General features: G+C 41.4%; 1 protein-coding gene and 1 long non-coding RNA gene across 3 annotated transcripts; one reads left to right on the top strand and one right to left on the bottom strand.

The window, feature by feature from the left end:
* Positions 1 to 8,153: 8,153 nt before the first annotated feature.
* Positions 8,154 to 105,325, bottom strand: WNT7B (Wnt family member 7B). 2 transcript variants are annotated; one of them, XM_065841962.2, is made up of 4 exons: positions 104,821 to 105,325; positions 50,826 to 51,052; positions 22,624 to 22,895; positions 8,154 to 11,551 (listed from the first exon to the last, which is right to left on the bottom strand). In XM_065841962.2, exons 1-4 carry the CDS (start codon positions 104,889 to 104,891, stop codon positions 11,072 to 11,074), a joined length of 1,050 nt encoding a protein of 349 aa, XP_065698034.1. In that variant the 5' UTR covers positions 104,892 to 105,325; the 3' UTR covers positions 8,154 to 11,071. The 2 variants fall into 2 exon arrangements, with proteins under 2 accessions (XP_065698034.1, XP_065698027.1); XM_065841955.2 differs by lacking the exon at positions 104,821 to 105,325 and adding an exon at positions 97,667 to 98,285.
* Positions 98,761 to 100,170, top strand: LOC139829377 (uncharacterized). The gene is made up of 2 exons (XR_011741840.1): positions 98,761 to 98,925; positions 99,920 to 100,170. It is a non-coding gene; the product is annotated as an uncharacterized lncRNA (long non-coding RNA).
* Positions 105,326 to 144,179: the final 38,854 nt, after the last annotated feature.

Genomic DNA, 144,179 nt, shown 5'->3' on the forward strand with positions numbered 1-144,179 from the left:
ATCTCAGTTAAATATTTTGAAGATTTATTTTCTTCCCCGGTTAATGTGTAATAGAAAAATATTTTCTATGTTTTCTTTTTGGTACTGAATTTTCATGGATGTGGCAAAACCAGCAGAGAACCATCAGCATTTCCTCAAATAAGGCAATCGTGTTACTTCAATAGCAGCTTGTTTGTTAGTCACAAAATTGTCAGGGAAAAAAATGAGGCTACTACTACTATTTAATATGGTTGCAAGAATAGTTGTGGTGAAGGCAAATTTTAAGAACAAGCATGTGAATATCCACCAAGAGGTAGAAATCGGTGGGCAAGGGTGCAGCTCTACAATGAAGGAGCGCCGCCGACAGCAACACGTTAAGAGGCACAAAGGAAATTCCTCCTCCTTCTTCCTCCGTGGCTGGGGAAGCACAGTTCACTTCTGCAGCTCCTTGGCCCCTGGCCAGTGCGATTAAAATGCTGCACCCTACCTCGATGTGCTTTAATTGCTGCCTACACACTTTGCGAGCAGTGTTTGTACTTGTTTAGCTTGGGACCTTTGGTAGGCTTAGCAGCCAGACTGGAAGAGGGAGGCAAACACAAGCGAACAAATTCATGTTAACAGATGGTAAGTGTTCCTACTGCATAACACCTGTGGGCAGACACGTAGACAGCGGTGGGTATGCCATTTAAACAGCAAAAGAGTGCCATTTACTCATTGTTTAGGAGTAAATGAAATACATTGCATTAAATTTGTTCCTTGGCAGTCATCCCAGTCAAACTGCCATGCTGGTTAGCCATGGACGCCCCTGTATTTACATTAAAATAGTTTGGAAAATTTCGCCTTTATTCATGCCCTGAAGTACACAAACATAATCTCCACAGCGCGAGCTGTGAGGTGTGCCGAAAGCTGTGCTTGCGCCTCTTCGGCTCCTCGGTCAGAGCCGTGGCTGTTTGCTGGTGGCAGGGCAGCCTCCCAAGGGCACCAACCCCAGTCTGATCCCCTGAGCAGGTGGGGTCCCCTGATGATTTTGATTTCCTGACGCATGCCACCGCCAAAATGACATGAATGGCATATTTGCATTATCAGCTGGGGCGGGAGGGGAGGGTGTTCATTTGTTTGCCTCATCCACACTCGTAGTGGCTCCACAACCTGTGCTGAAGATGTGTAGCAACATGCTCTCATGGCAGAATATTGATTTTGCACTGATTTGTTGCTGGTCTTGAAAAGAAAGGCATTTGCTGCCAGTTTTTGGGAAAGCCCCAAGAAAACAAATATGACCCAAGGCTTTCCAATTAATAGAGGCTGAATATCGTGGGATTTGATAAGGAGCTGTTAGCATTGCGACAGGGCTGCAGTGTCATATGAGAAGAGCTCTGCTTGGGCATGGACTGCATCTCCTTTCCCTCTCTTAATTTTTTCTCCATTGCTGACCATCAAGCGTTCTTCTGTGCTGGTGCCATGATGAGTAGAAATGACCACACCGATGTTGGAGCACTGTTTTTCCAGCAGCTACCTCACCTGTAGCTCCCAAAATCAAGCTTTGGAGACTCACTTTCTGCCCTCATCTCCCACAGAGGATGCAGAAGTAGTCACCACTCAATGGTGCGGAGAAGTCGAGCACTTTTCATCAGGCTGTAGACATGGCTGAAAATAATTCCAGCCATGAATTGCCTATAGTACTACTGTTGGTGTGAGTATTTTTGTGTTTTGCAAATGGCTGAGGGGATGCTGGAAAAGCTATGCTAGTCTGTGCATCGACACATCTGTCATGTGCTCCCTGGTTTTCCATGTTTGATTTGGTCTCCCTACTACACCTGACCTCAGGACTGAGTTCTAACAGGGTTTTCTGACTGAAGGAAAAGGGGAAATTAGTAATTGGGCAATATTTCACAAATGAGGTCTCGAGTCTGGCCAGTAAACTCATACTTAATCACTTCTGTTTATTATAAAACTGTGAGAAAATATGAGAGATCACGCCATCCTCTAGTCTGGCCCTGCTGGACATAGAGTCGGAGCTGAATTGGCTGGTAACCATCACCTTTGACAAGTTTCAGATCAAGAGTTTGAGCAAGACCTGATTTGATTTACTGGTCCTTAAATTAATGTGGCTCATCTCACAGTCATCCACAGTTGAAGGGTAAACTCAGTTCCCCCCTCTTGCAACTGGAGACAATGGGAGCAGGCAAACACTTCACTGCTCTGAAGTGCCAGCAGAAAGGCTTTCAGGATTGTGGCCAACACCATCTACAAGTACTTTTTGGATCTGTCTCAGCTTGAGCAAAGACATTTGAACAGGCATCAGATTGTGAGGGAGTGTAGCTGGCTAAAAATCTGAAGTGGAGAAAGAAGCTCAAGTGAATCCATCTAGGGAAAAGAGGTGTCTCTTGAATGCAAAAGGTTTTAAACAGAAAACAGAGGTTACTGTTTTTAAGGAAAGTAAATGGAGGTCCTTCAAAAAACATCCATTCTGCTGTTTTTTAAAAAAACGGATCTCTGTTTGTTCTCTTTGCTGGTGCATAATTAAAGATGGGGAGACAAAGAAAAGAGGAATACCCGAAGACAAAAATTGTCAGTGCTGGTACTTCTACTAAGTGTGTTTTACATATATATAGAGAGCTGTTCATACATAGTAAAAGACTATAAAAGGAGTTCAAACACTAGTAGAGGGCATCTGACTTATTAAAACTAAATTTACACTTCAGGGAGCCATCACCAAAGGGGTGTATGACCTATTATCTGCTTGTAAAAATTATTTGAGTGAAGTATTTCCCTTAGTTTTTCAAATTTATACAATTTGAAGAATATTCACTGATTATAAATAAACATTTTCCATACATACATAATTATTATTATTGTTATTTTAATATTAAGTTCCCAAATACAATCAAATCAGACAGTAGCACTACCAGGAGTGTTTATGACTCCTTGCGTCCTACTTCAGGTCTTTGGGACTGAAAGTTGGTATTTACAGATACCTCTAAAATTGTGATACCTCTAGATGAGCTAATGGGAGCATTACATGCACTCAGGAGTTTCTGTTCTATGAACCTGAATACTAGAGGAGCTGAGAATGAGTGAAGTCCTGGGCAAAAGGGAAATTTAATGTTTTGACCTGATGCCTGTGTGCTTTTCCTATTACTTTTTCCTTTTATAAAATGAATTTTATAATTTTATTGGATATTGCAGGGATTATTTCTATTTCATGGAAACTTTCCAGTACAGAATAAATGGACTGTTACGAAGGGATTGGAGATGAAGAGTACTAGGGGTACAATTAGTCTAAATAAATTAATGTGGGTGAAAAAAATCCCGGATATTTAACTTCTGTAAAGAGACCTTCAACAAGAATAAAAGAATCCTGTTCAGAGGCTTATACTAAGAATAAAATGTATTATTAATGCTTAGGAGTGGCTCTGTTTAACTAAGAAAATGCCATTAGAACCAAGTATTTATGACTAAACACACTTGAATAGAAAACATGCAGAGAAAACTCCTGGTAGTTCATTTGTCAAAAGCTGGCTGAACTGTAGCCCTGTAATAATTATGTACTGGATATCACAGGCAGAGAAGCTGGTGACCGCAAACTGACTTCCTCATTCTTTCTCCTTCCTCCAGGAGTGGTTTGGATTAGGTAGTCAGCTGAAACTTCCAAAGCACATATTTTCTTACCATGCTGCTGCAACCCAACTCCAGGTATTTCTTGCTTATATTCCCACTAAATACTCTTTTTTTCCTTTTGTCCATGAAATAGAGAGTTTTTTAACACATTGACGTATTTAAATGCTTCCCAAGTCCCCCAGCATGCGTGCACACATGCAAACACACAAATGCACAGAGAGGAGAGCAATATATGCACTGAAAAAAAAAAAAAAGTAACTGAGCCTTGCTGAATGTAATCCAGCAACTCTCTGGTTCCTTGTCCTGAACAACAGATATTCTGTATCACCTAATATTAACAAACAAAAGACTTTTTCCCACACCATTATATATTTACATTAGCCTACTGTTCAAGCTTGGTGTGTTGGCTTCCTAAGACTATTTGATCCCAGATGCAGCTTTGTGCCAGAATTGCTGGAACAAAATGCAGTGGGTGGACAAACCTGTCCTGCTGCATTACTTCTAGTCTTTTAAAAACAGAAAGCATTTATCTGATTCATTACTGTAAATGTACTAGCAGAGCATACCAGTGATGATTTTCTGACTGAAAGTGGCTGCATCTGCTCAAAAGGTTAACATGGGTGCAAAGTAACTGCATATCATGACACATTTGTTGATAGCAGCCAGGAGCAAATATTAAGTAGCTTATCTTTTACAGGGAGAGATAAGGAAGGAGGGTTGTGAGGTGCTTGCCAATAAATATATATTCATCACAACGGATGCTCCTGTGCATTGCAGTAAGGTTGGTAATCAGAGCCCCGGTCTGAAAACCGGGACGTGTGAGTTGTAGCCCTAACTCTTGACTTTTGCTGTGGCCTTTGGCAATCGATTTAGAGCTAAATTAGGCTGTGTCCTCTTCCTGAGTAGGTGAAGGGGGAAGATTTCACACATCTCCACTTTCTCCAACTGCAAAATGCGAGACTTTTGATTTTCTTTGAGACTTACAAATGAAAAAAGGAAGTGTTATCAGGCGTTACTATGATGCTGGTGACACAGTACATCGGGAAGGAAACGAGGAAAATTTCTTTTCAGTAAGAGACTACAAAATCCCTTCCACTTGAAACGGTAAAAATTGAGGAAAGATCTTTGAGAAATTGCTCTGAATAGCTGCAGTGCGTATTTTTCAAATATATGCACATATATATTTATATATTTGTAGTATATTTACATATATTTGCATGTATGCGTATGGAAATACATGTATGGTGTGTACACATATTAGGCTATTTATTTGGGAAATGCAAAACAATTTGAGGAGTGCCTTATTTCCTTTCTCTGGGTAGGCTAATTTTTTTTTTAGTAGTTATGAATGTATTTATTTGTCTTTAAAAGATATAATACTTCAGAAAGGTGTTGTGACAAGTAACTGTATTCTATGTGATAGCTAGCATTACTGAGAATATGTGACTGTTAAATTTCGCTACTTTTTTGACAAGCCTAACCTGTAGGCTGAACTCAGATTCAATGGCAGAGTGCAATCTGCACAGGTAATTGGGATGCAGCAGCTGCGAGAGTAGCCTGATGTGCTCAAAAATAGCAGCCTGGATGCACTCTGATGAAACAATCAGGAGACCACTGCAGAGCACACCCGTGATGATCCTTCACAACCAGTATCGTAATACTATTAAACATTCAACCCTTGGATTAAAGTTCCCTGCACAGCGCATACTTAAGGGGAAGTAAAAAATCATAAATAAGCTGCTTTGTAGGCAACTGCTTCATCAAATCGTGGGATAATAGTCTGGCTTTTACGGTTCTCTTTGAAATAATTTCTGTGGGGAAATAGCTCATGAATAAAGTTGGGAGTCAGAGATTGGTTTGAAAAGACAAGAATATGGTGGCAGTAAAAGGAAAAGCAAAGCCAATTTCACTGACATAATAGAATGTCTATTCTACAATGCATAAAATAATGAAGCTTGCAGTTAAAAAAAAAATATTGAGTGTCCAAGAGAAGCTAAAGTAAAAGGTGGAAGGGAAATGGCAGTTCATTCACACGATGCAATTTTTGGTGCTTAATTTCAGTGGATAAATTATCTGGCGTGTCTCCCTGGGGTTCTTCTCTGGTTGAGAAGGAGGAGAGGGTTTGTCAGAGCTGAACTAACGCCTCCCCCGGAGCAAGTTCACTCTCTCTATTGTGGAGCCCAGAGAGGCTGTCAGCTCACTTAGCTGTCTTTTAAGCTGAGTGGTGTGAATAGTCTTCAAATGCCTTTGGGTTTCCCTTTACCCAAAGATTGAGGGAATGCTCCTTTTCATTCTCAGCCACAGGAATTAAACAATAAGATCAAAATCGTGTAATCTCCTTGGGAATTCCTTTTAGCTATATGGGATCTAAAATGCTGGTTTTCCCCTAAATTGCTGGGGAAATGAAGGCAGAGGCTAGTCATAGTGCTGGTTTTTGATGCAAACATTTCCAATGTCTGCTGTGGTGACATTTGTTTGGGATTGCCTCTGAAACAGATATCTTAATTGTTTTTAATGCCTATGCACAAGTTTAGATGTCATTAAGCTGGTTCCTTGTCTATCTTATGGTCTATTTACAGAGAGAATAGGAGCACCCAGAACCAAAGTAAAATTTATTATTCCTGGTTTTTTGCCTTTCCTAGTACCAACTTATGGAAAGGATCATCCTACAAAATAGAATCATACTAGGTTCTCCAAACAGGTAAAATTTACTGTACTGCTTTCAGTAAAAACAGCACAACTAAAGATTTTGAATTTACAGCAGTATCTGCCTCAGAGCTCTGTGGAACACATTACAAACAACACCTATGTATTTTGTGAAAAACTGCCTTCTTTATTCTTCACCAGACAAATATCTTAAAGCACATATATCTGTACTGGAGAAATGTGCAGCTTAAAAAAAAAAAAAAAAATCTTAGATCTTCATTTTCAAAATGAGACGCAGATTTGAAATTTGCAACTCCATCTCACTTCTCAGAAAATAATCCCCACAATTTCCTAACAGCAGCTAAAACACAAAAGGGGAAATACTTGCCAACCTTCGGGTGTGCTTGTTCTCCAGTGAAACAGTCTGAATGTGCAGAGACGCAGATGGAGACTTTGGATTCATGGGGAAAATGTTTGTGGGTGAAGTTCAGCCTACAATGCGGTTTGTTTTGCGTGCAGGAGGTTTCTTACAATATCAATGTCACAAACTGAAATTGCTTACAACTTCCGGTGCCTTTTCACTTTAATGTTTTTCCGTTACACATAGTTTAAGTTGTGTACATCCCACATCTTGTTGTGGCCATCACTTGGAGAGAAGAATGTTGGGTCTTTACTGTACCACTTACTGTATCGCCTTCACTGTGGGAACTGTCATTGAAACAAAAGGTCTGAAGGACTGGAGAGTAAACATGCAGTCATTCTGTCCAGTTATGAAAATTGCTGTGAATGCAAATTACCTCTAGCCTTATAGAGTGAGATTTCTGTTCATGCCGATAGTGCCTTCAACAGTGAAAGGCATATTGAATAACTTGCATGGGAAAACTAATATAAGGGAAGGTCTTAATTTGTTATGTTCAGTATCACTTTTGGGTTTTAACCTAAAACTAAGAAAGAAATCTATGGAAATACGTTTGAAACTTCAAGTGACCTACTTGCAACATGTTTCATATTTGTTAAAAGATTTACAGACCTTTTGATGAGTTTCATCTACTTCCAGATGTCATTGTAGAAATGAACGTAATATTACGATTTGCTGTAAAAACTTCGTGCAGCTCTACTAACAAGTTTCCCATGATGTAATTAGAAAGAAGGTGCAGTGTTTTCTTTGGCATCTGTGGATAAAATGCTGTGCATACTTATGCTGCTAGAAACCCAGGGCAACTCAGTTCATTTTAATTAAGTTATTTTGGACTTAGTTCATGTGGAATTTGGCTATAACTTTATCTATAGCTGGATATCTTCCCCGAGAGGCAAATACAACCAAGGTTGTACATTTTCTTTAGATTTCATATAGGAAAACGCTATTTCTAATATCAAGGGGGTTGCTACTATTCTCACCAAGGTAAGTGCTGCAAAATCTTTTAGGTTCAGATTTGGGGTGGTTTTCAGATGTGCCCGTAACTTTCTTGAATAAGCTGGAGCATGTGCAACTGCTGAAGTCTTGGCCCTCAAGCCTCTGCTCTATGCCTCTTATTCCTCTCTCTTTTCGCTAATCTGGTACATGAGGCTCATGGTTGAAAACCGTTTTGGAGTCTAATGCCACATTTCTATCATCATAAAACATTTGTCACCTTCTCATTTGAGCCAACGAAAGTCTCTGGCAGGAGCAAGGCTGATGCTTGTGTCAGTTTCTCTGAACCATTGGTGTAGGTATATGACTTTGATACCAAATACAGACACGTTCATTACTGTTTCTCACAAAACATAAAAACTGCTTTGGACTTGGAATCTACCTGTCATTTCTCAGCCAGAGAAGCCTGTATACAAATGGCCTTTGCATAAGGGCTTGCTGCCTTCTTTTTTTTTTTTTTTTTTTCCCTAAATGAATAACAAACAAAAAGAAAGGGGACTAGAAGGGGAAAAAATAAGTTTTAATGGAAACACATTTCATTTTTGTTTTCTGCTTGCCATAAAACATTAATGTAGTAAACAAACTGATCTTTGCTCTTAAATTCTTTAATAACATACAGTATTTTGAGTTTTGTCATGGCTAAGGTATGGTTAAATCACGTAGTGTTGCTGGTCGCATTCAAACCTCTATTCTCACAGTTCTTTGACATCAGTCTACATTTTTAAAAATGAAAGTTGTGTGTAATCCACTTCTGTTCACAGACACCTTCATTAAAAGGTCGACCTTTTGGGGGGATGTTTCGATATATTAGTGGTAATGGTGTTTTCCTGACCAAAACTGCTTTTTCTTTGGACATAGTTCAAAGTCCATGGATTTTTGTGGTCAGCCCCTGCTTTGTGCAATACAGTACCTTTCTGAATGCTGCACCCCCACACAAGCAAAGCTTTTATAGGATACTCTGAAACATTATATTCTGGACAGCTAATCCAATTGTAGGACTATTACCATGCTCTTACAATAGCTGACAGAGGTATTTGAAATAGGGGTATGTAAAAAAAAAAAAAAGGAGAAAGTGTCACTTTGGTCCACTTTTCAGAGTGGTTGGTGTTATAATATATAACCTTTTTTTTTTTCTTTTTTAACGCAGTGTAGTTCACAATAATTTAAAATACTCTATAGACATTTAAATGATATACAATAATATAACTTAATTGGATTCCTCAATTGTACTTAACAAATACTATTCTAATATATTTACAGTACCTAGTACCACAAGACTGTGCATTACTGTGCTTGGGAGCTTTATTTGCTTCCTGTCAAGAATGTAGTGAAAGTACAGTATATCACTATTATTCAACAACAATACCCATGAATCAAAGGGATTTTAAATTATATGGAGTGACTCTAGCATTTTGGGGGCCCCTGCTGACTTCTGTGGAGTTGCACTCGTTCACGCCAAGGCTGAGTTTGAATTTCTAGCTAGGATTTAGAAACCAACTGCAACAAGGGAAAAAATGGGCTCTTCAATTTTGGATTGCTCCATGGAGGCTCATCAAAGGAGTCTGATTCTCAGAGGGTAAGTGCTTGGGGTTGGTAAGACAGGTCCTCATAAGCGTTTGAAGAAAGGTCCCCAGGTGATTAGTTACTTTTGATAGTACAGGTCCATAAATTCTGGAGGTAATCCTGGCTCATTCACACATCCAGCACGGGAGCTGGCAGAGAAGTAGCTCCACCACCCCAAGTGCCAAGAGCACTGTGTGGTATGGGAAGTGCTCCTGTGTTCCTGGCTGTGCAGACCTTTGATAAAAGTAATAAAATTAAACAAAAACTAGAAATGCAGATACGCAGACCTTAGGAAATTTTTAATCCAAGTTTTCAGAAAATCAGGTAGGGACCCTTGCTGCAAGCAAACATAGGATTACGTGTTCTGTTTACTAAGTGGGCATATCTGGCTTTAGGGTTTAAAAACACTAGATTTTACAGTAGTAAAATATCTGAGGATTTTTTTTTTTGATCTCTCATAGGGAAAAGGTGTGTGACAGAATTGAGTGTTGGTGTAGAAAGTCAGCTTCTTTCTCAACATACATGTGTTTACTAGGGGGTACGTTATTGCCAGCCTTAGAATAACAACAACAGAGATTAACTCAAATACTAGCTTTCTTATGCTCATAAAGCCACCACAGTTCACAGGTTGCAGCAACCTAGAGCTCAGCTACCATATTTTTATTAACTTCTCTGTTCATACTGAGCATAAGTTATTTAAAACTATATGTAATGTTAACTTTCAACCATTAAAGGCAAAATGCAATGCTTGGAAGATCCTGCCAGTGCATTTGTCAGCAAAGCAAAACCTTTGACATTTGTCGAAGCATGTATTTGTATCCTAAAACTCTCTATGAGGAGCTGAGGGCAGGTGCTCCACACCTTAAGCCTGAGTCTAAAAAGAGTCATTCTTATTCAGGAGGCAAGCGGGAAAAGTCTTTATCAAGCATTTGTAACCACAGTTTTGCATGATCTTTCTGCTCAGTTCTGGTAATTGCTTAAGGCCTACAGTAATTGAACTCTCTAATAGTGGAGTGGCAACAGATCAGTAGCATTGAAGAACTTAGGGAGAACCAAATACAAAAATCATAAAGTCAGAGTCCCAATAAGTTTACATTTAGTACAGAATTAAGACATAGCTACCCGTTAGTGCTTAGAATTTTTTGATACTATTAAAAACATAAATAATTATTTTAAATGTTCAGTCAAAGAGTTCCAGTGTCACTGGCAGCTGATGTACTTTTGTCAACTTGATTTTTTTCCAAACTGATAGTGGAGTGTTTCCGCCATAGATTTTTTCTCCCTGTCAGTTGTTTTCTTTCTACCTGCTTTCTTAGAAACTCAGGTTTTTGCAGCAAGACTGCTGTGTTCTAGTCAGTGAAGGTTTCCTACCTAAAACAAAAAACAAAAGGAAAAAGTCTTTATTTGCGCAGGGCTTAGTGGGTTTTTTTGTTGTAAAATAAGAGAAAATGTCTTTTTCTTTTAAATTTCATGGGAGCTGTGGTGCAATCAGCTTCTCTGATATGTGTAACTTAAAACACATACTAGGAGAACTCTGCAACACCCAGATTGTAGTTAAAAAAGAGAGAGGGAGAAAGTTTCGTGTGGTTGTCAACATCACCTTAATCCTGTTACCCTTGTTTCCAAATCAGTTACAACAGCCAGCCAGCCAAAATGCACCATCCTTAGAAGTGTACGTAGTAGGATAGGGAGTGGTTGTTGTGGTGTTGCTTGTTTTGTGTTGGTTTGTGTTTTGTTTTTTTGTTTTTTTTTCCCCGAAGAAGATTAGATGTGCAAAATGATGCTGTCGTCATTTGTTGTACTCCACTTTCTTCACTCGTGGTTATTTGTTCTGTTCATTTGCACGTGATGCCATTATTTGCAGGTGAACACCTCTGTCCGCTCGCTACACGTGTTGCACTTCACAAAGCAGCACCAGTGGAATTTGCAATTGCATTGCCACACCTTGGTGTACTGGTGTGTGTTGTACCCTCTCCCACAGCACATCATGTCGCACCCATCCGCGTTGGGAGAGGTACGGTTGCAGAGTCGTCCCTGGGTACCGACGCTCCCCGTGGAAGCATCTTCCTCACAGTAGTTGGGTGACTTTTCGATATACACTAAATCCGTTTCCATGGGTTTCTGGTAACTCTTAATCTGCTTGATCTTCAGGAAGGTTGGCTGCCTTAGTCTACTGGCTCGTACCACCTCCACTTGCACTGCAGCATTGTATTTCTCTTTCAGAATATATCCAATCTCTCTGAATTTAGGAAGTGTGGTCCAGCAGGTCTTAGTTGTACAGGAACCTGAAACTCCATGACACTTGCACTCCAATTTCATTCTTTCTTCGAGAACCTGTGGATACAGACATTTGCATATTGTTACTGCAGGAAAATGGTATCACAAACTTCCCTAAATCTCAGTCTGTTTAGTTCATATGAATATTAATTACTACTGGTTGAAATTTTTCAAAGGGATCCTTAGAAATCTTCTCACTTCCCAGCAGAATGCTCATAACACATTTTGTTTTACATGACGCCTGGTCAGAAATGAAGTGTTTGGTCATTTTATTACAAAATATTCTCATTCTCTTTCTAAATATTGGAGAAGATTTACTCATATTTCAGAATACGTCTTTAGAGGTGAAGTAATTCATGAGACTCCAGTGGCATTAAAAAAAATAAAATCAAACTATTGTCATTTTGAAAACAGAAAAAAATATGGGGTTTAGAAATGTTTTAAGATTCAGAATGTTTAACCTTAATTGCCTTAAGTAATGTTCAAAGAATATTTTAAAAATTTTCACCAGCTTTAATATCACAGAATAATGTGTACTGTGTGGCTCAATAGGCATCCATGTTCACTGCATAATTAAAAATTTTACTTGTACTGGCAGTGGCAATAGCAGAATACCTGCTAACTATTTAACCCACAGAACATACCATCCCCTTTTAGAAGCAACCCTCCTTGCAGTATCTACCCAAATATTGAGCAAATGTTCAGCCACACGTGCATTTTTAGCACTAGAGCAATGATTGCACAATGTTAGAAGAAATAAAATCCACTGAAGGGTCCTACTCAGCTGTGAACCAAAGAGGAGTGGGAGTATTTATTATTGCTATGGCTAGAGGAGGTTAATCCAGCATCAGATGGTCCCTAGAAGGGACCCAAACACTGGCTCATGCTTGGGTTTGCACTCCACTCCCAAGCTCCCGCTTGGGCTGCAGCTGAACCGCACCAGAACTGGCACTTCCCTCCTGCCCTGAGCATGACAGATGCCCAGGGGGGTGACAAGCAGATGCCCGCCCGCTCCATGTTTGCAGCAGAGGGGAAACCGGCCTCACGGAAGCGCCTCTCTGTTTTTCTGCCCTCGTGCTACCACTTAAGCCTGACCACAATTACACCCACAGTCACCATTAGCTTATGAAAATCGAGGCCTAAGAACAAAGCAAGCAGATCTTTCCCCTTCGCAATGGGATGCTAACAAAGAAATACGAGCTACCGAGCTTGTCTTAAAGTATTACTGATGCTGCAGACCATCTCCTGTAGTGGTTTTGCTGCAGATCCCAGAACATGACTGAAATGGGCAAGGGATAAAAGAGCCGAAATCTGAGTACAATGGCATAATGAAGTAGAAGGGAAGTAAAAAATGCTTACTGCTTAAGAAACTGGCCTTAAAATAAAAGCTATACAGATCTGGTTATCCCTGCAAATAGAGGGCACCCTCCTGAGTTGTTTGAGTTTCACTTAAATTGTATGTTTTGTTTTTTCCCGAATTTCTGGGGTTTCAATATTAAAGAGAATATTTGGTTTTGATTCTCCCTTGCCAACACACAGTAGCAAGTACAAGATATCTGAGCATCCTAGTCACAAAAAAAAAAAACCTTAGACCTTCTGGAACCACAGGCTTTTCCCAGGTCAAGGTCAAGTTAGCCTTTCAGAGGCAGAAAAGGTGACTTCTATGATGGTTTGCTGGGTTAGAGAAGAAGCTCCTATAGATGCAACTACTGTAAAAAGAAAATCAGCAAGGCAGTGATGGGCAGCTTTTTGTGGACACTGGAAAGGCCGCTGGTCTCCAACAAACTGTATCACCTTCCTGTCTTCCCTATGGAAAAAAAGAGAAAACAGAAAACTTGCCACCTTCAGCTGCAGCAGCAGCATCTCAGTGACAGTGAGCAGAAGAATGCCTCATGAAATACTCCACGGTTTTTCAGGATTCCTCTGTCTCTACTTCATGCCTTTGCAGAAGGACACGTTTTTTCAAAGACTCCCAAACAAGATTCTAATCTGAGTTAAAATAATCTATTGGTATTTAGAAGTCCATGTGGATATGTAAAAAATTGCTTGTAAGTGTTGCTTGATATTGCTGAATTAAAACCAAACAAACAAAACCAAACTAGTCCATTTCTACAGCTCTTTCAACAATGAATCAACATGCAGTTGCAGCCACAAGACCGGCAGCAAAATCCACAACAAAGGGTGGATGAAGGCAACCTTATCTACACCTTCACCAGAGAGCACTAAGATCTAAAGACTTCCAGGAGACCATTACCAGTGGGATGGATCTGCCACACCTGATTCGTGCTCCTCTTCTCCCTAAGTAGTAAACCTTGGTGAAGAGCAGGATTGTAGTTAAATACATGTTTTGTCAGGTTCTGCATGTGCTTGTGATGCACGTTTTTTAGTTTGAAAAGGCCAACTCAGTAACTTGCTCAGAGAATGGGAGGAGGTGATGCTTGTGAGACTCCTTGTTCTTGTTGGGGCTCAGCACTGGACACAGTTCCAAGGATCCTCCATCTCGCTGGTGGACATGCTTCCCTGATACAACAGAAGGTGTTCCTGAAAAAAACAAGATACCACCCATTCTGGTGTCCTAGGTGATATCTTTGTATATATATGTTTATATATGGATGTGTGTGCATATATACATTTGCTTGTGTGTGTTTACCTTTGGTTGAGACGCTGCCAATTATATACAGCACTGCCTGACACCCTCCAGTAGTACAATCTCCAGTAACTTTATGCTAAATCTTGTTTTCTTTTTTTGTTGTTGTCTTTCGGAAGGTCCAGTTTTGTGAGTCATTTTGCTGTATAGAAATCTGTTTTCACTGCTGTATTTTTTCAAAGGTTCCCACTGTTTATGATGGTGGAAGAACTTGCAAATGCAAGCCACGCAGGCTCAAAAAAACAGACATTTAAAAAAGTATTAATTCATGATCCCAAAGCCAACCTCGCAGGTTTTTTTTATTTTTTTGGAGGCTTCTCTCATGAATGTGGAATGCTTGGGGTTACAACACTGAGCGCAGGCCCAATCATCAGGTAGTTAAATTCCTGAATGCTATAATTTGTGTGCCCACAGTCAGCTGTGGGTATAAAATTGTGCCCAAAAACTTGGAGGTCAGGGAATACAAGGCCCAAACTAAGCAGAATCTAAGTAGGATTTTTTTTTTTCTTTTTTTTCTTCTCTCTTTCCACCCAAATGCTGCAGAGTGCTCCTCTTTGCTGACAAGCCAGCACCCTCTGGCTTTCCCAGAGTTATGTCTGTCTGCGTGATGTCTCGAGCAGCTTCCCACTGGGCCAGTAAGGTGCCAGTGGACCTGGCAGAAGTGGTAGGATTAGACCCTGTGCATTCAATGCTGTGAATGAAGAGTGACTAACGTTTTTCTTCCTAAATGTCCCTCCAGCTCGGTTTTCCTCAGCAAAATTCCCATCAAAGCTTTGACCCTGAGCCTCAAAGGTACTCATTTACTCAACTCTAATACAGTATGCCAACCTAGGTGCCTGATTAAAGATTGAAAATCATTAGCTCGTATGACCCACACTCTCAGCAGTTTCATTTGTCATATGTCAGTGCCTCATATCTAATCTTGAATGGTTTACAGCAAGATCTACCTCCCAAAGCAAATTCCCATCATTGGACTGTGCTGCCTCAGACTAATTGTAGGAACATTCCTTAGGTCCCCTTTCCACATACGGGCCCACTCCCACCCCAGTATCATCTTGCCAAGTAAAATTTTCGAACTACTGCTACTTTGTTCAATGAATTGTGAAATATAATGTTAAAGCTTTCTTATTCCACATATTTTTATACCTATATAAATCATACACTGAAAATGCAATTTGAGGGTTGTCCGCTGCCAGTTAAGTAGAAAAAGACTTGCAAAGACTGAAATAAAACAAAATGATACGCATGAAAAGAAATTCATTTTTTCAAGTTCCATATCTAGACCCAACTGCATAACATCAGATACAGTTTCTGTACATATTAAAAATCCTATCTGGATAAAATATATAAAAACAATAGTAACATTTTGTGTGTGTTTGTTTTGGCTTGCCTTTTCTGGTTTGTGTTTTCCTTAGTGGAAATGCACATTTTTGGACCAGATGTTGAATGTAACAAAATCCATATTACTTTCTGACTGGAGTATCAAAAAGAAACAGAAGACTTTAGGAGTTTTCCCCCATCAAATATGTAAGTGATCAACTTTTGTTTTGGGTAATACCAGTACCAAAAGAAATGGATCCTGGTCGTAAGATGTCACCACCCCTTTGATACTTGAGCGGCTGCAACCACAAGAGCTGATGGCTTGCCGATGGTGTGTGGGCACTGGCAAACCTTAGTCTCCACCACTGCTGACAAAATGCTGATCTCATGGACCCATCTGGGAAACAAGGTTGGTTTTGTCTGGGTTTGATTTTTTTAACTCTCATAGCCAGGGGTGTAACTAACATTAGTAGGGTGTAGTGCTACTCCTCTAATACAGATGTCCTGAAAATGTTTTCCATTAACAGCAGATCACAGATGCCAAAAGTGAGCAGTTCATGCCATGCCTCCTTCGGTTGTGTCCAGCCGTACAAAGACATGCAGCCAACAAGAGAAGAATACAGGTGCTTCATCTGCATATTTTTCTTTCTGCTCCTCTGTGAGGCTGCCCCATTAACCATCAAAACAGTATTTGCAGTCTGTGGGATGGGAGAGGAGGAACTGAATTACTGTACTTATTCCCTCTCTTGTCACATCCCTGTTTTTCATACTGTTCTCCCATTCGTTGGCAGGAAAATAAGTCTGGGATTTTGGGACCTGCTGACCATCAGATGAACGTCCCTACCATTATGAGGATGGGCTACACAGCCTAACCAATCTGTGCCTCTTCCCGGCCTTCTAGAAGATGACAAAATAGCTGCTAAGCCTGGGCAAGCAACTGCTGCAATCAGCTAAAACTTCCTGAATTTTATTTTTACAGTATAATGTTTCAAAAAGAAAAAAACTTGAGAAACACCCTTCAAATCATCCCCAAAACAAGTATGATTGCAGCATTTTGCTCTCTTTTCTATGAAATTTGCTGCAAATCTTGGAGATAAGGTTTTAAATATCATCTTAAAAGGATGAAAAGAGATGTCAGGTTTGAAGGGGTGCAACAATATTTTACTAGATGGATGATATCTGTCTTCCATACATTGCATGGGATGCATGGGCACGCTCATTTCTAGAATAAAACCATTTAGCAGTCCTAAAATATGTGGCTATTCCCCCTCTCTAATTTTAAAGCAAAGTGTTCAAAAAGTAGGGTAGTAACAGATGTAGCTCCTGGCAGTCGATGTTAAGGGTGTGTTTCTGGAAGGAAAAAAAAAAAAAAACAGGCTAGTAAAGCCAGCTCAACTGGAAGCAGGAGAACTATCCTCATGAGATTTTGAGCTGAAGCTTGCATATTCGGGACATATGGATAAGCACTAGTTATCCATCCAACCCACTCAAGCTGTAACACCAAACTTTTGAAACTGTCTGCAAATCAATTTAAGTGGGAAAGCAGAAAGTATGCCATCAAGCACAACTATCAAAAGCTTTTCTTTCATGAGCGTTCTCACAAGGGATGTGCAGTGAAATAGTTTGTCTCTTTTAGAGAAAGAAACTTTCAGCAAATTATGGACTCAGGGCTGTAAAACCTGGAAAGTCACATTCTTTGAATCACTGAAATGACTTAGGAAACAAAGTCACATTTTGAAGAATGTTTTAGGCTTACAGGAGCACAAAATTAGTTGTCTTTCACTTTTCAAACTGGGATTCAGCCTCCACTGCAATTTTGGAGCATTTCATCCAGAGTCTTTTCCTAGAGATTGCTTCTAATTTCTATGTCCTGTTAGGAGACAGTGGGGGCAGTCTGCAACATATTAGGGCATGCTGTGCATCTTGCAGAGTGAGCTTATTAATTCAAATGTTTCCTGTGAGATGAAGTAAGCTAGCACTTTCTTACATATTTCATGCAGAGATAACACATATGTATAAATATCCATAATAATGTACACACACACTCTCTACATACATATACATGTGTGTATGTATATATACATATGTGTGTGTGTATATATGTATATATATGATGTGTGTTTATGTATATATATAATGAATGGTGACCAACAAATCACCTCATTAACTAACTGTTCTACTGACAGAGCATGTCGGCAAAAAAACCTTTCCCACTAGCACAGTCCTGTGGTGCCAGGAACTGTGAGAATGAGTTGTGGCTCAGAAGAAAATATTGTCCCAAGTAATTGAATAATCTCTTCTGAAGAGAGTCTTACTTTTTCTTTTGTCCCCACACTCTTATTGTTTTAAATGTAAGATATGACATTGTTATCTTCCAAGCATCCCAAAAAAAAACCAAGGAAAACCCATTGACATTACAAAGGAATAAATATAGGGATGGTACCAGGCTGGCTTGCTGACAATCAGTGTGATGGGTGTATCTCTGGAAGGGAAAGAAATAGGCCAGCTTTTTCTCCTCATAACCACAGTCATTGTCTGCCATAAGACTCAAATTGATAAACTGTTAGAAGCATTGCTTTTATTCTTTTTGGTAAAAGCTGTGATCTGCTACCAATTTGTCAGCTTGTTCTTTTCCTCCTCCTGCCTTAAAAACAAACAAACAGAAAAACCCAATTTTATAATTGAGATTCCCCATGAGAGCCAGTCATTGTTTTGAAGCTTTCAGCAAAAAGTAAAGATTAATGGTGTGCATTCCCAGTTGTTACTCTTTCTAAGTCCACTTATCCCAGAATAAAGATACTTGTTTCTAAAAATACACAGTAGAAAACTATCTCATAAAACAACATCAAAACTAACTCGGTTTTGTTGGTATTTAATTTTTCATTATTCTATCAAAGTTTTACCCACAGATCTCTCTGTAATGATTCAGACTTGCAACAAGCCATTCTTGCAGTAACATTTGCGTTAGACTTACACTAGTCTTCTTTTGGGGGCTTGTTTTCTTTTACCACATTTGTACTTTCTGTCCTGAATCATAGCAGCCATTTAAAAAATGATGGTGAAGTTAACTACTTTGCTCTTTTACACAGCACAGCGCTGTTTTGTCACAAAGCATAAATCTTCCGTCAGTGGCGTCTCATGTTGCCAGGAATCACTAAGCATTTATGTCTTCCAAATGGCACCAATGGCAAGTTTATTATTTTGCAACTGGTGCTATTCATTACAAACTCATTAGAAACTTCACAGACTTGCCATTAGATGAAACAATTCTCAGAAATGCAATTCAGAGCCATTAGGGGATGCAATGTGGGGCAGTTAGGGGCTTCATTCTTTCCACAGTCAACAGAAATTCCCTGAAAATCCTAAATATAATGTTTTGGTTTTTTTTTTACAAGGATGTACTTTATCAGAGTGTTGTGCTGAGCACCTCAGACTCAAGTTAAAGAGCCTCCGGACCTTTTCTGCCCCCCCATCTGTTTGCAAGGTTTCTGCAATTATTTATACAGCTCACTGTTTTTTCCTCAAAGATAAATTCCATAGGACTCTATTTTTAACAACAGTGAAATACTGGCAGGCCAGCTTTTGAGAACATCCCTACAAGAGCAAAACATTATAGTCGCTGCTATAGTTACAAATGCCTCTGATTCCCAGGCGTGTCTGGGACAAGTGCTGGTAGAGATTGAGGATGGGCAAGATTCCTGCCCCGGCACATGAAAAAGTCCATGCGATGGTGTAAGAGAGCATCAGAGTAATTGCTCTGGGGCAAAACTGCTGGCCAGAGTCCCAGATAATGATCCTAGCAATGATCTTCTGGCCACCTGGTGAAGGTCTAATGAGGTCATCAGGGACCATCCATTGACTTTAGAGCAAGTTGGAGATAACCGTAGGTGGGGCTGGAAGCTCTTTGCTTCCTGTTTTCCTCATGTTTCTGTTTTAGGAGTCTCTGGGATTTAAAGAGAAGACTAAAATGAAGATAGAAGATTTATTGAATAAATATTGTTCTTACGTAACCCAAAAAGCCAATTTGGTATGACTGAATAAGAACTGCGAGCCTTACCATTACAGATGTAAATGTAGGGGTTTTTAATTGCGGAAGTGCTGTGAAGTCTCTGTAGGAAGCTAAAAAAGCATATATTTACCATCTCTGCATTCCCTCTCTAGGCTTGAAATAATTATTTGAGAACTTCTGAAGAAACAAAGAAGTAAAAAAACAATCTGACTTGCCTGTGGTCTCCTTCTTACCTTTTATTCCTATTCATCACAAAGGAAAAATATCCTTACTTTAGTCCTTAATAATAGCAGTCATGAACCAGAAGTTTGGCTCCATCCAAACTGGTTCCAAATTTTAAGACAAGTTGCATGCAGACCAACAGGATGGTACTGACAGAGTGTTACTCAGAGAGGTACAAGCTTTTCCCGGTTGCATTGTGAGATTTTTGGAAGGGAAAAGAAGGGAGATGGAGGTTCAGTGTTGTGCTTCAGCAAGTGTCTAGACATGAATGCAGTTATTTCTGACTTGGGTTTGAATAAGAACTGCATGCAGTATGTCAGAATGACATTCACACATAAGAAAAATCTTCTGGTTTCAGATTTTGTTTCAGGCTCACAATACAATCCAGGTTTAACCAGGACCCCCAAAACTGTCGGATTTCAGGTGAATATAGGTCAGATTTCAAGTTTACCTGGATTCTCAGAATCGACTTGTGATTTTACATTGGACTGCACAAAAGTCTGTAGTTGCTTTCCTAAAGGTCCAACCAAGGAACAAAGAAAACATATCCCAGTTTCCAGAGTTTTGTTCTAACCTTAAGTTTCAGTCAGTCTCAAATTGAGAATGTCTAATTTATACAAATAACTGATGATCTCACATGAACCAAAATCACTAAGGATTACATACTGTACAACTTTGCATATTTATTTCATGGGAATGTATGTCACCAGCATTACATCTAAACATGACCCCCAAACCATCTTTTATATTAGCACATTCCTAGGGATTTGTTGTATTGTATTTAAAAACAAAACCAAAAAGTTGCACCAAATCCTTTCAGTCATCTCTAGCTTTTGAAAATGTTATTATGCACTAATGATTACAATGCAAATGTATGGGTATAAATAGCAACTTAAAACTGCCAGCAACAAAAAAGTGTGGGAATTCCAAAATGCTGTTTATGAAAAAGTATATTTGGGGGAAAAACAAAAACAAAACCAACAAAAAAACTAAGTTGTCAGTATTTACAAGCCTTTTTACTCCTATATCAAAACCACTGAAGTGAGTGTTACTGTTTGGGTTTTTTCACAAGAACATTTGCAGAAAATGAAGGCTTTAGAAATGTTGAAAGAAATGCATTTGCATGGATGCTGCTACCAGAAATATCTGTAAAAACCCAGACTTCTTTGGTTTGCTTATGTCCCCCTACTTATGAAATTCTGATGAAAAGTAAAAATATAATTTGCTTAATAAGAATCAGCAATATGGTCTAGTGGTTACTGGACTATATTTAGAACTGGGACACCTGGGATCAGTGCCTGGCTCAGATATTGAGCTGCCTTGTCTCCTTGGGCAAGGGATTTCGCTGTTCTCCATTTATGCATCCACTTTCGCTTTTTCGTCTTTCTTTCCCATGTAGACTGTAACATGTTCAAAACAGGACATGCATCAGCATCTCTGTGGGAGTGGCACTGTACCCACCACAGAGGATGGGCAGTTTAGGCAGGGATGATAATGTATCTAGCAGCAATAAATGTTCCCTTGCAAGTTTAACAAGTGATTTCTGTCTTCTTTTGCATCCAAATGCAATGTATGAAGCTGAGGTGAAATGCCCAGGCTAAGAGAAGTGACCAGACCTGGAGCTGGTCTTCCAAGCTACTGGTCTTCCAAGAGCAGCTCATATAGCAGTATGAGGTTCTCACACAGCTGTGGCAGCAAGTTTGGGGAAAAAAGTTTGTTCCCCTCTCAAGGATGTTTTTGTTGTCTGGCTCTTCAGTCAGCTGTCTCCTTCACATCTGGAAACCTCAGTATCAAGCAGCAATGCAGTATCAATCCTGTCTCTACACTTGAGGTTATGACCCATAACTGGTCTCTTTCACCGCATTGAATTTAGATGATCTTTCCATCCCAATGGGTAACTGCCCATGTACCACCTTCAGTTTCAGTGCACAGCCAACAGCAATCCCCAGGAGGTTTTGTTGCATTCACTGGGTATTAATAAGCATTCTCCAAAACAAAGGCAGTGAGATAATTGTAGTGCTTCTGTCACCACTGATTCAGCCATCTCTGCCCATCTCAGCAGCTAGTGCTTGGTGTAGGACTGAAAGCACACACTGTTTTAGAGAAAGTGTCAGTCTAACTTTAGGGGCTAGGTGTGGAGGAGTGGTATATTGGAGTCTCCTACAAACACTGGAGGGTAGAAGCAACATTTTTTTACCTGGGTGAAAACACTTCAAAGAGTATAGTAAAATCTCCCAAGAGAGGTACATATTATGCAGAAATATTTGTTTCACTTTTTAAAGAGCTAGCTTTGAGAGCTATAGGGATTATTATTCAATGGACATAAATAATGTAGCTCTCTGATGTTAATTGTTTCCAGTGCAAGCAACTCAGTCGGAGTTGTAGGCATGAAACTGTTTCTTCTTTCAAAGTGACACTTGTTATATAGCTGTTTGTAGCCTGCCAGTGCAAAACAGACAATTGTGCATTTGTTATTAAGTGTTTATTTCATTAGTGCTGTGGTCAAAGTAGTGTTTTGGTTTGAGATGGAATGAATAACTGCAAGTGCTGTGGGAATTCAGCAATGCAGACACTCAGTTCTGTCCCATCACAAGCCCCAACATCTCTTGCTAGATTTTTGCATAGGAGATGAAAAGCAAAGATTTATCTTTACACCAAACAGCTGCAGCAAAGTCCTCTCTGTTATCAATGGGACTGGAAAGAAGGCTTAAAAAGCAGAAACATTTAGAAGAACATCTATAATACATGGCCAGCTCTGAATAAAGAGTAACAAAACGTTAAACGTCAGATGCCATCAGATAACTTGATGTGGGTGTGGGATAACAGCAGAGAGAAAGGGTAAGTTCTCAGGGAATGCCTCCTGCCACCACACCAGCCTCCCCCCGTCCTCCGGCACACACGTTTCCCCATCCCTCGTCCTTTCTGGAGTACCTTTCTTCCAGCCTCATTGTTGTGCAAGTTCATCAGCCTCCGTGCATTCTTTTTGATTTCTCGGGCATCAACAAACCTCCGGGAGAACTCAATGCCGTATCTGATATCCGCAGAGCAGCCTCCCCACTTCCAGCCCTCCTCCTGGTTGTAGTAGCCCTGTTTCTCTCGGTCACAGCCACAATTGCTGAGGTTGCCCTGGCTGCAGGCGGCCGTGACAGCATGTGCAACCCCGGCAGCAGTAATGGCATAGGTGAACGCAGCTTCCCTGCTTCCTGTGGAGAGAAGCCAAAAGCTGATGGGTTTGCAGAAAGGCAGCACTTACTTACTAAAGAAAGTACACACATTATCTACAGCAAAGGTGTCAAGCAGGGATGCGAGGAGGGCATTCCTTCTGGTGTGTATTTCTCGTTCTTACAGAATTACATATGTAGTTAAAATGTTTGGCTCAACTAGGGCATATTACCCCAGGTCAGCACCAGCCATGTGACAGTCCCATCTAACCCCCTTCACCAGACAATTTGGCAGTAAGTCAGGGCAGTGGTGAGGCAACATAACTTAGTTTTATTTTACACTGTCTTGTTTGCAAGCTGAACTTTATCTGTCTCAGATGAATAATAAACGAGTCACTGGTGGCAGTGCTCACCAGAAAACAATAGTTACCTTTAATCATTGGCAATGCATGGAGAAAGAAAAGCATTCAGACAATATAAGAAATACCAGACCCTTTCAGATGCACAAGAAGGCTAGGGCACAAACGTAGAAGATTATTAATCCACCTTTATAAATGCTCCAGTAGTATCCATTAGTGATGCTAAGTATTGCAAGGGAAGTCTGTAGACATAAGTTAGGTAGATTTCATTTTTTTTTTGCTGACTTCTCTTGCGGACTAGTTTTGCTGTAATGACCCTTTTGCATTCCCACTCTGACTCAAATCTCTGCTCTACCTTGGCTATTGAGCATACAGGTGGTATGGAAGTGCTGTGGCAGCATTATTTCCTCTCCAAAACTAGTGAGATACTGTCATGGAAGCAGTCTTCTTAAAGAGTCTTTTTAGGAAAAAGTTCTTTAAATTTTATTATTATGATGCCACTAGTTTCCAAGGTTCCTCATTCCCAATGCCATGTTATACCTGTTGACATTGAGTATATGAAGAGAGGCAAATTAACCTGCTTTCTTTACTAGACCTTGGTTGGCAGAGTTGCCTGTAGGATGCACATAACCAAAGAGATACAGAGGCAGAAGAATTGAAAGGGATGCTACATCCCATTCCTGTTCTCACCTGAGACCACACTCTGTCACTGACTTAATGTAGGGCTGGATCATGGCCCTTGGTGTTTTGCTGTTCGTATTTATAATGTTCCCCTACAAGTGCCCTTCTCAGTGCTATCATTGTTTTCCTCTGTGTGTTTATCTGGTGATAAACAGACAATCTCGTAATACCGCAGCCAAAGAATACCTGTAAAGAACTTACAGAAAGTTGCTGAAATGCTTTAATAACCACACACAGGGCTTTAATATTGTTAATTGATTTGGGAAAGGGAAAAAAAAAAAAATATATATATATATATATATATATGTGTGTATATATATATATATAAAGCTTGGAAACTACTTTAAATTCTTTATTTAAGATTCAGAGATATCATAGCTGTTCTGGAATGATCATTGCACAGTGTGGAGGTTTTCATGTTTTATGTTTCTTATTTTCATAGGTAGTTTCCTGAAAGGTTACACCACTGCTGGACATGAGAAAGAACCTACAAGAAACAATCATAAACTGGTTTTTTGGTACCATTTACTTGTTTCTCCAAAGCAATAAAAAATAAACTTAAGGTAAGAGAAAAATAAAAGGGTGTTATGTTCTTCAGGTACCAAGAAGGTTAAACTGACATGCATATTATTTGAGTACATTGCGCAATAGAACAACTGACTTTACTTTCAGACACACGAGTGTTTGGTTGGGGTCTACGATGTGTGTAGTCTGGTTTGGTGGTTCCCAAACCGTGGTCAACAGAACACTGGTGGTCCAGGAGGCCATGGTAAAGGGTTCACAGCTAATCCACGGAGCCATATTAAACACTGTTTTAAATAGTGTTTTCAATTAAAAGTTTGAGGATAATGATGCCTGGTGGTCCACAAGAAATTGTGAGGGTTGATAGCAATCCAAAAAAGTTTGGGAACCTCTGTTGTAGTTCCTAGTGTGTTCTCTAAAAATGTGTATTGGTATTCACTCCTCTCTTCTTCACCTGCTAGCTGAAGTCAAAGCCAAGACCTGTGTTTTAAAATGTATCCTGCTGGCTTGCAGGATTTCTTTCTTCACCTCTCTCCAAAAAAAAAAAAAAAAAATCTTTGCTTATTCTATAAATTGAAAGAGTAGAGATATGAGATATAATAGAAACTACATATATAGATACATTTTTCCTTCCTCTTCAGGATAAGAATAAATGAGGGGCAAAATGAGACCCAGGAAAATTTTTGAGTTCAAACACCTTTGAAACACATGTAGAAATGCTTATAAACAAGCAGAAATATATTCCTGCTGGGCAACATAGCAGCTGTGAGCTACAGTTCAGTAGATTTACTCAGAGATTAACCAGACAGAGGTTGCTTACATTGTATGTTTAAACTCAATGTATTCCACAAGTATTCAGAGAAGTTAAGCCATTTTACTGTGGCCACTGTGTCCGTGACCTGTCCATGAGTTTTCACATGGCACTTCCTTTGAGCAGTTCTGTAAAACTAAAGAATATCCTGTATTTATCAACCTTCCACCACCCGTTGTTCCCATTACACTCCTAATTACCTTCAAAAACAAATGAAAACATCTTTCCTGCATCCACTTGAAAGCTATAGCAGTCATGGAATTACCTCAGGTCATGAGATAATACAAAATCGAAGCTTCTCTGGAATTGACTCTGGAAGATACTCTGGAGTCAATACCAATGGAATTGACTCTCTGAAGATATTACTCTTTTGCTTCAATGCAGCTCTAACATAAGAAGGGTTCCGAAATAAGATCTGGCTTGAAAATCAGATTCTTTTTGCAAGTTAAGTTGTCCTGCTAAGACTTAAGTTTTTTGGGGTTTAGGTTTTTTTAACTAGAGGATGTTCCAAAACTTCTCTTGAACTTCAGTGTAAGCATTACCTCAGCAGTTTTCTAAAGTCCTAGGATCAGTAGAGTCTATCAGAAAATGCTGATGGAGGAGGGAGGGGAACTCCTGTGCCCAAATAATGTGTCTGCTGTACACAAAGCTTTCCATTAGCATGTCATCTCTTGGAAACAGTTCTAAGCAAGTCTTTGTTAGATAACTAAAAATATTTAAGTAATTATTTCTGTGATATCTGAATGGAGAACAATAATCTCATTTAATGCAATTTTCTAAGATTTTAAAAACATTTTTGTTCTGCAACGGAACAGAGACAAGTTTTTCCAGGAATACTCATGGAGAAAGTTTATAAATATGAGAAGATTTGGGATTTGGCCCAGCTTTGAAGCTAGTTTGTTGTTTGTTTTTGGTTTTGTTTTTTTCCAGGGAATACCCTAGCCAGGTGATTATTTGGCACTATATATGCTCACTATCCATGTCTCAGGAGAAAAAATCTTGTTTGACTTTTTAATGTTTTCTATCATGTAGACCAGAAATCTGTGGAGATTTTATTTTGGTGGAAAATACATGTTTTTGTGTGACCCTTTAATTCATCCATTTCTCTCTTAGACGTGCCTGCTCTGATGTCAAAAACAGATCTGATTTAATTCCAAAACACAGAATTTCTGTTTTCATGAATAACGTGAATGTTACTCTTTCTGATCTAATAACTGTGTGATCTAAGAATTCCAATAGTGGATCATCACCAGTACTCATTGAAATGAAGCCTTTTGTCTGTGGTGAAGGTGCTGAAAGTCACTTCTTGCGATCTTCTGGGCCATGAGTGAAGTCTTGCCTGTCGTCTGCTGGTCTGAGTTGTTGCCATCTGCTTGAGTTCATTTGCGTTCTGAGGGCTGTATTTTTGAAGTCCTCTAATACCCAGTAATGCAGGCAGTTGCTGCTCAGACAGACAGATATTTGATCATTGCTTCCTAAAATGAGAGATTTCTGGCAGATAGGGTGAGAGGAGCTTATTAATCCATTGTTGGAGTTATGGAGCAGCCTATACTTTACCTCTAATTTAGATGTCATCTCTGACTAAGTTTTAGGCTGCCAGCTGAGCACTAAACTGAGCATGGTCTGATGTGGAAATTATTACAAGTTACATAATTGCTATCCTTTACTACACTCCAGCACACATATATACAGCAACATATTTTCAGGATGTAACCACTATCAGCTGAGAATCATATATGCTAAATACAGATTTTGATCATTTAGCTATGAGTGCAGGGTTAAAGATTTAACTGTTTCATAGTTATTAGCATGGCTTCAATTTTTTTCTGAGTAACTAGATGAGAATATTGTTGTTCCACACATCATTCTGAAATAGCTTGTGTCAGCAGCTACTTGAATAAGACTACCACTGAATGTCAGCTATTACAACTGTAATTTAACTTGAAATATTAAACTGTAGAATGTATGTTTTTTAGCCAGCAATTTGCTAAATCTTGGGTCAACAATGATAGAAAAAGATACTGCACGCTGCTGTTAAACAAAACAAATTCCTCATGTACTTACACAAGACACCAGATTGATTATTTGACACAATACAATATAGGCCAGTGGTAAGAAGAAATTAACCACCGCAGAAGTTTGATTTTTTTGCCAAACCTATCCTTTTCAACAAGTCTTCTTTTGCGAGTGAAAGCTGAGGACACGTTGAGTCATTTTTTTATGGGCAAAACACAATAAATACCTCTAGATGAGTAAACTAGAACTCAAACAACTAAGTAGGGTCAGATGAAGATTTTCACAAACAAGTTTAGTTCCTTTGTAATTTTGTATTTTATTCAAGACACTCATTAGCAATTCTTGAGGAAAATAGTACAGGCTCTTCTCTTTGGGTTCTATCCAAGGGCAACACAAGTCAACGAGAGTTTTCTCGCCGTCTGGAGCAGATCCCTTCTCTATTTGCATTTTCAGTTTAATTAATTTTGGGCTTCTTTGATTATAATCTCAAAGCAGGGATTGGTTTAATTTCTCTATCCCTCTAATTTACTATACCTGATGCTACATGTCGGAACTACAGACCACTGAAATGACTTTATACAAGCAGAAAAAAGCACCATAGAAAAGCAGGGCTGGCAGGACCCTCAGGAGTGTCTCTAATCCATCCCCCAAACCTGACATAGACTAATAACAGAGGTGTCCTTCACAGTAGCTTTTTATTTACCCTGCTCTTAAAGATCTTAAGTGGTGGGGATTCTACAACCTATTCCAGTGCTTTGGGACCCCTATTGGTCCACATTTTACTAATATTAACCTGAAACTGTCTTTCTGAACACAAACTCACTGCTGCTTTCTTTACAGATGCCAAGAACTCATTTCTCCCTTCTTCTAGCAGCAGCCCTTAAATATTCAAAGACTTCTACCCATTTCTAGATGTGTTACACCATTAGTCCTTGCAGAGTGGTTTCAGGATCTTTGCCCCTGCTCTCGCTGGGCTCTCCCAACAGGTTGGTCTGTGCCTTGTGGCGCTGGAGATGTGACAGGGAGCTCTGGCTGAGGCCTTGTCTGCTTGGGGCTAAAGCAGAAGGAGCTCTTCATATGTCTGCTCTGTTTCACTCCTGTTTACTCATGCCAGCATGGTGTTTTCACAGCAGCAGGACATTTTTGACTCTTGTTCAGTTTGCAGTTGTCTTCTGTGCAGCTGCTATCACACCAGATGTTCCCCATCTTGCATTTGTGCAGCTGATTATTCCCACGTATAGATCCCTATGTATTTGTTCTTCTAATTTGCCTCCTCTTTCCTTTTTCTTTTTTCTTTTTTCTTTTCTCTTTTTATTTCCTCTTTTCTCCTCTTTTTCCTTTTTTATTCTTTCTTTCTTCTCTTTTTCCTTTTTTGACTTTTTACTTTTCCTTTTTTCTTTTTCTTCTACTTTTTCATTTTTTCTTTTTCTCTTCTTTCTCCTTTTTTCCTTTTTCTTTTTTCTTTTTACTTTTTCATTTTGTCTTTTTCTTCTTGTTGTTTTTTCCTTTTTCTTTTTTCTTTCTCCTTTTTTCTTTTTTCCTTCTTTTTTCTTTTTTTCTTTTTCCTTTTTCTTTTTCCTTTTACTTTTTTCTTAATTCTTTTTTCTTTCTTCTTTTTCTTTTTTCTCTCTTCTTTTTTCTTTTTTCTTTCTTCTTTTTTCTTTTTCTATTTTCTTTTCCTATTTTCTTTTCCTTTTTTTCCTATTTTTTATTTTTTCTTCTTTTCCAGACCATTTCTCCATGATCATTTTCAATTTTGACCCAAACTTCTTCCAACTACCCTACAGTCCTTCCCAGCCTGTTATCATTTGTAAATTCAAAGAGCAAAGCTTATTCCCCTCGGTCAAGTCAAGAGTATAACACTGACAGGTACCAGATCCAGCATAGGTTACAATGGAAACCTATTTAGTACATCCTTTCATTTTGATAACTGTTTTCCAAGTACGATTCCCAGACAGCGTGTAACCACTTGGCATTTCCTTAGTTTTCTTATGAGAATGTCATATAAAGCAGTGTCAAAAACTTCATTGAAGTCCAAGATACATGATACAAACTGCTGCTTCTCCGCTTCTGAGGCCCTGGGTGGCAAAAGAAGGAAATTGGATTGGTTTAACATGATTTATTCCTGACAGGTCCTTGTTGACTGTCATCTCCTTGTTTTCAGTTATGAGCTTACAAATGGGTTTTTGTTCCCATATGTTTTCGTTTACTGAAGTTAAGCAGATTGGTCCTATAATTCCTTTCTTTTTTTTTTTTTTTTTCCTTTTAGACAGAAGCAATACATTCATCTTTCAAATTCTTCTTAATTAGAATTCTCCACAAGTTTTCAGTGCTAATGGCTGTCAGGACTAATGGCTCTAAAATGGCTTCATTAAATCTTCTGAGATGAGGGATAGCTAACTAGAAAGCATCCAACCTGTCCAAATATTAATACTTCTCTCTATCTAATGCTGAGATGACATTCTTCTGTCAATGATATTAGCTCTATCATAATTTGTAAATGATGATGACATTGTCCTTGGTTTACACTCTCCTGAGGAGTCCACTTTACTGAGTAGCAGACCAGCTTTTTTTTCTTTATCTTCCACTCACTGACAAAGCACTGAGTGAATAATTGCTGTGTACCCTGTTGTCAAAAAAACAGATATAGTCATCCATGGTAATGAGGTTCCTCTTGTAGAACCTGTGCTCAGAAGTGCTCCTGCATGATGAACCGGGTGCAGATTGAATACCTGTTACCTTGGCAGGACTTTCTGGTCAAATCTGGTGGAGTCTTCTGATGGACACATTACTTAGTGTTCCCTTTAGAATATTTTTTTCCCATTTCCTCCCTAAAATATTTTTTTCTACTATGGTCTAATTAAACTAGTCTTGTTTAATTTTATTTCATCCACACAGGTCTGTTTAGCTGGCCTAGAGCTAGAGCAGGAGTTGCACATGATTTCAGTAGCTTTTTCCTAGGCTGCACCTGATGTCTGTTTCCAACTACACTTGGTTGGAATGCAGAACATAGCAGATTTCAAAGCTGAAAGTGTGTAGTGCTGTGACATAATGGTTTATTTTCAGATTCTTCTCTTATTCAGCAATTTTCATCTCTAGACTCCCACCAAGTTTTTATGGTTGGAGGTGCCAGAATTTTGACCAAGAGTTTAAAATCACTCTGTTAACTGGATTTTCTGCTGCTTATGTGGGTTAGTCAAATTTTACTGTAGAATGAGTTGTGTATGAGCCAGATTTATTTCACACTTGCCATTTAGCAGGTCCTTGCTGGCACTATTTATACACTTTTAGAAGTATGTCTATTAAAAAGAGCCATTTACTATGCCTCTGCCTTTCACATTTTTTCAAGCATTTTTCCAATTTCATGGTTATTTTCGAAAGGTTTGGTGGTAATTTCCACAGTGGTTTCTGTAATGAGGCTTCCAACAATTTACAGGGCTTTTTTACTTCATTTACCGCCTAAACATATTCAGTTGACTCCTGGCAACCATGAACAATAGTCAGCATTTCTGTTCCAAAATGAGCGTAATTCTGTTGTGTTTTTGACTGTCTTTTGGCAGCATGTCCCTTGGTGGAGTTTTCTGGGATAGCTCCTGTGAGGTTTGTAAGTTAGCTGTGATCTTTGAAAGGAAGTTTAGACATGCCAAGAGAAATATGAAATCTTGGGGCTCTCCCCTGTAAAACTGTGTTTGTTGTAAAAAACAATCTGTATCTCAGTCTTAACAGAAAATGGGGAAATTGAGTTTTAATCCAAAAGAACCACTGCTTGTTTTTGTCAAGGTTTAATCAGAACATGGTGCTAAGCGTTCATTTAAAGAACGCACAAGAGCACGGCTTGAGAAATACACAGTGCACAAAGCGCAAGGGGGCAGTTCCCAGATACACTGCGTACTATTGAGAAAAGCCTGTGCAGTGTCACAGCTGGCTGTGTTTTCACAATGCTGCTGCTCATACTGTCACAGTAGTATGTGGGAAGCAATAGCTGGAGCAGAGAGATTGTCTCCTGCCTGCTTTCTCTTCTGGACTTAGTGACATCCTGTTGTGGGACTTAATGATTCCCTGCTGAATGTTGTCTGCTTTTTCTTTTCAGTGATGACTAGCGGTTTCACATGTCATAATATGTGAAAGCTCAGCTGGAGGTACCTTGCAGCATACTGGGCTTTTAAATCTTTCCACCCTTTCTCAGAACACATGAACTCCTGAAGGCACCTTGGAGAAACTGGGTCCTAAAGTATGTTAACATCTTTAAATTAAAAGGGGCTATGAGGAATTAGATGTTATATATTCTATTATATTCTAGTCTATTAATTCAACCGCCTCGATCTATTCGCTGTAGCAGTTCTTATGTGTAAGATTCGCCAATGCATTGTGGTCTCTTTTTTTAAGGGCATTTCACAGGGACAAATAAAACAACATTTAAGAAATAGGGAAGGGAATCTATAGCTATGTGGGCATGTATTTTTCTTTTTTTTTTTTTAGGCTTACTCTTGATAGTGTTCTTACACTACAATGTGGCCTGTTAAAGGTTTTTGAGATACCCGCGTGGTGCTCAGCAAGGGAAATGTTGTCCGCTCTGATTTAAGAAATAGAAAATATACTTGCCACATCATCAAAAAACCCCAAACAAACAAAAAACAAAACCCAGCAGAAAAGAAACGTACACTCTGAATCTGTCAGAGAAACAGAGGACAGTGCTACCACATTTTTAAAGAAAATTTGTTTTCAAGTCAGTTTCATGCTCACTTTAGTAGGATACAACAGGGTAGGTTGCTAACAAACCGTTTTAGTCACTGACATTTTCATGCGTGTGGATTGTATAGGCTTGACTATTTAGTCAGTGAATCAGTTCAGAACGGATATTCTCATTGGCTGTCAACAGAGTACACATCCAACCTAAATTATTCTATGATTCTGTGTTTATATTTGATTTTGTTATAGGCTCAATTTCATAAACGCTCTGTCATCCCTGCTACCACACTCGTGAATATTAAGAAGTCATTTCCTTGCAGTATCAAACCTTCTCAGTGGACTCTCTACTGGGTCAGTATTTTAATTAACTCATTTCAATAATTTCAGTGGCCTGACATAACTATGTTGAAGAACAGCTCTTTAAAAATAAATCTGCACTGCCATTTGCATGAAGTCATCTTTTCCTGTGTTATCTTATGCCACTTCTAACCTAGATAACACATCCCTGAGGGCAGTGGTCATGTCTGTATTCTTTTGTAATTCACTGTGTACACCTATGCTTTGCTGTAGAAACATGTTAAATAATAACACCTTTCAAAGGGTTCACTGAATTATGAGTACTTGTAAGCACCAAGCTCCTATACCTGGGCATGTCAAAGTGTCTGAGGGTGAGTGCTGTGGGTGCTGATGTCTGTGTATGCTACAAATGAAATTTCAGCACTTGCTTCAGAATTTCTTGAGGCGGTTTAGCTAAATCATGAATGTTACCTCAATACATTGTGCAGAGCCTATTAATGTGCCATAATTCTTGAATTACAGGTATACTACCTAGCTAAAATTGGTGTCAGACACAAATCTGTTTATGCAAGAGGTAGTCCTCGCCTTAAGAAGCCACATCTTCCAGCTGGAGAGAGCAACAGAAGAGATACAATTACCTCTCTTTCAAAAGGGTTAAGGTTAAGGAATTCATCCATAGGGCAGAAGGACCTGTAAGAGACCAAGCTGTCCTCTTGCTGGATTCTCTTTGTGGGGAGGGCTACCAGGAATTTAGCTGTAGACTTCTTAATGAACAACTGAAACACAAATTCTACCCTGTTTTCAGGTAGGATGCCCATGCAGCTGCATGGAAAGAAAGAACCAGCAGGTCCTGGGACTAGAATTTCTCTCTTGTGCTCTTCCACCTACTGTTCTAGCACAGTATGGAACTGGTCATTACTGCCAAAGCCATAAAGGGATTTGGACACAGCAATTCTCAACACCACCATGCCTGCCAGAGAGGTACATGGTACTCAGAGTCCACTTCTAACATTCTGCATTCACATCTCCTTACATGCCATACTTGCATAGCATTAGATCCACATCCTACCTTTACTTTTAATTTAAAAAAATAACTAATTTAAATGTCTTGCCAGAAGTTTTGCTGAGGTTGCATTTGCTTCTGTTTCAGAGAGATGCTAGATGTTTTCATGTCTCCATTTGGAGCTGATGACATTTCTTGACAACTAGTAAGACATGTGCAACTATGAGCAGGATCTTAAAAGCTGGCTTCTTCAATTTGTCAGTATAGTCTTTTTTCTCATACTCACTTTTTATGTTAGCAAACACAATTTTTTTATATGTATATAAGTATGTATTAATCTAGAAACCTCCTTTTGGAAACATGTAGAAAACATGAGCAGTAGCAAGCAAACCTAGCCCAAGACATTTTGTAGGTATGAGGTACTGGTTTTAGATTAGATGCCAATGTTTACAGTAAAAAGGATTTATTACATTTACAGGACAAGAGCTAGACACCTAGAGCTAGATCTGCAAAGGGATGTTGTCTCTAAAGTCTATCTTTCAGAGATGTTCTGCCACCTAGTATTTTCTGTGTGGCCAGGATAGGAATCCAGCCTTACCAAGCACTGAGAGAGTTAGACACCAAAAATCAAGATTTCCAGAAGCTATCAAGCTGGATGGGGAAGTCCCAAAACTGGGAGTAGAAAATGCGAAGAAAGGAGAGCATCTACACTTATCCCACCATAGAGTTAAGCCAGATTTCCCTGCAGAGAGAGCCTTTCCAATTATGCTGGCAGCAGTCATCTAAGTGTAATTGCCGAGGGTATACAGTGGTTTTAGAAAAGGAGATCCCACCCTTAAAATATTCCACTATCAGTCCATTATCCTGTTTTTTATTCTGACTGGGGAAAAAAAATATTTTGTTGCAGTAAAAGCCAGAAGATAATTTTGTTGGTTTCACTAATTAGGATAAAGACATTCTACTGAACATCATCTAACTTCTTCTAGTGTATTTTTCTAGGTTTTTTTGAGTATCATTTAACTTGATTCTATCACATACAGAATTCTATATAAAACAAAGTATTAATTCTACTTAGTAATGGCATTTGTAAAATAAGGGTTATGAAGAACAGCAGTATCATTTATTAAACTGAATCCTTTATACTAAGCATCTACTTGGTCTAGACAGGACCTCATAAATAAACATTTATTTAATTTATTTGACTGATTTCCAATCTAAATTCAGAGTAATATCATTAAATAGCATAACCATCCATCACATTGTAACTTTTGCTGCAACAGCAGTACAAGAGGAGTATTATGTTAAACAACTATGAAATGGTGATATCTAGAAATACCTTGACCATTCACTACAGGTCATGGAGAAACAGTTCCTGTGTGCCTGAGATAGAACTTCCCAGGCACAGAAATTGTTAAGCTTTCATCTTGTTCAGCGACCCTGCTCTTCAAGGTGGCCTCAAGATATTCCTCAAAACTGTATGGACATAGAAAAAAGTCTATTTCCTGTGCTTGACAAAAAAAAAAAAAGAAGTGTCAAATAGTGTATTAGATTGTTGCCTTTACCTGTAAAACTGTGCACAAGGACATAGCAGAGAGGTTCTTGTTGTATTTGCTGAGAATTGCTGTTGGATTGTCTCCTGGAAGAAAATTCTACATATTGTTCATTAAGGTTGTCTAACAAATCTGTTGCTCACATAAAGTCCTGGCATGGTTTCTGATGCCTGGCAGGACACCTTAGAAGACCAACTCAACACGTCAAATTTCACAAGCAAATCATAACGTGAGCACTATGGCTGGTGACTGACCACTCATTCTTTAGGTGTGAGGGCTTTAATGTGTTTCTCTGGTGCATTCTTGGCAAGATAGGGTTTGACAGGTGAGATATGGTGAGTCTTGATGTGGCTGTTTAGGACGTTACCACTCCTGTGGTAGCAGAAGGACCATGCATCATGGATATATCTTACAGTCCAGCCCAAACCAGCCCTTCCTTGGTGGTAGCAGTGGAGAGGCTGGGTTTGCAGATCATGACTATGAGCCTGCATTCTGCTCTTCTAATTTTGCTGCAGAGATTGTGTCTTCAAGGCGTAGGGCAAACAGCCGGGCACTACCCCCATAAGTCACTGGCATGCCCTGTCAGAGCTCAGATTTTGTGGAAAGCAAATGAAAAAGTTCTGGTGAAAGGACTGGGTTTAAAGTTGCTTTCTAATTCATTTCAATATTTTCCAAATACTCTTGCACTACTTGTGTGGCTGCATTCACATTTATGATACATTTGAGTTGCCTGACATTCTTTCTGGGAGGAGAGCTAGATTCAAATAATGATGTCTGCCCCTCTTGGTGTTTGAAGGATCTTTCCCTGGTAGTCAGGCTTGTAACCCCAGTGAACAAGACACGGCACAAATCACACATATGAAAGAGATTTAAACGAGTAAAGAGCTCAGAGGGTTTTGGATAAATACACAAAGTTTAGATTCTGGTCCAAACCTCTCTGGTTTGCAAATTGAGTCTGGAAACATCACAAGAGCACAGATTTTTTTTCAGCTCTGGAGTTTCTGATCCTGATAGGAGTTGGGAAGTGACAAGGTTCACATAAACAAGGAAGAATTAAATTAAGAATTATATTAAGAATGGTGCTGAATCAGTGTTTAATCAGAACGTCTCCAGCTAACCCTACCAGCCAGGTTGTCTTCTGCAGTAGACTACTAGTTGTTATTTCTTTTCTGTGTTGTGCTAAGCTTGTGTTTTGCCAAGTAGTGAACAAACTCACTCCAAGATACTGATTCACACAGGCAAGAGTTTGACAAATGGGTGGATTCTGGCCAGGTGAGTTCAGCTGAAAACACTAAATATTATGAGGATAAAAAGATCAAATTTCTAGCCCACAAAGAGCTTTCATTGTTTTTAAGTGCAATACCCTAAAGCTGAAGGATGAGTTTTAAACAAAGATCAGAAGCAAGATCCATACGTTCTTAAGGTATTCCAACTTCAGACCAGAGTCCAGGCTTTGTGACTAAGAAAACAGGGACAATTCTCTTTCTGCAGTATAAATACATGAGTATTTAAATAGGTAGATTGGTATTAACACCAGTCTTCGAGATACTGCTTACATAAAAGTATGTTTAGAAAACACTAGCAAGTGTCTCTACTGCAAATTTGCCATTAAAACAAGATGTGGGTCTCATTAAATGAGCTTTTCAGCCCCCAGCTTTGTAGCAGCCCGTTTCCAGATCTGAACTTTGAAGCTGACCCCTGTTTTTGTGATGGGCCAAACCAAAAGCCAGATCTGAACACCACTGAACTCTGGGAAAGTTCAAATCTATCGTTTGTGGTTCAGGTTGAGCTCTAATTAAAATAGACCAGTTAGAACATCTTAAAACCAAAACAAAACAAATGTTTCACGTGAAAAGTCTTGGATTAGGCTATATGGTACCAAGTAGTGTTTTTGTCTGTCACATGATGTAATGTTCCTCTGGCTAACACAAAGTGACAGCATGCACGTGCTGCTACATGAGATATTCCATGCAGATCAGACTTTGAATTTGACTTTGAGAAGGACATAATATTCATTGAAATACTTGATTCTGTGTAAAACCCATCAGCAATCTCACTGCCTCTCAGATCTGAAGGTAGTCTGCTGTCTCCCAACTTTCCATGCCCATCCCTCATAGCGTAGTAGTCCAGGGTCTTTTAAAATTAGTGTCTTGCCTTTTTTGAGTGAAGTTTATGCTTCATTTTGTCATAAGTATGTGGAATATTGCTACTAATCCCTGAAAACAAACAAGAAAGTGGCACTGCAAAAATTTCAGTTGTGTAAGAAGGCAGGGAAATCCCAGCTAACTCCTGCTAAGAGCTTCTGTTTATGCTGGAGTTAATATTATAGTGTCTATAATAGAGCAACATGGTTGATCAATGGACAAGAGAAAAGCAAACAAAAGGGAGGGAAGGGGAGGGAAGGGGAGGGGAGGGGAGGGGAGGGGAGGGGAGGGAAGGGAAGGGAAGGGAAGGGAAGGGAAGGGAAGGGAAGGGAAGGGAAGGGAAGGGAAGGGAAGGGAAGGGAAGGGAAGGGAAGGGAAGGGAAGGGAAGGGAAGGGAAGGGAAGGGAAGGGAAGGGAAGGGAAGGGAAGGGAAGGGAAGGGAAGGGAAGGGAAGGGAAGGGAAGGGAAGGGAAGGGAAGGGAAGGGAAGGGAAGGGAAGGGAAGGGAACCTGGTTTCAGCATTACTGAACTACCAAAGTAAAAGAAAATGTGAGCTAGAAGAGGGTCTTTGACATAAAGATTTACTAGAAGCACAGATACAGCTGTAGTATAATCAGTAACCAGCGGTTGCTGTTCCTGTGGACTTTATTCTCTCTGTTTAATATTACATGTAAGTACTGAACATATACATATTTTCTCTTTGTGAAATTTGAGTTTAGGCTCTTTGTGGACAACTGCCTAAAGTTTCCAAACTTTCTCATAATTAGCTAATAATCTCATCAGGCCTATTATATCAAGATTTTTCGGAATTGTCTTTTTCGGGCCTGGACTTGGTTTCTAGAAGAACAAATCCTTCCATGACTTTTCTGTCTTTTGTCTCCGGTTTGGATAAGAAGACCTTAACAGCAACCATTTTTGTTTGAGGATCCCAGAGTACTTCACAGAAGTTTAAGTGGAGGTTAGTCCACATTAATTAAACCTTTAAATTCCCCACTGAAATTACTCATCTTTAGTCTTCAGACAGCGAGGTATGAACTGACTTGCCCAAGGTCACAAGAAAAGTATATGGCCCAGCTAGGAACAGAATCCAAGTCCATTATCTCCTGGTCCATGCTTTAACCATAAAATGATAGTTCTCACATTGAACTAGGAGCCACAGGGTATGTGAAAAATGATAGGAAGGGAATTGTGTTGAGCTTCTCGAGGATGCCTTCCTCTTAGATTGGACAAGGAGAACAAAAAATTATTTTATCTGTTCAGAATGAGTACCTCTCATGTTAAACAATATGCAAACCTTTTCACTCTTTACTCAGAAGAAATTTTTAGTTTAGGCATTTCTTTGCTAGTCAAATTGTAATTAAAATAGCAACCTTTCTAATTAATCTTTGGCTAGCAATATATTAAATTCTGTGGACAGTAACCTTTAAAACACACCAAAACAATAGAAAGCAGTAAAAGACACGTCTATACAAAGGAATAAGATGCTCACAATATTTTTTACTGCATCGGTTTTGTAATGCTCATGAAAGAGTCTTGCCAAGAACCTACATATTACTTTAGAACATTCTTTAAAGCAAGAAGTAGAACAGAATAGGAAAAGAGACTGGCTTATGTTACACATGATAATGCACTGATTTGTAGCAAATCCAGTTGAAAGAATCACATGGTCTTGTGACATTTTGAGATATATGGCAGAAAATACATGCTTATCAACTTGTGCTAATCTTTCTCCAAGTGTGGAGTACCACAAGTGCTTAGGAATGAGAAGCAGTTAGAGAATAAAAACCACTTCACTGTTTAGGAAAGTTCACCACCCTTGCTATGCAGTTAATAAAATATCCCATGTGTTTCTCCTGGGATACTGGCAGAGGCGCTTTTCCAGAATACTGACTTATACATCAAGACTATCCTTCAGAAATGCCCTGACCTCAACCTTCTCCCAGCTGCCTACCATTAATAGCCAGAACTAGCCCAGCTTAATGAAACAGCAATACATAGATGTTCCGTGCTGACAACTTCTGATTTTGGAGCCTGTTCATTGCCATCCACCGTTGCCAATTTTGCCTGCTCCTGGCCCATCTCTTTGTCTTTCCTGCTCTCTTTGCATGCATTTGTAGACCTGCTACGCTCTTTCCCACTTCCTCATGTCTCTAGCCAGGCAGTTGACTGGCTTCCATCGCGGAGATTGAAAACATACTCCATACTAAGTGTAACAGAATAGTATGACCAGCAGGTCCATGTTTCAAACACATTCAATTTATATCACAGCTGAGAATAAACAGCAGAGGAAGCAACTTGGTAGGTTGCTGGAGGTTGTGGCTATCCTTTCTTGTGGAACATGTCTCTGTCACTTACTAAATAGGTGCACCATCTGGTGGTAATTTTGGACTCCCACTTGTTCTTAAATTTCCAAAATGCGGTGGTGAAGTTAAGCTTGTGGTTGGAGCATATTTTTTTTTCCAGTATCTGTCTGAAAGTCATCAGCTAAGACAAATTTTGCAGGTACTACTGGTGAATGAGTACCAAGAATATCTAGGACTTTAAATGAAGATCAGGTTTCCATGTCTCTTATGTAAGGCAAGCAGGTATAAATTCATGAGAGGTATCTCCCTGAGATACATGGAGAGTGGAAAAATTTCATCAACAAACCAAAATTAGATATCAACAAGCTTGATACCTAATTAGGGAGTCTAATCTTCCAGGATAGTCAACAGTGACCTCCAGACAGTCATGCAGTCAAATTAAGGTCCGAATCGCACCCTGGAAGTGCTTCTCTCTCTTCTTTGACTATACAAGGAGTACAGGTTCACTAGGTTTCTGTCTTAGACATCTCATGCAAATGCCTGGAGCTACGTGGTATGCAACTGGGCCGAAGGAACAAAGTGAGGAAGGAGCTTCCCATTTTTCTGCCTCTGTTTTTTTAAGTCCTTTCATTCAACAACAGAGACAGAAACCAACACTACCTCTTGTGCTGTTCCCCTCAGAAACTGCAAGGTTGCACTGACCATGTCCCATGGTACATTGTGTGAATACTTCTTCTGAACAGAATGGGTGAGGGCTGAATCAGACAGAAAACAATTTTCCACAGTGTCATGAGGAAATGAGAGAACACATATAAATAAATCATGATCCATGTGTAAACTTTGTTCATTTTAGCAAGTTGAATATAGCTATCCCATCTACAGCAATTCAGTCCATGCACATTGATCTTCTATCTAGAGATAGAAGTGTCTTCTCCCAGTGCACCAGTGAGCTTTCTGGGGAGCAGGCTCCTTAAAGACTCCTCAGCCATCCAAGCCCACAATTTACACTGACACTGGTTAAGTCTTAGAAATCATCTTTCTTTCACAGTTCCCAAAATTGGAGGTTGAACCTCTGAGTGGTCACAGCATTCTAGATTGCAACAGATTACGCTTGTGCCTAAAAGTTGTCTCACAGATCCACTTCAATCCTAAGGCCAAATCTGATCAAAACCGGATAGGTGTGACAACTTTTGCTAGCTGAAGGACTTATTGTCAGCACAATTTGCATGCTGGCTTTCACTATGACTTCTGTATTCTGCGAAACACTTGGGCATGCATTTAAAGTGAAACACTTTTAAACCCTCTTTTACTGAATAGGACTTAAAATGGAGGGTTTAAAGTTAAGTGCATATTGGGTAAACAGCACAACTAAAGCTGTTGGCCAGTTTGAATCCTGAGAGAACAGCCACCTTAGCTATATTCCTTAACAACTACCATGCTAGATTTATTTTTTCAAGCCTCCAAATAGTAGATAATTTAGTGCTCTCTCTTGCTTGCTTTATTTCTTTCATTTTAATTTGACTTATATCACTAACAATAATATTATACTTCACAGTTATGAACATGCAATATGTCGGTAAGTACTAAATTACAGTCACGGGTAATTTAATCCAATGCTGAAAAGTCATGCACAATATCCAGAAAGGAAATTTTATCAATTAGAAAATAAGATATTTGTTGGACATAATATTTTGGAATATGCCAGCCATTTCATTAGAAAAAGAAATTGCTCGTAACTAGAGACAAGACAACAAACTGTATGGATCGGCAATCTAAGCCTGAATGCTAAAATATTTATTTGCAAACCAAAATGTACAGATCAAAAAATGCTGTGTTTTTTGTAATGTTTGTAAATGTCTCTCAGTGCATTTCAAACTTTTCAATTTAGAAACAGGTGATTTACCAAACAGAGTGTATCCCAGAGAACAGAGGAGGAAAGGGAGGGATGCTGCTACACATGTAACTCTCAAGTCTAATGTTATGTTTAGCCTGTCCTGCTTGATGTAGAGGTTGAACTAGACGACCAAACCTATCATCTGTAATTCTAGGGAAGAGATTTTGACAACATAGTGAACCGCAGTAGTAAAGCTCAAGGAATCTCCAAAGTCATCAGAACCCCGAGTTACTACAGGATCACGTACCAACAGGTTAGCTGCCATCCTGTGCCGCCTGTCATCTTACATAAAGAACTTCCCTTGCCATGGCAAGATTTGGCAGCAACTGCCTGTTTACAAAGTTGCTCTGTTCTTAAAAAAACAAGTGTCATATAGTTGATTTCTATTTAACTAATTAGGTTTTAGCTGCGTCCTTGCTATGAAATTCACTCCAATCTGAACTTCTGCTGATGCCCAAAAGCCAGGAGCCTTTTTAGTGGCTGTAAAATCCTGTCTCTGGTGAAAGCAGTGGCAAAATTTCTACTGACTGCAATAGTGCTAGAAGTTGGCCTCTGTCTTTTTGGATTAAGCCCAGCACCACTTTATTTAACGTTAAATATTATTTGCCTTCCTGTTTTAAGTGTGCATTACATTGTAAGTCATTAACCAATAGGACTGGGACACTGGAAGTAACTAATTGAGTCAACATGCTATGTATCATTCGTAGCCAGCAATTTTATTACAAAGTGACATAAAAAATTTGACATTAAAGGAATATTAACATTCCTAGTGAGGCACTTGGAAGAAAAGAAATGCCAAACTTAATGTTGCTGTGCAAACTTAGCGCTGTTGTGTCCAAATTTTAGTAGAGTATTCAATGAAATAATAGCCTAGAATTTGCATACTATCTTTTCCACAGGACCTCTGACTCACTCATCCCAATGCAGACCAGAAAAGTAGCATGGAAAATGTTATCCTGAGTAGCTAAAGACAAAGTTAAAAGCAAGAGAAAGGGAGGGGTTTTGTTCTGGCCAGTGCTGAGAAGGAGATGATCGGACTCAGCCTGTAAGGCCACATTATACACAACAGTACCCTTTTCCACCACAGCTAATTGCATATTTATTGTAACTGTCTCGGAGTGCCAAATACCATAAGTACCCACCCCTCTCCAAAAAAAGTGTTTTTTTTCCACATCAACACTTAAATGGAGATATTCCATTTAATAAAATGCAGCTCCGTTTAGTTTTGAGCCATTGAAACAAAATATTAAACTGCATCCTCACGTCAGTCCATTGTTTTTTGAGAGCATAATGACCTTTTCTTAACCTGAGGTTTCAGGTCACAGGAAGGCAGTGTGTCATGCTATGTGATGTCTCCTGTCAAGCTGTGCAGTGTGTTATGGAACAATATAGCTTAGAATACATGCAGAAGCATGCGAGACCAGAGCTCATGAGATACAGAGACTTGAGTCTCCCCAGTTACAGTTCCCTGCATCAATTTACATCAATGCACTTAACTGATTTAAATTAAGTGCACTAACAAACTGAAACAAAGTTGGCCATAGTAAGGCATATCAGCGTATTTTAGTTTGAAAATGTCTCCAGTAAAACATCAGTTCCAAAAAATCTTTGTTGTTATATGTAAAAATTGAATGAAACGTCAGTTTTAAAAGTTAGCACTTCCCTCAGGATGGATATTCCAGATTTCATTCAGGTCAACATCTACCATTTCTCCTCCAGCTGCAGGCCATGCAGAGTTCATTAAGTAATTGTATTAACATATTAGTGCTATGTTTAGAATAAGAACGTCTGCCTTTTAAAGCAAGCCTGCTGCCAAAGAGGCAAATCTTTAAATGACAACAATAAGGTTTTAGTTTAAGAGAACTCATACTTTTCTTCAAACTTTTCCTTGAGGGAAAAGCAAACACATTTGAGCTACACTTGAACTGGACAGGAGTACCTTACAAAAACACTAGGGCATAGAGATTATAAACTGGGAAATATAAAAATTTGACTATTTGTGGTTGGAAATCATTATATGCTACAGATTATATAGGCTAGACATTTATTTTATTAGAAGACAAAGAAAAGAGAGAGATATGATAAAATTAGTGTGGCAAAGCAACATTTTTTCTAATGTTGTCAAACAAAATTTATTACTGTTGTCTCATAATTTATAAATGGCACTGTCCAGTCGTTTATCTTTTCATCTATGATTTGCAGTGTTTTGAAAACATTAATTAAGCCTCACTGGATCATTATGAGGCTCTGGCATATAAATACATTTTTAAAGCACAGATGAATTATCACCCAAAAATTGTTGAATTGATTCACTAAGCTGGATATCCCCGTTCTCTCAAAATAGGACGTGTCTTTAATATGACTGTACTTCCTTAGAACAGAAAGATATTTTTATTTTTCTAAAAACCTCCAAGTAACAGAAACCTAGTAAAATGAAGGAGTCTGAACCTACAACTCTCACAATAGGCTGTCTCCTCAGTTAAAATAATATAAATTCTTAGCACAGTAGTTGTTTCATAACTTTTTTTACCAATCCTTCCCAACCTCGGCTGCCGCCAGCTGGGAAGTTTATTTTCTTACTCTGGTTTGGGTTACTCTCTTGCTTTTCTACTGTGATAGTAAAAAGCTTATCCACCCTTCTACAGTCAGAAAGTATGAACTGTTTGAATCAACTGATTTCCTCCAAAGTTGATAATGAAGAATAAAATAGCTCTCTCGCTAACTTTACCTTGTAACTACTAGATTATTACAGCTTTTTTCCCACTGTTTAGCCTTCCATCTAAATGAATTGCACTGGAAAACTGTCATTTTTAAGGCAGCTTGTGTGCCTTATACTACTTACCTTACTGCTTGTATGGTAACTAATACAAATATGCGGGTCTTCAGGTGGAATAGCCCAGCTCTGTTCCAGCATGGCCTTTCTGCCTTTTTAAGGCAACTTGTAGGATAGTCACTGCCACAGCTGAAATCCTTCTGTGATAATATATATCCAATAAGTTAAAACAAATACACTGGATATCCTTAAGGTTAAGGATATTTTTGTTTCTAATTCCAGCAACAATATGTCACTTGTGAAAAGAAATGCACTGTTTGAGGTGTTCTAAGAGAAGGCTTTGCAGCGAGTATTTGCAGTTTGATATACTTTTCCTGCAAAATAAGCAAAGTGAGGTAGTCTTCAGATTTTGGGGCTTTTTTCCCCTTTACCAACTGCCTCTGTCTGCCTGCCTGTCAGTTACCCAGCTGGTAGGGGTGGTAGTCCATTATGCGTGTCTTGTTAATTTTTTTTCCTAGTTCAGCCTAATAATGAGAAAATTCTCTCTTGAAATAACCAAGAATTATACATCTTGTTACACATCACTGTGCTTCTATTAAAAACTATCCTTGCATAAGCCACAGATCATTACATTCGCCATGGTATTCGTAGTATCTACTAGTTTAACTGAATCACACTTGCAAATGCAATGTCTCTGCAAGACATTTTGTGAAATGGACATTAACAGTCACTCCAAGGTAGCCGTGTGAGTAATAAAGACAGTCTGTATTGTTCCTGTGCTGTCTTCTGGAAGTCACAGACAGCCTTAGAAACGTGATTGATTTCAGATGATTGAATGCATCCTGTGCACCTCTCTCCTGGCATCCCAGGCAGCTGCCTGCACTAGGAGTTGGAAGTTGATGCCAGTCCCCTGAGAAGCCACCTCTCACACTGAGATGTTTTTTTACCATATTCTAGCACCAATGCAGACAGCCAGTTCAAATTGCTGAAAACAAGTTTCTTTCTGATCAGTTGCTTGAATGCTCAAAGGACATTGCTGTCTGGGACCACGCTATATGACAATAACAAGAAAACCAGGAATTTTTCCATGTTAGGTCCAAAAGCCACTGTGCAATTGAGGTTCACAGTAACTGACAAATGCCTAAACCAATCATAGCACCTACTGCTATGACAAAGATAATTACTGCCTTTCCGTCAGTGAAGTGTATACCCCGCTCTGTATCATATTTAAAATAATCTAATTCCAACTCATTTTTCCCCTCCAAATTGTTTCCAGCTGTATGATTCCTTTCTTTCCCTCATATTGTTTTTATTGGATATAATGCAAGTCCGTAAAGATAGATTTTCCCATAATAAATACACAGATGTTAGAATAATAAACATACAGTCAACCTGATCTATGAATATTACAAAGCATTAATAAATATATAACTAACAATAGAAATTGATTAAAAATTGGAAAATGGTTACAAAGTAACCGAGAAATAAATGGCAGGAGGAAAGAAAGACAAAAAGTGTAATAGAAATGTACTTACTTTAGGAAAACTATCTGGATTCATTTATGGTTCCCTTCAATTGATTTGCTGATAGTATTAAAGCACAAGTATGGTTGTAAAGCATTCCTAAGAACGCCGCTTCTCTTCATGTATTGGAAGCTTTCTGCTCGTACTGAAAGCCAAGCTTTCCAAGTTGGCCAACTCATACCATACTAGACCCTACTGTGCTAGATTAATGTATCTGCTTGGATGCAAATTTCTATTTTTGGAGAATAATGAGTTTCTCTACTCCTCCCATTTTTGGTAGGAAGTTTTTATGAACATTTGGCATCATGGTTAAACCACCATCATAGCCCAGAATAAAAATGACTGGATTTGTATGTAAGTCTGAATCTTTATTTAAGTAAGCCTATATATGGCATGAACCAAGAATAATTTACTGACTGGCACCCCCTGAGCATGTATAATAAGATTTCAACCATTTCTCCATGATGCCATCACTTATGTATCTCTCATACCCTATTCCCTTGTTCTTTCAGGCCTGCAGCTAAAACACCGGGATCCAATGTGGACTTAGTTACCTGTTTCCGGTACAAATATAGAAAGAATCACTTTTTTCATTAGTATCTTTCCTTCGGAAGATATTGCTCTCACTTTCTTAGTCTCCTGTTTGAAATTATGTTGTTGTCTTAGTGGATTATGTGTGCATGTGTACAAACACATGCTTGTAAATAATCGTGACATTCAACTTTATTTTCTGATTGTGTTTCTCAAAATAATTTGTAATGTCTTCTTCACCTGTGAGTTAATAAAATCCACACACAGATTTTGTTAGTCTTTAAAACTGTAGTTTTCTCTCCTGTCCTTTCTCCTTTCTGCCTGGACAGTGGATCAAAAGTTGAGCAAATCTATGGCAACAAGAAGCTTCTTAATATAATGTTCTCCTAAACCTCCCATGGCAAGCAGAGCTTCAATCTCACTTCACATGCATCCTTTCTACATGCCAGAAAGCAACAGATCAACACAAACAATCAGAGATTTAAAAAAAAACAACTCCAGAACTCCCTTGCTTTTGCCTATTTGTTTATTCTTCCCTATCTGTTGTCCAGTTCAAAGATTTGTCAAATCATTGTATCGATGACACAGTCAAATGAATACCAGTAAATCATTACCATTTCCCACATCATGAGGCTGACAAAGGAGACATCTACAGAATACTTTTGATATCTTGACAACTATGTTTTTCAAAACACCTAATTTTTGCCCTGGGCTTAGCACTAGTAAAAGCAGTCTGTTCAGAAGCATTTCCATTTGGAGAATCCCAGTGGAAATGGTCAGTGAACAAGTAATTAGCCAGAATAATTGATTGTCAAAGAATAACAGTAAGTTTCACTTCCATTATTGATTCTGACTGCATACTTTGAAGTCTGAACTGCTTACTTTTGTGTGTGTGTGGAGTTACTTGCTTCCAGCTGTTATCAATGATCTGTAACTTTCAGAGGTACCTCCATTATTGATTTCTCCAACCATCATCTGGGGGCATAGAGGCCAGTCCCTAGAGCTGGAGCTCTTTTGCATCAATAACCTGATAGGACCAGAGGCTTTACTCTGCTGGAACAGGGTTCTTGCCTTCAAAAAGTTAGAAGGACAACCATCTTTCAGTGATGATTATCAATAATAGCAATTGATATATCATTAACCAATTTTTTTTTTTTAATCCATTTGTTAAAAAGGCTTACAGGAAGAAGAATGAGTGGAGAGTGCAAGAGATGACTTTATGTGAGAAACTAACATGAAAACTAGAGATGAGTGCAGGAAGGTGACAAATACATGTACAGGGAAAATATGAATAAAGTGATTTTAGTAGGGAATTTTCTATGGGGATGGCATGATTATAGAAAAGTTCCCAGCTATAAATATACCAAAAAAGCTATACACAATCCTTGGCTAATGCATCCCATGCCACATCCTTCACTCATGCTACTAATTTGGATCTCTCCATGACTTTTCATCTCTGGCTTCTATAAATCTTTCACACCAACAAGAATGCCCCGTGCCTAACATAATTTCCACAGTTGTTATTCTGTCCTCTGAACTATTTCAATTGTTTTTAACACAGACTCACAGGTATTATATAGGTAGTACAGCCCTCATTGACTGATGTACCTCTTTGAAAAAAACAGCTCAGCACCAGTCCAGCTTAGCTAACATACTGGGGATTCCCCTGGCACAGTAGGATTCTCAGAAGTCACAAGAGTGCACATTTGCTCCAGTGTCATGCCTTCCAGCTGCTGCTTGGTTGTGGAAGGAAGACATGCATAGTTGGAGCACAACAGCACCCAAGGGGTGGTATTGGCAACAGATGTACAGCTGTTGGAGAAACCTCATGTTGGGTGAGTCTGGGAGTTTGCTTTGAATTTGGGGAGGAGGAGTGTTGTATCAGATATAAATTATAGTAGAATAACCCTAAATCTGCACCTGTCAGTGCTCATGGTAGAACCTTGCCCCAGTGGCTAAAGAGTAGGTCCTCGCTTTGCCATACAGATAAGAGAGAGGTTAATATCATGCTATCATGTCTTACTTGCCCTCTCCTCCCTATGTCCTGAATAATTAGCCTTCATTGTTCATCTTCCTAAGCGATTCTGGGAAAAAGTTAGATGAACTTTCAATTGGGGTGAAGTACTTAAGTACTTAAGACTTTTTTAATCTTAATCCTTTCTTCAGTCTATTCGGGCAGAACCAAATGCCTGGTTTAGTGTTTCTGCATGTGTCAGACACAGATGTGTTTTGTTACACAAATGAATATTTATGCTTACAAGTATTTTGTACCTTTGAAGAACTTTTTCTTTTTAGCTTAGTCCTTTTTTTTTTTTTTTTTTTTAATTTTTTTCCCCTCGCTAGTGTAATAACACCACTTCCTAAACCATGTCCTTTTCCTAGATACCGACCACATCGTCTCTGGGTGCTACTCCACTAATAAAACAAATAAAGACATGTGGATTATGGGATCCTTTATAGACCTGCAAGGAACATATCTGGCTCAGCTGGCAGGGGTCATGTAAACCTTCTCCATCCGTTACAGTTTGTGTGGTTTCACACCCAACAAATGTCAAAGCAGAACCTAGCTGCAACTGCCAAGTTTCATCTGTGTTTGGGTTAAGCCATAAAAGAACCCACCAAATTCCTCTTCAGTCATTTTAGAGTTGCAAGAAACCACCCAGGTTCAGTGAAGAGGTCGAAAATCTGGCAAATACTTTGGCAAATATGGCCTCAACAGTAGCTCAAGAAAACCTTGTTTTTTCAAACTTTGCGTAGTCTGACCAATCTACCTGGTCCATCCTTATGCCAAACAATTTTTGTTCTCTGTAGCTATTATTTTGTATAGAAACATTCAGAATGAAAGCACAGGCACGACCTGTCCTCTTTAGGCATTTGAACTGTGCTCACAAGGTTTCTGAGAATGAAAGGAGTGTCTCAGTGGTGAAGAGGATTAATGCTCATGAGTACAAGGATACAACTGATGATGTGTCACAAGATTCCTAGTTTGAAGAGGAAAGCAGAAGTGGAGAAAGCATTTTCACCATGAAGCTTAGTGATGACACTGACTCTGGTACAACCCTCCAGAGTGTGCCTCTTCAAGGACATAAGTGATCTCACAGAGTTAAGAGGACTTACTTGTCAAAGGGTCAGACCATGCCTGCAAGCTTCAGCAGATAAGACAACATAGCATGAAAAAGTAAAATGGTAGCATGCTTGGCAACTATATATTTTCTGGCAACAACATCATTTTGGGCATCAAATTAAGAGAAACAAGTGTAAGACCAACCAAGAAGGACCAGACATGTGCTTCTAATAGTCAAGACAAGTGAGTAGAAGTTTTTCTCTTCTTAAGAGACAAAAGTTAGGCAAGAAGTGTTATCTAACAGAACTAGAAATATCTTAAGACAAATGTGGGGAAAGACTCCGATGAGCAAATTCATCACCACCAGCTTATCAACATCAAAATCAAATTCTACCAAACTTTTTTCTGAAGTTCAAGAAGTTCGGACTTTTCTCTTGCCATTGATTTGATTTACTGGATCTTTTTAGTATTAGTTTTAGACCTTTCCCCTTCTGTGATTTGGTGTGGAGTAATTCTCACAGAATATGACAGATTCTCAGCGGTTGTAAGTCAGTTCCCCTGATGCTAATGGATTTACCCAATTACAACACTTGACAGTTGGGCCATGGTGCCCTTAAAAAGCCTGGACCTCAGCCAGATGCTCAGACTCACATGTTCTTTCAAAAAATATTTAGTTCTATCATTGACTTAAGCATACCTCAGCTTTTGGCATCCATTTCACAAAGGTGTTGGGAAAGAACCCCAAAGCCTTGATCTCCATAGCAACCAAAGAACCATATAAGTTGTTTCCTCTTTGCACAGATGAGATGAGATATTATGCCTTTTTTCACAGTTTTGATGAGATCTTACACCTGATCACATTCAGTTGTGTTGGGGTGCAAGACTCACCTGAACCATTGAACTTAAGAAAGAGGTGTCACCCAAAGAAGAATCAGACACAATATTAACAGGCTGAGAAGCTGAATAGCCCTTGTGAGAGCCACACACCACAAAATGTTGTCCCAATACCGAGCAGCAGATGGGATGGAGGATGATAAGTAGACAGCCCTTGGAGGAGAGAGGGAAGGTCAGGAACAGGCTAAGGATACTCAGCTGGGTGATGAGGAAAATAACTACCTCAGTGCTGGAAAAATTTGCATAATCTCTCCTATGAAATAATATCAGACATAGGGCAAATTGAAAGTGATTAATTTAACTTCTGCCAGCTAACAGTTTATCAGGCCAAGGTCCTGTACTGTTTTCTTTGAATAAGTTTCCTGCCTCAGATCACTTGCAGTGTTTTCTTTACAATATGATAGCAACACTAAAATGGATGTGTGTCACTGATGTATATTGGAAGGTCAGAGTCATATGCACTGTACTTCCATCAGTTAATTGGGACTCTCCCATTACTTAAGTTTTTCAGAAGTCTGCAGAGGGTTTTTTGGAGCTGATTTTAGTTCTCTTTTGACTGATCATAACATGCAGCATGGTTATCATGACAACTTCGAAAAGGATGGAAATTGGAAATATTTTTTCATGAGGTGTGATGACTGCAACCTTGGATGCCTGGACAGGCATCTCAGTCATTGCTGGGTATGAAGTTGCACAGATACGAATGAGTTCATCTAGAGATCACTAGACATCTCCTGTCACTCTCCAATTACTTTTCAATGAGTGAAAACATACAGACCACAGTTCTGGGAGCATCACTGTTCAACTCCAGTATGCAAATACCAGAGATATATAAACCTTTGCAGGACCACAGTGAGAAAGCTAAAAGAAACACAGCCCCAACATATCACTTCAGCACCGTATGAGAGACACCCTTACCTACTCGAAGCTCTTGTCCAAAGACTGTTTTCTCTCCCAGCGCAGAGCAGTTCCACCTCCCATACCGAAACTGGTACTGGCATTCATTGATTCCCATTTGTGCCCCTTCCCCAATCACAATGATGGCATCAGGGCGGCTCTGGCAGATTGCTCGCTGCCGGGGGGCCAGGCCTGGGATTTTGTTGCAGATGATATTAGCTCCTAAAGCCACCACAGATGACAAAGCTCTGAAGAAAGAAAAGAAAATAAAAGAAAAAAGCAGAAAGGCACGTTATAACCAAATTGAGGTCATTAATTGCTTTTGCCATGTGCTGCTGCGTGGCAGTCAAGGCGCTGGGCAAAAGAGAAAGGGTTGGAAGTTGGGTTCCTAGAATTATGCAGACTTATCCCAACCTCTCTGGTCTGGCAAATGAGGTTGGAAATCTTGCAGTAATTCCTGATCTGATTTGTGCCAGAAACAACAAACAAATGGAATTTTGGCACTTTCGCTTTCACTCCTACACGCAGCCATCAGCTGATGAGATGTGGGAAGCAAGACATGTTTAAAAAAAAAATAGTGATAATTGATTGTTCGCAAATCTCTGGAGCTCATGTCTGCTTTGAATGGCCTACATAAATTCAGGCTTAGTATTTCAGTTACTGCAGCCAGTTCATCCATCCCACATGTGGAACCCTTGGGCACAATTTGGAGATTGACTTCATGCTACCTACCTTCTTGCCTGTTATTACATTCAGGGTATTGAGTGATTAATTAAAGTTCACTAGCATAATCGTGCTTCTAGTCCTGGCAAATATCATAGAGCACCTAAGAGTGATCCTTAATACGTACCATCCAGACTAGAAACAATTGTAGTTCTCATTCTTCAAGTATATTTTCAGAATTCATTATAAAGTTTGCGTATAACTTGCACCTGTCATATGTTTTCACTTTAGTGCATTTATTTTTCATTTTTTCAGCTCACTTTTCGACATCTTTCCAGGCTCATTTTTCAACAGCTTTACAGGTTATATTTTAAGTGGTAATATTTTGAAACACAAGACAAGATGGGTACATGTTCAGTGGTGCTTCGGGTCACGTTTACCAAATATCAGCCAGGCCCATGCCAGATGCTTCAACTGGCTCTGGACGAATCAGTAGGAGCAAAGAGAGCAGTACAGCTGTGTTAGCAAAACAACCCTTGCCCACCATGGTGTGATGGACCCTGAGACAGCTAAGTGACCAAAGGCCTGGGAAAGCCCCTGCCATGCTGCCCAGCTGGTTGCCCTGCCCCAAGACTGGCAAACTGGGATGGCGAGAGCATCACTGCTTCTCAACACCTGCAAGGAAGCATCTCCACAGACCCTCTCCACTCTTCATCTTTTCCCAGCCTCGTATTGGATCATATGTGGGTAATCTCATTTTCCCATCAAATGCTGTTATTGACTGACTCTGTAATGTAAAGATGTTTGTCTAGATCATGCTGCAGTAAGAGAAATCACCATATATAAAACAGGTTAGTAGCAGGATACAGACTAACTTCTCCATTACCTTTCTCTCTGTCTTGAACACTGACTTAAGCCTTTCTCATTAATGTTAAAAATTTCCCACTGGAAATCTTTCTTTCAGAAAATGCTGACTAAACAGAACTGAAGAATTTTATAGAACTTATCAACTTCATCACAAAGGTAACTGAAAAAATGCACAAATGTTGCATTTCAAAGAAATCAAGGTGTTTCATTTTACTGTTTCAAAAAACTATAGTAAAGCCAGAGCAAAAAGGGTAAAATAGAGAACTCTTCACTAGCCAAAATGAAATACTGCTTTTACTGTGGAATGGAAATTCCATGATGATTCACTCTGCCTTTAATAGGTATTTGTGCATCTTTTCCAAAGTTAACAATCCATGAGAAATTTGCCAATCGTGTCTTTTCACTTATGGCTTGTGGGAGGTTTATAGATATAGAGACAAGGTATTGCAAACACAGAGCACGCATGCAATGTGGTGCTACCTATTAAATAAAAATAAGAACAAATTGTAGTTGCAGCTCCAGCCACTCACAGTGTTTGAAACAGGAGCGCTCAGACCTGTAGCTTTAATTCATGTTCCTCTGGGTACTGAGCAATAAAGCTGGATCATCTTTTGGAACCAGCAAGTTTCCAAGATTCATGCAGGTTTTGAGCTAAGGTTTTGTTTCTGGCTCACCCCTACTTAAACAATTGAATAAAATATTTAAATTATTATGTCTTCAAAACAGAACTTTCCAGGAGATATGACAGTCTTCAAGAAAAACGTTATGAGTTTGATGTACAGATAATGAGCTTCCCTGACCTTTGCAATGGTACTTCATATATAAACTTATGTCTTCAAAAGTTAATGAAAATCACAGGGGAAAGTATTAATATTTAATTTTTGAAAAAGTCACATCCTTCTCAATACTGAAAATTCAAAGTATTGTTTTCTTTCATAGCTCATGGAGCTATGAATCCCTCTGATTTCAATGACTTTCCACATCAAGTAGGATATACATTTTCAAAATGTTGTAGTAAAACAGAGAAGAATATTTTTCCTTAATAGCTGATGTGTTATATTCAGAACAGACACTCTTTGATTACTCTAAAATGCTAGGACCCTCTCCCAAATCATGTTAGGATCCAAGCCTGGTCTTTCCATGCTGTCAGAGTTATAGCAAGGGAAAGGTATCTTCTACAGAGTAAGTAACCTGGAGGTACTGGGGGGGCAGGGGACTCCGCCATTACAGCTTAGTTCATGGTTCTCCCACCTGACGGAGGCTGAAGGTAACCTAGGTCAGCCACTTGCTCTCTGCCGGGACGCACAGGCAGTGAGCCTGCTGAAGAAATAGTGAATTCCTACAGCCATTCTTCAGAACAGAGCAACAGCCGGGGCTCCCCGGCAGCAACACCTCTCCAGCTGGGCACATACAGCAGTTCTCTGGGTGCCTCTGAGGCTGTGCCCCAGCCTATCCTCATCCCTTCCAGCTGGCCTTGTCCAGTTCTTTGGGACAGAGCAGGTGCCCAAGCGTCCTGCAAGACCTCCACATCCCGCAACCGTTGCAGCAGGAACTGCTTCAGACACTGACCCTTCTAGGAAAACCCATCCTGAAGGAATGCGGGCTTGGGTCCTCAGACATGCACAAACATTCAAAATCTAACATGATGCTCAACACGTGCACAAGACATGCATTTCTGGTCCCCTGGCTGCCCGATGGTCATTGATTTGCTGATACCACACAACTAACTTACTGATAAAAACTATATACACAAATTATTTGTATATGATATATTTTTTAATTAAAAAAAAAAAAAGAAACTCATAAAATCTACAAGATAACTTTCTGACACAATTTTTTCAAAGGTGCTGAGGCCCCCAAGTTTCCACTATTACCTCAAGTTGAGCAGCAAAAACTTATGACCTTCAAAACAAAGGAAAGCAAGAAAGAGTTGGCTACAGTATCTACCCCTTGTATAATTTGCACTTTAGTTGCTTCCTCCATACACATTGTTACTATCTCGTAATTAGGTTAAAGAGTGCATTTTTTTGTCTGCCTTTTTTTGGGGGGGGGGTGGAGAACAGGCCTTGGTCAAAGCATTTTAATATACTGGGTCAGTTTACTCATCCAGAAAATAAGCATGATTATATTGGCCTCAGAAGGTATTGTGAGGATATCAGAATTATTATGTGTTTGTAAAGTGCTTTAAGACATTCCTCATTAAAAGAATTAAACTGAAATTACTGGAGGTAGAGGGGGGGGGTCTTTTTTGATTATTACTTCCAGGGACTTTCCCTTCTCTGGCCTGAACTTATCAGCATATTCCCTCAGACTTGTTTAACCTACTTTAAAATTTTACTGTAATTTCAGTGCCAAAAGGAATGCTGAATCATGAAACTGAGGTTTTGGAAAACTTTATTTATATTAAAGAAATGTACCCAACAGCATTTCAAGCTTTCTCTCCACTATTTCTTGCAGCACCCCTCAGTCTGTGCATCCATCACACTTTCAGCAGGGTTGTGTCTTGCTCCTGCCTCTTGGCAGGTTGAAGGCTACATATTTACTTTTTTATTAGATGGAGAATGTTTCACTTTATAACTATCAAAAGGCAGATCCCCACGCCACATTTTGGCATCTTCTCCTATCTAATGTTTCTCTGCGGTGCAAACTTCCTTGATTCTTATCACAAGGAAATCATGAGTTCAGCATTTTGTTAAGATTTCTGGTGCAGTTTACAGTAATTGTAACCGTCCCGTACCACAACAGCCCGTGTACACTTCAGAGTTTTATGCTGGGATGTCCACATGGGTTATCCAATCAAACATCATCCACATGGATTATCCAGCTAAACAGCACTAGTGAAATAATGTCACATTTCTTAGCAATTAGCAGTAGTGACTGGCATATAGAGAGTCTTCACCTTTCTTCACCACTTAGTCATTACTCCAAGAGAAACACCAGCACTGAAATTGAGCAATAGCTATAAGCAGAGTTACATTCGAATTAAAAAAAAAAAAAAAAAAAAAAAAAATAAAGTAAAACACTGATCTGAGCTTGGATAAGACCTTGCAGTTCAAATTTCCAGCAAACTAAACAGGAGGAGTGATGCTCTGGAAGGCCTGGTTGCTACATCAGAATCATGAAGCATCAAGTTTTTCATTCTTTGAAAAAATAACTGTGACTGCAGTCACAGCAAGCAAAACTCCATGGCAGTGGGAGACAAGTTTCAGCTTATTTTCTAAAATAATGCTTGTTTAATTATGCAAAGACAAATGACTACTGTCACAAAAATTGAAAATTCTCCCTCAAAATATATTTCCTATTATGGTTGTGTCTTCTTTCCAGCACCTAAACAACTACAGCTTTCCTTTTCACAAAGTTATGTGGAAAAAATGAAAAATCACAACCATAAAAACTATGTATTCCAAGAAATTCATGAAAGTAAAGGTATTTTAAAACAATTCAGAAATTAAACACTAAGGCCTAAAATCAAGTGAGTTTTAAGAACATAAAACATAATGCAGTATCGCTTGTCAGAAATGTACTCCTCATTCATAATCTGCTTTCTTGAGTCTCTAATATTTGCAAATGTAGGCATTTGCTTAACTTGAGTACATTAGTAATTTCATTGATTTCAAATGTTATTATGTTCTTGCAACTTCAAATGAATTTCACATATACAAACATCATCACTTTAACTGTAGTTTATAGAGGGTCATAGAGACTGCACAAGTGGAAAATCCGTAAAGTTAATCCTCATAATAGACAGTTGTACAATAACATGCACTACGAGAAGAAAATTCTAATTTTTACTGTTGTTAGAAGAATCTGAATTTTGACAAAACTACAAAATATAACTATCTACACATAGATAAACAGCAGTAACTAACAAGTTTTCAGAGTTGCCTCCAAGCTCCTGCACAGGCAGAGATGTGTACCAAGATTTCTCCAAGGAGCTTAAAATTCAGTTCCAAAAAATGTATAGCGAAAGAAGATGTAACAAAGAGAGAACAACAACACATTTCATACAGATGAAGAACTTAATCAAGATGATTTTAACCTTTTGATTAGAAAAAGAAAATCACCCAAAAGATTCTTCTCTAGCAATCCTTGGTCGCTGGGCAAATATTCTATCGCAGGCCAGGGGTGGCTTCAGGAGCTACACCTTGTCTTCGAACACCCTCACTCATTTGTATTCCTGGCTGCACAGCAGCACTATACCCCGAAGTCGGCCTTACTGCAAGCGCTTTGAATAGGTGCCCATAGGGTCACCATGATCTCCCCCCTAACCCTGCTACTCAATATTCACTTGAAGCTGCTGTTTGGTAGGGGGTTCATTTTCAGCAAGGAATGAAGGGATTTAGCCACACGAATCCCATTAAGAGCAAAGGAGCTGCAAGGCTTAAACCTCAGCACACTGTACCGAAAACTCACTCCACCATCTCTGATAAAAATCTCCATAATAGACCCTTTGTTAGAAGGAACCACTGAGATATTTTGTGGTGACACTGCAACTCATCTGAAACAATACACCACTACTGAATGATTTACTTAATTAAGAATTCCTAAGTAAAAATTTGGAGTATGCATCAGTTCCATAAACTGGCAAGAGTGCCCAGGGTTTTGAATGCCATCTGCATATGTTTAGGCTTTCAATTTTGTTTTCCACGGCTGACTTTGGGAAATCATTGTTCGGCACATGTGTTATTGAAATGTAAATCGAACAGGCCTGCGTGGTACTGTCCTACGGTGCACCCATCTCTGCTGGAGCTCCAAGTCGAGCCTTCAGACCTGAGGGCTGTGGTCTGCAATGTGCTCACTCCCATTAAAATGGAAGTCAGAGATTTCTCTGAGGAGGTCACCCCCAAAAAAGAAGCTGGTAGATTACACAGTGCAACTGCTGGCATGGTCCAGAATGGAAGTGGTGGGGTAGGTGAGCTTGAGGGGTAACTCACACAAGGGCGGGTCTTGGACTAAACACCTGCTTTAGAGAGGAATGGGAACAAGGACTCCATCCCTGCACATGATAGTGATGGGAGAAACATCAGCAAAGCCTTGAATTCACACCCTCCCCTACCTGCCAGCTGGGAGGCACAGGATGCCTGCTGTGATGCCAGAAACGAATGATTAGGCTTCAAGAGGAAGGAGGGGAGACATTGCCTAGCAGAGAGATGTTCCCAGGTCACAGCACCAGTGTGGTGCTGGCTTGCATGCCACCTCTGGGACCTGTGCTGACAGGCTGCACCACAGCAGCAAGCACAGGGTCCCACAAAGGGTCTCCTCAGGGCCCACATATTTTTGACTCTTTAGCGATGCCACTTTCATGCAAACACCACTGATGTTCCATTTACCCCACCCACTAGTTTTCTAGTGTCTACTAAAGAAAAGCTTGCACTGAATATCAGAAGCAGCAGTCCAGGTGTGAACATTATGAGCCAAAATGGAGATGGCAGAAGCCTCGTTACTCAATGGAGCACCTTCCTTTACAGACAGAGTTTGAAGCTTGCACTGTGTCTTTGATCACTGCGAGAAAAATGTAGGAATACTAGTGGTCCTGAGCCTGAAATGGAGGATAGCTGTGAAGTGGTAGTCACTGAGGCTTCCTGATGCAAGACAGCTGAAGCTCCAACAGAAGGCCCAGGAGCCTCATCTAAACAGCTTTAGCTAAAATAGGAAGGCTGGGAGTGGTTAGAGACAAAATTTGACTGTCCTACTCACCAGCTGTTGCAGATCACATCAGTGCTTGGTAGTGTCCTTTTGCTAATTCTTACTGCTAGTGCCAGAGCAAGAGAAAGCAAAAGCATCTCAGGAGTATTTCTGGCACGATGCCTCTGAGAATTGTCCCCAAAACTGACAGTCCAATCTAATTTAATTTGATCTGTGTTTTATTTAGTGTATGGCTGGTCCCCTGTGATATTTATTAATCAGTCAGTGAGGCAATAATTGATATATAACAGGTTATCTTGAAGACCTTTTACGTCTCTAGTTTACGTGTATTAAATTTTTTTACACCAAGGTGTATAGATAACACTGGCAAATGGGATCTTTACATTGGACATTTACTTTCTTACAGCAGGGATTCTGAATTTGCATGGCAAACTACAGTATAATAAGCTTTTTCTTTCTTGACTCCACTCACATTATTCTAGGGGCATATTGTTATATGGTGGAAAACATTCACATCTTACATATATATAAAAATCAATAACAGTAAAATAGGATGTTAAAATATCTGAAGTGTGGAAAACATTGATTCCAAAGGAATCTGGGTTTCAAGAAGCACTTGGTTTGCTAAACCAGAGGAAACTGATAGGCTTTAGCAAGCTGTGGCCTGTGTGGGAAGCTGCAGGAAGGCAACAGCTCTCCTGGCATGCACAGAGCAATTCATGAAAAGCTGGAATATTCCAGCTTTGGTCTCGCCAGTGATGAAGGTGGTGACACACATGGCAACACTGAACTTACCTGAGCAAGTTTAATGAAAAGTGCTGTTGATATAAAATGATTTGATTCCTTTTAAAAACCCAGGACCTTATCAGATTTGGAAATCAAATTGAAACACTTCTCGTTCATCTAATTATTTTCTTACCGCTGTATAAGCACATTTAACAGGACCTACCATTTGAGTTCTGCAAGCATCCACACACCTGTGTTATGCCCTGCAAAGTACCAAGCAACTTCACCATTAGTAACAAAAATGTCCATTTCTGAATGCCGAGATGCCTGCTGAGCATGTGCAGTTGGTATTGATAACTAGAGCTGCTATTTGCCTTCCACCCCATTTCTATTTTCCTTTAGCACTACAAAGAGTCATGCTGACATCTGACAGAGAATTGCAGAGTTGTTTGCTGAATAGCGGTCCACCACGGTGGAATGCAAAATTATCTTGCAGAGTAACTGTGGTGGGATATTGCAGTTCCCCTGTGGGGGAGTACAGCTTTGAAATACTAAAATGGCTGGAAGAGATAAGCTGCAGGTTTTCGGTGTTTACACAAAAGCAATTCAATATCATAGAGAAATAAAAATTTCACACGTGAAGATGTAAAATCCATGTTTTTGTTATGTTTTTTTTCATATACAATAGCTAATAAGAATAAATAAACTCTCTCCCTCTTACATGACATATGCATAGATATAGGTATTCTCCAAACTTTACCAGTTCCAAGCCTTAATTAAGCGCAAATAAAGTGCATATTTTGTCTTTGTCCTAAGTTTAGCAGTCTGCTCTCTCCTGTGAAAAGGTTAAAAAGAAAGACTAAGTCCTTCAGGCCAAGTCCAAGACTTGGCAAGACTGTACCCTGCTTAATTTCTAAGATCTGATGGAAGTGCGTCACAGTCATGGTGTGGCTCTGAAACTGTGGTAGAACGGTTCTTATGCCCAGAAGCATATATTCCTTGGTTACCTCACTCTAAAATGTCATTCAGTTAATAGCAGATATGCATTGTGGGTTTAAAACTTAAAGATGGACTATTGGCAGAATCTTTTTAAAAATATATGCTTTGTTATATTTTCCATGTAACATTTAAGTATATGATATATCTTAATTTTTTGGCTTTCCATGGCAAGGACTTCCATGGATATGAGACAAAAAAAAAAATAAAAGAGGAAAGCATGTAATAGTGGGTCTACAGGAAAGGAAGATACCTGTTTCCTAAAAGGAAATAATCTGGCTTTACTGCTATGGTGGTTCAAGTAGGAACTCATTTTTCTTGGCCAAGATCTGAGTAGTCAATAAGAATACATTCTGAAAATCTATTAATGAGCCATAATGTTGGAAAATTTAGTCTCTTCTGTTAATTTCATAACTACATAGCAGTGGCTATTCATTGTGAGTTTGAAAGCATGTATGTGGCTTTAAGATACACCTGAAAAGCCATACAAAGTAGTCTCAGAGGTCCTTTTAAGTGAGGAATATGGAGGGGTTATGCTGATCCCACACATAATGTCCAATTTGGACTAAATGACCACTGGAGGTTGCTATTTGTGCACAGATATATGACCATAAATCAAGTTGTCTGACTGGTCTTCAATTAGCAGCAGAAGAGAACAAAATTAAATTCACTTTGTCAGTGACATTTAATTTTTAAACATTGAATACATTAATATACTCTGAGTCATTACATAGTTTTTCTTTTCCTCACCGTTGTATTCATGGTGGTAAATCTTTGCTAAGATCATGAGATATCAGGATATGAAATTAAATAGCCGCAAACAAAATTAAAACAAAAAACCCGTAGGCTTGATGCTGTCAGGTTTATTTACTGACCAGTTTCTACATATGGAATGGGCTCATTGCTCAAACTAGTGGTAGCGTTTGTTGCTCCCATCTGCTCTAATTGTTCCACTCAAGGCAAGACCATTGTCTACCAACACAGAGAATGAAGAGCATAAGGTCTTCTCCAGATTTTTCTCAACAATTGATGAAGCTTTGGGATGACACATCACCAGGGGAAGGGCAGCCCCTACTCTAAAGGTGTGCAGGGGTTAAGCAAGTGAGCATTAGGACTGGCCGCATCCTTGACAGCACCCAAGTGTACCAGGTAGATCATTGGCTCCTTGGCATACTCCCAGTCTGGTTGCAGAGCCTTGAGCCCCAGACCTTTTCCTCCTTGATGGCCCACTTTTACCTTTCCCTCAAACTACACCAGCTGGTGTACATTCATTTATAGTGAACACATTTGCATTGTTTCCAAGACGTGGGAAAAACTGGGAAAGAAACACAAAGTCCTAGAAGCAGAATTCATTGACTTCTCCAGGTCTGGCATGAACACAGGTATTCTTTGCCCTTTTTCAGAGCAACTAATTACATCACTCCAGCTGATTACATTCTCCCAGGTGATCTGCTTTTGCAATCAACATATTTTGCCTCTTCTATTATTTTTCTATTGATTAAGAGGCCCCACACCCATTCTGTGGTTAGTACTGTCATGTTCCTACCAGCAAGCAAAATGCCATGTTACATTACTCAGTGAAAGGCTGGTGCAGCCAGAAAGAATCCACAGAAAATTACACAGGCACAAGCTAGTGGTAGCAGCAGAGTGGTATTTCTTTAATTTTAAGTGATATGGCAGATGCAGTTTCCCTCCTGGGCTTGGCGCTGGTGATGCAGGGAAGTTGTACAGTTAACCCATCTCTTGGACCAGAGAACTTGTACAGTTAACCCACCTCTTGGACCAGAGAACTTGTACAGTTAACCCACCTCTTGGACCAGAGAACTTCTGCACCATCACCCTGCCATGAGCTCAGCCTTGTGCAGACATACCCAGACTAGCTTCAGGTGATCTGTCAGAAGTTGCAATGTAACCACCACAGACCTGAGATCAACACCAATGTTTGCCTGGGTACTTGTCCTGCTCCCAGGACAGGTTTGGCAATGAGGACGTCATGGCTAGACAGGTAGCTATGGCTAGACAGGTATCTTTAGATGAGCTCACTAGACTGACTGTGATGTGAGCATGCTCCTCCAAGAGGTGGCCAGAAAGTCCCCTTCAGTCTGCACAGCTCAGATAAGATCTTGCAGAGCCTTGATTTAAAGAAGGAAAATGCTGTTAGGACCAGCATATTAAATACAAGAGATCTATCACAGATTTCAATGTGCTAGATGCATAGTTGACACCCTTCGTGCTTTCCTGGTCCTGTAGTCCTATTTGCTTCAGCAGGAAATTTGTTGTTAAACTGTAAGTCAACCTAAGTAAATGTGTCCGAATACATCCCTGCATAAAGGCTTCGTAGTAAACATCAAATCCCAAAAATTAATTGAAGAGGTAGAAGCTTTGCACTAAGGTGGATACCTAAGAAATACAGAGTGCAAAAACAGTGCATTCAGTAGGGTTTTTATATTTTTAATAAACATTTGCCTAAATCAAACAAAAAAAATATGAGTGTATTTTTTAACAAATATCAAACTGAATTACCCTTGTAATTTTTTTTTTTTCATACCTATTAGTGCACTATCTAATTTTGCCTTTTCTCTCCAGACCCTGTCTGGTGATAATTTCTTTCTCAGGCACGATCCTATTTGCAACCTTTCTGCATCGTCATAACCAACTGTAAGCGAAACTCTTTGTCTTTTTTATGGAGCAGGCCTGCATTCCTTGCACCAGGCGAAACTCCCACTGGCTCTTGATAATCATGCAATGAGAAATTCTGATCCATAGGGGAGATAATTTATGTTTAACTTCCTTACGTGAATTATCCCATTGAAGTTGCAAGACAGTTTGTGTACGTGAGGTTATTCACGTTAGTAATAGAATGAAAGAGGGTTTGGTTGTGAGTACACCACCAGGCTCATCAAAGCTTCAGATCTGTTCCCAGAGGTTGGACATTTGCTGTGAAATGGTTGCAATTTGAGAATGCCTTGAGGGTAAAATAAAAAGGGGGAGAAACCCTCAAAAGCTGAAGAATATAAAAATGTATTTCCAAACATTCAGAACATCATTGTATTCAGCATGTGGGGTTTCTGTGAACAGAAACACTGGGTTTTATAATCTGAACTGTCAACACTGGTGCAAAACAATGTAACACCCAACAGAGTTATCCATGAATTTCTAAGGTTTCTTTCAGCTGCTCATTTCAAAATTTTTATTTTGAGTGATGTAAGCGCTATGGTAAACCACATAGTAACTTTTCTAGTTCCCTGGCTTATTTAGCTTATTCCAGGTGTTCAGAAGGATTAGCAAAAGCCATTTTGAGTTGTTTTCCCAGGGGGAGTTCCTAAATTTGGTAGGCAGCCATAAAAATCGTGCATCTGTGTTATTATCCCAGTGGCCAATGCTGGGTGTGTCCCAAGCTTTTTGCAAATCACTATAAGCTTGTGAAAGCAGCTGGATGAAACACTCTTTCTAAAATCTTCTCTCAAAAGATCACACACAGAGACAACCATACATATGAAGCATTTACCTGCTTTTTTGTTATGGTGTGTGTTGACTCAAATTAAGCTACTTCCTGCCTTCAAACTGATGATTCTGTTGGCTATGGGCAACTGCCTGCCTTCTTCCTCCAGTTCTCTTTCTAAATCTAACAAATCAAAGAAGTCCCTTTATGGCCATGTAATCCAAAGAGTGAATGTCTTTTAAGAGGTAAGTGATAATAAATATTTGGGGTTCACAGCTGAGCCAGCAGAGGTGGTACTAAAACAGCTACATAGAAATGAAACATAGGAAATCTATAGGGTATACAGGCAGATGGTGTGCCACACGCAGTGTCAGTCAGCGAGCACCCAGAGCAGGTTAAGTGTGGCTTAACAGCTACATCTGAGTCACACGCTAGTCTTTGTCTTCTGCCAGCCTCACACTCTTAGATAATTCATTCTTAACTGCTGACAAACACTCACTCTGGTTTTTTCCCAATTCTGTTACTCTTTTGCCAGTGATTTTGTAACCTTTTTACCCATAAGTGCAATAAATATTGATAAAGAATTGTAACCTTTCTGCCTGAATTATATTAAATCATTCTAGAGAAGAAAAACTCAAACTAACAATAACATCATAGATTATAATTAAGTCTCAAAACTACTAAATTTTCCTAAAATCCTACAAATTAAATATCAGTAAGCCCTATGGCACTTACCCCCTATTCAGAAGGTGAGGTTAGTTAAAAAGGGTTGTGATTATAGCCAAGGATAGTCATGGACATGTTCTGAGATGTGAAATCTGCAACCTGCACTCTTAGTTTCTCTCAGCGAGTACCCAGATGACATGACATGCCTTTGTCTACGGTTTTAAGGCAACCCTGGCAAAACAAAGTGCACACTTTTCCTTAAGTGCACCAGGAGAACATGTGCATCAAAGGATCTACAAGCACATGCCAAAGCACTTTGTTGGACTGGCATATGTACGCACAGCAGTGTGCAGAGCCAGCCACTGTATGCTTATGTTGAAAGGCTCCTGTTAGGATATGACAAGACCACAAATGCTGGAGACTGAATGAGCTGCATTCCCTGGAGAGAGTTTTGTGAGAAAGCAATGTGATAATCACTTCTGTCTGAATGGTGATGGGAAGGCACATTTTTAACAACAGAAGGGAGTAAATAGGACAGAAATTGACCTTAAGGAGACAGTAGTCCATCCACCTGTCCTGAGGCAGGACACTTCTCACCCCCAACAGATACTTAGTATTATTTATAAAGACACTCTAACTTAATTTTCACTAAATTTCAACAGTTAAAGCTCAGTGCTTCTTCTCTGATGCCCCATGGAAACAGACAATATTTTGTCCCCAGAGGTTTTGCACCATCTTTTACATTTTTTTAAAAATCTTTTGCAGAGCAAAACAGTCCTCATTCCACTTTTCCTCTTGGGCATAAGACCACCAGTCATTTCTATTGCTCTCTTCCATGTTGCCTCTCACTGGTCCATGATTTTCTGCACAAGAAGGCACTAAAAATTAATATGACTGGCACTGAAGGGAATACACTCCCCTCTCTTGCTCACAGAGACACAACAATAAGATAGCTGGTTTTGCTATCCCACACATTTAGTGCCATTCTGGATGCTGCCTGCCACCCACTGATCCTGGGCTTAGCTTTAATATGGGTGATACCCTAACACAGCTGCAATCAGTGGGTATCTTTTGTATCATGCTCTAACATTACACCCCAAACCAAACTCCAAAGTGTCCCCCTCCCTCAATATCACAGTCTGAAAAGACATGTAGCAGAAAAGGCAGATGTGCTGCTCCCCTCAGGTTTGATCCAGCAGAGAGCTGTCCTGTATGAGGGGAATGAGTGACTCCATGGACTTAATTAAGGACCAGAGACCTCAGGCCACCTACAATACTGAGGCTCCCCGAATGTCCATGTTAGATTAACCACCACACTCTGGGACAGCTGTAAGTGAGCGGAAATGAGCTGATCTGAGAAATCATTGGTATCATATTGATATGGAAACAATATATTGAGGGTATCAAAACCAATACTGACTCAACACTGACATCTTCCTTTGTATCCTTCACAGCAGTATAGGAGAAAAATGAAGCAAAACACTGCCTAATCTGAAAATAGATACATGTGAAGGCAGGAGAGAAACAGAGTTGGGGTAAGGTTGTCTTGTAGCTGAGTCAAATGGGCCCTGCAAAAATATTTTGACTCCTTGAACTTGTGTGTCACTCCCTCATTAATGGAACAGTACCAGCTGTGCAATTAGCATCCAGCTGTCAGCACTCCTTTGATTTGCAAATAAGGGGAGTTGCAGCATCTGACTTCGAAAACACAGGGCAGATGGAGTGGAAGTACCATAGAAGTGTAGAAACACAATTTGCATAGATTATGTTTGATATTTACGTTAATAGCTTTTAGTGTCTGAGACAGGGTAAATCCTGCAACTAAAAGTATCCTCACTAAATACTTAAAATGCAGAAAGGTCATGTTTTAAAATAATCTATTTTAATAGTCTTTGAAATATTGCGTATGTTAGCTCCCACTGATACACAATCTGAATAAATCTAAAAATAAGTTTTGGTGCACTACTGAGTAGAATCACAGCAAAGGAAACTAGTTTCTCAGTAAGCAATAACCAAAATAGGTTTGACACATTTTGGTTTCATTACACTTCTGAGATCAGAACAACCACTCAGGAGAATTTCTCCAGTCAGACATCCGTGGATTGGTTGAGATAAATGAGGTGGCATCACTTCCAGCCTTACTTGATCTTTCTCTCTTGCCCCAAAACAAAGTCAAAGAAGCTTTTGTTGTAAGGAATGACATGTGGTGGTGAAAAAGTGTCTTTCAGTTTCAGGATTCGCTATGATTTGTGGATTTGCTATAGAATGCTGTATCAAACTTTCTGTCTGATACCACTTTAAATAAACAACTCTAGAATTAAGCCAGCATTTACATGTTTTTATCCAACTTCTGAGCATTTCATCCTAGTGAAAATCAAAATGTCTTATTTTATTGGATTACCATTGCTTTATTCCATCAAAGTGAACCCTTAAACTCAGGTTTCTCTTGCTCAAAAACAAAAGACTTGTACCGTATCCTCAAGCTTTCCTAGCTTAGCTTATAGGATCCAGGATGAAAGTTAATTGTTGTGACAAAACAAACATGTAGCATGCAAAAGAGAGCACTGTAATACAAAATTACCTGGAAGCTGAAAACCTGAAGTAACTTTGGGAGATGGGTTTTGGTTTCTTTGGATCCTTAATCCCCAGAATGACTTTATTTTTTGTCCAACTTGTTCACCCAGGTCTAATGACCATTGAACAGTCTAACAGGCACTACATATGAGATAGGATTAGGAGGTCATGGGTTCAGTCTGTAAGCAGGACCACTCACCCCTGTCACAAATCTACTCAGTTGACAGACAATTCTTTGTGATGAGTTGGCCACCCATTTGGAGGGTCAACAGAAATCTCACTTATTTTAAAAATTTGACCATGAGACACAAACTGCCTTTCTGTGTGGGGAAGCCCACCCCACAGATTCCCAGGGAAAAAAAAAATAAATCAAGGATCATGCTGTTAAAAACCCATCTTCCTAAGGTTCTTCCTGTGGTGGCTAGTGTTTTTCAACTCAAGTACTTCTATTCTGATTCCTGGTGTGTTCTAAAAAGTACTTAGAGATTGCTTTATAGAAAAAAATAGGTGCAACGGATGAACACCATACATATTTGTTCAGTAACTTTAATGAAGAGAATGTTTTGAATGCTTTCACAAAAAAAAGGTATTATAAAATAATGCCTTAATGACAAGTCTTAAAGTATACTTTAGACATCTCTTAAGCATCTTGTTTGTTATGTTTCAAAACTTTCCACACAGAAAAAAAAAAATAAAATAAAATAAATAAAAAATACCCAGAGCATTCTTTCTGTCTTATACAAGTACAAGAGTAAGAAAATCACCCCTTTGGGGTTTTTTGTTTAGTGTTTGGAAAACTATAGCTTCATGAATGATCTGATAACTAACCCATATGGTGCATGATCCTGATAATATAATCCAAGCATCACAAACCAACTCCCAAAAGCTAACAAGAATCAGTGTCTTTGTTGCAGAACAAAACAATGCAATGTCATCCTAACCCAAAATCCAGTTCCTCTGGTGATACCAAATACCTAACTCACACTGAAAATAGATGGTGATAGATGATGACGCATGTCCTCCAGTTTGATGTTGCTTTCCAGGGATGAAACAGAGGGCTTGATCTCTTGTGGTGTTAAAAATCCTCTGGCATTTCTTGGACTCAGACAACTGATGGCAAGTCAGATAATTATACATGCCTGTGTAAAATTCCTGTAAGTATTAACTATATATTGTATTCTCTTCTTCATATTTAAACAGTTTTTCTGCATTTGGTCTGCACAATGACCGTCTTAGCTTTTTTCTGGTAAAGCTGGGGGCAAGAAACCGCCTGATTTACTTGAGTAAATGTGATACCATTTCCTGCTGAATGGCTCGTATTTTCCAGTTCTGAATTGAATGAATCTACCTAGGAATTTAGACAGGGTTTGGTATTTAACTTTACAGTCCAGTGGCACAACCCTATGAATGTAGAATTAAGGACAAGTGTCAGAGGACTGCAACTGGTTTAGGAGTTCTTCATAAGGGACAGAAATATGTCATATATTCACGACTTAGGTCTATACAACACATGCAAAGTGTAGGTGGATGTGTCTCTAACTCAGAAAGAAAAGGCATATGATTTTGTGTGTTTGTTAGGATGTTCTCCTCTGGCTGGAGAAGTGAAGTGATGCCAGGACAGATCTTGGCCATGACCTACCACAGAGGAATTGTGGGTGGCAAAACAGCTGACTTATAGTATGGACAGACTTATGAAATAGGCTCAATACTTTTAAACTTAAATCACATACTTTGAGGATCTCAGGGCTTTCTGGAAATGGCAAAAAATGGATCCACACTGCACAGAAGAGGATAATCACCCTTCTTGTTTTGCTGCTGGAGAACAATGTGACTCACAGAATCAGACACTTCAAACAGGAAGCTTGACATTATAATAATTTTTATGCCATAGACCCTTTTTGAACCAGAAATGTCATGATCAGTCCTCTACCCAGTTTGATTATCTAGCTCAAATCCACCCTTGTTCTATTTCAGTGAAAGACTTAAACATTAGTGCTCAGTTTCTTGGTGAAGGGATTCTTCTCAGTTCTGCCAAATGTTCAGTACAGTGTATCCTCCATGTCTACACAATGTCACTGCATAAAACTCTAACACAGAGAAAAGTTCATCAAGAATAAGAAATGTTTTGGTCACTCAAAAGGAAAATGAAAACTCAAAAGAGAAATTAACTAGTTTGTGGTATAAGGTCCTAACACATTGCAGCCCACTGAAGTCATTTCTACAGCGAGGTCTGACTGAAACGCTGATAACTTCCAGGAAAGAGATAGGAAAGATCAGAGAAAACTGGAAATCTTGGGAGAATGAGACCTCATAGACTACACCTGCTGCCTTTCAGTGCTAGAGTGTTACCTATGTCCATAATGTAGTCACAGCTGTGACAGCAGCATGGCAAGATCTATGTAAGAGACCAAGCAATATAAAGGAGGCAGAAGGGAATGCAGTCTGATCTGAAGAAGCTGTGCTTCGTAGGACTGCTAGTCCACTAAATGTGCAAACACGGCAATAGTGATCCCAGAAAAGATATGCATTACAGCAGAGATGATTGAGCTTCTCAACCTTAGATGACTCAGCATGACAAAACAGGGATTGCAAAAGAACAAAAAACTCTACATAGTCAAGGAAAAAAAAAAAAAAGTGATAATTCAGTAGTGGGTGTTTGCTTGATGGCTTTTTTCCCGTTACAGAAGAAATTCTCCTCCAGTTCTTCCAAGAGTACTTAGTGCTGAACTGGAAAAATCTCCTCTGAGGGTGAAAAGATGGTTCCTTTTCTGTAACCATTCAGTCCCTGAATCTGTGTAGAAACTGTTGACAAGGCAATGGCAGATAGTGGCAGCTGTGGTGTTCTGAGCTGCTGGAAATTATGCCAAGGTTAGTCAAACTCACATCATCCAAAATTACTAATTTCATCATGATCTGAATCAATGATGTAAAAATAAAAAGTTGTCTTATATTTACCTACAGCAACTTGTCTGCTTGGTCACCAATCCTTTGCAGTGTCCTTATGTCTTCATGGGTTTAAAATTTTGGAGCAAGTACTGCAGATTCTGCCAATACAACCTGTACTTCACTTAATTTTGTGAACTTCACACAGAAGTAAGCTAATATTTTCAAAATGTTGATACTTCAATCTAGAGTGGATAGAATTAAATATCCCTTACTCTGAAGCACAGTATACTGTTGGGTGGTTTTTATTTTGTCTTATTGACAGACTGTCTTCCTAGTGGCTGAGATCCTTGAGTTTGATTGCAAGTTGTTGACTTGCAAGCTTATAGCTGTCCTAGCCTGTGTTAAGTCATAAGGAAAGTTGTGTAGAAAGCAGCCAAATTGTAACCTGACACTGGTATGGATGACTAAAAAGAAAACTCCAAGGAGTAGGTCTCTGTGAAGATTTTGTGAGTTACTGCAGCCAGGAATCAAAACTGGGCTTCTGCGATTTCTGTACAGCAATCTTATCAAGGAATTAAGTGTCACTGCAGCAATTCTACACTTATCCTCACTTCAATGCATTTGTTTTCATTATTTTTTCTGAATTGGCATCAGCTGCCAGTGGGATTCAACACATTCTGAACCTTCCTCTGAGCACGGTGGCACATTGTACAGTCAAACCAAATCACTTTCAAACCTGTCCTGTGTGAAACAAATAAAAGCCTAGGGTCTTAAAAAATCAGAGATTGAAAAATCCTAGCAATAGCAATAGATGAGAAAGTGGTACTGTTAGCCATTTGAATACCAAGGCACAGAACTATGCAAAAAACTGCTTGTTTTCAATTTGAATGTGACAATTAATCCAAAACATTCTCTGCTTCACAAAGCTTTTAATGAACTTTGATGGAAAAGCTGGAGAAAGATATCTTAAATAGCTCCCTACCATCTTAACTTAGTGAAATTTTTCACATGCAGTATCTTTGCCAAACAAACTCTTACTCAGCTCCTCGGTGCTTTCTGAAACTTGCAGAATTACCAATTCCTTTCCACAGCTGAGTGATTCCAACCATAGAACACAATGCAAAAGGAAGGGATCAAAACCTCACACAGGAGTTTGTAGAGAATTGTTAGCTACAGTTTCCAACGGATGCACACCCTTAGACAGAATCAAAACCAAGCAGTTGCTGGACACTAAATTAAGTTTTGCTGGTTTTAGTTGTCTGCCTCAATACCCTCCACATTGTAGTGGCTTACAGCTTCTAAATGGCATAGGAAGCCTCCCCGGCATATACTTAGTGCAGTATTTTACCACATTTACCTTCCTGTTGTTTTTCTGAGTAAGAAACCTTAACACTATAATGTCAAATCAGGGACATGATAGGCCAGATCATCACATATGTTTAGGATTTGAAATGGAAACCTAAGAGACTGTTCTCTGGAGTCACAGACTCATAGAAAATCAGGTAACCTGACTCAGTTCTCATGCTGCTCTGTTTACACCTAGAGTGTTAATATCACCACATTCACAACCTGAATCAGGTTGCGTGAGGGATATACCAGGTAGGTGCAGGATATAGAGAGTCTTCTTGTCTCAAACATCAGCCTACACTTGCTCTCCCTGCTTATCTATTCTTCCAGGAAGTCCACAGACGAGAGGTGGAGAGGCACTTTGCCAGTGACTCGGATAATGGATCAAAACAACAAGATCTGGTCCTACTCTTAGCTCTGGTTTATTGTCTATCTTTGGACAAGCTACTTCATTGCCTTATGCTTCTTTCCTGCTTCCTTGCATTCATCTTTTTACCTTCTTAGACAATATATGGACCAGGATGGTGACTGCCTGTTCTTATAAGCTCTTCCACAGTACAGACTCAGTGCTAGGCACTAATTTAGTTGAAAAAATAATTAGAAGGCACATACCAACTGACTCCCACATAGGTACCACCAGTAACAAACAAGCTGACAGCAAAGGAGAGAGGCACTAAAAAATTAAAGAGTACCATCATTTTTAGCGCTTTCTTCTGCCATCCAAATTATTTTTTTAAAACTCTTTCAAATGGTCCTGATCATTCTTGCTGTAGTTGCTGTTATTCATTTGCATGGAAGATGCTGGGTCAGGATTTTGTTTTGTCTTTATAGCTGCCCACAGGTTTTTTTCCTAACTGAGCTGATGTTGTGGTCAAAGTAGTAATTCTAAACCAAACCATCCTCTTCACTTCTGCCAAATGTATGTCAGTGTTTTCCAGCTCCAGAGAAGGTACACGACTGTAGATATAGCAAATCTTAGATGTCTTCTTGAAGTTGTTCAGCAGTAACATCTTAAGGACCATTTTCGAATTCAGCTATGTTAAACAAACATTAACTAACATGTTAGTTACATGCCTAAGATGTTAATGTTAGTTTGTGTATCAATCATCTCCTTCTAGAGGGCACACTGAATGTATTGTATCTCAAATTCTTATCACAGATGCAGCCCAAGCATAAATACAGCAGAAATTCTGTGAATTTATAAATGCTATGTTGACTCCTCACTTGGCAATAACATGTCTTCCCTGCTTCACTGTCCTTCCTTCCTTGCTTGCTGCATATCCCCCTTGGTTTGGAGGAGCTGAGCTCCTATCAACAAACTGAAGCTCCCACACTCTGCCTTGGCTAGTGGGACACCCATACCTGTGCTGCCTCTCGCTCCTGCACATTGGAGGAACCAAGTGGCTGCATGCTGCCATCTAAAACTTTGTAACATCACCCAAATCCTCTTTTAACGCCTGAAGAGCTCACGAATTACTCATCTCAGAAATTCACAACTAAAGCAGGTGCCAGAAAGGATCCAGACTTTACATGAGCTCTTCCCAAGGTGAACAGCTCATTGCTCCCCTTAGCAGTTTGTTCTAGTGACTCCTGTTCTAATGTTTGCTGTCATAAAATCTGAATTATTCTGTTTTCAGCTTCCAGCCATTGACTCAAACACGTTTGTCACAGAAGAGCAAATGACAGCCAAAAATAAAACTGAAACCTCTGCAGTACAAAATTTAGTTCTGCCCTATGACCATGACAGTAGTATCTTAAGTTATAGTTGCTTTGTCTCTTTTTGCTGACCAATCTCACTGCTTGTCCTCAGGGTAGCTAAATGGCAAGATATTAAATTTAACCCATTCTTTCCCGTGGATCAGGTTCTTCCCAGCTGCTCACTCTCTTTGTGTGTTCAAAGGCCGGAAGGCACTACAGTGCTCACTCTACAAGTTTAGCCACAACCTGGGTGCCTCTCAAAGGAAGAACTCTCACCTTCCCAGGCCAGACTCTTGGCCTTGGAGCAAACACTGGAAATAAGGGTGTTAACTAGTGCTAGTTCCAGAAGAGCTTGGTGGTACCCATGGGGGAGTTGATGTCAAGCCACAACATCCATTTTCTCCTCAGCCATCCAGCAGCTGTGGTGTGGTATCTTCCAGCCAACGCTGCTCTAGACAGAATTTGGGCTGATCACTATGAATCTGGTTTGGTTTACCTCAGACCACCACTCTTCAGTTCAGTTGTATTTCACGATATCCTGCTTCAGCCTCCACCCTTCCTCATTTACCCTGGCCTAACACAGCCAAGCAAACCCAGGAATTGCCAGGGTTGATGTTTTCTTTCAAATAATAGTTAGCTCCACCTTTGTTACAGATACCTGCACACGCACATACACATATACACATATCTATGCTCGTACACACCCAGCCATTCACCTGGCTTTCCTTCTCTTGCAAAGTGTAATCAGCTGTAGAAATTACAGTGTGTTCTAACATCTTTATCTAAAAATACACTTTGTTTTAATAAGACCTATGGTTTAAGAGTTAGGATGGATTTAAACAAGAGCTTGTAAGCAGGGTGTAGTCTTCAGCAAACTGCCGTGTGAAATTATCACTTCACAGTTTTCCATTTCCTACGTGGCAAAGTTTTAATTTGCCCTGTGAATGCTTCTGTTTCTTTGGCAAGACACAAAGTAGTTCTTTTTTTCACCCTGCAAAGGCATCCAAATATGTCTCTTCATTTAGTGAGTTGTTGACACAAAGGAGTCCACTGTAATAGGCCAAGCTGATGTATCTCTTCATTGTGAGTAAGGCTAGCAGGATTAACCTTCCAAAATGAAAGGGGTGCAATAAGCCAAATACCAAAGTCATTAGAGTAATATGAGGGATGAATTTGGCCAATGACTCTAAAATCCCAAACTGGTAAATTCTAGGTTTTAACAGGCTTCAATTAATTTGTTAATTTAAAAGTGAGTGAACCAATACATTATGATATGTCATAAAGGAAGCCTCAGAAAATCAAGCAGGGAAAGAACTTTCCCCTGAAAAAAAAAAAAAGACAATTTACACCAGCATTTCATGTCCTACTTCATTCCATCAGACTTTCCATTTAAACCACTGTAAGCATACATAATATTAACTGATAGAGGGCAACTCTACACTAACATTTTAAGGTTATGAGGTCAAGCACTTGTAACTTAAGAAATCCCAGAACAAGGACTGACAGTGAAACTTCAATTTATCTCTCTTCTGTGTGTGCACAGTGATAGAGCCTGCAGTTCAACAGTAACACAACCTTTTTTTCCACAGGACCCAGCACTCCACTCAGTGCACAGGGTGGATGCACTCCCTGGATGAGGAATTGCTCTGTCTTGTTTTCTCTTTGTTCACTGTGAACAGCCCAGCATTTATTAGTGCTTCAAACTATGTTTTATTGATGAATTCTGATCTGGACTTTGTCTTTTGTATAGTGCTGATCAATGCAATGTGTGAGAGAATCACAGAAATGTAATTTCATAATACCCCTTTGAGGAGAGGAGACATGATTCCTCCCACCTGAAAGTTATCAAGATTTAACTATGAATTATTTGCCGATCCAAGGAGTTCAGTTTGACAGCACCTAGGACACCAGCCTTCAAAATGATTGTCTGAAACACTGATCCTTCTGACTTCTGCTGCAGCTGGGATTTCTCCCCACTTCAGCAAGTCACATATTGGGAACTCAAATCAAACAACCCAATACAGTGAATGGCTACCACTAACTTAAAAATCATAACTTTTCAAAAAATGTTTAAATTACTCAGCTAGCAATACACAGGCAGTCAGGCCACGGGAAGGAACTGGACACAGTTCCCAAAAGCAACATTCAAATGCTTAACTCACAGGACACTCACATTTCTCTCTGGACAGCCGGTGCTCAATCATACCCCTGGAGGAAAGCCTATTGACCCAAAGTCACTCTAGGCAGATGTTCCAGAGCATGCACTACTGAGGCAGAGATCCTGTAGAAAAATGTAACTGCAAATTGAAGACCACATACCAACACACACTCAGGACTGGTTAGCAGATCTCAGGGGAAAAAACAAACAAACAAACAAAACACTACTAAACTGAAATTTTAGTCCAAACTTTGAGCTTTCAAATGTCAAATTTGGACACAATTCCAATACCAGCTGCAAATTCCTGTTCAAGAGCACTCTAGAAGTTATGAGACAAACAGTCATGAAGGTCAGTGCAGCATCCTTTTCTGCAGCCTTTCTGAGTCTTCTGAACTTTTTTGTCTGAAATTACTGAGGCAGTCACAAAACAGGAAAAGCCTCGACACCAAATTAAATGCATAATAATCTCTCCTATAATTTCAGATAAAAATTCTCCCTCCTCTCCTTAGCTTATATGCGTAGTCCTAACTTATATCAACTGCGGCCCAGTTTCTCACCCTCGTATCTATTCTGAATAGTGCTCTACTTAACCTGTAGATGGAACCATCTGAGAAGGTTTAGAGTCCAGCATTGACAATTATACTTGAGATTCACTGCAATCTATCCTCCAGCAAAGGAGAAAAAAAAAAATCACTTCTGTATGCTGGGAATGCCCACAATTTGGGCTTTATTTTATCACTTTCTAAAAGAGTTGAAGAAAACTCTGTATTTTCCCAGACATTGTTTTGCTACCTTACTTTCAAAGACACATTTCTATATGTTTTTTCACACAACGTCTTTTTTGCTCTTAAAATCAAAAAGCTATGTAAGAAGTCTGTTCCAGTGTTTGTCATTTCTTTGCACCAGTCAGTGCATCTTCTGAAGAAAGAAGAAAAACCCATAATTGACAGGCTATTGCACCCCACAGGTCAGCTCCTTGTGAAGTAAAAGCAGTGAACAGTGATCTCTGCATTGGCAGAGCTCCCCAAAAGCAAATTTCAGAGTTAAAAATATTTCTGCATAGATCATAAGCCTCACATTTCAGTGCCATCTGAAAATCAAGGCTAAACACATAAAACTGAAATGAAGCGGTACTTAAAAAAAAAAATAATAAAACCTTGTAAATAGCTTGTAGTGCTTTTTTGTGCAAAACTTATGGAGTTACAGAAACAAAAGCCACTAGAATGAGAAGGGTTTTTCTTGTATTGTTCATGCATTTTAGCACCCTTTTAATAAGAGATTACCAGGAAAAACAACACAGCATCTTTCTGGAAAAGCTAATCATCTGATCTTCTTGTCCATGCCACATAATTGCTGCTAATCCGTATTCCATTATGTCATACTCCGCAATACCTCTTCGCATGCATTCACAGTCCTGTTACCTCTTCTTCCTCCACTCACATCTTCTCTGGTCCTCCTAACTGCAGGAAACAGTTTTCATTTACTACTTTCTGAGAGTCTGTGGTTGCTAAACCTTTTTGGTATTTATGATAAATATTAGTATCTATAGGATTCAGTTGACTCACGCAGCAGCCCTCTGCTCTTTCATGGTATTTGCCTTCCACCCACACTCTCTATCCTCCCAGATCTGAGCTTGCTACTCTTTCTCTCTCTCTCTGGCCCTCCCTGTGACTCACTCTTGCTGCCTGAAAGTCCCAAGCACACTTCGGCAGCTCTAGAGATTGTGTTACCTCTACCCGAACTGCTGCTGAACCCCTTACCTGAATTAGAAAACGGGTTTGCTCTGCCTCCTCCTTCACTGTACATTGACCATTGCATCGATAACCAATAAGAAAGTTTCAGAAGATGTTTGTTGGTTTTTTTTTTTCAGGAACAACAGTGTGTTGGTAGAACTGCGTCTTCACTATTGCACCTTCAAAGAACTGTTGCTGTCTATCAGTGCCATCACTCTACTCAGTCCAACAGCTTATAAAATGATACCACTGCTACAGCATCTCAGGACTATTTTAACTTATGAGCAGCTCCCACAGCTCCCATTCATCGATCTGAAAATCCATGCAGCACAAAGATTGCCAGTGCTGCATTTTTCTTGCGCTGCTTGTGACCCATGTGTATCATGGGGGCATGAGCAGAGTTTGGTCCTCTGCCTCTTTAGCATCCATCCCACTTGCTCCCTTCTAATTCTCTTGTGTCTCAGCGTTCAGGCAGACAGAATAGATGTAATTTGTTTTAATGGGAATTAAAGATGTTTTGTAGCCTTCTTCACTTTGCCCCATTTTCTGTGTCACTCACGATGCTGCCAGAGGTGCCCGAGTTAGGTAACAAGCCGCCCCAGCTTCCCTATACCATCAAGGAAAGAGCCAGCCACCTCCCAGCATGACTCAGAATGGAGGTGGATTGAGTTATTCCATGGACCTGCCTGTTTCTCCATTAACTATAGGAGGCATCCAGGGAGACCAGACTCCTAACTTGAGAGCCTCTCCTCATTGCCTAAATTTGGTTGTATGAATCCACCTTTGCATGTTGCTGCAGATAAACATTCAAATGGATTGCAACATGCCACTGCCTTTCACAGCTACTTTGTTCTTCTCTTTGTTTACCTCTTATCGTGGAGCAGTTGTGGTTTCTGCATATTGAATTTTTCAAAGGAAAAATCCTACACACAAATATGTATTCCAGTTGACTTTGAAAACAACTCTGGCTATTAACACCAAAGCCAATTTTCTGCCACCCTGCAGTGTATCGTCTCTGAGAAGTCATTCTGATATGCTTTGGCTTTAACAGGAGATACCAAATATGAGCACAAGCTGCCATATCTGCCATCTTTCTGGGCCCCATGCTGGTGCTCAGTGTGCACTATCAGTGACTCCTAGTCTTGATCCAAAGCCTATTGAGAAGAGCAAGATTCTTTTTACTAGACTAATTGGACTGGGAAGTCAGTCCTCATATCAAAAAAGACTACTTTGCATGTTAATGGATATGTGACAGACAGGTGGGTTTCAAATGTTTCATGAGGAAGGGGTATGAGCTATGACTGGATTGGGGTGTCAGTTTTCCGAAGATCAGGGGTCATTTGGGTACAGTTTAAAATATTTATACTTTTTAGCGCTGCTGGTGGTGCACTAATCTACATTTGTTAGGCTGGGGATGACCTGTTATAACACGAGTGGTTTAACAAGTGAAGATAAGAGTCTTTTCTAACACTAAGCTCTTCCATATCTGCTTCATACAGCATTCTGCATTGGAATAGCAGGGCTGCCGAGTAATCTCAGACTTGCATTACCATTTATGGCTTAGCTTTTGACTTTTATGCAATTAGTAGAAGTGGTAGCATTTATTTGCTTTCAAAGGAGACTACTCGTTCTTCCCCTCTCCCACTCCACACCCTCCCCTTCAACCAGCTGTATATCAAACTGGGATGCAACTGTAGTAATTTGACTCCATTAAAGCAAATGATTGTATCAAACAAAGGTGGCCTGAGCCAAAGTCCGTTTAAGTCTACAAGAATCTCTGGGAACTCCAAAGAAATTACTGTTCTCACTGGCAATATGTATATAGGAAATCAGGGTCAGTATCGGTGATGACTGCTGTTGGTTTTTGTTCCTGTCCTGCGCAGGACCTTGCCTGTGCAAATGTTTTTTTCCTTTTCCTTCCCTGCTGGACCAAGAGATGGGTGGTAGATTATGAACTCTGCTGGTGCTGGTGATTGGCCCTGCTGGAAGCTACTTTGTATGAGCAGGTGATTACTTTCAGGAAGCTTTTAACAGTGCTAGGGATGACAGCAGAGACAGATAATTAAAACAAAATCTGTCCAGCACCCAGATTTTCCTGAGAGTCGAAAGCTAGATTTCCAGCACAGGAGCAGTCTGATTTCCTAAAGAGCTCATGTCTCCTTTAGGCATCTACATGACATTACACATTTAGCAAGTTCCATATGCAAATTTATCCCTTGATTTTGATGATTATGTGCAGGTTTCCCAAAGAGGTCTGAGCTCCTGCATTAAAGGCAGCTGCTAAAAAGCAACACAAACTGTCCAAGCAAAGGTCTGAGAGCAAAGGGACAAACTAAACAACTCTGGTCAGGCAAAAAATGTAAGTGAAAACAGTCTGGTGAAGCAACCACCCACCCAAGGGAACGTGCTGTGACCGAAGCACACACGTCACCAGTGGCTGCTGATGACACTCAGCCTTTCAGTGTTCATCCCATGGAGCACACCAGGCACGGGCTTTTGACATGTTCTTAAGCGTGTGTGGAAAGTTTTAAACATGAATAAGTTCCCACTGAGTTCAAGCCAGACCCAGTGGGATACTCCCAGGCTTAAGTACTTTAGTGAAATTAGGCCACAAAATGTAAGCCTTTTGCTGAACTGAGCTAGGCGGGAACCCAATACAACAGATTGCTTTGTTCAGCACATACATTGATATCACTTACATTGTGGTGATATCAGCTGGTAAGCTGCGGAAATGCCTCCTATGTTACTTATCCTGCACCTCTCATACTCCCAGTCCATTAACCCAGGCTTGCTGGAGCCACTTCTGAAGCTCCAAACCTAAGAACCAGTTGTAAAACCACCAGTGCATAAATAAACATATTTCCCCCCAGAATTGGTATTTCCTACGTCATGCAACAGTGTGTCTTGGATGATTGACAGGCTTCATGTGTAATATCTTATAAGTCATTACCACTGGAAAGGAGGACGCTGTAACACTGAGGAGCAAGGATTTGTCTTATGTCCATTTCTAGGCTTTATACACTTATACACTTACTGTGAAGCAATCTGCACTTTTATGTAGATAGTGGCCTCACATTGCCTAAAAAGCCCTTCTGTTACAACATTTTCTCATTCTCCCTCTGGCCTGTAAAGTAGAAGGTTTTTTACACTTAGAAAAATACACCACATTTTCTCCTGGTTGCAAATAACTACACTAGATAACAAAACATCCCATCCAGCATTGGGACCAAACTGAGAGGACATGATGCTGAACTTCAGTTTCCAGATCTACACCAACTGCCAAGTCATTAGGGCAGTGTCGTCTGAAGGGATTTTGCACAACTGGACACTTTCATAACTGGACACTTTCACAACTCCACAAATACGGGTGCTGTATTACAGACAAGTCCTTGAACTCTTAATATTAAAAGTATCTGGCTTTAGAGGGAGACAGGCATGACAAGTCATAAAAGTAATAATCATAGAGTCATAGAAGACCAGGTTGAAAGGGACCACAAGGATCACCTGGTCCAACCTTTCTTGTCAAAAGCACATTCTAGACAATACAGTCTGGTACCCTGTCCAGCTGAGTCTTCAGTGTCCAATGTTGGGCAATCCACCACTTCCCTGAGGGTATAACTCTCTCAGGTATTTCTAGGTTCAGTCCTTTTTCTGTACAGGGCATCACACAAGAACACAGAAGGCAGGCACCACCGAGCACCACTCTGGGCACTGTCTGGCTGCAGTCACATCCCAGCATACAGGAGCGCCCTCAGAGTCTGCTTGTTCCCTGTGTGGGGCTTCAGGAAAACCATTCCTGGAATACATGACGACAAAGGCAACAGGGCTTTGCTGGCAGAAGCTTACACTCTGAAATCTGGTGAAAACAGCAATTAGTGTGCTTAGCCCTTTCACTCCTGCTATTGTAACCAAGAGCTTTTAGGCAATGTGCTAAGGAGCAGCTAAAATGGATGAAGGAGAAGGTTCCTCAGAGCCATTGTTAGTAGTGGGACTTAAGAAATTCAAGCTCTGCACCTCTGCATAACAGCCCTGCTTCACCTCCTGTCTAGAAGATATCCCAGGGCTTCAAGCCACCAATATCTATGGGAGCTTCCCAAGCTTCATAATCACCAGCTTTCAGATTCGTTTGTCCAAATCTCTACTTCTCCTCTGACAATCTCTTGCATTAAGGAGGCATGAGGAAAGAATATTGTATAATAATAATAATCTGGAGCAAAACAAAAATACCATTATTTATTTTATATCAAAATATATATAAATGCACAAAATAAGTCTTTTAACAACAAGAGGTCAGGCCTAATCAGATGTCTCATGTGACTTCAGAGGTATAATTTAACTGTGATGTTGCTGTGACACGTTTTGTTGGTGCAGGTATAGGCCAGAGGAGCACAGCTCCATTTATTTTCTTTTTCATAAAATTCAAACTTGTTTCCAAAGTCACAGCTCTACTGAGATCAGAGATTTTGATAAAGAAACTATTTGCGTTAACCCTTGGAGCTAGTCCAGAGATGGTACAATACAGAGAGGGAGAGTAAGCAGACCTAAAAGTACTAATGAGAATGCATGTAGGACCTCAAAGGAAAAGGTGTAGATGAGTATTGTTCTGATATTAGTTTTCCCCCTGTGCTCTGCAGGATGGTTAGCAGCAAAGTCCAGCATTTTTCTCTCTGGTCTGAAACATGCCAGACAATTCTTGAGAATTCCCTGCTCCTCAGTAGTTAAATTTGTCCTTTGCAATTTTCAGATTTCTGACAGAACTGCTGGTGACAGTTGTAATAATATTCTGTAAAATGTTGTGGTGGTGATTCTTTGAATGCCTTTGTGGTTTGCTGTCCATAGTTATAATAACCTATGTTTGCCCAGATATGTGTTCTCAACTTGGAAGCACTGGAGCTAGCGTTCACTCTTCTGTCTGGGTGACTGCACATGTGTGCCAGGATGTGTTGCTGCAAATGTGAGAGTCACTCTCCAGGTATTTGCCAGGTGCTTCCTGGTCCTTGGGAAGCATGTCTTTGGGTTCACATCTCAGGGAAAGTGAGTGGTTTCTGAGCCTCCTTTTAGTTTCCTGTGTTTCTCCATCAGTCATCCCCTTCCTTAGTCATTTCATTTTAGAAACAATAATGGGGGGAATAGAGGAGAGAGAGACAAAGAAAAGTACAGCTCTGTGATTGTATGACAAGACTGAAACCAGCATAGCTACACCGAGATCAGTTTCAATATAATAGTTTACTTCAGATTACAATCTTGCTCTGTTCGTCTTAAGGAGTTTAATGTGAGCTCTTCAGAAGGATGAGATTCAATAGTCAGCTTACATTAACACTTGCCTGGCCTTAGATCAATGTATATATGCCCTTAGTGAAAAATGTTGAGTGAAACTTTGAGAATCAGGTTTGTGAGAAATAGGTTGAAAACATCTATGTGTGTACGAGGCACCGATTTCAACTAAAATTGTGTGCAAGTTTGGAAAGAGATCCAAACAAAGCTAAAAAGAAGATCACAAAACTGTTCATAGTCAGTCATAAAGGATCTTCTCTGGAGTCCTTCTATATCTTATAACTTTTTATATGTGTTGTGTCCATGAAGAAAACAATAGAAAATAAGAGAGACATGTGAAATGTGCATGGCACTGGACTTAGTTTTATATAAACAAAGATATATCCCAAAAAAAAAAAAAACTTTACAAAGTAATAAATTAGACCCTGGTAGTGCATAGATGTTATAAAAGCCAAACTCTCTATTCTGTGCCAAGCAATAGCTCCTGTATATATTTTAAAAACTGGATCCCAGTCAGCTGAAATATTAAAAAGAGTTAGCTCTAGAGATGGGAAGAAAAGGGCTGAATTTAATCTGAGAAGAAAATCCTTCTTGGTTTGGCTGCACACAGACAATGCTATACCCCCTGAAAGCTCAGCTTTTGAAATGAATTCATGCTCTAGAGGAAGGAAAAGCTGAGTGTTCCCTCAGCAGTGACTGTCTCAGTTCAGCCTTGCACACCGGTATTGCACAGCATTTGCTGTGACTGAAGAATTGTAATATTGTGTATTGCCATTATACACTCCAGTTGTGGACTCTCAGGCCAAAGAGTACGTTTAGCCCAACACTCATAAATGAGCTCCTGTAAAGAGAGTCTTTAATCCATGTCCTTTTTAACCATTAGTATTACAGCATTTCTGAATCTCTAAACTTTAAAGTGCACCCACACAAGGCTTTAGTTTTCGTGGATGGTAGCATATCGGGATACTGAATAGTAAAATTGTCCCTAGGAGTTCAAAAGCCTCATCGGAGACCCCAAAATCCCACAACTGTAGAGCTAAGCACAATTTATATGGAGCAGTCATGCAGAAAATCTTCTTCCAAAGCCAAATTATCTTATTGATGTAAACTGCACTTTGTCTCTTACCTCTTTTACATTCCCTCTCTCGCACGTTTCCCCGTCCCCTCCTCAAAAGGGGGATCATCCTCTGCTAGCTGAAATTAGCCAGCTATGAGTTGTGCTCTTTGTTGTCTCCCTTCCTCACCAGTGATGATCAGGCACATCCTTTCTGGGGACAAATGAGCCTCGGCAGCTCAGTGGGTGTCTCTGGACAGGCTGGTTTCCTGAGCTGCTCTGCTTTCCGAACATACTTCCTAATTCTGCACTCATCTCCTGCTTTCAGGCTATGCTCCTCTCCAGACTGTGGTCCTCATGCTGAGTTGCAAATTGAAATGGCTCTCAGGTGACTAAATTTCTGACAAACCAATGGAGCCATGACTTGGACCAACAAGACAGGTTGAATGATGATTCGGCTAAATGCCGAACCTCCCAAGAACTGCCTCCCCTCTTTAACAACCACCCTGAAGCCCATTTTATTCTTCAGCTCCATCTTCTCTGTTTTCCATCCTTCCCTGACTTCTCTTTTTCCTCTTTCCATCTGCCGGGCTCCTTCTCCTTTCCTCTTCCTGGATCGCTCACTCTCCTTTCCATTGGGTTTTCCACCCCACATTTCTCTGCATTCCCTACTCCCTAGGGAGCACACGGGCCCTGCCCTGGCTGTCCCGCCCTTGCTACCCATCACCTCCCATCACCTCTCATCTCAAAACCCTTGAGACGGTAAGTTTGGTCCTCACACACAGCCAATAGACTGACAGGAAAAATCTGATTTTCTTATATCAATGCACACATCCAAAGCTGAGATTTCACTGACACTCTGACACTGTATGTTTTCAGATGACTTTTCACGGGTTTGCTAGTGAAAAACTAAAACTGAGAGCTATCTCTTGGATTTAGAACTTGGTTTAGGAAAGAGTTAAGCATGTATTGGAATCTCTTTGTGCTTGGGGAACACACAAGGGTGCCAGGAACTGTATATGTCCTGTATTTTCTACATTTGGGACGTGGTCTGCTTGAATATATGCATGTAACTACAAGCTCTCTTAAGCTTATATTTCTCCATGTGTTTTCTTGAATTTAAGTCTTGGCTGCTATTGAAAGGGAAGTTTCTATTCTGCAAAGAGAAACTACACGTAAAAGAGCTACAAATAAGCAGAGAAAATTTAAAAGAGAGAGCTTTGTAGTGATGCATTTTTTTTAAGAATTATGATCTCTATACATATCTATATAACTGCTTATAACCTTTCAAACACAATTTTTTCCCTAGTTTTTTTCTAGCTTCTTCTGTTTCTCCTAACAGAAACAATTTTTCACAGTGGAAGAATACATCAAATTAAATAAATTATTGTTTATTATTTTAAACATAATATTAACTTACAATAAAAGTAGATCAAAAATACATATTTCACAATTTAACACCAGTAAAACACTGTGAGATATCTACTGGTAAGATGCTCCTGATACTTTTCTTGTGTGAAAGAACAGGGATTATACCACAGCCTAACAATACCATCAACTCAATACCATAATTTTTTCCTCTATCTGTTGCTTCTGAACATCTGTATCTGTAATGGATTTGCTCAGAATTTTCTATCATCCTACCAGTCACTCCTTTGATATCACAGCATGCCTCAATTCCATGTGTAATAGAGAAGAAGGTAGGTGACTCACCATTCTGTGGAACTAAAGCAAAGTGGTGCCTTTGTGCTAGCACAAATGTAAACCACCCCCAGCAAAGAAAAACTCAGTCACCTCTTAGGATTTGCTGGTGGTGATGTTGCACAGCTTTGTATTATCCAGAGGGCAGAAAGACATTCCTTCAGCACGCTGGCAATGTGCTTCTCATCCTAGGCATTCTCTGAGACTGGGTCTCTTCTGGGCAAGAGACACGACCACAGGAAGTAATATTATTCATGGCCAACTAAAGAATTTCAGTTGGCCCTAGCTCCAGTCTCTGCTGAGGAGAAGGACTGCTAATGGTTTGAGAGCTAGGCTGAGATCAGCAAAACTCCACTCCAGTTCCCTGCCCTGCTGGGTTGTGTGATTTGAGCCAAATGATTTAGTCTCTGCCTGCTGCAGTTCTGCAGCATCTGTGAAATAAGTAATCTGCTGATAATGCTGGGTGCTAGTGGGCACACATGAAAGTTTGTGGTGGGTTCAGCAGGGACCACTGACAACATAACCAACTGCTGGAAAAGCTGCCAGCAAAACTGGCTGACACCACAGAGCTTACACAGATACCTAGGTATCTCCAAAAGAACAAGAGCGAAGGAGACAATGTGATCTTCTTCAGTTTAATGGCCATTTCCCTGCTGAGGGACTGTGTGATAAGTTTGAAGGTGTAAGATCAGTTTTAGGTCGAAATATAATGTCAACTGCAATGCCTGAGTGTATAACCCCTATCTTTGAGAGCTCATTTTGGATCATACCACATGAATCTGCCACCTGCCACCTTCAAAAATCTTTCCCAGCATGTGAACTCTCTACAGTCAAGTAATGAAAATTATGCACCTTAAAGGGCCAATATGCACACTAAAAATCAGCAGATCAAAGTAGACTCTAGGACAATACAAAATGTTTTCCTTCTTTAAAAAACTTATTCTGGGAAACTGTATGGCTCAGGGGATTAGTATCGGGATACGGAGCCTATCATCGCTGATCCAAACATGACCCAAGTTAGTAGTGACCAAAAAAAATGGTTACCGTTTGGCAGATGCTTTGTGGCCTAGAGTATTTGAAATGAGTTGATGGTCTTAATCCAGTTCCCAGTGGACGACTATCCACATCACAGAAACCGCCACCACAATTGGCACCCTTATTGGCAGCCTTAGCAGGTTGGCCAAAGATTAAATAAGTACAGAGACTGAGCCACCCGCTTATGCCTAGCTAGAGGTTGCCCCTCTAGGTCATGGATGAGACACAAGGATGGGGTGGAGTGGGGAAGCTCACACACCCTCTGCTTGTGCTGTACTGGTTTTGTGGGCAAGGAGAGGAATTCATTTTCCAGGGCTGCGATTCAGGCACCCTTCATAAGCAGTATATTTATGTACATGCATTTAAGAATGAATTTTAAAAGGAGTTAGAAACTGAGAGAATTTCAGGATGTGCTCTCAAAAAACAAGGGGCCAGATTCATTTCTGGGGAAATCATCAAGATCAGGGTAGTTCTACTGGGGCTACATTTAACAAAATGCATACAAGCAACCTGTAAAGCAGCTGTACTTTGAGAAACGTTCCTTTTGCTGTGCTATGTTGTCAGTCATCGCTTTAATTATCTCACAAGATGTCTTAGAGAGAACATAATCCATGCCAGGTATTGTCAGAAAGCTAAAGCTGATTTCTAATTAGGTAGACAATGGCATCTATCATGTAAGCAAAGATCTGATACACCTCAAAAAACATACCTGTGCGATATGAAGAAAAGCAGGACTTTTGTTGGCACTGGAAGTGTTTTTCATTTTTGGAGAGGTAAAATATACCGGTCCCTCTGATTTATCTTTACGCAGCATGAGAGACCTGCTCCAGTGAGTTGACAGATTTTACCATTTCTTTCCAATAAACAACACTGTCCTAACAAAATACTGTAAGCTAAATCCTGCAGTTATGCAGACAATGCTTGGATGAAGCCAGAATTTCAACTTGAAAACTAGGCAGCAATGAGGCTGGCTGAGTGAAGAGCAAATAGTACAAATTTTGCACATGCTTCTCTATGTGAAGGCACAGAGAAACCTTCTACCCCTTGCAGTCTAAGCAGGAATGGTTGGAAGAGGAACGCAACATGCAGGTAGATAAGGCTTCCCCAAAGTCACACCAAGGGACCTGGACAAAAGTTGAAGCCACTGTTTCATTTTATACCTCTTACAGTATTGTAGCATTCATGTCAAGCAACAGGTCTGCTCAAGTAAAGACATGGGGAACAAATTCTTAAGCACCTGGAGGCCACCCTTCCCTATTCACCTCTGTGCTAGCCACAGCCTCATGATCTATTGGTGATTATTACACCAAGTTTTTGAGAAGAAGATAGGAACCTGTGTATCTGTCTGGTATTCTTCACTATCAGACTGATTTAACACCTAGCTTCCATACCTGCCTGTAGTAAGACTGAAATGCAAGCCATTTTTCTGCCTACAAGAAGGAACTGTCATTTGATCTTTGCTGCAGCACCGCCCTAATATGTTTGAGTTTTAAAAGCGCTTCTTGCAAATGGAAATCCCAGGAAGCAAAAGCAGAAAACTCTTAAATGGTTCCTTGTCTGCGACACATCTGAAACAGAGTGTCCTGTCCCAGGGAGTCATTTCCATTTATTTTTATTTGCACTTGAATTAATGCTCAGATTAGTGGGTCTTCATGAAGGAAAGGTCTGGGTTCAGAAGCAAGCAGAGAGCAAAGTGGTGAGAAGTAGGATCTCTCCCTGTTAGTTGCAGGAGCACCACTCAGCACAGTGCGTTGCCTGAGCCTGGACGTCCACTTGCGCCTGCCATGCCAACACATGTTAGACGTGAAGAGCACCCTAATAGAAGTACTTGACCTAAACTGAACAAATTTCCTAATTGCAGTAAGACAGCACTTGAGGGTGTGGTTACCACAGAAAATCACACCCATGGACAGATTAGGAGCACCTGGCTGCACCTCATGCCTCCTGATGTCCCAAGGGCATGATTATCTCATCAGGTGCCACCTGCCAAGTCTTGTTGCTGAGGAGCCGGCTTTGGCACACCATGTAGTTGGGGTGGGGTGGGGAGAGGAGAGGTGCACACAGGAGCAGGCACACGTGCTTGTCCCAAGTGCATTCCTTAAAACTGAGTATTTACGCTGAGATGCTGCCTTGGTTCTGCTCAGAAGCATGGCTGCATTTGGGAGTTACAGAGAAGCAAGCTATTGTTTCTAAATCCTGTCTTGCACCCCTAACATCGTCAGCACAGCTTGTACTGTGTGTTAGTGGTTAATGGACATCCCTGAACTTGTTACTGTCCAGCCATGGTTTTTCCAGCCGCTCAATGCAGTCTACTAGACACCCGGACAGACAAATGGGCCTGAAAAATTGCCCTGCTAGCAATTTTCAAAATGTTTTGCCCTTTTAACCCAAGACAGGAGGACAAAGCCAAAGTGAGACACAGGATCCATGATTTGCAAAGTGCTCTGACCATGGAAAGAACATGTCAGCTTCAAAATAGATAGCACATGTCCAGGTGAGGTTATGCTGTGCATATTGCCTCTGCATGCAAGTCCTTTTCATCTTTCCTATTCTCTTCCATCCCCAGTTCGAGGTGTGAAGTGTAACCTCCACGCAGCAATTAGTGGGTCACAGCCCAGTAAGAGAAGACCAAATCTCTGCCCCTATCAGGGATGTTGAGCTCCTCTGGAACAAAGACAATCATAAAACACAAGGCAAAGCTCTAAGCCCAGAGGTAAGTTACTCTCGGTCGACAGGATCTGTCTGGGTGAAAAACTTTCGGAGATTAGACTAATCCAGAGGCTGATGACCTTTAGGTCATAGTGCAAGAACTTCCTCTTTGATACACCTTTTACAACATAACCAGAGTGACATTAACAACAATAATCTGACCCACATCCCTCCCTTCAGAAGCACCTACCCTGGGCAGAGCTCCCCAGAGACAGACAAGGGAGAAGAACAAAAGACTCCAGGAAGTCTATTAGGGATGTGCCAATCTCATTATTATGGGTGGTGCTCAGATACTGTGATGAGAGGTGCCAATAAAAGAAAACAACCAAGAACTGTAAAGCTAGATGGTGTACCCTTTAGGCCATGGGAGTGGAGAAAAAGGAATTTACTATTAATCAGATGAAGCCGTATTTATTTGCACTCCCTTCCTTGGCCCTTTTGATAGCATCGAAGTCCACTGGATTTGAAGGTACCCTAACAGACTTAGCTATAGCCCACAGCAGTAGGGAATAGATTTAAGCCCCGTCCTTTGCTTCTTGCTCACTGTGCTGTACAGCACTGCTGTTCTCCATCCAGCAAAATCCTTCTCTCCTTTAAGGCTCAGCACAACAGGTCTGATTCAGAAATGTTCCCCTTCCTCTTCATTCCCCTTGAATTTCTCACCCTGAGTCACACCGGACTACAATATAACTTTAATGTGGAAAGTTTTGTGGGTACGTTTTGTTTTCTTTCAAGTTCAGAAAATAAAAGGTACAACCAGGGGGGGAAAAAAAAGTGTCTCATGGTTGAGAGGACTCTTTTAACCAAGGAGTCACATGGCTCCCTGGCGAGCAGCCAGAGGAGTCATGAGAGATGCTGCCATTCCCCTCAGCACTCCCTTAACCGTGTCCTGCCTACTACCCAGCCTGCCACCACCCATCTTGCACCCCAAGGCCAGCAGCTCTCCTCGGCCAAGCCTTGCTCAGCTGCGCCCATGGGTGACTGGCTGGCTACCATGGAAAGAGGAGGCACTGTCAGAAATTATGCTCATGACCTTGATAAGTGGCACTTTCCCCTTCTCCTCTCCTCAAGGCTGCACTGGACATGGTGGTGAAGAAGGTGATGGCAATGCCATGTTTCAGATGAGATGCAATCATGCCATCTCTGCTGGTTGTGGTCAGAAAAGAGTCACTGAAAGTAATGACATGGCACTGACGCCGCACTTTCTGTTTTCAAAGTGCTGTGGCAGCTTTCACTCTCCTGCCCCTCCCCTACCTCCAAGCCATGCCAACATTGTTATTACCCTATTAAAGCTGTGGGAAACTGAGGCAGGCAGAAGTCAGGATGCTGCTATTCAGCATCTCAGACATCGCTCCCATCTTGGACCTCACCTGTCTTCACCACAGAGCAAATGGAAAAGCACACTCTTTAGAGGGGATATCCCACTGCCCTGGCCAGGGTCTGGATCAATTAGAGATGCACTTGGGCTTTTTCAGAGGTTTTCTTGCCTTGCTGCCAGGGATGTTAGGACCAGTGCTGGTCCTGCATGCCCATACAGCTCTGCAGGGTGCTACATAGTAGCTGCTGCATTCCACCCCAGCTGGGAGTGAAATGATCCTTGCCCAGTTCACTTAAATACTGGGAGGATTAATTCACTTACGATCCTTGAATGAAAGAAACTATTATTAAATAGTAGTCACATTTCATAATTATGTCTCACTTCAGCCAGATTAGGAGGGTGGATATGATACCCAGTCCCAGTACTGAAGCACTTAAACAATCTTAAATTAAATGCACCTCAATTTGTTTTCCAGGCAGACAGTGGTTTATATCTTTATGGCTTATGCTTACTTCCAGCTTTGAAAGCTGGGCTGCCCCACAATGCCTTGCACATAATGAGCAAATGCCTCAGTGCTTTTGAAATGCTTCTCCCTTCAAAAAATAAATAACATTTTGTTGTTATGTCAGCTCTTACTGGCACCAGAGGCCATAATGATTCTTTCAATAGCCCATAGAACTGATTTTGGGTTTTGTCTGACATGGCCTTCTATTAATATTGCTTTTGCTGTATGTTCTTGGGAAATATGGCCACATTCTCTTTAAATTGCGTAATATGGCAGCCTGTGCCAAGGCTGTACTCAAATGGATACTGGAAGAACAAGGCTTGTGCTGACTTTCTGTTTTGTTCTCCTCTCAATTGCACCAGAATCACTCCATTTACTGCAGTAGAATTGTTCCTGCTTTATTAACTTACTGATCTGTGGATGTAAGCCCAAGGGGGAGAAACCCTCAGAGCTGAAAATACAAGATGTAAGAGCTTCCCAAAATGCTGCACAGATCTAAAGTGATGGCCATCCAGAAGAATATATATATTTTTACGTGCCTTTCTTGTGTACTACTGGTATGTGCTGGTGGAAGATACAACTCATCAGCATTATCTTTGGACCACAAATCTGTCAGTAAAGTCCCTGGAGTTCAAACAGTTTTGAAAGTGGTGCCATTGACTAGCAACAGGGTGGCTCTACTTCAAAATTTTGGGACACACAGTACAGTGACCAGTGGACTTGATGCCACTTCACAGTGGGAAATTCTTCTGCCACATTTTAAAAATCTGAGGCTAGCTTTTGCCCTCATTTGCACACTTGCTATACCACTGCATGTCCTTTTCTCTTATTACTTAGGAACTCAGGGTGAAATTTGACCTTGGACAAAGAACTGGAACAAAGACTATGTCACCATGATGATTAAGTGGGATTTTTGCATAAACGTGAATTTTATCCTTTGTGGGTTCCTGCCACGAGGGAAATCTGATCCACAAGCATTGGCTGAAAAGAAAATAAATGTTCAAAACTGCAACTACAACGTGGGTACAAACTGCATGCACTATTAAAATTATTTCTAGAAAAAAAAGTTGCAATAGATCTCTAATTAAGCCTTCTAAAGAAGGTATGATTTGCTGTAAAATAATTAATAGGTGATAATCATCTTGCTGTCAGATCCTCATAGAAGATTTTTTATGATGAAAGCAACTATTTTAGGTCTTAACTATCATAACTTTAGAAAAACTGCCTGTACTGCATTAGAACTGAATGAGGCAGCTAACTTTCAGCTCCACTGCACTATCAAGAAAACTGCCTTTCAGAAAGAAAGCCCAAAAGGAAAACATGGAAAAGACAACTCAGTACTTTACCTAAAGGTTTGTCTTAACAACAGGTAGGCAGTAACAGAAGTGGGAAGTCATAGAAATATATTGCATATGGACAGAAAAACCTACTGAGAACAGACTTCAAGTCTCTGTCTCTAGCATTTCTTCACATTTGCTCTAGTTGAAGTATTTGCAATGTTCCTTATGTATGTGTTGTAGCAAAAGTAAATACATAGGAGTTGTCTCCACAAGAAGTAGCCAGCAAGTCCTATGCAGCTCTCCACAACGCAGGGAAAGCGTATCCTTTTGCCTTTTTGGGGGGGCTGAAGGGAGAGTAAGGGAGAAGAAGAGGATGTTAATGAGCCTTAAAGAACTGACACTCTTCAGGAACCTGTCTGCCTTTGTTTTTCTTCCAGAGCACTCCTGTGCCTGAGCTCCTGGTCTTTCTTAACCTCACAAGTCATTCTGGGCTTGTAAGCCTGAAACTCTCAGAGACAAGTTTGTTTAGCTCATTGCCAGGGTATTGACATGCACACGGCACAATCCCAGAAACCAGAAGTCATGGAGACTTCACATTTGTGTAGACATTTTGGTCATGGTTCTCATGCCTAGAGGTCTGGCTGGTTCCCATAGAATTCTTCCATGTAGAGCGCTACTGGAATAGTATATAAGTGATATACCTGAGGCGGGTTGGGACAATGCTGTACAGGAGGGCAATGAAGTTTCCAGAAGGAAAGAGCAAAAATAATAAGCAGAATCAAGCAGACAGATGAACCTGGAGTTGCCAAAAGCCATCTGCCAGGTAGTTAGCAGATGAAGGTGTTTTGCCAGCATGAAAGACATCTTTGGGAATCCAACGAGGATAAAATGACATGCAAAGGTTATAGGCTGAAGAAATCAGGCTTGCAACATTAACCAGTTCTGTAATGCATGGCGTCAGCATGCCTGCAGAAATTCCTTGGTCTATAGCTGGTCCCAGCTTTCTGTTGCTTGTGGTAACTTGGGAGAACTAGAGGGTTAGACTGTATTTTTGGGATTTGGAATCTCTCTGACAGTATTTCAATCCAAATTACAAAGTCCCATGCACTGAGAAAACACTTGGCACCATTCTACCTTTAGCATGCTATATTGCCAGGTACGCACAGTGCATTTTTTCCATTGCACAAAATGTGTTTGCCCGTCTAACTGCATAATTGCAACTCGCTTTGCTTAGCTCTTTAACACCTCCTCTGAAAGATTGTCTTCTGAGGGATTAGCCTTGTTCTTTGTTTAATATGTAAGCATATCTGCATTTAATCTTACCTACTCACCTGAATATTTCATGTTGCTTTATACTCATTTGTTAGATTATGTTAGTAATGCAGCACATATTATAATTCCACACTGTCATCCTACAAATTCTGGATGCTGCCACCTTTCCTTATAATTATTTAAGTAATTACTTTCTTTTCAATTTTAAGGTGTGTTAGACATCTATTTCTCAGAACCTGCTTGCCACGAAAGATTGAAAGAGGTGCCTACATCCAAATACATTTAGATTCAAGGATATTCACAACCTGGGTGCTCGGCCTGCACCAGGGCAAGGAGAGGGGTGGCCAGTCACACATTTACCAAAGCTCTGCAGTTTTAGACAGAGGATTTTAGTTTGGGTCTCTCAGACAAATGATGGCCTTTATCTTCTAAAGCTACTGAGAAGTCATATCACAGTAACTTTACCATCTTTGTGTGACATCTTCAATACATGGAAATAGCCTGTATCAGGCAGTTAAGCCAAGTTTATTGTGATTATGGCAGCCCAGCATACAGATATTCTTCATCTTTCTTGTTTCTGCTGAGTGACAGCATTAACTTTAAGTGATCCTGCAAATAGTCCATACTCTTTGGAGGTTCACCTGTCCTGTCTCTAAGCCAAACACATCTCTGTGGGACGGTAAAGTTGAAGACCTATTCCAAAGCCTCTCATAGATGACTATTACAACAGTACTATGTAAAAGAAGTATCTAAAGATATCAGCAGAGCTCTCCTTGGGCACAGGATACTGCACAAATGGCGACTGAGAGAGCAAACATGCCCTGAAGCAGGCACAGTCTCAGTTATAATACAAATAAGGTGCAAAAGCAGGGAAATTATGTATTTACTTCGCAGTCCAGTGACTGAACCAGGGAAAATCCTGTTCCCATAACAGCCAGTTTTATCGCAAAGGTCAATACAGCCCTGATGTAACCAGGATGGGAAGAGTGACTCGGAGTGTGTAGCCCTGACTGTATCAGCTAATGTGGGAGCATCAGTCACACAGGTTCATATTAATAGGAAAGCTGTGCTAGTCATCCCTTTGAAGGGACTGCACCACAGAGCAGGCTGATGTTCTCTGCTCGCATAGCTGCTTCCCACACTACACAGACTAAGAGACAAGATTAGGGACTGTCTCCAGCAGTCCTAATCTTCAGCGATATAGATACGAGTACTTTCTTGTAGGTATATGAAAAAGATGTGTTCCTTCTAACCTGCTTCCCACAAGTGTGGAGAATCCCTGTTGTAAAGGACATGGAATTGTAAGGACATGGAAGCATCAGCAGAACTGATGCAAAACATGCAGAGGATTTTTCTCTCTGTACATTTCCTAACCAGCCAGTAATATTTACTCACTGTTATAAATTATTTGCTGTAATGTGGTTTTAGAATACAGAACTGCTTGGAAGATTTATGCTGCTATTAATACGTACACACACTCTCTCTTACTAGTTATTCCAAATCGCTTTATAGCAAATAACTGAATTAACTCCGTCTATATACCAGCAGATAATCCCTGAAATAAGCTTCTTAAGAACCAACTCTCATGTTGCTGGTGAATACATCCAGCTCTAAAGAAGATGAACAGTGAAAGGAGTACACAAAAGGAAAGTTGGACTATCACCATTTCCTTTAGAAGCTAAATATGTATATGTGTACATATACATGCACACTCAAACATGCACTGCCAGAAACAGTGCCAGACAGTATTATATATAATCCTGGTTTTTAGACATTTATACTAATTACATCAACATTACTAAATGTCAGTTTTATACTTTAAATATGTAATTGGATTACCAAAATATGTCCAGTGCATTAAAATGCATCAATCATCCTACTACCAGCTATTATAGCTGCAGTCAGTTTTATTTTTTGAAAAGTCAGACACTAATTGCTTCTGGTTGTAAAAATGTCTACAGTGTCTCAGAGGGCCAAAGGTTACTGGGCAAGCACACCAAAGAAGATTACTTTATCAGATAGCATGTTTACAATATAAAAATTGGTTTTATAGAGGAGTCGGTTCTTTAAACTGTTTTTGGATGTAGTCTGCTATAACTTCACTTTCTTCCCAGCTAGTGCACACAAAACACTGAGTCCCGGTGTCTTTTTTATTCTAAAAATGAAATCTAATTTAATCATTGCCTTTTTCATTCTGAAAATCCCACTTCATCACGATGTGATTTTAGCTTTACAGCTTTTCTAGCAGAATAAACGAGCTGCATCGTATGTCCCCCCGCCTCGCCCCAACTCACACACACCAACAGAGCATGGACACCCTGTGCTCAGTTTGCTCATCCACTACATCTTTCTCCTGATAGGTTCGTCTTTATCCCTGAAGGACCAGCAACTCCGAGGCCGAGAAGTTGTTCCCACAGCCAAAAGATGATAGAGATCTCGGGCAAAATTAACGTAACCATTGACAGTGCATGAGAGCTCGCTAAATAGCAGCTTGGGAAAGCATCCTCCCCTTCAGAGAGCGCGGGTAGCAGGAACAGACACCAGAAGATAATGCTCGAACAGGCTCTACTATGCTTTAATCTTCAAAAGCTACCATTAGTAAGCCAGAGAAGTATATTTACCCACAAGATAAACACCACAAGTTCGCTAGGCTACTATCCATTAAGCACTGAAATAACTCTTCTTTCTTTTAACCTTCCAACGGGAGCAAGGCGAAGCATCACAGCGCGCCCGGCTCTCTCCGCCGCTGCTCCCCGCTTTTTGGGGGGCAAAGAGGAGGGGGCACACAGCTGAGATACAGCAAACCGGGCCGGGGGCGGCACGGAGGGAGGGCGGGGAGCTGTGGGACCCCGGGCGGCCAGTCCCCACCGGCGCCGGGTGCGCTGCTCTCTCCCCGGGAAGGCAACAGGCTCCGTGCCTCCGGAGTGATGGATGGAGGGAGGTGCGCGTTTGGTTTGGGGCTCTGCTTTGTTGGGTTTCACCTCCTGATCCCTTTCCCTTCTGCTCTGCTGGATTGCAATAGCCACCTCGGCTCCGGCTCTGCGGGTCCAGCTCCCAGTGACCTGCCGCTGAGGGGATGAACTGATGATGGCACAGGGAAAGGCGAGGGAGCATTATTTATCCCCAACAGTCTCTTATTGTCGCAGGGCAGCGCTCGAAAGATCCCCAAGCAGTTCTCTCTAAATAAAGCAGGCATTGCTTCCCTTGTATTTCCCCTCAGCAGTCGCCTTAGTATTATTATTATACTTCTATAGCTTTTGCTTTCGGACCTTATAATTATGTCACACAGCAAGGGAAACCGCTAGCATCCCAGCATCTGGTGTGCGGTTTAAAACTTTTGTTTCAAGATTTGAACTATTTATAGAAGGAAAACTTTGTAGGATAGTAATTTCCTACGGTTTTGAGAAAAATATGGCTATGCTTATATTAAAAGGGTGTATTTATTTATTTATTACGACTCCTTCCTCCTGTTGGGGAAAAAAAAAAAAAAAAAAAAGATAGCACTGCAAATTTTTTACAAGCAATTGGTCGCCTACCAACAGACGTATCTCTCCTGTGAATAGAAACAGACAGCTCTGGCTATTTGGTTTAATCAGTAGCATCCAACCGGATTAAACCTAACGTGCTTCCATAAATCAAGAGTCTTTAAAAATCGGTAGCCAAGGCATGTGCATTTCATTAAGAATTAAGAATGTAGAAACAGGCGTTTAGTTTCTTTTTATGGGTGTGTTTATTCCTACTTTACTTCCACAGCGGTGGATTGTATTTTTCCATAGCCCACAGAAATTACACACACACACACATAGAGGAACACACACACGTGCTTGTTATGTGCATGTGCTCCCTTGTATGCGTACAGAGAAAAAAATTAAGATCTATAGGTATAAAAATCCACACACAGCTCAGGGGCAGGAGCTCAAATTTTGCACCCGCCGGAGTGAAAAAGGTCTGAGCTCGGCACGGGGGTGGGAAAGAAGTGGAAATCCACCCGGACCTCGCAGCCGAGGTGAATGCGAGGCCGAGGATGCCGAGGCGGGTTTTCTCTATCACCGACCAGATCTCGCCCCAGCCGAGGTGAGCCCCTCTGCCGTGGCCCCTGGGCCGCCTGTCCCAGACCCGAACCGCCTGCTGCGCTTCCCGGAGCTCTCCCGGGCCCGATCGCCGAGTCCCGGCACGAAGGGAACACGCCGTGCCCCGGGGCTGTGAGGATGCTCAAGGCAGGGAGAAGAGTCCCTATTTGAGACCGGCTCCACCGGCCGGGGGACCGGCCGCCCCCAGCGCCCTCCTCTCCCCACAGCTGGCCCAAAGCGTGATCAGGTCTCGCCTGGGACACGGAGAGCAGAAGCCTCTGACATCTCTTCGGCAGCTCCTCCGGGCTGCGGCGTGCAGCCCCGGCCGGGCCCGGCTCCCCTCAGCACCGCGGCTGGCCGGCTCCGGGACGCCCGGCTCGCCACCCACGACCCCCTAACGCGGCGCTCAGCGGGAACAGAGACCTGCCGGGGGACCTGCAGGAGCACGACGGCGGACACTCTCTCCGCAGCCCGCACGGACTAACCCAGCCGCTACTTTTCCACCGCAACGTTAGATACAGATATAGATATTAAAAAAAAAAAAAAAAAAAAAAAAGAGAGACCGAAACTCCTTGCAGTCCCACCCACCGACTCTCATTTCCCCCACCCCTACCTCCACCCCCTTCCTCACAAGGAAAACGTCCTGGAGCCAGCTCTAACTGCGGGACTGGAGATCCCTCCGGAGCAAAAGCAGCCGGCTAGCAAGGGCCTCCACGGCCGGGGGCTGTCCCCGGGCTGCGGGGCTGGGCGCTCGCCGCCGGCTGCAGCAGCTCCCCACTCCTCGGGATCTCCGCGCAGACACACACTTCCCCCGACGAGCGCGAAGAGATGCCCATCTCCGGTTTGGCAGGAGGAGGAGTCGGGGTCGGAGTTCCCAGGGGAGACGCCGGCCGCTCCGTGCCCCGTGCCCCGCCGCCCTCCAAGGTGCGCCGCCCTCGCTGCGGGCACGCCGAGCCCCGGCCCCGCCGGCGGGACAGCCCCGGGAGTTACCTGGCGGTGCGCACCTTCCCCCGGCAGCGTCCAAGCAGCGGCGCCAGCACCACCGCCACCAGTACAGCACCTCCGCCACCGCCACCACCATCCTCACCACCACGCACTGCACGGAGCTGCCGCCCGTGCTGGCTTCTCCCGGCTCCCTCTGCTTGCTTTGCGCGTTTCCCCCTAGGTAGCTGCTAGCGGGGTAATTTCAAACAGGATTTTGAAAAAAAAAAAAAAAATTAAAAAAAAATCTGGATCACTTACAGGTAACTCCCACTGGTAAGGATGAGGAAAATCTGAGGGTAATACACTGAGAGTAACACACTGCGAGATGAAAAAAGGATCATGGCTGAATCCCGTTTACACTCTTGGAGTTCGCTTCCTTGGTTATTCCTTTCTGGGCCCCCCTGGTCGTAATTCCCCACCCTTTTTGGTGTCAGCTGTGGCTTGAATCTGAGTTGGAATCCAGTCCCTTGGGCTTGGGGGGGCTTTGTCTGTTTGTTTGTTTGTTTGTTTGTATTGTTGTGTCTAGTATTCCCCTGGTGCTAATGCTGCTCCCTGGGCAGAGTATGTGCTGCTGCTGCTGTTCTCGCTGCTGCTGCTGCCTCTGGGCTCCTGCCTGTCATGTCTCAGTGGTTGGAAGTTGTTACAGTGGGTTCTCGTATTGGAATGAGGATGGTTTAAGGGATTTGGATGGCAGAAAGTGCCTCTCTCTCTCTCTCTCCCCCCCTCTCTCTGTAACTCTCCTGAGACTCGGGGCTGCCATTGGGCAGTCAGTCACTGCAATCCGCCTACTTTTTTCTCTCCCTCTCTCTTTTTTTTTTTTTTTTCTAAAAGGGAGGTTGACAATGGAGAGACACTGATCTCGCCCGGGCTGCAATGAATTCTCGCTCCCTAGCTGAGCCTTCTCTCTACGCTTCGCTCCGAGGGCGCTCCTCACCCACTTCATGGGGCATTTTCACAGCTCTCGCTCGGCGGGCTCCCGGCGTCTGCCGCGGCATCCTTTCAGCTCGCCCTGGAGAGATCCTGAAGGAGTTGGCAGCTCCCAGCTCCGCTCTCGGTTAATTTCTTTATTATGGGCGGCTGTCTCACGTCTCACTTCTCCCCGAAGACCACCGCCGTCCCTCCAGCCTCCGCAGGGTTTTGACTCTTGTTGTCCCCGGTGTTGAAAATTAAGCACCGGTTCCGGGGGATCTTTCAAAAAAAAAACAAAAAAACCCCCCACAAACATGTATGTTGTCGTAACCCGCCTGAGTGGGAAATAAAAACATGAACACTCGTAGCTTCCTGGCGAGATTGTATTTCGCGTGAGAGAAAGGGGAGGGAAAGGACTGGTGTGAAACAGCCGGTGTTGGGGGGGCGAGCAGGGGGCGCAGCGCCTCGCCGGTGCCGCAGTCTCTGCCGGCGGCTCCCGGGACCCCGCACCTCTCGCCGCTCCCGCAGGAAGAACTGTGGTCTCCTCTATTCCCTCTCCCCCTCTCCTTCCTGAGAAGATGCCAGTCAGAAGAGACGTTTCCCGGCAGGTTAGTTGCCTCTCCCCTGCCTTTCCCCCGATCGGGGTGGCTTCTGCCCCTCGGCACCGCCGCGCCCCGGGTCGAAGGGATGCTCGACCCTTCCCCGCTCCGGCGGGAGGAAGCCCTTCACCCCGTGTAGCTCAGCCGTGCAGGAGACAGTCGCTCTTCCTCTTTGCTACGTTGGGCGTTTGTCCTTAGTTTCGGGGAGGAGGCTTAATACTTGTTAGTCGTGGAAGAGGTAGTGTAAAGACGTGCGTTGTGGACGCCGGGGTTAGGGTTTGAAAACGAACCCCGAAAAAGAAACGTGCGCGGCAGATAATTTAGCACAACTGCAGCCGAAATGAGAAAGAACCGGACTCCGAAGTGTCCTCTGTCCGTAGAGTTTGTTGTAAACTTTCGTCTCAGGTTAATTGCCTAATGAGCGAAGGAGCTTTCTTGGCCAAGAGTTCTTCCCAACACCCTGGGAACACCTCCTCCAGTTAACCTGTCCCGGCACATGGGTGCAGATGTCCCCGTGACACAACGAAATATTCCTCCACATGGAATGCGAATTGCAGAATTGATGTAAAACGTTGTCTGCCGCTGAATATGCGATAAAAATCTTCTCGAGGTTTGGTTTCATTTAACCACTTTAATTTACAACTTCAGTGCAGAAGTTGGTACCGTCAACGTCCTTTTGAGAAACGCTGATCTCGTTTAACAACGGACAGAAGCTTAAACCTCCCAACGATTATTTGCATCCCAAAATAATTCTCATTTATAATTCTTTAAATTTATAAAATCGTCGTATTTGTACTTATGTGAGTGTGTGTGGATATGTATACATACAGACATATAGATGCGTATCTCCTGTAATCCCCGTTCTCCCTCTCGGACATGCAGGTTGTGGTTGGGGCAGCTGTGCTGAACGTGATCTAGGAGAAGGGGTAGCCACTTTTGATGTTTTATTTCTAACATTTGTTCGGCTTCTGATATATTTTTAAATGTGCATCTGCATTTAAAGACGTGTCTGGGGAAAAGAAGAAAGAAGGAGAAGAAGGAGAACAAGAAGAAGAAGAATAAAAAAAGAAAAGTAAAAGCTGGCGCTGGAAAACTTCGAACTGGTGCTGGCGGAGTTTGACCCAGTCCAGCTGAAACGAAGACGGTTTACCGATCTCCGCAATTTTCGGATCGAAACTGATTTATCCACCGTTTAGCTGCGTAGGGGGAGGAAACTTGTACAAAATAAACCAAACGTGCCGTTTCTTTTCGGAAGTTAAATTTTATTCTAAAACCACGGGCCGGTTGTTACGTCGGAGAATTAATAATGATGAGTATGATTATAAGAATAACCCATTACATTCCATCCGAAAGGTTTCTATACGCATGTCAGCCAGGGGTAGCAAGAAGTGCACTTGTTTTGTTGATTGAAGCCGAATATATTCCCTTCAACAAAGTCGTGTGTCACTGGAGGAGAGGGTATTGTCGGGAACGCCTAATATGGGCATTTCAGCATCTGTCGTTCCTTCTTCCACAAACACGTGTATTTTTGACAAAATAGAGGCAGAACGGCACCGAAAATGGTTTCCGACACCATCGTCAGGTAGGTGAAGCAGAGCAGGCACGAATAGAGTATTTACGTGTATATATATGGGTTTTTTTCCCCTTTTATCTGTCTATTCCCAGTTGCAGCTTCTTTCTTTCCTTAAACCTGCGGAGTGTCCGGCACAAGAGTACGTCGGAAGCCGGCAAGAGCTTTGAAGGTCCGCCCGGTTAGGAACATACTGCTCTCCTTTCTGATCGGAACCGGGTATTTCTTGTAGCTCGTCGAGCTGCAAGTTTAGTGTCAGGGGAAAGAAGCGGAAGGAATTATGAGTTTCTTAAATTTCGCGGACATCTGGCTGGTGGGTATAACGAGGAGTGGCGGCGGTAGTGGCACAACGGAGAGTGTCCGTGAAGTGGCCGGGGAGAGTGTCGTTCCGCCGGGGGGATGGTGTCAGGCGGTCCCGGGCCCGCAGCCGCCCCGTCCGGGGCTCCGAGTGTAAATCCCGCGGTTCTCCTCCCGGGGAGCCCGCGGCCTCGCCGCGGCTCCTGGCGCTGCCACGTGGTGCCCACCGTCGAGGCTGCGCCCCAGGTGCTGCCTGCTGCAGGGCCGGGGGTACCGGGCAGGGCCGGGCCGGGTGCCCGGGCTCTCCGCCGCCGGGCAGCCCCGGGGATGGGCAAGGGGAGCGGGATTTCGTTTGCTCCAAAAGCCGCAAAGCCAGGGTGAACTTCGCCCTAGCGGCGGGGAGCGGGGTCAACTGGCCCGTCCCCGCCGTACGGTCCCCGGGAATCCCGAGGGGGAGCAGCGTGCTCCAGCTTTCTCTGTAGGGGCCGGGGTGCCCGGAGCCCGCAGCTCAGTGCGCCCCCAGCTCGGATCGCCTTTACTGCAGGAGCAAGGAGGAAGCGTCTCCGCAGCACCCCGAAAGGGTGTCGGCACCTTTCGTTGTTCCCCTGGGTAGCGCCAGCTCCCACCGCCTCTGTCCCTCGAACCGCACCTTGTCCTCCGCCCCACGGGATGAGAGGAGTCCTCTCCGCTCCCCTTGGCGCTACCTCGTCTGCCCCCCTGCTTTCCCTTCAGAAAAGATAAAGAGGAAAATAGTGGGTTTTGCCCCCAGAGCCCTGATCCAGAGCCCTGATCCCCGCGGCTCCGTTTTTCCAAAGGTCACATCCCTCATCCCTAGAGCATCCGATGTAATCTGCATCTGCGGTACAGCTGTGATTTTTAACTTCCGATGTATTTATTAATTAAACTGGAACCGAGTTCTCTGCGATCTTCGCAGGAAACGTTTCTGTTTCAATCCTGCTGCTAGCCGGGCTCAATATTTGATGTGATTTATTTTCGCGAGGGGTTACACTGAGTCAGCAGGTTTGCAGTCCCTTTACGCTTGGGTGCCCGGCCGGAAACGTCATCGACAGAAATATCAAGGGATGCTTCACCTCACGCCTCCGACAAACTCGGGGATAGGAAATAGAAACGGGAACAATGGGAATTCCCTGAGGGAAGACAGTCTGAACCATATCTTGCTCTCTCCTCCTGGCTGGACATAGCGGCTTCTTTACGGTATCTTGCCGTGTCACCTCATGGGACACCCACCGCCCCGTCCAACCGCTGAGTGAATACTTATGTATTTATTGCGTAATTTTCTCTCCCGTCGGTCTCATGTTTGCCACTGAAAATGGAGCTTTTAACACGTTCTATGAAGACATGAACACGTGCTCCGCAGAAAATAAATAAATAATAATAAAAAAAAAGTCTGGCAAGTCTAACCTCTTTGCTATCGCAGCCACAATGGCTCTCTCCCTGACGCTGCAAAATAAACCTAATGCACTGGAAGACAAACTACGTTTTATCTCACTTCATTTCTCTCCCTTTTCTATGCAAAAAACTCACTAGAAAAGGTATCATTACACTCAAAAGATATGGTTTCAACAAAATGGTAGTTCCAGTGGTTGATGAAAGAGGAAATAATTGCATCCCACATGCCTAGCCTAGAAGTAGCCCTGGATCTCATAGCAAATTTCTCTCCTATTGTTCAGAGAAAGTGAAGTGTTCTCATCGCTTTACAGGCATGGTGATGGATCTGATGGGTTTTCTGTAAGGGCTTTTACTGATCTGCTGTCCACTCAGTTTTACTTCTCAGGCTCAGTCCAACAGCTTTCTTGTGATTTCTGCTCTGAATCCCTTTCTAAAACAGCCAAAATCAATTTCGAAAAGAGATCTGCCTTGCAGACTGTAACATGTGCCCAATCTTCTGTTCCCTTTAAAAATAAAACCGCAGCGAAAGTGAACAGCAATATCATTACCCTTATTTTGCAAAGCATTTTCTTTGAGCTCGCATACCTCTCTGTGAGGGATGTGTTGTACGAAGTCCTCCAGCTATTGAAGTAGTGTCCCCGTCATAGATTCATTTATGGATACACAGCCTCACCAAATTCACTTCTCATCCAAACCCCTGTCAATCTGAGCCTGGAGGACGACAGAGCCCATCGCTGCCGACTACGGCTACGACAAAGGGCGGCGCAGGTATTTAGCTCTGCAGAGGTTAGAGCACGGATAACTACCTCATGTCTCCAGCAGGCACGATTTAGGGCTACCCCCGGGCATGTTCACCGGAGCGGTGTGGAAGGCATTTCTCGCGCCCCCTCCGCGTCCGCAAATCCCCCGTGGGTCGCCCGCGGAACAGGGCCGCGCTCCACCAGCCCCCCCCGCGGCGGCACCTGTGGCTGTGCGGGCGGGTTGAGAGCCGTGCCAAAAATAAATAAATAAATAAATAAACAGACAAACAAACAGGCGTGCATACACAGGGATGCAACCCGGTTGGTGACCCTGCGGTCCGTGGCTTTTGCCGGCACCCTGCAAACGAGGCAGCCCTTGCTGCCCGCAGCTGGGGAGGGAGCGGGCAAGGGAAGCTCCCGGTGGGTGGGCACCGACCCTGCTTGGCCAACCGTCTCTTCTCTTCTCATCCCCGAGGAACCTGATTTAATTCTTTCCCCCTCTCCCGGAGTAACCTTAATCCTCGCCTCTGGCGTGTTCCCTTTCGCATATTCCCTCCTTTCCCCCTCCAGCCCCCTCCTCCCCACCGTTGCTCGGACTGCTGACAGCGGAGACGGGGCTGTCCCCGCCGCGCACCCTGCCCGGAGCAGCGCCCGCGGCTGTGGCGGCGGGGCGGGCGGGAGAGGCGGTGAGGCGGTCGGGCTGTTGCGGCCCCAGCAGGTCCCGGCAGCCGGGCGGGCAGGGCCGGGCAGCTGCCCGCTTGTTGCTGAGCCTCTGCTCCAGGAATGGGTGCTGCGCCGCGCAGCGCTGCCGGCCGGCCTGCTCGTCCCTCTGGGGAGTTATCCCCGCTCTCCCGCCTTTGGGGGCGGCTTTTTGGCTCCCCTCGTCTTGCCCGCATTGATTTCAAGGTGAGAAGGGAGCGTTTCTGGATTACAACTCACCTTATGTATTCTTTATCATTAAAAAAAAAAAATCCCACAGCTATGAAAAGACAGAATCTTTAAAGAGTTTGTAGCTCGACAGGTAAGGACTCGGCTGGGGCTCAGGAATGTGGAAATTCAACTCAAGTCAGCCTACTGCGACGAGCAATATTAATAAAGCCGTACAGGTACGGGGTGGGGAAAGGAAGAGGGAGAGAGGGGGAAACTTGGCAACTAAAAGAACGGAGTGATCTCGATCGCGGTGATCAAACACCGAGGAGCAAACAGCGGGCTCCCCGGGAGCCCCCGCTGCCAGCCGGCCTGAGGGCCCCGGGGCTGGTCCCGTCGGCGGAGCCCGCTCGGCTTCCCGGGCGCTTCAGCGCGGAGGTAGCCGGACCAGTTGTCAAGATAATTTCAACACGTCCGTGTGATGGATAGAAACGCAAATTGTGTCTAGGCCTGCATAAAACAAATCCCTGAGTGCAGGTTCAGAGCAGGGATTCCCCTCCTCCCGCCCCTTTCGCCTTTTTAATACTTAAGCTCTGCTCTATTGTCCCAGCAGCAGCGGCTGAGTTAACTCTGTCAGGCTGCTTTTTTTTCTTGCCTTTTTTTTTTTTTTTTTCCTGAGGGTACACTACGCCAGAGATAATATTTAAGTTCGCTTAAGCAGTACAAAATAAAAGGACCCGTCATCACCCACGACCGGCTCCCTCCAGGCTCGGGGCTGCTGGAGCTCCGCGTGGCTGGGCGGCCCCGCAGCCTCGGGACCCGGGAGAAACCCACGGGCGCTTTCTGGGGGCTGTCACCGCTTGGACACCCGCGGGAGGGGAGACGACAGAGAGAAATAATCACCTCTTTCTTTCCTTTTTTTTTCTTTTTTTTTTTTTTTTACCTTTGCAACATTTTGTTCACAACTCTGTAATACAGTGACCCAAAAGCCAAGGAGATTTGTCGTGCACAAGGACTTACCCTAATTTGACATAGATGACTCCAAAGCATAGAAACACGTAGAAAATCCACTTCCGAAAGTTTCTGTGCATGATCTAGAGAATGGACTGAGCCATAAAAATTGCACAAAAAGTCGAACTGATCTTGTTGGTTAAATCCCAGTCAAGAGCATTGCTGAAGCTACCCAGGAGCAAAGCCGGCCGAACTGTAAAAAATCAACACCGTGCAGGTAAGCAGCTCTTCCCAGAGCCATGGTGACCGAAAGAGGCTATGATATTAAAGCTAAGAGGGAGGAAAAAATAGAAAGAGCTGCTCAAAACGGTAAAACAAAAACCCAAGACAGAGAGTCTGAGGGAGAAAATGAGCAAGCACTGATCTTGATAAACTGCCTCATAGAGCCCTGAAGTTCAATGTGTTTTTACTTGTTCTGACTTCCCCAGGTAACACTACGTATCTTGCAATCTGTGGCTCCAGGTAGGAGGATCTCTCTCTCTCTCTCTCTCTCTCTTTCTCTCTCCTGCTCTTCCCCCCTCCCCGCATGTGTCAGGATCCAATACATATCTTATCTGTCTCTGTGCATGTTCGTGTGCGAGTTATGCGTGTCTTTGTGTTTCAGAAGGCATGTCCTTAAGTCGGAGTGTTGGGGGAAACACATGAAACGTATCCAATAAGGGAAATAAAGGATTCGTCCTCTCAAACCGAAGCATTTTTTCATTTCCTCTAGTATGGTAACGCGGCTGGATTTGCAATGTATGGACTTCGCAAAAGATACTGTTAAAACTTATTTTTTCTTCTTCCTTTTTCTTTTTCTTTTTTTTTTTTCTTTCTAATAAAAAAGAGGCAGGCATTAACCCCCATTTGCTTACAACCCCGTATCTTAAAAAGCGATGTGTATGTGTGTGCGTGTCCAGACTATTTCTCTTTGGCCATTCGACTTTGCTGAACACAAATGCCTGACACTAAATTTGATTTCATTTCCCACAGTAAGAAAACATTCTTCCTTTTTTAAGAAACAATATACTTGGCTTTTTACACTGGTTTAGGATATTCAGTTTGCCGCTGCTCGGGAGATTAATCGGTGAAACAAAACCTCACTTTGTGTTCAGACAGTTAAGCAAGGCTTCCTTTTCTTTCTGTCTTTTCTTTCTCACTATGTTTTCTTTCTTCCTCTTTCTTTCTCACTGATTTCTGAGCTGCCCAGTTCATTCCTGAATTATGTGGAATTATCTATTTCACTCTTCTACACAATGTGTGCCTGTCTGGAGGCATATATCTGCATGCATATGCACGCTTAAATAGAACTCAAATACAAGTTTGTGGGCTGTGGTAAGTTATGTAGATAGGGATAAACCCGCGCACCTATGCCCACTTATACACATACATTTATATACATGTAGTAACAGTAAACATGGATAGCTCTAGGCATCTTTCAAAGAGAATCGGCTAAACACACACCAGTAAAGGCTGAAGGGAAAGCAGGCAGTGATGAGCAAGCAAAAGAGGCTGAACACAGAACTTCATCAGAAAGCCTCTATCTTGATGGAGAAAACAAAGCACTTCTTTTTTTAAAGCCCAGCAGGCTGCCGTGGTTGAGGAGATGCAGTGTGAAATCGCAGGTCGTGTTTAGATGGCTCCCACAGTCAGCGCTGCCCGCACCTTGCCGTCATCCACCCAGCTCTCGAAAAGAGGGTCTCCTCGGGCATGGTGCAGAGATCCCAAGCCTGTCCCTGGCAGGGGAAAGCGGGAGGGTAGCGGGACAGAGAAGGGTCCTGCTGTGGGGTGGCTCATGCCGAGTCCCCTCCCTGGGACGGACGGAGACGGCCGAGCCTGCTCACCCCACGGCCGCCCTCCGCTATCTCTCCCTGATGATCGGTGTGGCTCTGTCTTTCCCCCCGCATTCCTCACGTTTTATTCTTTAATACTCAACGCTCCGGCCCTTGCAGGCAGCCAGCCCCCCTCCAGACCGCTTCTGCTACATTTTTCCTAATACTTAACTATGATCAATGTGTCCTTTCAAAATGCTGAGCTTTCCCTTCACGCTCTTTCCCTTGTATTTAAATGTCCTTTACTCTTTTCCCCCTCTGACCAAACACCATTTTTTTCTTGCATCCCTACTATTTTTTTAAGGACTTTCAGGTGAGACCATGTTTCACTTTTGCAAACCCATTTCTCCAAGAGCCTCATGACTTTACTCAGAGCTGCTATCCAAATGGCATCCAACACACAGAGGACATTCCAGATGCAGCCTCCCTTCTCCTTACCCCTCCCTCTTTTTCCCCGCTGTTTGAAGCCTTTTGCAAGCGAGGTTCCCTCCCGAGAGCCCCGGGCGCCCGCGGGTCGCAGAGCGGGCGCTGCCCGAGGGCGTGGGAGGCACGGAGGACGCACAGGCCTTCTGTCCGGCCCCGGCGGGAGGAGGCGCGGCGGCCGAGCCGAGGTGGCGGCAGCGGACAGTCTCTGGCAGCTTCTGCCCCCGGCCCCGCGAAGGCCACGAAAAGCGGGGCCGGGGCGGCCCCGGCGCCGGGCGCGGCCGCGTCCCGCGGGGTAACACCGCCACCCAGGGGCGGCAGCCGGTGGCGCCGGCGGGGGTGGCCGGGCCGGGGCGAGGCTCTGGGCGGCTGCGGGGGCGGAGGGCGGCGGGGCGGGGAGGGGGATGTTTCACGTTCCCACCGGGTTGTGATAGGATCAGAAACGGCGGTCCCCGAGCCCAGGCCTCTGCCCTCCGCCCTGGACCCTCGCCGCGGCCGCTGGCTTTAAGGGTGCAAAATCTGGGTGTTGGCCGTGAGCTGCTTTTCTTTCCCTTGCACGTACCCCACACCCGCGCACAAACCCGGGCGTGGGGCTGAGTCCAGCGTGGCGGGGTACCCTCCCTGTCGCTGTAAAGCTGTGCCGCTGCGTGGGCAGGAATTAGGCCTTTGCTGAGCGAGGGATAAGAAAGAGCGGCTTCAGCAACACAACTATTAGTTACTATGTGACTTCTCTACATATCGCTTATACCTGTTTGGGTTTGGGTTTTTTTCTTACAAAAGTCATGGAATTAGGGCAGATCTCCGTGTTCTAAATGACTGTGTGCTAACCCAGTTCTCAATGACTGTGTGCTAACCCAGTATGCCCTACTTGCTTCTATGAACTAGTAAGCCTTTTTCGTGTTTCTACACAAACCAAAGCAGTTTCAGTAAAAAAAACGAAACTAAATTGTGTCTGAACTAGCTTGGAGATAGAGCCATTTTCAGGGCAAAATCTTCTGGTATTTTTGACTCTTACTACACTGTTACCTTCAGCTAATTGAAGATGCTGGACTTGTGATAAATGAAAGATTTGCTTTCCTTCAAATATTGGTTTAACTATAGCTGAAAGCTTAGGCTAAGAAGATTTCATGAAGCTTAATAATTCTGTGGTTAAAAAATAAAATCCAAACCTGTAGAATATTAAAAGAGGTAATTCTTACATTAGTATCCAGAAATTCATATAGCTATTTCAACTTTATAGGCAAAATATGTAAAGCTTATTAAAGTACTTTAAACAAATACTACCTTAGTAATGCAAAAAGACTTTCAGAAAGTAAGGTGATATTCATATTCATTTCACCAAAGTTTTGGTAGATGTGGGTTGAAATCATTTGCTCAATGCTCTTCTAGTACACAATCGTTATTTATTTCTCATCCAAAATAATTGGCATGTTAGGCGATACAGTCAATTGAAAATTTAATGATTCATTTTTTCCACCCATTGACCTTCTGCTGACAAAACTTAACGTTCACTTCTCTCAACCCACAGAAGGAAAGGTTGTCTATACCACACCACTGTCTGGTGCCCTTACCTCCCCATAGCCTTTTGATAGAATGGCTCCTGTGGTAAAATATGTCAAAGACCTGTTGGGCTTCAGCTTTCACAGTCCATCACTAACACATTTATTTTCCCTCCTTCAAGTGGAGAGACTTTTCCAGCACCTAGGCAGGAGAACCCAAGTGAACTTCAGAAGTCACCAGTCAGGCTGTGAATTTGTCTGACAGCTTAGTCAACAGGAGGCAATTACTCAAGGGTAACTCGGGTGTCAGTCTCTCAAAAAAAGGAGATGACAGGAACACAGTTCACTGGCCAGGGCATGGGTCTCTTTTTATTCCAGACTGCACGTAACTCATGCTACGGCACAAGGGACACAGTGCTGTGAGTCTGACCTGGGCTACTGCAGCTTGCAGGACCTTACAGATACAGGACTCTGTCCAAGCACGAGGAACAATTCTCACGGTGTGAGGAGGGAAAAGCCTGTTGTAAAGTGCTGTAAATGGAAGTATGAACAGTGCTGAAGGGGAAAGGAACTTTAAACTGTCGGTCACAGCTCACATCATCTTCCCTAGAGCTTATTTCCAAGCATAGTGTTCAAAATCAGAATAAATCCCATGAAATTTCTGGGGAATGCAGACAACAGGGATAGTTCTTCTGCAACTCTTTACATGCCTTTCTCTTCTTTTAGTACTGCTCAAATCAATCACAGGTAACTAGTGTGCTTGTCATAGGTCTCAAAGGCTAACTACAGGGAAAAATCCAGTTGCATTTATCCCAGCCAGCCACTGTCTGGCACTGTTGCTCCGTGCAATTGTAAATGAAGACCCTACCCCCCCCATCTAACAGTAAGAAAATAAAAGTGTGAAAATGTTCCTCAGGGAAAATATACAGAGCATATGTGGTTGAAAAAGAAAGAGAGGAAAAGAACTAAAAGAAGAAAAGTTAAAATAAGCATACAATGACAAGTATCTCATAGCTGACCAGGATCTTACACACAATTTACAGGTGTTTTTTACAAATGTCTGTTAAGTATGCATACACAAAATATTTCATATTTTGCATTTGTGTTACCAGGCCTTCGCACATGACGTCTTCTCTTAAATGATTCTCTCTCATTTACCCAACTGCTTCCTAGGTCCAAGATGTTCCTTCTTTCTGAGAGACTACCAAACGCACTCTCTGCCTCTGGAGCTTTTCTTGAGAATCTGGATATCCTTCAGTGGGTTTCTGATGCCAAGCCCTGTTCTCAGTCATCTGGTCTTGGAGCTTGGATTCAGCTAAGAGACATGAAACTTATTTTATGGGAGCAGGTAAATTACATGCTACTTATGCTTTTTTTGGCATACACCTGGCAAGATGTCCAGCATAGTGCTCATTAATGGAAACCAAGGTCAAGGTTTGAATCCGGTAATCTGAATCTGATAATAGCTAAAATTTCCATTGCTGCTTTTAGTTGTTCTCTCACTTGGTATTACACAAAACAGCATTTGTCTATACCTTTGGTAGACACCTCCCTTCTCCGTTTTCTGTTCCTTCTTCTTTCCTCTCTTTTACATCTCATTACGTGGAAGATGTTCTACTTCTCAGGGTATCTGTCTTCCTGTAATTTCTAAGCCTGATAACATTTTGTCACTTTAAGAGAGACCAAATTAGATTAATAAGTAACATAGGAGCCCCTAGTCAGTTGCTTCACATATTTCATATTTTCAAGTTAATCCTGATTTGAAAATTTTTGTTTACCTTTTGTTTCATCAAAGCTGAAAGGCATTATTCAAGCCACAGAAATGTGTAATTAGATACATTACACATCTGGGTACCAGCATGAAATGGCATTAACAGACTTTCTCACTAACTCCTCCTTTGCTAAGTGGATATTTACTGGCTTTGTTGCACTGCACTGCACTAAATACAATTTTAGATCTTCTTTCCTGTTCTTCACAAACTGGCTTCTTACTCCATTGACTATGTTAGTCTGAAAGGTTCTCTGCAAAAGAAGGTTCAGTGGTTAAAATGGAAAGTCAGTCACTAATATCATATAGCTGAAAAAAAGTTAAATAATATGAATAAATTACTGTGTTGTATGTACATGGCCTATGTGAACTAATTATTTTACTCTTTGAAGCAGTAGGAAGCCCAGACTGAGGGATGAACTGTGTCTTCTGGGCAGCATACTTCAAGAAGGATATAGATTAACCGAAGGTGACCCAGAGGTGAAAAACAGAAAGATGTGCAGAAGACATGATCCATGAAGTCAGATCAGGTGTGTGTGTTTATTTTATAGAAATATGGACTGATCAGAGAGAGAATAATAGTATTCAAATGTGAAAAACAAAACAAAACAAAACAAAACAAAACAAACAAACAAAAAAACACGTTGGAAAGATGGCAAGCTAAGAAATTGTGGTCTACAGACACAGGGGAAAAACAGATTTGAGCAGCATTTAGACAAAATTAGGCTAAGAAGTAGGAAAGGTCTTCCCAAGATTTAAGATAAGGTTCGGTAAACATCTACACAGATTGTTTAGTAGTACAAGATCTTACTGGAGGCTAGAAGCAACAAGGTCCCTTTTAGCTACAATGCCTGTGATTCAGTGACTTTGCTTTCAGTCACTGTGATGTAAAAATTCTGTTCTCCATAATGGTGAAATATAAAATAAGCCTTTCTGACTTAGTCAGAGTTTTGGAAAGCATCTACCTTGACCAAAGGAGATGTAGTTTGTAACTAGGAATTCAGAGGAACAACCAAAGCAGTTGTGTCTAGGCTGTATTTCCTGAAGGGACACATTTCATCCTAATTCTGCATTAACAAGTGTTACTACTAGTTCTCACACACAAACAAAGAAACAAACAAAAACAAACCAACCAATCAAACGAAAAATCTAATGAGTCTTTGCGCATTTCTAATTAGATCAGCAATTCAGAGACTTAGGGTTTCAAACTTTAGGTTTTGAAACTGCGAACAACTTTGATTCCCTGCTTCACGTAATGTATTAGGGTGAGACAACCTCATTAAATTCAGGCCTGCTGTTTTCCTAAGGTAGCCCTACCAAGGCAGCCCAAATGAATGCAATCCTAATAGTGAGTTCAGCAAAGTTTATACTGGAATCACAATAAAATAAATTTAGCCCTGTGATTTAATCTGTAATCAGCACAATCTTCTATTTTAGTTTTTGTGGTATTTAAAGAGGACTCCCTCTTCTCCTCTTTTTCTAGGAGCCATTGCAGGTTTCTAAGTCAACAACTGTTATACCTATGATACCACAAAGGAAAATCAGGACTCAGGAGTTACTTTCGTTGTGGTTTACATGCTCCAGTTATGTTTTCTAATCCTATTCTCCAGGTTCTTTTTTTTCTAAAATATCTTTTCAGTTATCTTTTTGAAACACTGAGTACAAAAGATACTATGGTGGTTTTAAATTACACTTACATGTTAAAATCATATTTTCAAAAGCTAGGTGTCTGAATAGTTTTATGACATCTGAATTATATGTTCAGCGCTTTTTTTTTTCTGCCTATAGTGTGTTTATAGCATTAAAAGGGAAGTGATACATTGTTAAAGACTCCATAGGAGAGAGTCTTTTTTCCTAACTGATTTTCTATTGTAACTTTACATTATCTGTTGTAAAAATTACTTTGGGCTTCTACAAGTTGCAAACCAATGAGCACTGATAAACTGCAAAGACTAAAGCCATACCTAGCCTGTGTATTTGGCCTGATGTTTTGCCCCAGTGAAACGGCATGACTGTAGATCTCAAATATGACTTAGAAATTATTATTTGCATCAGAGGAACAAACCTTGAAATCTCGCTAAGACAAAGAGTATCTTTGTCTTCGTTCAGATACAGAGAGACACACAAGGTGTTTGTCACAGGGGCAGCATCCCAGTGTAGGCCACGGTGCCAAATTATGGGACACATTGTAGATAGAGAGCATGACATTCTCTACCAGTGCTTAGGGGTGATTGCTTCCTTGCAGAAATACGAGAGAAACATTCTTACCCTTTAATCACAAACCAGAAAACTCTACCAGGCCCTACCTAGAGGCCTTTTTGCTACTGTAGCTGTCCCCTCGTTCCCTGTTATGTGTAGCTAGATTGGGAGTCTAGAGTTGTAGGCCCTTTTGATGCCTTCTTTAGGCAACCCTCATCAGAGGTACTTTTCATTGTAAGAAGCTGAGGCATCTTGGTAAGAATCACCAAAAGTATACAGTGGGAATACTCAGTAAAAAAGGAAGTTGTAGAAATACTGAGGGAGAAGCATTAGTGATAAACAAAATGGTACAGTGGTACTCTCCTCCAGTTGAGTCAGATGTCAACACTTGGAGCTCTAAAGTATAGTGAGGTTTCCACCTACTCTGCCCCATTGCTGTCCGTACATGCCCTGGTCCCATTCTCAGACAGTGAGAGAGAATTTACTCATTTCTAGTTTGAGCAGCGTGGAGATTACTCACTTCCCATTGGCTTGACCACAATATGGATGAGTTTACTCCTTTTTTCATTTATCAGTACATCACTGATGATACAGCTTAATCATGTGAATCCTCCTTAGCAGTTCATCTTATTGGTTTCAAAGGTATTACTCATAATCTCCCAGATAAATCACTAAATGCATTTTTGTCATCAGAAGAAATACACGCTTCTGTGGGATTGCCACCAGACCAGTAAATAATCATTGCATTTAAGCATACAAAAATATTGTAATTTCACTAATTGCAAATAACCATATAAAAACCTGCCTTTTTTTTTTTTTCTTTCTGATTTCTCCACTACATTTCCCAGAAATCTCAGGTGTCGAGTCAAAGTGCACACCTGTCTTGTGCTTTAACAGCTCCAGCTGTCTGGTGTAATTGCCTGTTAGGGAAACACCCTGAAAGGCAAACAGTAAGTGCAGAAAACCATATAACAGTATCTTTTTAACCTCTATTGTAAGAAAATATCAAACAGATTTCAGAACCAGTAAGAAACTTTCTAATAGTAGCCATATGTTTGGGTCATATTTTATATCTTGTAAATGAGCTTTTAAACTTAATTCTTTCCTAAGAATAATTCATTAAAAGACTTGATAACTATCTCTGCATAAAAATGCAGGACCTGAAAGGCATTATTAATACTGAAATTATCAGTTCTTTTAATTGTATACTGCCAGTGATTTTGGGATAAATCTGTGTGAATGGGTGCTCCCCTATTTGGAATAAAAGTATCGTCTCTCAATTTTGTGCACGTTGTTTTTAAAACTGACTCTGATGATCCATATTTATATCGACTTGACAGGACTTCATTGCCAGATTTCAAAAGCTAATTGCGTGCCTTACAATGCTTGTTATTTTTAAACAAGAGATGAGACGAGAACCTCTGGATTTTTTTTTTCCATACATGTGACATGCCAAGAAAAACTCCTAAATGTGATTTTTATTTCTCCTTCTCCCAGAAACTGTTGCCTTCTAAGAAAAGAAAACTCTTTTAAAATTGCTATTTTAAAAATTATCCTGTTTTTTAAAGTAAATCTAATAACGGAAGTGAGGGGAGGAAAGATTCCAGGCATTAGTTTTGAAAGCACAGGACTGATGATACTAATGCTGCCAATCTAAATGTAAGAACATCGGTTTGTTTAGCTTCCTGTCTCTTCCACCCAGCCAGCATCAAGGACCATCTACTGGATGGCATTTCATTTAAAGCTACAGTGAAAACAGTGTTGAGATATGTGTCCATTAATTAGCCTACTTCTTAAGAGGTTGGCCCATTGCTACTCTCTTAAATCTAACAAAACCTGTCCCATTAAAGAGGTTTTCAGGCGAAGATGAGGCCTAGTGAGTAGTTTTATAAAGCTGTGCCCAGGAAAATTCACTATGCCCACTCTTGTGTCTGTTTTGCAATATATCTGCCCCTTTTATACTGATATTTTAATCTTTGCCTCTGTGTATCAGGTTTTGACTAACCTGCCTATGTTGTCGCACTGCAGTTCTATGATACAATTGTACTGGATACGTTAACTTAGTTGCATAGAAATTGCCAGACTTTGGAAACAATCTAGAAAGGTTTGCCACGCTTCCCTTTACAGTTTTCAACGATTCATCAAATAATATTGTTTGTGTCATGTCCTCCCTCAGGTAACTGAATTATAATGATCACTTATCTACAAATCTTTCCTACATTTTCTTTCTATTACAATAAGCCTCTCTTTCATCAGGATTATTAGCAAAAGCTGCAGGATATTTTATCTGGCTGCAATTCAGCTTCATGTGGGGGTGCTCACATGCACCCTGCGGTATTTTGTGCAGTTATAAGCAATTTATGAGATGTTTAAAAGTGCATAATTTAGTTTTCAGATTTAACTCTTTGCTTGAATCCAGTGTCTGATTCATCTCAGTACAAAAATTCTGTAGAGACGAGGGTCTAAATCTTAAGCGGTGTTGACTGCCTCTACTCTTTTATCACCTTCATTGGAGCTGAAGGTTCTCAGCATTTTTTTGGATGCAGCTCTAACATAGCTCACATGCTTTATAAAAGACGTTAAGAAAATTCTTTCCAAACTAAACAAAGGCTTACCGAGCAAGGGCCCAAAAGGGCAATAAGTTCCCGCTTATGCCTTCCTGGTGTGACATCTGCACTCCTCCATTATCTGAAACCACCGTGTGTTTGCCATAGTCCCTGTATCCCCACTCCCTTCTCCCCTTCCAGTGTGCTCCCTGAAGGCTGCAAGGAAGCATGGAAAACAAATCTTGTAAGACACTGGACTGGCAGACGCTGGGCTCCTGTGGTGCCATCCGCGATGACTAAACTCATAAAGCACGGAGCAGAAATCAGTTACTTAATGTCTTAAGCAAACAAAGTCTCCATGACCCTGCCTTAGTACAAAGTCGTCGATTCTCTGTGGCTTCTATAATCAATTCATCTTTCTGCTTTTTTAAAAGAAGGGAGGAAATAAGTATATAAGTGCTTGTACCTGTGCACCCACACCTGTGCCTCCAGAAAAGTGAAGAACTGGGGCATCTTTGGAGAAATTATAGCCAGTTCCTGTAGGATGGACAGGTTTCACACCAAGGTATAAATGGAATTCTTCACTCCTCTTTGAGTGCAGACAAGGACTCTTTCTACACATTCCTACAAGGGTTAGCAAATTGGAGACTAACTTTGTGACCTTAACATGAAACTATTATATAAACATTAATAATAAATGCTATTTGTGCTAGTAGGAAATGATAAGGCAATATAATCTGTCCACGGAGATTTTTTATATAAAGAAGAGTACCTGTAAAGTAGCTATATTAACTCATAGAGTCCTAAACAAAGAAAATGCATCAATATAAAGGTAATGTAAGTCACACCAGGAAATGTTTTTATATGGTCTCTGTGTATATGACAATGCACGTAAACCAATGATAATTCTTCCCTTTTTTTAATGGTTGTCTATTGTGTGGTCTAGCTAGAGAACAAAGGCGGTCAAGACTCTGGAAATCCTGACTGCTGTACTGTCTCTCGGTTCCTCTGTTAACCTATTAGACATCCTCTTCCTCCTGCCGAAGCTCTTCCTCCTGCCAAAGCTGGCATGACAACACAGAATTGCTGATTCCCAACCTTACGTGATTAGTCCCCAACATCCTTTCAGATCCAGATTAGATCCCCAAAATCTCGTACCAGTCTGTGAGATATTCCTCACCACACCACATTGTGTCTGCAGGGCCTCTGGATGCAGGAGGGTTTTATGCTGAGTAAATTATTCCCTCTAAAGTGATAGAAAGCTTTACTCACAGAATCATTATGGGCTCATTTGTGTGCATGCCAGAGCTAATATGGTCTTTCTGCCTTTTGCTCATTAACTGGTATAACAGGGATCTTTCATACAACAATTGATTGTTACACTATTGTCTACTAAGTCTCCATGAGCCATAAACTGAGAACCTATTTATTACTTTTACCAAACACAGGCTATCAGCTAAAAGTCTCTTTATTATAGTTTTCACTCCAATTTTATTTCTTTTAGAAAGACATAACTTGGTTTGATTCTAAACGCAATGTCCCGCTTTGTCTATGGACAATGTCAGTAGACCATAAAGGTAAGGGGGAAAACCCTTCTTTTGGCTGACAGCTGTAGATGTCAATTTGCTTTAGGCAATTAAAAATAATAATAATTTAAAAAAAAAAAAAAAAAGACATGCAATTTTCTAGAAGATTCTTTTCCATTTTCCTATTGTTGTATGGGTACTTTTAATTTGTAATGTGGAAATCAAATCCTAATTGTCTGTCATTCCTTAGAACTGCATTGTGTCAGTTCTTGTAATGATTGTCTTATTAAAAAAATCTGGTTTTTTTGGTGTCATAATACAGCGCAATCTGTTTTCTGCAAGTACACACTTCAGAAGAATTTGATATAGGATGATAAGTATTCTACTCAAACATTGACCAAAAAATACTGTAAGAGAACAGAAAATGTAAGGGAGTAATTTCCAGAGAAATTGAGAAAGAACAGTGATATAAGAGAAAAAATAGTGTGCAGAAGAGAATCAGTAGACAGTGAAAAAAGAACAGATGTGTTAATTGGAACAGGAGTGAAGGAAATAACGGACTTTGAACCAAACAAAACAGAAGCACTTTGGCAAAATGGGCCATTGTATTAAAAATATACAGGAAATACAGCTTTTTTTTTTTTATTTCTAAGAATTTGTTTGTGACTCAACAACTATATTTTGAAAATAAAAATGAAATTTGGGTTCAAGAGTGTAATCCTACAGCACATATAGTATTTCTGGAATCCACAAGATCCTGATTCTACTAACAATTTCCATGGCTATAGTTCCATTTTTTAAATTAGCATCTGTTCTCTCTCTCCTTCAGGCTGGTCTGGCTTTTCTGATGGTCTTCCTTGTAGATGTTGACAGATCAAGTCAGTTCCAGTTGTTTCTAAATGTATTACATCGTTTGTCTGTCAAGGCATCCTGCTGATAATGTGAAATAATACAACTCTTACTCATAGAAATCTAACAACGGGCAAGTGGGTGCCTTCTGCCTTTTAGTTCTTTGTCACAGGTTTCTTCAGCTAGTCATTGTTCGTGTAGTTTGTCACAACATTTAGGAAATTTGAGTATATTGCATTTGAAATGCCTAGTGCTAGTCATCACTGCAACACTGGCCTATTGAATTATATTATGTGAGTCATTTTCCTTGCTGTGCCTCCTTCCTCAGCGAGGAGGTGGGGACATTCATGCTAGTTCCTTCTGTACATGCTCTTCTCTATCTTCTCACAGTGCTATGGAAGACAGTGGTGGTATTATTAGTGATGCAAAACCTAAATGGATCACAGTAGATTTGGCTAATACAAAAGAAGCAATACAAAAGCCAAAGGATATGAATATATCATCTTCTCTGGATGTCTGAACCAGTGTTCCTGAATGGGAAATACAAAAACTGCAAACTAGACCTTTGTCTTCATGGTTTGCAAAAAGCAACACAGATTTTTTTTATGTTATTATTATCAAGATTATTAACACTTCCTTACATAAAGGGCAGGGTATTGGCCACTCTTGCACAATTTGTAATGAAGGCTCTTCTGAAGAAGTTATTTGTAAGTGCTAGTGACTCCATCAGTTGTTGTTTCTTATAGGGAATATTGCTATTGGTGTTCTCACCTACGAAGCCTTCTTTTCTTTATCTGACTACTGATATGGGTGAAACAGGGAAAAATTACTGTTCCCTCCCAGGGGCAGGCACAAGTAAGGAGATAAGGCTTATCTTATTGAAAACACCGTATGTATCTTGTGAGATATACTGATACTCCCTGAACCACATTTGGCTTTTTCAGCGAATTCCGTGGAAGTACAAGGCCTCTGATTTCAGTGGCCAGTTCTACTCCCTTCATAAACACTAAATCCTAAAATAATGATTTACCTATCTGTCCTGGTTTTGTTAAAAACAAGACCAGTTTCTCTTTTAGTGAATTTTCCTTTCAGCTAAGTTCTTCTAAGTAACTGCACTTTTCTGAATTTGGCTGCACATTTTTTTCAGAGAGGAGCTGATAATGGAAGCAATGGAATGCAGAAGAGACCCATGTTTAGACTAACTGCTATGCCAGCCAAGGTTGCTGATAAACTTCCACGCGTCCCCTAAGTGAGAGGGGCATATTCGCAAGGAGGGGTGCACAGAACAGGTGACCAAATTGACCAACTGAGTATTCCATCCCATCTACATCATGCACCCTATAAAAGTGGGAGATTACAAGGTTCTCACTCTCTTCGACCATGGCCAGCATCTGAAGAGGACCTTGCCTGTTGTGCCTGCAATCTGAGGCCTGGTTCCAGACCCTGCATCCCTGAATCCAGATCCAGTTTGCTGTGGAGTCCAGCCCAGGACTTCCGGATGCCTGCCCTGCAGCTGCTGGAACCATGCCAGCTCCACCAGGGCAGCTCTGCACTGCCTGGGAAATTCAAGATTGGTTTTGTATATTTTGTATGATTTTCTGTATTCATTAGTAGCATTAGTAAAGCATTTTTAACCTTTTCCATCTTGCAAGTCTCTCTCCCTTTTCCTCCTATTACCTTTCCTTAGCGGGGGGTGGGATGGGGAGGAGGTTAACAGTGCACATCTGCCACAGCTTATTGTCACCCTGCAGTAAACAGTGGTACTGTCTTTCCTAAGACAACTGAATTTTCCAGAGACGCTGGAACAGAATTTCTAGAGTGGTGGTCGATGCCACATGCCTGTCAGTGTTTAAGAAGCATTTGGATTATGTCCTTAAAAATGTGCTTTAACTTCTGGTCAGGCAGTTGAACTAGATGGTTGTTGTAGGTTCCTTCCAACTGAAATTATTCTGTTCTATTCTATTCTATTCTATTCTATTCTATTCTATTCTATTCTATTCCATGCTATGCTATGCTATTCCCAGTATGCAGTCTGTATGAAAAAATACTTTCCTTTTCCAGTTACTCACAGAAAATGGAAGAGTAGATTGAGTCAGATTCAATTCAACCAAGACAATGGTGATACTGATATGTAGATACATCTAAGAGGAAACAATTCAGGATGATAAAGGCATACCGTTGATGCAGAAACAATTTTCACCCAGTGTTTGTTGCACTAAGTACAAAATATTAAACAAGTTTCCTTGGACCTTAAGATATACAGAGAATCCCTCGTTTTACTCAGGGCTCAACTCCAAATCACTACTTTAAGAATAAACCATTACTCAGAGGTAAGAACATGAAAATAGACAAACAGTGTCAAAACACACTCAGGTTTATGCACTATTCTGGATTTTGATGGTGTTGCTGGGTTTTTTTGTTGTTGTTTGGGTTTTGGTGGGGTTTTTTTACATTTAATCATGATTCATTGAATAACAAATGCACACACACACAGTTCTCATGGCACAAGACAAATCTTCAGCTATGTAGACCTCAAGTACTCATTTAAAGGAGCTCACTTGTATTTCTTTTGATAGGTATACAACTTTCCATTTCTCTTTCTCCAGTTGTTATTGTTTTACCACTCTCTATGTCCTGCATCTGGTTTTACTACTGACCACACAAACCAAATTTAATATCCTCTGTTTGGATTCCTACCAAACCATGAGACCATATAATTTTTTTTCTAGTTTTTTCTGTCGCTCCTTTTTTCATTATGTAGTTATCAATCTCATAAGAACAAGCCAAACTCTTTCTGTGGAACTTCACTAATGTAACCGAAAACTCAGATTTACCCCTTAGAAATTGAAACTTCGTTTCTTCTGTTGATACCAATTACACTTTTCCCATAGACTTCCTCCATCTCCCACTATTGTTCTATGTTACAGCAGAATATGATTCTAATTCAATATTTTTTCAACCAATCTAATACAGCCCAAAAGTGGATTAGCCAGCAGGCAGTGGTAGACTGCACATCCATCAGTTAACAGCTACAAAATCACTGGATAATTAAATCCAGAGAGAGATCCAGAAAGGGAAGGAACAATTCATTTGTCTCCTACTTCTCCATCTGTTGCTATTCACTCCATACAACTGAAGATCAGCTCCTTGGCCTTTCTTCTTCTAGCCACCCAAATCTGGAAGTGGCTTCCACCCCTCGGGCAGGAGAAACAATGCTTTGAGAAACGGAATGTAACATAAGGGAGAAAAAGAGATGTCTGACGCCCCCGCCCCTTTTCTGTCCCTAGGCGTGCAGTTTCTTCAGAAGTCACACCAATACTACAGTATCTACAAAGGACTTTGCCCCATGATGGCTATGTTGATGTAACTACAGCACAGCATGCAACCCTATGGCTTGTGAGCCCTGAGTGTGGGCATTCTGTAAACAGTCCTAAAAGCAGAACAATATAGGACACCTTATTTTTACAGTGAAGTAAACAGAATGTCATAATTCCATTATTAAGTGCTAATGGTTTTCTCCTTTGTGTGCATTTTTATGATGGGCTTTTTTCTTCTTCACGTTTCATCATGTTTTGACAAAATAAGGGGGTGAATCAGATCTTTTTATGAGCTTAATTTCTCTCTTTCTTTCTTCCCTCCTTTCCTGTCTCAACCAAATGTCATCAGAAGATGCTAGCATGCAGGTTCTCTAGTCATGATTTCTTTTAATCATGTTCCTTTTCTAAGTAGTTTTTCCTCAGATTGCAGAAGTCATCTTCAGAACAAAGAATGAGCTTGAACTTGGATGTTCTGTTGATCACAGGAAGTCTTCCTTCAAGCTGTTTGAAAAACACTGCCAAGACTAATGCTAATCCTGATTAGTATGAGCACTACTATTTCTGTTCTTTGAGGTGGCTATTTACTATTTGTAAATAGTAAATGTATATTTAGTATACCTTTCTGTAACATTTTATATAGAATTAATTGCATTATGATGTTCATCTAACTTGATAGGACTGGTGTAGACTTTTCACCTGCTGTAGTGGTATCCCCCATGCTGTCTTTTCCCGCTAGCGTTGTCAGAACGGCCACACTGTAAATGCTGCTTAATCACCAGTCTTGTCAGTGAGCTAAAAAGACAAAACTTCAATGAAAGTAAGGGGTCCATTTCTCCTTTTGGGTATCTGCCAGCAGATTAGTTGGTGGGGAAAAGGTGGTTAGGGCTTGGGTTTTCTGTTTCCTGCTGTAATGAGTGGCTGTTGAGGGAGGCTTGAGGAAGCCGCTTCGGTAGGAAGAAGCTAAAAGGTTTTGTTAGTTGCCGTATGTGCGTGAGACAGACGCTGTAGCATATTTTTCAGTTTGAAATGAAATAGCTTTTCTAATGGCGTGGACCCCTCCCTGCTGCCCAGAGGCAAACAATCGGAGTGGGAATTCCAGGAGTGGGGGAAGATGAAAGAGCCACAAGGCCTCCAAAGGACTCGGGCTGCCCATTCCACAGACCTCCAGCTCTTGTTCTAACATCTTAAAATAATCCTCTGGCATTTAAAATAAACCTGATTTTCTTCTCCTTGCACCATGCATAAAGTAACATTACTCCTTAACTCTTCAGATCCAGCTCTTTTGACAGAGGCATACAACAACTCACTTTCTCCAACTCCAAAAAGGCGTTTTGTAGGGTATGGTTTTATTTCTTTAACTGATTGGAGCGACCCGTGTTTAAGCAGTACCCAAATCAGGCCAATCCAGACATCCCGAGTTTATAACTCACAGTACCTTAAAGCCAGAAGCACCAAAATGATCAACAGCTTGTGAGCGACCCCCAAAACAGGCACTGGCCACCTGCCTGCCACCTCACAACGAGACGGCTGGACATACGGCCTGGGGTGGGACGGCAGCAGCCTGCCAGGGCCCCACCACTCCCTGCCCTGAGACTCACTATTTTCAGGGGGTTTTTTTAGATATAAACAGTGCTCACTGTTGGTGCTGTATTGTGGTACTTCTGACAGTGAGTATTGTTTTTTAAATGATACAGTGCAGCATTTAGGTACAGAACTTCAATGTTACAGCCATGTTACAGCCTGCTACTGCTAGATTGCGTGTTTTGGCACCCAAACCGGGATACTTGATGTCATGCCAATGTCCGAGCCTTGGCAAACTAAGTGGAAAGAGGGCAGCTAAATACAGCATCACAACACTGTGCAATGAAGGTATCACCTTCCTGGAGGGGACAGACCCCTGAAGGCACCGAGTGGCACCCCTGACAGAGGCCAGCTCAGCTTTACAATATGGTGGAACTGAGCTGAGCTCTGAGCTCACTCTGCCCTACCCAGAAAAGTCTCTGACCTCCTGACTTCACCGCAAAAGCTGCAGTACATCTTTTTGTACACATCATAGAATCATAGAACCATTTTTGTTGGAAAAGACCCTCAAGATCATTGGGTCCAACCATTAACCTAGCACTGGCACTAAACACCTTCAAGGATGGTGACTCCACCACTTGCCTGGGCAGCCTGTTCCAGTGCCTGACAAACATTTCTGTGAATATTTCCTACTATCCAATCTAAACCTCCCCTGGTGCAACTTGGGGACATTTCCTCCCATCCTATACTTGCTACTTGGGAGAAGAGACCAACACCCTCCATGCTACAACCTCCTTTTCAGGTAGTTGCAGACAGTGATAAAGTCTCCCCTCAGCCTCCTTTTCCCCAAGCTGCCAGTTCCCTCAGCCGCTCCTCATCAGACTTGTGCTCCAGGTGCCTCACCAGCTCCGTCACCCTCCTCTGCACTCTCTACAGCACCTCAATGTTTTTCCTATACTGAGGGGCACAAAACTGAACACAGGATTCGAGGTGGGGCCTCACTAGTGCTGTGGGGGGAGGACAATCGCTTCCCTAGTCCTGCTGGCCACACTATTCCTGATACACGCCAGGATGCTGTTGGCCTTCTTGGCCACCCAGGCACACTGCTGGGTCATGTTCACCCATCTGTAAAGCAACACCCCCAGGTCATTTTCCACCAGGTAGCTTTCCAGCCACTCTTCCCCGAACCTGTAGCGCTGCCTGGAGTTGTTGTGACCCAAGTGCAGGACCCAGCACTTCACTTTGTTGTACTTCATACAATTTGCCTCAGCCCATTGATCATGGAAAGGGACTGTGAGCACTCATCCTGATGGAGAACATCCCTCTCTCTTGCAGGCCAGTGAGTTGTGCCTGCTGACCACGCCGTTGCTGCCATCATTGTGTTCTTTGGTTAGGCAAGGCGTGAATTCATCCGGACCTTTTTACTTCTACAAAATCCCAAAACATTATCATACCTTAAAACAGTACCTTAGGGTATGAACACGGTGTCAGCAACACTGTATGTAGTACCAGATAAATCTTTGCTTTTTAAAAGTAAACTTAGAATAAAACCTTGATTACCTGCATAATTAATCCCCTTTCACAGGAATTTGCATGCCTGAATAATTAAAGAATTAGGGCCTAAAAATTAAAAGCAAGCAAAGCCTGCATTTTTGTACTTGAAAAGCTTCAGCAGCAATCATGATAGTTCACAGCGCATAAATAATTCAAACTGAGCTTCCTCGCTTTCTTTTTTCCCTTGCAGAAATCCTCTTAGTGTTTCCTAATTAAATGAAAATATTTTATAAGCCATCATTTTGTAACATCACAAGAATATTTTAAACTCTGGATTAGACAAGCCGGATTTACATTTTCAGTGTTCATGATCTGATATTCGGAGACGTTTAAAGGAACTATAAACCACCACAAAGTGGTGATAAAACAGGAATGCACTTTTCAAATGAATGAAAAAAAAAATCTGTATCGTGCTCATCAACTGAATTTAAGTCAATTTCTAGTTTCACTCGGCAGTTCAGCACTTTTGCCTTAAAACGCTCAGGCTGTTAATAAATTCGGCAAAATTCTGACAAAAAATATACAAACAGCAGGTGAGGGGGGGGAAACATATATTGCAGGATGACGTCAGCCTTAAAAGACATTTTTTTCCCCATTTCGACAGTAACCATTGCCCCTTTCTCGCTCGATGCCCCCAGGGCTCGTCGCGGTCGTGCGCCTCGTCATTCCCGGCTGCGGGGCGGCGCGCTCCCCGGCGACAGCAGGGGGCGCTCTCCGCCCGCCGCAGGCTGTGCTGGCCCGTCAGTCAGCGCAGGAAGAACGTTCTGGAAGGGCCTTGTTTACGGTCTCCGCCCGCTGGCCCGGTGCCCTCCGTGAGAGGCCGAGGGGGTGGCCACCGGCGTGCCGCTGCCCCCGTCGGGCACCCTCTGGCCCGGCACGACCCGGTTGTTGTAGTTTCCCGGCAGTAAGGAGGCTCTCTCGCTCGCTCCCCCCTTGGCACGAAGCTGGGGTCGCTGAGGTGCCAGCCCGGCTCCCCGCTCCGCCTTCAGAAGCGGACAAGAAACGCTGCGCCACTCCACGCCGTTCCCCTCGCTCCGAAGCTGCCCGCCCCGCCCGCTGCCATGCAGCTGCCGAGTGCTGGCACAGCCGCTTCGGCTCTGCCCGGCCCTCTATGGCACACGGCCCAGCTCCCGCCTCCCTCCATTTTCTCTCTCCGCCCTTTGCGGCGCTGGGCTTTCCTCGCTGCTCCCGGCTCTTCCCTTCCCCCCCCCCGGCAGCCGCCCGCAGCCACATGTCCCCGTCTCCCCCTGCCCGGCCGCACGCACGTAGGGGCAGGACGCGGCCACTCCCAACCCGCCCTTTTCCTCCGGGCCGGCGAGCGGAGCCTGAGGGCTGTCCCGGCCAGGGGGTGCCGCGGGAGGGCGACAGGGCCCGCCAGTTGCCGGCCAGCGGGACGCCGGTCTTGCGAGGCGGAGGCTTGTCGCCCCGCTGCCCCTCGCTATGGGAGGGGGGAGGGCTCGACGAGCAGCACGCAGACATCTTTATTTTCGGTTCTCCCCCCATCCATCGGGCGGGGTGCTGGCTGGCTGGCTGATTTTCTTTAAGGGCCCCGGGAATACGGATTCGAAGGGGTTGCGATTCTTTTTTTTTTCTTATGTTTTTGATCGTTCGGCTCTCTGAACCCCACCGCTTTCGCTGAACGTGCGCGGTGCGGGCGGCCGCAGAGCCGTGACTGCCGGTCTGGGAGGCCAACGGCGGTGTCACCATCCTAGAGTTATACCCCGCTTCTCCCTGCCCCCCCACCCCGTCTCCCATCGCCAAGACTGTGCGGGGAAACCCGCGGGCAGGACCGGCCCCCTCCGCTCGGGGAAGCGCGGAGGGATCATCTCGTCCTCTGAGCGCTTACTCGGCCCCCAAGTTAATGCTTCTATTACTATTTGATGCAATCCTATCCTCCACTGTCCTTTTTAATGCGCAGGAACCGGGCCTTCGTGGTGGCTGTTTAAAATGGCGAGGATGTCTGCGTGCCGCTTGTCCCTGCTTCTGGTCTCCTTTCGTTTTGTACTGCCTTATTTATATTTAAAAAAATACCAAAATGCGAACAGCCAGGGTGCCCCGGTCTGCCTTTTGCCTCCCAAGTAATTGAACACGTAATATTCAGGGCCTCCGAAGTGTATTTTAAAGACAAGATTGATGAAATCATATTGATTATTTTAAAATAATCACACCGATTATTTAAAAATAGAGACATTGCTCCCGTGTCACAGTTTTTAACGAGAGTTTATCGCTACACCTCCTGAACTCTGCATTTTTTACTGTTTGTGAAGAGGAAGGTCAGTTCTGGGATTTAAAACTTTCCCCGGATTAGATTGTGCATTTTAATCCTGGCAGCCAACCCCGTGGTCGTTAGTCATGATCAGAGGTAATAACCGGGGAATGTACCATTATAAAATAATCCGGAGGTATTATGTAGAGAATGGTACGGCCAGATTTTATCACTGTGGTTTATCATACTGCTTAGATTCACCGAGGGATCATTCTGTTTAATCCATTTTACTAAGCACTGTATAAACCAGACATAAAGACAATGCCTGGCTAGAAAAGCTGCTTCTGCTACTGACTTTGTATTACCTCGGGTCTAATTTGTCCCCGCTATATTTAAAGATGCAGTTTTTCATAAAATAAATGTCAATCAGAATGTCTGAATCTTTGGCATATGCTTTATTTGACACTGAGCTGGCTCAGGATGTTGTACAAGGCCTAACGCAGAGATACGGGACTGCTGCTTTCTGCAAAAAAATGTAAGAGACATTGCAGGAAAAACAACAATAATAATAATAGGTTAGTTCCCTCCACGGTGGGAGCTTCATGGGGGAACATCCGAGCGACAGTTCGGTCATCAGGAACATGTGCTGTGTTGCTGACTGCCCGTCCTAAGCTTGATTTTTTTTTTTTTAATTTTTATTTTATTTCTTTTTCTTTTTTTTTTTCCTTTCCTTTACTGAGGTATCCACAGTGTGTTGATTTTTAGGTTTGCGGTAATTCTTTCAACTGTTTCTGTTGCCAATGTAACGAGCAGGGAGCGCAGCGTGTGGACCCGATCCCGCAGCGCTGCCCGACCCCGCCGTCGGGGAGGCCCGGCTGCTGCTCCTGGCACTCCTCTCTCCGTGCCGTGGTTTCCTCGCTTCCCGCGTGGCCTTCATCCGTTCCAGTGCCTCTGGACCCTGCCAGCTAGGTGCAGAGCTGGGTTTCAGACACAACACCATTAAATTTTAGGATACCGACGTGATTTTTTTTGTGTGTGCTGTTTTTTTCATGCTCCCGCCTCGGAGCGAAATTCTTATCGGTCGCAAAAGGCCGGACTCGGACGAAAAGAAACCGTGGGTGTCGGGGCGCATCGCTCGGTTCTCGTCCCCCGGTAATTTTGCTACAGGGTTTTTAGTTGGTGGCCCTTGCTCTGTAACTACCCTCTCCGTGGGGAGAGGGATTTACAGAGAAGTTTAACACTGCCCATATGCCTGTTAGAACGGCAATAGGAACGGACTGTCTGTGTTTCCAGAGGGAATAAACGAGTTTGCAGATCGTTCTCCGAAATGAGGTTGCTCCGGTGCTAACATTCCCTAAAATCAGTTTCGGTTTATGGTAGCCTGTTTTGTAGTTGGTTTTGTTGGGGGTTTTTTGTTTTGTTTTGTTTATTCTTTAACTTTCGCACACTGTTTCTACAGCGCTCACATCTGTTTATGTCATCTTTGGAGCGAGGTACAGTGAGTTGGGAATTGAAATGAAGTCGTAGAGCTTCTTGGTTGTTAATGTAGGTGCTTAAAGTTAGGCTATTTAAATCCATAGTTAGGCCTTTATTGAAAGGTGGCCTGTGTTCTCCTAAGGCTTCAGTACCCAGCACCTTCCAGAGAGATCAACCAGTGCTTAGCAAGTAAGAAAATGCTTTTGTTTGTATTAAAAATTGAAGTAGGTGCCTAAGTGTCGTATTTGTCTTGCAGTATGTATGACTAATTCTGTGTTTTTCTATTTGAGAGCCCTCTCGCTTTCTTCTAATAGTGCATATTATACTCACGGTAAGCGGAGAGTGACTGGAAATTGTAATGAAGTTTCAAACAAATAATAACTTTCATGAAGTGGTTAAATAACATGGGTCGTTAAAACAGTTAATGGATCGTTAATAAAATAATTTACTTGAAACGTGAATGAAAGCAGGATATTTTGGGGAACGTGATAACTCAGTTTAAAGTCCTTTCATTCCACCGTGGAAAGAACATTTGCCAAGCCCCTGGCTTATTTCTGCTGCGTGGGAAAACTCGCTTACCGAGAAACGAGTGGGCATGCTGGCTGGGAGCCTGCTTGACACGTCTGTCAGTCTGTCCTGCCGTCCGCAGGTCCAGTTTCGGCTCCCAGCAAACTAACGCGGCAACTGCAGACAGCGGGCAGCTGCCACGCGTGTCCATTTCCTCGGGGAAAAACAGCCCCTCCCGGCGAAGGGGCAGGCGGCTCCGACCCCTGCCGCTAGTGCAGCGGCGTGGGAGAACGAGACCGTGTGTCTTTGCGTCCGTGTCCAGCCCTTCTCCCAAGGCTTGAAGGGAGAAAGGAAAACAAACCTGGCTCCTCTACAGGGGACATCCAGCAGTAATTCTGCTGGGGCTTCATTCTGTAAGTCAATAGGAGTTTTGTCTTTTACTTCATGAAAGAAGTATAGGCAGGCCCTCCTCGTCGCCTCAAGTTTTGTTTTGTTTTGTTTTGTTTTGTTTTCCTTCTGGAAATTCTTATTAATGGTAATAAACACAGACACAAAGTAGAAAAGCAAACAAACCAACCCCCAAAACAGTAAAAGCCTGAATTAAAAACAAACAAACAAACAAAAAACCCCAAACCAAAATTTAAAAAGAAAAAAACACAACACCAAAAACTAATTACGAGTAAAAATACCGAAATCTTGTTTTGTGAAATCTCTATTCTAAGAATAATTAACTAAAAGTCAATTATTTATAATAAGGGAAAAGTAATAGCTATCGTAGCCTTGTTACCTAAAATGCTTACTTCTGAAACTGTTAACGTAATATTTTAAGTGTTCCGCACGTCCGTATCAGTGTGTTACTAACAAGTCTTAAACCTCTACGGTTTCACCCAATATTTTAACTACAAAAATAACAGTTAGGTGTTCGGGATTTTTTATAAATGTATTGTGTGTTGCCTTCCAAGCACGGAGACACTGGTGTCCCCCCGCGACCTATTTTTTTTTTGCCGCCGACTATCAATTCTTCAGCATCAACAGGCTTCCCTGGAAGGTACCGGCAGTTTTTGGGAATGTTCTGTTACTTTCCAGTCATTTCCAGATAAACTCCGATGTGGTCTATTAATTAGTTCCTGTATTTATATGTTTATGAGTTAAAACAAATTGCTGCAAAGTAGCCCTTGATAATTGAACATTTAAAATCTATAATGTTGATTGGCTTCCCAACAGGGAGCTTTCGTCTTTATTATTCCCCCCCCCCCCCCCATTTTACTACTGCTTCCAAATGATCCAGCATTAAAGCCGGGGGAGCTTCTTCTGAAATGTTATTTAACGTGAAATAACGACGTGCTTGAGCATCCACGACGTACTGATTTCCAATGTCTGTCTTTATTACCCCAAGTAACATCCCACGTTGTCTTCAGGGCAGGCGTTTGCTCTCTCGGCTCTTCCTGTGTCCTATTAATAGGACAAATCCGCCTGCACATGACCTTTCCTACAAATATTCGGCGACAATTTCCTTTGACTTATCGCTGGTTGCAAAATGGGTCTTTTCACTAAAAGAAAAAAAAAAAAATCTGTTTTCCCTTTTACGGCATTTCGGTGGGGAACTTGGGATGGAAAAGTCGCATTTCATGTATGTCTACAAACAGGTTAGGTGCGGAGACTCGCCCGCACCTCGGCAACAGAATTCTGTCTTTTATTAAATAGATGGTGTTTATTTTTTTAAATTTAATTTTATTTTTTTCCCCAAGGAAATGTATTTCGGTTGCTATGCACAAAGCAGAGCGGCCGTCAGGGGCTCGTCGCTTAATTCTCCAAACTTTCTCAAGCGTTTTCAGCGCGGGAGGTGAATGTACTTGTTTTTAAAGTCTCACTTTAAACAAACAAACAAACAAAAAACCCCAACAACAATAAAACTTTTTTTAAGCCTCCTTAAGGAAAAAAAAATAAAGAAAACATAGCTTTTAAAAGGTGAATTTATCCTTAACTGCGGGAGAAACCTAGTGCCTGCTGCCCCCTTAGTAAAGATGACGAGAGGAAGAGAGGCGTGCAGAGGCGACCTAAAAACCCCGTTAACATCACCGCTGGAACCAGGTACCGACGAGGATCATCCCCCAACCCGGAGGGGCAGCTGAGGTGGGGGGCCCCGGCTACAGGTCCACACACACACCCTCCCCGCTTCGCTAAAAAAGCGGTCCCTGCTTTTTTTGTCAGGTCTCTTGAAGTGATGAAAGATACATTTTCTGGAAGATTGGCCATTTTGAGAGGTATTAGGAATGAAGGAGAAACAGCTGGGAAGGTGCCTCCCTCTCGCCCCCGATCATTCACGGTCCCCCCCCCCTTTTTTTTGAGGTTAAAACCAGGATGTTTTGCCCCAGTAGGTACCTAAAGGGATAACCCTGCGGGTTGCTCTACCGCTTTTTTGCTGTCCACCTCCTTTCGTTTATAGGTAGGCTTGTGTGTGTGTTTGTGCGTTTTGTTTCTCAAAAGTAGCTACAAATTGTCGTTATTTACTGTAAAGATTTAAAATATCTGATCTGAAATCGCAGCCTGGTAGCAGAGAAGGCTCCTCACTCTTCTGGCAATTAAAATAAGGGTGTCGCCTGCAATATCTTCAGTTTTAGGGAAGAGGTGCTCGATATCGAGAATGCTTTTTTTTTTTTAGGCACTTTCCGTTTAGTATTAAAGTCATGTAGGATGAAGATATTTCTCTTTCGTGCTCGTTTAGGCTAGCCCTCCCTGGGAAATTCCAGACCAGAGGGAAACAGAGGTGCATGGTTGTTTTGGGTTTATTTATTTATTTATTTTAAAATATGTTTGTCACGCTGCAACCATTATTCCGAGTAGCCTGCGATGTTTTCATTCACCGCCCATTTTTGAAGGCTCCTTTCTTCATATCGCAGTCAGCTCAACTTGAGACTCCGGAGCAGAAAAAAGGAAAAAAAAAAAAAAAAGAAAAACAAAACCAAAAATCAAACCTATCAAGACAAAATAATCATTATAAGGGAAAAAAACAAAAACAAAAACAAAAACAAAACACAACCTTTCCCCTTCGCTCCCCGTCACCCCAAAACTAAGCCCCCCTAAGCCAGGCTCCCCTTGTCCGCATCGTCACTCAGGAAAATTACCCTTCGTCCCGTCGGCATGTTTAAGAATCATTTTAATCTGTCTGAACTTTGAAACAAAGCTTCTTTCCAAAGGAAATTTCCACTGCTGCTGCCGCCTGGCACCAGAGGGCGCCGGGAGCCCGCCCAGGCCTCCCAGTGCCGCTGGAAATTAACTCTTCGGGCTCTCTCCCTGACGGTTTTTTTAACCTTTTCCTTGAAAAATATACAGCCTTATTCCAACTTCTTTTTTTTTTTTTTTTTTTCTTTCTCTAAAACGCCGATCTTCTTTTTCTTCCCTCTCCCGCTCTTGTATTGCCCTTTCCCAGCGCCGCAAGGGCTTCACCCTCCTGCAACAGCCCCCCCCGAGGAGTCTCAGGAGATTTACAGCTTCTCTCCGTCTCTGCTGACTTGGTTCTCATTAAGTCACCGGATCACGTTTGCGTGACATTACCGTGTTTTCCCTCGTAATTGTCTGGGGTAAAAGTTTGTCTGACTGTGTTTAAGCTTAAAGGGTCATTTAGGGCTCTTCAAACAGAGCAGCAGTGAAGCAGGACGCCAGAGGGAAAGAAGAGAGTAAAACGCTTGAAACGATTTCACTTTAACACCCGCAGTGTTTATCTTTGTGCCCGATGGGTGCGAAGCCAACCTCCCTTATTAATGTTACACGGTCAATTTTTTTTTTAAACAGAAGCATAAGGAAATTCGAAGTTAGGTTTCCCATGGCAACTGCAGCAGGGGCACGTTACAAGTACATTTTATTTATGCCCGATGTGTTTCTGTGTCTTAGTGACTGTTTCTGAGGCTGTTGTTATATCCTTAATTTTGGATCCATAGGCTGGCATATCCACACATACAAGATTGCGTTGTGTCTTGGGATGAGCACCTGCCCGCTGCTAAACCGTGGGGAGGGAAGGATCAGGCTGGAGGCGTTTGCCACAGTTCGTAGAGTCGTATAAGTAACCTCAGCCTAGAGAGCACATGCTTCAGGAAATTACAGAAGATTTTACCAGTGAGAGGGGATTATAAACCCTGAACTTCAGCAGGAGTTTTTCTTGTGTTTATCTGCATATGTAAATATTATTGCTTACCCACTGAGACACAGTTTTCATGGCAATGTAGGTTGATTATTCACTGAAAAAAAAATCAGGAAGACAATTTGGAAGTGGTGGTTTGTGGTTTTGGTTTGTTTTTTTTTTTTTAAGTGTAACTTGTTTTATTGATACACGATATGTACATATATATATATGTATGTATATATATATAGATAGATGAAGGTATTGGACAGAAATGATAACAAAGAGGAAGTAAGCAAATCTTTATTATTGCTTCATTCATTATTGCAGTCTGTTTCCAAACATCATACTCCAGATACTGATGACCAGTTGACTCCTCAAGTATTAATTTCCGCTGGAATATTTAGGAAGCAATTTAGCTGCTTATGCTGTGCACCCTCCATTTACCCTTCAAAATAAGCTCAGCTGAAAGCTACAAGTATTTCAGAAACTGCTTGCTGCTTACACAGTAAAGAGAAAAGAAAAAGTTGGTATTGGTGACTCCTTTTTTAATATGAAGGATATTATCACAAAAAATGCTCAGACTTTTTTTTTTTTTTAAGATAACCCTTCTGAATAACATAGACATATTTTCTTCATTCATGACCAATATATTTGTGTTACATTCAGCAATAACAAACTAGACTGAGAACTCATCAAGGTGGGCACTGGACATATGCACAGTAGGTAATTTCTAGCTGAGCTTACAACTCTAAATAAATGGTAGAATGAAAAGGAAGAGAAATAAAGTATTATTAATCACATCTGAGATTTGGGGGAAAATGAATTTCGTATTAGCTGATGCTTAAGTTTATACAAAAGTCTCGATCAAACCACTAATTAAAAAAAAAAAAATCATTGTCCCAGCTCCATAACTTCATTGCTTCATTGCAAGTTCAGTTTTTCTTTAGTTTTCTTTAAATATATGAAACTATACAGCTGAGAAATGTCAGCATTTTTAATTCCTGCATTTTTTTTCTTCATTTCAGCTTTTAGAGATGCCAATAGAAAGAATTGAAAACCAGCTGTTTTAGATAAATGTCTCTAGTCAGATAAATCCAGTGGATGCAGTTAGAAAGACAGGCAGATATGCACTGCAGTAGAGGCACATTTAAAAGACAGGAGAGAGAAAGAAAGGGGAAAAAAAACCCTAAAAACCAACCCAGAAAAAGTAAGAAGAAACTTAATAGTAGGACATGTGATTTCCATGTTTCCTGTAACCTTTTATTAAATACATTTTTCTATTTATATTTATATATTTCAACATAAATGCAAAATTAATTATCTGAAAAATTATTTCTAAAAAAGCAGAAAATGTGAAAAACAACAAAGAAAAAAATTTAACACTGGAGGTAGGGGAAAAACTCAGATTAAGAGAAATGTTGTTTGTCTTTATGTTGTTTAAATTAAAATATAGATTTTAGAAATTGATGGGATGGTTCTTAGTTTATTCTAATTTAATTTGGCATTTATCAATCATAAAAAAGAAAATGGATCAAAAGCTACTGAGTGTACTCATTCTCTTTAAAAGGTTGGATTTTATCACTTACTATTTCATGTTGAATATTATCTTTGAAATATGTGTGAAAGGCGAGAATTTTTGTCTCGGAGCAAATAAGACAGTGTATCAGATATTGTGGGAAGGGATCCTAAAAGGCAAGAGAAGCTTTCCAATAATAAACTTGGAAATACACTGTGTTTCTCTGTGTCCAATGTGCCATGCATGGTGGAACTCTGATATTCAGAGCCTATTGACTATTACCTGCGCAGAGATCTCAATGGACATTAATGTCTGGCCATGACGATGGCTGATGCCTGATAACTTGCCTGATTTTGTTTTTGTTTTTGTTTTTGTTTTTTTTTTAATTTTTAGAGAGGAAGGGGCTTTTGGAGAAACTTCGTATCCCTTAGAGCAAAACAGAAAAGACCATTAAAATAATGTTACAATACATCTTGGCCCTTATGCAGTTTCCATTGAAGCTGACGGTAAAAACCCTCTTTGACTTTACTGGGAACAGGACTGAGCCATTTTAAATGCTATGTTGTAATATAAATCTTTTAAGTCTTAAATATTTCCATACAGCAGAGCAAAGAAGTCTCAAACGTCATCAGAAAGACTGCTTCTTGTTAGGCTGTTACAATGTGCTATTTCTGTTCAAATAACGTTTACTAATACGACAGACAAATAGATTTATACAATTTGGAAGTCTGACACTACAGTTGGGGGTTTACAGCTTTTATATATTATGATATTTATGAAAATAATTTTAACTCTTGGCTTGCATAAAACAAAGCACAGATGTTTCCCAGCAGCATTTCCTCACCAGGCCTTTTAGCTTAGCCTTACTGGACTGTGGCATAGAGTTTGGTTACAGTTCAGCTGAAATCAAAATATTCCAAGAGTAGGGAGGCACTATGTGGCAAGGCAGGGGTAGGAAGAGGGAGGAGGGATATAGAAGGAAGACATAATCTTCTCCAGCTGTGCCAAGTCTTCTACCTGAGGGACTTCAGAGAACTGTAAGTTCTCATCTTTGGATCTTCTTCTCTCCTAGATGGTGGCTTCAAAAAGGCTTAAGTGAGAGAACATTGGCAGAAAAAGCCATCAAAATATTGTGCTCTGTGAAGGTTGGGGAGGTTTCCTTCTTGTTGCAGGGGGAGTAATTTAGGGTTCTGCTTGCTGCAGAACAATGTTTAGATTTCTTAGAGAGAAGCGTTAGGTGGCAGGTTCATTCTATTATTTATTGCATGGGGGAAATATGCCAAGCTGAATGCTGCTTACCTTCTCTGCAAGATGCCTGCATCCATTCATGAAGAAAACTTTCAAGCGTTTTCCATTCCTGACAACCATTCACTCCAGGGGCTGCATCTTGGAACTTCGGAGACAAGCTTCCAGGGGAGGACATATCTGTCACAGTGCATACAGTCAGGATTCCTCTTTCCTCGATAACCGTCCGCTTTGGAGACTGCATTATAGAACTCCAGTAGCAAACTTTCAGGCGAGGCCCAATAACCATATGCAGAGCAGACTTCCAGGTGACAAAATTCCTGGAAAAATAAAAATTTAATGAAGTAGAAGAGAAGGAGGACTGGCTCAAGCTGGGTACCTGCACAGAGGTCTGCCCAAGCATAGAAAACTACAAACTTTTATCTCTTTACAGACCACTCGCACCAAGATCCAGTCCAATAGCAAAATTTCACCACCAGGTCCTTTGCTCCCCATTGGACTCTTTATCCCTGACTCCACGTGGGCCTCTGTTTCGTTCAGTTGTAGACATTGGTTTTGGTCCATATCCTTGAAGGTGCTGTTTTGTCTGGATAAATCCTTTCTTCCCAGCAAACTGCAAACTAGGCCCTGCTTTACAGATGTATATGATGTCTCTGCATTAGCCTTGAATCCTTGTTTTCCTAGTCAGTTTCATTTTTTTCCCAGCAAAATGCAAGGTAGAGTTCATCTTGCAGGAGTTTGGTGTAGTCTGCAGTTGCTTTTGGTGAATACAAGCTTAAAATTTTAGCAAATCTAGTCTATCAAGTAACATGAATCAAAGAGTATATTAAAAATCATACAACGTTGTATCTCTAAATAAGCCGTTACATTTGGTGTGCATCTACTTAAGCTAAGTGATCAACACTGAACCTGAATTGCGCTCATCCACTGAACTGTGAGTAGTAAAACCATTGCCATACAGCTGACTTATTTAGCAGGGAGAGCTCAAAGTGCTCTCATCCAGGCTCTTGTATTTATAGGATGAAGTGATTAACTTGTAGTCAAACTACATACAGTAGAAAGAGTATCCACGAGACTCCCTGTGCCCACAAGTCACCGGTGTTCTGTTGCCGTTCCGCCTCCCTGTGGGTCTCCTGGGAGGAGTTCTTGGCCAGACTGTGGCTCAGGCCCTTCCCTCCTCTGGAGCCTGGACCAAACTGCTGCTGGTTTGGCTGGGGGGTGTCGATCAAGTGCATCCGCCACACTTCTTCAGATATACAGGGAATCCAGGGTTAGAAACTGAATCTTTGCTCCTTAGTTGCTCTGATGTCCTGTCCAGCACCCCATCTTCTCACCCAGGGACACATGGAGGGAAACATGATTTCTGTGAATTAGGTCTTTGTTTGTTTTCCCCTGGAACTGGCTTGGCTCAGGAAGCGCAACCAAACAGCATTCATGTAGTCATTCAGGTCTTATTGGTGATCTTCTGACAGGGGAGTATTGTTCAGGTCACACTATACCTGACCTTTGCCAGATACCACTGCAGGTCTCTCTTTCTTTTTGTGTGAGTGTGTGTTTTGTTCAACTGCAGTCTCTTGTCAGACATTTAATTGTAAGCTCTTCAGGAGAGGAGCTGTCTCTATAGCTGGTGTCTATACAACATCTTGAGTAGTGGCCCAGGATTACAGATGTTGGTGATAAGCTGCCCTCATCTGAGAAAAGACAGATCAATCTTTTAAAGCTGTATTTCCAACTAGATGGTGATTAAGAAAGAGGAATTCCCAACACAAAACAAAACAAAACAAAAAAAAAAAAGTGAGAGAGGGCAGTATACATCTTGGTGAGGAAGGAGACCTTCACTGTCTCTGCACTTACATTGTCTCAGGCAACATTTGCTGCTCTTTTTAAGAAGTCTGTGGCCTAAAAACATTCAAAGGTGTACTACAAGGGAAAAAAAAGCAAAAAAATCAAGCTATAAAAAACATGTGAAGGAAACATATCTTTCTGTCAGAGGGTTTAAACTGTGGCCTTTTCAGAGAAAAAAGAAACAGTACCAACAAAGCCATGATGAAAGCAGAGAAAACAGAGAATACTTCTATTGCAGAAAATACTTCTATTATGGTACTTGTACATTTAAAAGCAGCTGAGCAACTTTTCCTTGTGCTTTGGGCCTGAACTTGAAGAACATCTCAACCAGATAGCTCCTAGGACCACAGTGGTACCGTATGGGTCACCATTCCATGTGTTGTGGGTCAAAAGTGGTCCAACTAGAACATAACTATCAGCAGAAGCTCAAACCACGTTGAGTCAATGGCAGCTTGCTTCCTCCAGTCAGAGCAGTGAAAATGCTATACAGTTGTGTCCTGAGAAGTATTTACTGATATCTACCTTTAATCACTGAAGGCTGTTCAGTCTCTCTTTTGGAGAGCAGTGAGTTTGACATGTACAGCTAGTGATTGCAGCCAGTTGTGCCTTCAGGACCTGAACTGCTGCTGATTCAGAGACTTGCAAGAAGATTTAAAAACTGAGCTCCACATCAAAACACAGGCAAAATACAGAGATGGGTATGATGAACACCAAAACAGCTCATAGGATTATAGACCTACACATATATGCAAGCATAAAAGTGACCAGCTATTTACCAATAGAGATCCTTGGGCACGCTCTAACAGTATTAGGAAGAAATATTGTATTTATTGTTCAAATTATTGCAACATAGTCCATTCTGACTCTAGCCTTTTCCTGGAAGAAAAATTATCTTTGTGGATATTAGGTTGAGCGGGATGGAAGTAGAAATCTCAATGGGATTTTTCATGTAGGGAAGCAATGTGAGACTGGGCCTGTACACACAAACTGGCATCGGAAGAGCCTCCACCACTCTTTTGTTGTTGCTTTTGTTTAGTACCTCACCTAACCGTGTTCATATCTGCAACTGGAACCCCAAAGCACTGTCAAGTAACACAAGTGCAACAGGAAAATCAGCACAAAAAACTTGACGTATTCCTTGTTTTTTACCTAATATACATCCGAAGCTCAAGCTGCTAAAGTATTCCTCTTTTTGTTACTTCACAGTGGCAAATTCCACTCCTTTACCTGAATGTCAGCCTTACATTCCATTTTATTGTTGCTTTAGAGCAACTTTATTTTAGATTGAATTTATGAGCACAAATACCACCATTTAACAATGCTCCTCTGTCTACATTTGTGATACTTTCTAGTGCACTCCAGTGGAGCAAAAGGGAAAAATATGGTAAAACAGCCTTCTGTTTTGATGAAAAATTGCTAGCAGTTATAACGTAATTAACTTAACCAACAAGGCAATAAAAATTAAGTGCCCTGTTCATGAGTGATACATATCCCACATTAAGACTAAATTTCCTAGAAGTTATACACCGAAACATTTTCCAACAGGCCTTTACTGTATAACATTAATAAAAATTTGTATTCAACAACATTGTTTCCTAGGGTCTTTTGGAATGCAGCAAGAGGACTGCGATTGAGAGAGAAGCAGTGATGTACATGACGAAAAAATTGTGTTTCATCGCTATTTGTAAGTTTTGCTATGGTAGTAACTACCTATCCAATTGATATCAGTTTTAAAATATCTTTTAATCTCTTGAATAAATATGTTTACAAGAAAAAAGTTCAGTTTGTTTAGAATCATGGAATGATTTAGGTTGGAAGGGACTTTGGGGGTCATTTGGTCCAATCTCTTACTGAAAGTAGACCTAACCTACGGAACTGTTTTTTCTTTTCTTTTTTTTTTTTTTAAATTTTATTTTTGTATTTCAGTAGTAGTATTTTATGGCTGAAGAGATTGTTCCAAACTAATTTCCATTTACTAGATTTCCTTTCTTATCTGCTCTGCTACTAACCTACCCCATAGCTACCTTTGGAATCAACAATCTCTCCTCTCCTTCTAACAGTTCAGGTTCACCACCTATTCTGCTCTTGTCTCTTGCACTGAAAATGGAAAAGAATGGAGACTAACCTGAAGACATAGGGTAAAATAAAGTTTGGAAAACGTTGCTTTCTGCTTTGTCAGAGGGTTTATAATACCATATTCTAAAGTATAACCATATTTTCAAATCAAGATTATTGCTTTGAAGCTAAAGCCAATTAAACAATTCTTCCATCTTTAGGCCCAGAAGAAAATGGCTTAGTTTTCTGTATACTTCCAGAGATGGTGAGCTGTTGGTTTACTCAAGTTATCGGAGAGCTGAATAAAATGTAGAACTGAAGGCCTAGTTTTGTTCTCAGCTGTTCTGGTATAATTCCTGCTCAGCTCCTCCAGTGTTGATGAATTTATTCCAGTTTTACATTACTGTGATGAGACCAGAATTTATTTGATATGCTGCATCAAAGAATTTTCAGAAGATTAGTTTCTCTTAGTTGGTCTATAGTCACTCCCTCCTCTGCTTTTCCTATTTTATGTATTTTTTAAAAGGTTGTATATGTAAAAGAACAATTACAAACTGAAAATCTGTGTTACACACAGTCTTGCAAATTCTTGTTTTTTCAATAGAAGTCCCCTGCAAATCCTGAAAATGAGCTGTTCAAGTATGAGGAATCCTGCTTTTAAGCAGTCCTGGACTCTTGTTATTTAGTTATTTAGTTAGTTATTTATTTTTCAGCTTGCCTTGTCATTGATTTAGTGACCGCTTTTCTTTGTATTAGCTGTAAGGATATACATAGGCAAACCAGTGAGACTTGCTTTGAAACACTCAGAACCAGCTTTTGCAGAAGAGCCCTTTAAACTTGGGAAGGATGCTGTGGAGGATTTGGTCATGTTTAGAAACCATCCAAAGTAGCTATGACAACTTAACATTCCAGGGCCAAGATCTTGTGCACATACCAAATCTCTGACACTATCCCAGATCCTTATCCAATGTGAAGAGGAAACTGTAAAATTAGAGTTGCCCAAAACAACCCCTAGAGAGTATTGCTGATTCTTGAGAAGATTTTTTTTCTTTTTACATCTTAGAGACATTTTTTTTTCTTAACAGGTCTAAAGCAGAAAATGAGTAAAAGAAAAGAAAACAGTTACATGAGTAAGGCATCCACAAAACCCAGAAAAACACGTTCCCAGCCAGGTCCCTTCTTTGTTAGTTGTGATTTCTTTATCCTTCTTTGGTCAGTTAAATGGACTTGGACTGTTTCAGAAGCCTCTAAAATATACTAATATAATTTTCTTGAGTTTATCTTTTAAATGGGAATGATATCTAATGTGGGTTTCAGCTGCCCCTAATCTGGATCATCTGGGATTAATTCTAAACGCAGCCGAGGAAGGATTGCTCAGGAAGGCTGATCTCAGCAAAGGTGGATGGTCAGAGTCTGATCGATCACCATGTACTTAGTCCAGACAGTTCAGATGCTGTTTTTTAATTGTATTGCATATGGAAATGAAGCATTCTAACTGATAAAAAAATCTGCTTTTTTTAACGTGTTCCATATGTTGCTTATAGCACCTGTAACCTCTGTTTTGTAGTAAAAGCTAGGCTGTGTGTTAATTCTCTTAGTTTTTGATTGTTAGTATTGTTTCAGCCTTCCTTTCCTTCATATGCATAGCAATGAGCTTTTTGTAACCTGGGTATATTTGATTGTTTTCTGTTTTTCTGGGTGTGGCAGCGTTCTGCAAGACAGCCTTTTCTAAAGGAAGACAGACCTGGAAAATGTGTTACTAAAGATACTGATTAAAAAACCAACCAATCAACCAAACAAAAAAACCAACAAACCAAACAACAAAACAAAACAAACCCAAAACCAACGAAACAAAAAAAGCCAGGCGAATAAATGATGTTTTGGTTTCATTATTCTTCCTTTCTCCCTCCTTTTACTAGCGCCCCAGTGAATAGTTACATAGAGAACTAGAAGACAAAATCACCACATCTCCTCTTTCATGAATTTGGAAGAGAAAATGCAAAATAGATTTCCCAACTCAGAGGTAAATGCCTTAACCTTTGTCCTGTGGGGTCATGTTCTTGAGAGCTCTTCATCTACTGAATTAATAAAGGATTTTTATAGCTGAAAAAAAATGTTCAGATGTGTTTGCCAGATTTTGCATTACTTAATGATTGCTTTGATTTGTGAAAACTGCATTTTCATAACTTGGTTATTACCCAGGAAAAACTCTCCACCACGATAATGGTTATAACAACCTTAACTTTATGTAACACTGAGTTATTATTAATGTACCATATTGTGGATTTTATGAAGATATCAAGTTTTCAAGTGTTTTTTTAAGTCAGGAAATGCAAAAGATAGGCTTTTTACAGAGGTGTGACTTTAACTATGCTCTACATATCCTGTACATTTAATGATTTTTCCCTTGAAATAACAGTCATCAGGTCAATGCACACATTTAGTAATCAAAGACACGTAATGTACCACCTAAATACAAGAAGTTCAATTTTATGTTTCAAGATCTTTTTGATGTTCCTAATTTATAAAATGATCAGTGTTACTATTGACACTGGTTTATTTATTTGACACATGACGTAAGATGTCTGACTTGTCCTTGTTCTAGGTATCTGCCACAGGAGTTACAGAAATTCTCTCAGTGAGGATTCTTTTTTCTTAAATCAAGTGGATCAGAAAAAAAAAATACCTGTAAAAGGCTACAAGATACTTAAGGATTGTGGAGTATGCACCTTGTGACAGAAGTTCAAAACAGGGATGAGTAAATTGATATGAGCCTGACACATGCATAGGGATGACACATTACTTGCTTATTCTTTTTTGGGGGATGTTTTTTTATTAATCGTTATATCTGACTCCCTGAAGTGGCTGTGGCTTTTCAAAATGAAGTACTGAAGTAACCCACGTGTAACTATAAGGAAGAACAAACTGTCATCTCTAAGAAAAGGCACGTGAAGAAAAGCCCTTTTGCATCATGTTTTTTCCTACTCAAAGCTGTTTATCAAACAGTGTAAGATCTCCAGGTTATGATATTTTTTCTGAGGAGCTTCATACAAAAAGGTGTTGGGGGGGGGTGTTTTGTTTTGTTTTATTTTGTTTTCCCCTGGCAAGGCAAAAGTGGCCCTATAGCAAAAAGATACTAAATATCAACAAGGAAACAGATAATCTGGCATTAATGTTCAATGTGTTGATTCATTTCTAAATGCATATTAATTTTGTATAACTTTCCCATCCCAGTACTGGAATTGAAAGTAGAACATCTGTAAACCCAGCAATCAAACAAATTAACTAAATGCCTTTTTTAAAAAAAAAGGACTTTGTATGGCAGTGGTCCTATGGGTATTTATTCTCTGCTTTCAGAATCTGAAGCTGATTCTGCTCTAATGTGCATCCTGATCCCATGGTTTCGCATACCAGCAGTAAGAAGCTTTGCCAATTGTCTTGTTAGTGCAGCAATCAAATGCTGCTATCACAGAAAAACTGGTGAAGCGGTTCTGACTTTTCCTGTGATCCATCAGTGTCACCAGTCTTCTCATCTTCTTTTTCGGGAGGACAAAAACTCTTTTTTTTTTTTTAAATAGTTGGAGTTGAGGGGCAAGCAAGTTTATTGATACATGCAGACATAACTGAGTTTTTCAGATTGGTGTTGGAGATTTTCCTTTTAGGACCAGGCCTACTTTAGACAACTTTGCTCACATTACAGTGTTAGCCAGGATCTAAAAAAACATAAATCTCACCTGTCCAGTGGAGCTCAGTCAGCAAAGTTCCTGCTGTGGACACAATTGTGCTACCACGAGAAAGTTGCTGCCAGACTAACCTGCTGGGTTCACCTCCTAGTGTAACTACAATGACTCAAAATCTCCGTCAGTTGGCAAACTTTGCACCCATGCTGCAGAGCTCAGCTGTCATGGCTGTGCTGGTGTGACACTCATGGTGACTTTACCTGGAGACAGATCCTGGTCAGAAACTTACTTGCACCAGTAGTTGAGATGTACTTTGTGTGAGAACAAAGAGGAGATAAAGATGCTGAGAATGGGATGCTGAGAAGACAGCAAGAGTCGTTGGCAGGGTTGGTAGTAGGTGTCCCTTGGGACTGCAAGAACCCCTTTGAAAACTGCCCACTCCATAAATTACTTTTTTTTTTTCCCCCTAAAAGTTACATTTCTTGCATGTGCCAGTTTCTACTGGCTGCATGAACATCTGCTGATAGAACTAGGTTTTCCTTGCCTCAGTATTTATGACATTGCACTGGCAGATTTCTTATGCTAAAGAGCCTATCCTAGGAGGGCGGCTCTGTGTAGTAGAAAGGAGCTGGATCTTCATGCAGATTCCAGTGAGACTGTAAATGGCCTTGGTGTTTAGCAGATATTACAGTCAGTAAGAACTCTGCCTGCTTCGCAGTCACAGCAAAAGGACTGCACAAAACCATAACCCAGCAGTATATCAGGTTCAAAGTATTTATTCTGTCATCACATGCATCTGCCTTAGGTTATCAGAAAACCACAGAGAATTACACCACTGAGGAAATATTTGAAGGTCAGCCCAGGATCAGTCTGGGTGACAGGTGATGATTGTGTTTTTACTCGGCTCTCTGGCTCTGATATGTGTTGATGGAGGAATGGTTGTGTTCCTGGGAGCAGGCAGCTTCAGGACCCCTTAGTGTACATAGACTTGTTTGGTTATCAAAATCAACTGTTCAAAACACTTCAGCATGGAAAAGAGGTCACTGAACGATGATACAATAGGTATGAGTGAAGAAACTGAAGAGGCATTGATTATTCACTGTTTTTCCCAGTATGAGAACTAGAGGATGTCAAGTAGAGATTAAATTAATACATAGAAAATATCTATGGTTCCTGAGTGGAGTCAGTTGGAGGCTGGATCAGTATTCAGGGCAAGTATTTGTATAATTGTATTGGTCTTGGATTCTGGGCCTTTGTAGGGCAGCTGTTCCTACAGTTTTTTTCCTCATTAGGAAATAAAAAACCTAAATGGCCTCTTACTCTGCCTCTGGAGAAGGTTGACAGAGGGCTTCTGTGAAAACAAGGAGGTGAGGCTGCAGATGGGGAGGGTATCAAGAATGAGAAAAGGAGAGGAATGCTGCCAGAAATGCAATGAGATGTTCTGGAGGAGCCAGAAGAATGGTTGCAGCCTAGCACACACACTGTTCATGTGCATCCATTTTCCCTTGTATTGGGAAGTGATGTGGGTCTGGGAGCCCTCTGTGCTCACATTTACTGCTTCACAAAGAAGCCTCCAGCTTATATCCCTAGTTGCTTGTAGTTTGGAGTACAAGCTGGCCAACTGAAGCTCCTCACCAGTTGCGTGATAGTAAGAGGAACAGCTTCTTGTGATGGTCTAGTTTCTGGAAAAGGCAGTGAGAGGAAT

This window comes from Patagioenas fasciata, chromosome 1 (assembly GCF_037038585.1).
Source record: "Patagioenas fasciata isolate bPatFas1 chromosome 1, bPatFas1.hap1, whole genome shotgun sequence".
In the NCBI taxonomy this organism is placed as follows: domain Eukaryota; kingdom Metazoa; phylum Chordata; class Aves; order Columbiformes; family Columbidae; genus Patagioenas; species Patagioenas fasciata.

Excerpts from the sequence above, each read along its gene's own strand:
- WNT7B (XM_065841955.2), bottom strand. The coding sequence starts at position 97,749 with ATGATCCTTTTTTCATCTCGCAGTGTGTTACTCTCAGTGTATTACCCT. Across the intron at positions 22,896-50,825 it reads TGGACAAGAGCTTCGAGTAG|GAAGCAGGGAAGCTGCGTTC; the intron begins GTAAGGGTGTCT and ends TTCTCTCCACAG. Across the intron at positions 11,552-22,623 it reads ACAATGAGGCTGGAAGAAAG|GTTCTCGAAGAAAGAATGAA; the intron begins GTACTCCAGAAA and ends CTGTATCCACAG.